Source organism: Seriola aureovittata, chromosome 10 (assembly GCF_021018895.1).
Source record: "Seriola aureovittata isolate HTS-2021-v1 ecotype China chromosome 10, ASM2101889v1, whole genome shotgun sequence".
NCBI lineage: Eukaryota > Metazoa > Chordata > Actinopteri > Carangiformes > Carangidae > Seriola > Seriola aureovittata.
Genome location: NC_079373.1, coordinates 11739662 through 11873626, shown reverse-complemented (window position 1 = coordinate 11873626; position 133965 = coordinate 11739662). Strand labels below are relative to the sequence as shown.

Below are 133965 nucleotides of genomic sequence, written 5' to 3'. Positions count from 1 at the left end.
CGTTTTTAAAAGTGGGCTCTCTGAGACATCAAAACTGCTGGATGAGCTTTTTGTGAGAAATCTGTGAACAGCGTGTTTCAAGCACAGAGACAATGAGAAGCAGTTCTTTTTTTTTTATGACAGGTTGTCATATTTTTCTGTTGAAAATTCTACTTTCCTATCGGCCGTGCTGCTGAGTGCAGCGTCTCTGTCCTTCCCCTCCTCCATGAAGGCTCAGACAGCCTCCTCCAGGCCTGCTGTCTGTCTGGAGCCAAGACTGTGTAGAGTTCAAACAGCAGAGAGGAGTGGTTCCACTCCGCCTCTGTCTCTGCCTCCGCTCTCTTCCCTGCAACTGGGGGCCATTATCCTGCTCATTTGTGTCTCTGTTATGGGAAAAGGGCCCACATCACCACTGGAGAGGAACTGGCAGACAATTATATTGGGTGGCGAGGAGCTAAGACACATAGTGGGCAGATTACACAAGCCACCACAGAGGGTATGAGAGGGGGCCTAATTAGACAGGTCTGGGGAGAGGCCAAGCGACAATACACATCTACTGAAGCTGCATCTCTGGGAAGGCGCCTGCTCTGCTGCGCTCCAGAGCTGGAATAGTTGTGGCAGGAGGACTGTAACTCTGGGCAAGATGGAGGAGGGAAGGGAAAAGCCTTGTAAGCAGCCTTGTGTGCTCCATGAGCTCAGGAATGGTATTGATTAGCAAGCTGCAACCCTCAATCATTTTCTGGAGAAGTCTCTTGTCGCTCTCGGCCCCAAAAAACCGAGCCGCCATTTTGTTCCACTGTTTATGTTACACCAAGCTGTAGTTGCAGCGCTGCATTGATTAGAAACGGATGTTAGAGAGAAAACAACATAGTAGGTACTTTTTTTTTTTTTTTTGTTACACATACATGAAGCACACTCTGCTACATGTGGATATATCTGCATTTGTGTTCATGTGCACATATGAGTCTGTGTGCGGACAACTGCTTTTTAAAGCACAGAGTTTCGAAACCCTGTTATTATGGCTTCTGTCCTGCCAAAGCCTCATTACATTCCTTAGACTGTAGATTCTTGTCTGTAAGCTTCTCCTAAGGCCTGGTTCTCAGTGTTCACAGTTGGCATCAAAGGATCGAGGCCTGATAACTACAATCAAGTCACTAAATTCATCTGCTCCCTTTAAACAAAAGGTGAGCACACCTGCAAAAACATCCCTCGGTTAAATGTGAGAATAACTATAAAATCAACAGAAATAATCTCTTGTTGTTCTCATGAGAGATTAGAGTTAAAACAAACACAAAACCAAGTGGTGAAGAGTTAGTAGGTCATTTGAGCCAGACAGATGTGGAACTACCGCAGCCCGCTACTACTCACTCCATTTGATGACCCCGTCCTGCACATCTGGCCCCAGTAAAAACACAGTGAAGTAATAGCACCTTTTGAAATGCAGAGAGATTACACAGAGCGCCTGAAACACTTCCTCCTCGCTCTCGCTCTCTCTCTCTTTCTCTCTCTCTTTCTCTCTCTCTCTCATGAACGCCGGCCCACGGAAGTCTTCTCACCTTGGTTGAGGGTGTTAATTACGGCTCCTCGCAGCTGCCATGCTCGCCACTTACTGGGCGTGCTGACGCATGCCAGTGCACAGGGGATCCACGCTCTCAGAGGGGATTATGGGCCGGCACGCAGGGCAAGCTGGGAAAGGGAGACTTTTCCTTTTGGGTGTTTTTCCACCTTCATAGACTGAATCTAAGACAGCAGATGAGAAGTGATGTGACTGATGTGTCTTGGCTTTGGTGTGGGTTGCACATGTCTTTGTATGCACAGGTGTCCGTTGCGTCTCTACGTTGATCACGAGCAGTTTTGAATACGTTTCTACTGCTAAGTTTTGCTTCCAGAATGACATATTTGTTTTGCATCTCCCTGATGACAAACCATGATTCTGCTACTGTGCTGCAAGCCTCTAACCGAGCCTGGAACAGACCATTGAGTAAGCATTTAGGTGGTTTTTCAGAAGCCAAAAGCAGCCTGGTCCTGATGCTCCTCTGCAGATCCCACCCTCCCTTCGGTAATTACAGGGTGCACAGGGGCCTCTCTGACGTACGAAAAGGATTTATTTTAGTGAGTTTCCACAGAGGTTAAAAGAATGCCGCAGTGTGAGAGCACACACACACACACACGCATGCACACACACGTACACACACACACACACACACACACACACACACACACACACCCTTAGGCTCAATCCTGACAGCATTTATCAACAGCCCATTCCTGCCTCCCCCTGTCTAACTCCTATCATAAGAACACAGTGGTGCACATCTTCGGTACATTAAAGATGTTTTGGGAATGTTTGTAAATCTGAATTAGCATGTACGCTACAGCTAGAGGTTTCTGTGAATCCTGATGTCAATTGTCACTTGTCTACATTAAGCTTATAAAAGCACTCTATCTTTACTACGAAACATCAAACCTGACTGAACACAGGCGTCTCTTTAAGTGGCATGACACCACTCAGTTTCTCTCACTTAAACTAGAATGTTTTTAAATTTTTGCCCTTAAAATCAGAATTCCTCTTTCAGTCAACCTCTACCAAGGGACAAGGCTTGACTCACTGCAGAAACCACAAGAATTACATTCTTAAATATTCCATTTTTCTTGGAGGGGCAGAGTTTTGTCTCGCTCGGTCTGCAAGAGGAGTTTCGCTGATGAGAAGAAAAGATGTATTTGCTGAGTTCTATGTGATATTGTCAAAAAAAATCCCTATAATTTATACCAGCCTTTAATAGAGTTGCTTTATGGGCTATAATCAAATCCCTTCAGACCCTCTATCTAAATTGTGAGGCAATAGCACATGAATGCAGTGTTCTACAGTGGTGCTGAGATACATATTTTTTATGCCTGCATGGTTGTGGTTGTGCCTGCCTGTGGGTTTTTTGGGGGAATGTGACTCTTTGAGAGAACCAGTTGCACTTCAGTTTTACACTTTGTGTCAAGTAATACAAAATGCATTCACTTAACACTGAATCTCACATGTTTTGAGAGGTAATCCTATATATTAAAGTATGTCATGCTCATTGATCTCTCCAAGAGCTCAACAACTTTTTTCCACAGGACCGGTTTGTCCTTTTAGAAATCTGACTGACTTTTCTTTTTTTCCGAGGGGCTGTAAAAGAGGAGATCTAGGAACGCGGCCCCCTTTTTTTCTGCAGGGCTCCTAATATGTTCCATATTGTGAGTTTAAATGGGGTGGACTCAGGAAATGCAGTCACACTGCTTTGCCTTCCAAGCTTCCAGTCTGAGGTTTGGCCTGCAGTGCTGGTGGTTCTGTGGACTGGGGCTGATTGGGCGGCTGGAGCTGCCGAGGCGGTTAGGCTCAGCCATGTGGGCTTTCTTCCTCCTCTCCTCAGGAGCCGAGATGTCCACGTCGCTGGTTCTGTTTTGTTATGTTTCTCTGCCTGCACTGGAGCCCCATCTTATGTAGACTGCACTCTCATTCAGGGCGGCTTACACTTTGTTTAACCACTGCAACTTTCTCAAAGCTGCATCATTCTGCCGGCTTATCACACACAATTTCTAAAAGAAATTGTTTGACATTTTATGTTGCTTATGAGCTTTCTTGCCAAGAGTTAGATGAAAAGATTGATGCCACTCTCATGTCCGTACGGTAAATATGAAGCTACAGCCAGTTTTATCATAGATTAGCTTAGTTTAGCATAAAGACTGGAAGCAACTAACCTGGTTCTGTCTGAAAATAACAACATCCACTCATGTAAAGGTCACTGGTTAACACAACACACAGTCTGAGACCATGAAAGTGGTCTCACACTCTTGGAACCCACTGTATCTCTTGAAGACTTCTTGTTGATATGAGGTTGTCACAGTTTGTGGTCAAGAAATTGTTCAGTATACAACCCACCATAAAACTGCAGCTCTTTGTTTTCACACTTCCATTTTTCTACAGATTAAACAAACGTGATATATCCAATTAATCGGTGAGCTTTAGGTGGATTTTGTTATTCTCAGATAGAGCAATGCTAGCTGTTTCCCTTGGTTTCCAGTCTTTATGCTAAGCTAAGCTAACTGACTGCTGACTGTAGCTTCATATTTAGGGCACAGACATGGACAAAAAAGTAAATTAGCACGTTTCCCAAAAACGTTGATCTCGAACACTAGGCTCCAAACATAGTGCATGGTAGATAATCATCCAATGCATCTAATGTTTGAAGGAAAAGGTGGTCGAATTTGAACTCAGAATGACTCCACATAGATAAGATTGTGTTGCTTTGTGACCATATAAGGTGACATGCTTGGCCATTCTTTAAATTTGATTTAGTAAAAGAATGAGAGTGAGACTGTCTCGCTCTCATTGAACAAGAGTCACTAATGTGGTTCTCTTGATTCTCATTTTGTTTCCCCATGTGTAGTGAGATCTTCATTTAGCCGGTGCCAGAGCTTAAACCGACCCTTCAGTTGTTGAGGATGACTTTATGTAAGCGGTAAAGTGCTCTGCAGGACAGTGCGAGGCCCAGCTATGAGAGCATATCTCTGAGAAGAGTAAAGATGAGTGAGGAGGCTCAAATTCCAGCCCAGAGGTCAGGTTTCGCATTCCTGGGGCACACACCACCGCCTGTCTCCACACTGACATACCTGCTGAGTGTATGAGTGCCAGCGAGGGGCCAGGAATGTGTGTGCGTGCTCGGGTGTATTTGTGTACACATGCACGTGGTGGAGTGTGTGTTTTTCATTCAAACTAATGTGTGAAAATGAACATATTACATTCCATTACACATCATCAAGCATACATAGAGAAACTTATCAAGGCAAAGCAAAGGAGGGAGTTGCTTTTCTCTCTCTCTCTCTCTCATGTGTGATACAGGGGGGAAAAACACACACAGATGTAGAGAGGAGTTGGCTCACCGAATCAAACCAAGCACTCATTACTTCACGCACGCCATTCACAATCAGCTCAGAGGGTGGGTGGGAGTCCAAAAGAGCAAAGAAAAAAAAAGAAAAGAAGCAGGGCTCCTTCTAGTCTCATGTGAGCAGAGCTGGTGCCCTTGAAATGCTGAGGAATCCAGAGAGGGGAAACCACTGCAGCTTTTAACTGCTCATGGTGCCACAGCATTTTATTTCAATGTAAAAGCCTCGGTAAACAAAAGTGACTTGTCTTTGTAATTGTTCAGTCATTTTGTTGTGATTTTAATGGGAATGAATACCAGTCCAGCCGCACACAATGGTTTTCATTATTTTAACAATAGTGTTTATTTCACTGTCTTTGAACTGGGCCTGTATGAGTAACGTGAGGAGAAAGTAAATCACTAATTAGATTTAAATGATGCTTTCTTTGTTGCAAATATAGTACCAAGACAGATTTAGTAGAAACTTGAATTCAGTAATGTCCATGTACTGTTTATGATCCTCGTACTTTTAGCTAGATGGACACTTTTGAACAGAAACACTACTAAAAATGCACTAAAACTTATATTAGTCCACCCCTGTGTAAAGGTTTTATGGGCTATGACATCGACTTGGACTATAAAAGCAGTGCTCATGATGCTATCTCAACTCCGTGCTTTAAATTAATGTCAGGCTTGGCAACTGGAGCGTAGTGTAACTTTACATTCAATACTCACCTCTGTGCCAATATAGTCGCAATAGACGAGGCGGCCTCTGGCCAGGAACTGTTGGCTCATCTGCTCAATACTATGGATCAGGAACACAATACCTCCCAGCAGTAATTTATCAGTTGATTCATGGTAACAATAAACTGAAAATTTTGTAATGCAGTTCGCTTTTTAAATCAATTTTGCAATTGTCCAAGTTGAGGGTTATCAAACAACAAATTACATTGCATCAAACTTCATCAAAAGACAGTAATTTGGCCCAGAGGACGGGTGTTCAGTCCCCAGGCTCGGTGCTTTTGTGGGGTCCCTTGAGAACATAAGCTTCCCCTGAGGGTTTCCCAGCCAACGAGAGCAGCCAGTGTTAATAACATGTCTTATTCCTCAAGGGCTATGCAACATGATCTCCATCTGACATTCCTGGGCTTTTGTTTGTCTCCAGCCCCAACTGCTTCACTCGTCCCGTGCCATCCCATATGAGGCTGTTTAACATCTTAATCTGCTGCCGTCTTTCATCTGGCTCCTGTTAAAGCCTTAACAGAAAGATTGTGAATGCTAACTTCTGTCAGCACCTCGCTGTAAGAGAGCAGGGGAGAGGTGGATAGAGGGAGAGGAGCAGACAGGAGAGAGGCCGAGAATAGAAGATTCAGAAAAGCAGACACAAGTATGAGCAGCAAAATGTACAAAAGCATCAAAAGTAAAAGTACTCATTCTGCAGAAAGAGGCCCCTGTCAGTGATATATTATTACATTATCAGACTCTAATACTGATGCATCAATTCCTAAGAAGCATTTTACTATTATCAGCAATATTATATAAAGCTCAGCAGTCCAGTGGTTAACAACCAAGGGTTCAGGCCCCTCCAAATGGTCACAAGTTAAATCTGTTATGAAATGATTAATGGGTTAGGAGAAAAGACAAAACTCTTCTTCTACACAAATGTAATTCAATTGTTTTGGACTTTTCTCTGTTTTTCTCAGAAAAATTGGATCATGTTACCTCTTTGGACCCTCGGAGCTACTGCAGGGAAGTCACCTGAGGAGTTTAGAGCAGATATCTGAAGGGGCCACAAGTCAAAATGAATCGTTTAATCTATATAAGCCTATGTATATTCTCATTTGTCCAGGTAATAGTATCCTAAAGGAGTTTTTTTTAAATCGAAAACAACTGGACTAGGTTATTTGTCTTTGAAGGCGTTTCACCTCTCATCCAAGAGGCTTCATCAGTTCGTGTACGCATCTGACCAGGCTAGGACTGGTCCTACTTTCTGGTGTGGAGACCCAGGTATTTAACCTCTTGTGGGCGTTCACAAGGATGATGATGTCACTGATTCCCTTTTGTGCTCCAAGTGTCAACGACAGTCGTTTGCATGACTGTCGTTGGTGGAAAATTGGTTTCGACTTCGTTAGTGCTCTATTGTGTTATAACGACAGTCGTTGGAGTCACATGCCACTTGTGAACAGTTGTTATTCTTGGAGGCTAGATTGTTGAGTCTCCTGGGAAGGGATGAAAGGGCAGCATTGTAAGTTGGAGATAGGTGGTGTCTGAGACCTCCTCCCCTGTTGAGGGATGGTTTCTCTATTTTAACATAGATGGCCTCTTTTACTCCTCTTTCGAACCAACTGTCCTCTCTGTCTAGGATGTGGACATTGCTGTCCTCAAAGGAGTGGGCTTTCTCCTTGAGATGTAAATGAACAGCAGAGTCCAAGCCTGAGGAGTTAGCTCTCCTGTGTTGGGCCATGCGTTTGTGCAGTGGTTGTTTCGTTTCTCCAATGTAGAGGTCATTGCATTCCTCGTTACACTGGACTGCATACACCAGGTTGCTTTTGCGGGTGTGTGGTGTTCTGTCTTTGGGGTGTACCAACCTCTGTCTGAGTGTGTTGCTGGGTTTGAAATACACAGGGATACGGTGTTTGTTGAAGATCCTCCTGAGTTTTTCTGATACTCCAGACACATATGGAATGACTATGTTGTTTCTCTTGTTTAGTTTTTCTTTCTCAACCACTTTGCTGGTTTTCTTTCTGGAAGTAGCTGCAGTTTTCACAAAGGTCCAGCTAGGGTAACCACAAGTTGTGAGGGCATCCCTCAGGTGCTTGTGTTCTGCCCCTTGGGCCTGTGAGCTGGTGGGCACGTTATCAGCTCTGTGTTGCAGGGTTCTGATAACACCAAGCTTGTGTTCCAGAGGGTGGTGTGAGTCGAAAAGTAGATATTGGTCTGTATGTGTGGGTTTTCTGTATACCCCAATGTGGAGGCTCCTGTCCTTTTCCATATGGACGTCACAATCTAAGAAAGGCAAACTATTGTCCTTGGCATCCTCTCTGGTTAAATTGATGTTTTTGTCCACTGAGTTAATGTGTTCGGTAAAAGTTTGCACCTCTTTGATTTTGACCCATGTGTCGTCCACATACCTGAACCAGTGGCTCGGTGTTGTTCCTTCAAAGGAGTTCAAGGCCTTGTTTTCTACCTCCTCCATGTATAGATTTGCCACAATAGGGGATACTGGTGAACCCATGGCGCAGAACCCATTGTCTGTAAAATTTGCCATTAAACTGGAAATATGTGGTGTTCAGGCACAAATCCAGAAGCTGGCAGATGTGTTCAGGTTTGAGATTTGTTCGGTTTTGCAGGGAAATGTCTTGTGTGAGTCGTTCTCTTACTGTGGCCGAAGCCTCCATAGTTGGAATACAGGTGAAAAGAGAAGTCACATCGTAGGATACCATGGTTTCATCTGGTTCCATTTTTATGTTTCGGACTTTATCCACGAAATCGGTGGAGTTTTGGATGTGGTGTGGGGTGTTTCCCACCAACGGCGCCAAGATATGGGCTATGTGTTTGGCTATGTTGTAAGTGACCGAGTTTATGCTGCTGACAATGGGCCTGAGCGGGGCCCCTTCTTTGTGGATTTTTGGGAGTCCATATAGGCCGGGGATTGAGTCCTGGGGATAAAGCCGGTAGTATTGGGTTTTGTTAATGACCCCTTCTTTTTGTAGTTGCTGTAGACATTCTATCACCTTCTTTTTATAACCACTGGTTGGGTCTCGTTTTAGAGTTTCATAAGTGTTGGAGTCGTTGAGTAGTGCGGAGATCTTAGCCTGGTAGTCAGTTGTATTGAGCACAACTGTGCATCTACCCTTGTCTGCTGGGAGGATTGTGATGTTTTGGTCTTTGCTCAATGTTGTCACTGCTTTCCTCTCCTCAAGAGTGAGGTTAGAGGGGGGGACCTTGGCCTCGGACAACGCTGCTGACACTTTTAACCTTAGCTGATCGGCCTCAGTTGCGGTTAAGTTGTTTTTTCTTATAGCAGATTCTGTAGCTGTAATCAAATCCACTGTAGGTAGCTCTTTTGGTGTCATGGCGAAATTTAAGCCCTTGGCTAGGATCTCCTTCTCAGGTTGGGTGAGTTCCCTGTCTGACAAATTCTTAACCCATCTATTATGTGTTTCTTTCTGTGCTGGAAGGTCAGTTTTTTGCCTCCACGTGAGTGTACCTGTGTTATTGTCAACATGTCGAGATTGTAAGTTGTGGAATTTCTTGGTTTGTCTTTCTTTGCTTTTGTTATGTTGTGCTAGTTGTGCCTTATCGGTGAAACCCCTAACTTTCTCCATGATGGAGACCGGTAAGAGTGTTTCCAGTTTTCATAGTGAAAGGTCAGCTTTCTCTTGTAGCCCTTTGATAGTGAAATTGACCTGTCTTATACGTTCATTTAGGAGCTGGTTTTGTGCCTTTTCTATGATTCTTTCCACTCTATGCCCTCTCATAGTGGAATTTAAGCGTAGGCTAGTTGGTGTAAGCCTTTGTTGTCTGCATCTCAGACTGAACCGTAAGTGGTTTCTGTAGTCTGCAATTTTCTGAGCCAAGTTAATCTATATAAAATTTTTTTTAAAAAGCATTGTATTTTGCAAGATGATTATTTGTTTTTTTCATGTAAAATTCAAATCTGTGATGTAACTAGTAACTATAGCTGTCAGATAAACATAAACAAACCTAAAATGTAAAAGAAATACACTAGTTAAGTACAAGTATCTCAAGTACTTGTACTCAGTTACTTTTGCATTTGCTGTGCTCGTGTTCTGTAGAAAAAAAGAAAATACAGGTTGGAGAGAAAGAAGCATACTGTCTGTGAGCTTGGCCTCGATGGATGCAAACATCTTCATCTTTCTCTCCAGTCAGTACGTCATTCGGCTGCACCTCCACCTCCCCTACATGGACACTTATGTTCGTCTGGCTGTAGCTCATCATATAGATCAAATACCTGAGCGTGTGACATGCGTTCATTTCCTGATAACTCCAGCCTCTATGCCGCCATCTCTCTGGCTCGTACCTGCGTGTGTGTGTGTGTGTGTGTGTGTGTGTGTGGGTTATCTCTGCTGCTCTTGTCAGCTTGTTGCTGAGCATGATGGCGTGGTTCTCACAGATTCCTCTGCAGATTTATGTGAACGCCCATCCCCTCGCCTGTGGCTGCAGGTATGAGTGGCGGCAGCCTGTCAGAGCTGACAAGCCTGATGATGTTCTTACAGCCATTAACATGGCAAACAATTGCTAATAGGAATGAGCCCCCAGCTACAGGAGCCAGGTCAGCTTCAGTACAGTGCAGCCAGGGATGTTATCGTCGTTAGGGGGACAACGTTGCCCCAACTTAAAGCAGCGCGTAGATCAATGCGATGTCTGTGAGCACATCTCCTCTCTTCACTGGCATTCCTCTAATTGCTTGAGTCTTTTTTTTCTTTGGCCTGTATGAACAAAATGAAGCAATCCAGGGGAATTAATATAAATGCTGTAATAACTGCCGTCAGGGCTACTCAAAATCAGGATAATAGCAGGCGCCTTGCAAGCAGAAAGAAAAAAGAAAATCCTCATTACACTTGCTTCTACATTCTTTCTGAATGGCCAACATGCCGCAGCTTGTCACATCTGCTTGGAAAGTGTACAGACTTATCTGTGTTGCTGCCGTTCATTCCTCCTGCGCTCCAGAACAGGCTGCAAATTGAAGGAGGAAGCCTGAATCTGGTTGAATTATGTGTTTGTGAGGGACGTAATAAGATTCATATTTTCTGTAATGTGTTTTATGTCCCGTGGCGCTCCGGTGTGAAGGTTTAGTTCTTCTCCAGGAGTCCAAGCTGCAGCCTTGAACTCTCATGCCAAGCTCTCACTCTCGGACATAGGTTTAAACTGAGGGCAAGGTAAATTTGGTCCTCAGTGTTGGTTTATTTTTGCTGGCACGCGCACGTTTTTGGGCACAACCCGGCATCTGCTAGTATTTCAGGTCTCTGGCACGGCCTCAGTCGGAGAGGTACAGTATCAGGGGATTTCTTCCCTCTGGCGATGGCTCCAGTCCAGCCTAAGAGGCCTGTTCACGTCTGAAGAGAGGCCCCCTGTGTCAATGTGATCACTGTTTGGGAATACAAGAGAATAGGCAGGTGGTTGTTACAGCAGGACAAGCTAGAGACACACTGGTGGAGGCTGATCAGACTTACTACATGAGGAGTCAAAGAGCTGTTTTATTTTGTTTTGACTGGACAAATATTTGCGAGTCCATTATGAGGTTACACCTACAGACATGGGCTTAGGAGACAGTAGGAGTTTGTTTTCATCCTTTTCATCTTTCCCTCACTGCTCCCCCTCTCCCCTCCCTACTCTAACCCCCACCCCCCTCAGCAGAGTTTTTAATATCAAAGTGCGCTGTCTGACAGGGGTAAGTCTCAAACAAGGGCTCTTTTGTTGGGTCTCCCTCCAACCGGCCAGGAACGACAAGAACTTGTCAACCCTTGTTCAGTTAGAAAGGAAGATGAAGAGAGGGGAAAAAGGGTCGGGACAGAATTGGCTCTTACACAACATACAAAAGAGATTATTTAGGTGTCTGGCAGTGGGTATGAAACTGAATAACTTAATTTCGGCTTATTAAGCAGCAGACACACTGTGGATATGAAAACACTATTCATTTTTCAGATTCCCCATATATTTAATATCATCACATACAATAAGGACACAATCTGTGTCTGCGTCTGTGGGAAAGAGGGAAGTCTGTTGTGTCACTGCCAGAAAACAGAATGACAACCGCAGCCAGGGAGAACTTGATACGCTTACAGTTTCCCTGGAATTTACACTAATGTCACTATATATGAATATCCAGCGGTGGTGGAAAGTAACTAAGTACCTTCACTCAAATACTGCACTTAAGTACAATTTTGAGGTACTTAGTACGTACTAACCTGAGTATTTCCAATTTATGCTACTTCATACTTCTGCTCCTCTACATTTCAGATTTAACATACAAAACATATGATCAACCTATCAAATATGATGCATTATTATGGATTAAAGACCCTGCATACCCACACGTCTGTTTTCATTCATGGCTTCTTGGACCTACTCAGGTCAGAGTTGTGCAAAGCTATGCTGAGATTTAAATGTGTGTAGTAAAAAGAACGATAAACTTGTAGTTGATAATGTACAAAACTACAGAAAGCAGAAAACAGATAACAGGACAGAATCTGCATTCTTGAAAAATAAATGATCTGTGCACAACATGAAATGTATCAACATGGCGTTGTCTCGCATTGCCATCCCTGCACACAAGGCAATCGCAGTCCAGACTGCTCTCGTCTGCGGTTCCCTGATGGTGGAACAAGCTACTGAATGCTATCAGAGCAGGGAGTCCCTCTCCCTTGAAGACTCATCTCTTCCGAGAGCACCTGCTCTCCTAACACCTCTAACACCCTAACTAGCACTTACTGTGCACTTCTTTACCTTATCTCTTGGCACTTAGATAGATGTAGTAAATAGATGTAGTACTTAGTACTTACACCGCCTCCTACTGCACTGAAGCTTTAGTGGATTTGGATAAAAGTGTCTGCCAAATGACTCAATGTAAATGTTAAAATGTATGTGCATGGCGGCCATGTCGCAAGCTACTGTGCAGTTTAGGAAGCAGAGAGGAGGTCACACCCCTATCACCATCAACCAGACCGTGGAGACTGTGAACAGCTTCAAGTTCCTCGGTGTACACCTCACAGAGAACCTGACATGGACTGTCATCTCGGATAAAATGGTTAAAGGCACAACAACACCTCTTCTATACCTCTGGCAACTGACCCCTGCATCCTCAGGACATACAATTGAAAGCTTTCTGACTGGATGCATCTGGTCTGGTCACTGCTGCAGAGTAAAAAAAAAAAAAAAACCTTCTTTTTTAAAAGTTCAACTTGTTTTACTCATTAAAAACTTATTTAGTGTAGAATAGTGTCCTCTTACTCAGAGTTGATCAAAGGGCTGATGCCTTCATCTGACTTGTTTTCATTTATTATTGCTTGCTCACGACAGTTCAGCATTTTGAGAGGAAACAAGTGATTTGCTGACTTGTTTGGCCCCGTGTTCTGCCTTTCAGCAATGACCTATAAATGTTTTTAAATGCAGGAAATAGCATTTAGCCTCTGACTTCATTGCACCACCTCTCCACTTCTCAAACCTAACCTCCACAACCTTGAAGCATCATAACCTGGAAACAGCTACATGGCACTGTAACAACAGTGGCTGATCACCTTATTGTTAATGTCTCACAGCCCATAAATTACACTTAGATATTGGCACTTTCAAACCAAATGAGCACATGGTCCTAATAAATAGATGCTTACAAGTTCAAAAAGGTGCACGAGTGCCCACATCAGTGTGCACGCAGCCTACAGCTGGTGAAGGGAAGTAGTTTAAGCCTACTGTTTATGTAGTAAAAACCGGAACAGCCTTTTTGGTTTGCCACAGCCTCATTTCCTGTGGATTTCTTTGGATTTTATGACCAAAGACAAACTTACTTGCACACAGATCCTCTTCTCAAATGGAGGCTTGCATTTACAATACGTTTTCCAAGCTAGTTCATTACAATCTTGTCCTGTCATGGTGTGAAAAGGAAATTATAATAACTGTGGGGATTGTAATTGTCATGATCTGCCCTCTTCCCATCTGGACTTTTTTGTTATTTCATGTTTTATTTTGAAATTACTTACCTCGTGTGTCTGTTGGTTACTTTACTTCCTGCACGGATGATGGCAGATTGGACCAAATGTGAATTCAGAGAATCAACAAAGTGATTACAGTTCATCCTCAGGGGAACATGAATGTCTGCACCAAATTTCCTTGCAATCCCTCCAGTAGCTGCTGTGATATTTCAGTCAAAGCCACAAATGTCAACCCATGGAGGGAAAGTCCGAGGATACCCAAGGTCAGAAGGACACGTTGTCTGGGGATTTTGAATGTCTGGCCATTCAATATGATGAGTATTTTACTTTTGACACCTTAAGTACATTTTGCTGGAGATACTTGTAGTTTACTCAAGTAGAGTTTTGATTGCAGGACTGTGACTTGTATCAGTATTTTTACATGATTACACTTTTACTTTAGTGAAGAATATGAATTTAAGGCATAAAGTCAGAAAAGTCAGAAAAGTTAAAATGGCGAAGCCACTCCACTCATAAATGTTATGAATTATCTTGACGACATCTTCTAAAGATTTGCTCTTACGATGGGAAAAGTGAAATGGCCTCAGCTCTTGTGACATTCCACAGTATTTCTATGCTTATGTTTGTGAACATCCTCGTAGCAGCTTTGATGTGCTGGTCTTCGAAGATTGCCATGCTGATTTGAGGGCTGATAATAAGTTTGTTCCCACAGTTGTAAAGGTCAAGGAGGAAGTCACGGCTGAGGGGTGATCATTTGATCTTGAGGATTAGAAATTCATGTTGCATTTGTGCATTCTTTTAAATTACACTCTACCTGATAATTGACCTGCCAAACATCACCACTGCCATGTCACCACGCCAGAATGCACTGAGTTCAATCTCTGTGAAATATCTGTCGATGTCAGCGACATGGTACCTGTGACAATCGAGATGTGTTGGATATTAGTGCTATTCTTTCATGAAACATCTTCAAAAAAAAAAACCAGGGTTTGCACGGAGGCAAGATGTTCTTCCCATGCTATGTGTAAACTTTATTTGACCTATGTCCACAAAGAGCGTCCCTATGAGTTGTGGTTCAGGCTGTAGGTATGAAAATGTATGTTTACAGTGAGCTGTAATGTACACCAGGGAGAGGGAGAAGGGAGTGCTTGTGGCTGGTGGCCAGCTGAGGCCCCAGATGTGCAGGGTTGTTTGGGCCTTGTCCTGTGTTGTAAGTGTAGTGAGGAGCCAGCTACCGGACACACACTGAGGGATCTGGGCAGCAGATGACGGCTCACTGTTCACAGCATGCAAGATAAACTGTAGGCTATTAAGGATTTACAGAATGAAAACATTAAGAAAAAGAAATCATTGGTTAGTGAAAGAGAGCGATGCAGTGTAAAAATATACAGTTGAGGGATAAATTGGAAAAATTAGCTGCTTTAATTTTGAAATGAGTAACAGTCCATTAATAATGTCAAACTGAAACAAATTCATTTGGTAAATCCAATATCTTATGGCATTTTCAATGGCTTTTTTGTGTCTTCATGTTGAACATGGTTGTTTGCTTCAGTAAAATACAATGATCAGATTAGATAGTCAGCTGTGGTGTACAGAATTGTCATCATACCATGACCATGATCATTTACCCCACAATTTCTACAAGCCGTAAAAATATTATTACCATATTAAGCTGATAAGTGTTCGTTTGAGTCATGTCTCTGTCTCTGTCTCTGTCTCTGTGGTGAATGTAAGTCCAACATTCGCTCTCCTTTTAGCTCTGGTTTTGATCTCTACCAACCCCTGAGGGAAATATCTGGTTCTTTAGCGCCACTATATTCACCAGTTATATCAACTTTAACCATCTCCTGTTTGGTGCTGAGCATGTAACACCCAGTGGGTTTATTGGAGCTGTTTTTCGATGAAAACAGCTGCCTGCTTTGTGAGAGTTACGAGTGAACCAAAAAAGTAAAGTTACCAACCAGAAAACCAAAAGGAGAAGCTTTGTAGAGCTGAGGAGAACTGCGGAGGTTCCCTGTTGGTTTCTCACTATGAGTGACTTTATTTTGAGATACAGGTAAGTGCAGCTTTAAATATACTTGATACTCAGTTAAGCCAAGTGGCCACTGCCTGTACTTGCATGCACTTTGCACTAAACTGCTGTGGTTAATCAGACTCATCCATGCTCAATGTACTTTCCTTTGGTTCCTTTGTCAGCAAAAAGCAATCGATCTCTAATTTTCTCATTCCTTTGCAGCTGTTCTTCGTTTTCTGACTTGTTGTAATGTGCCCCCAGCTTCAACACTGATTGTGGGTGTATATCTGTAATATTGTGACTATCACCCTGAGCCAAACGCCTTCTTGTTCTATGTATCTCCTCTTACGCTATTTTCAGGTTTTCCCTTTTCCAGCTTCCAGCACATGAGTCTGTGCTCTGGGAGAGTTTGTCCTCGTCTTGCCTCGGTTATCCCTTTTTCCATTCAGTCATGGAGATGGCTGTCTGTTCCCACACTGACTTGTGAACAGAGACCTGAGGCAGCAGAGGTAACACTCATCTACCTTCCCACCAGCTTGTTTGCTTTCCACCTTACACTACGCACAGGGAATGAAACCTTACTATTTTGAGACACTTGAGGGGGGAAAATACTCCACCCAGCAGTTATGCAATTTATAAACACAAAAAAAAAAAGTTCCATATTTCTTTCATGGGCTTTTCAAGAATGGCAAACACTCCTCAAGGGCCACGTGTGGAGTCCATGAAGGGTTTGTTGGACGGACACAGCAAACACACAGCTTTGGGAGGGAGTGGAAGTGTTCTGTCATGGTTGAACATTGGCGTCTGGTGGTGATTAGAGACCATTTGTTTCTGTCAGAGCACAAAGCTCCAGCCTTCTCTCTGCGTGATAGATGAATTAGTGGAAGTGAACTGGATAGAAGGATAAAAGGGGACATACTCATCAATGAAATACTTTGACACTGAGATGTTTGGTGATTTGGAGAATGTTTTTCAACCATCGGCCAGATCGAATCTAAGAAAAATCGCTTCCGTTTTTCTTCCCTGTGTGTGTTCTGTGTTCTCATGGACTGAATTTTCCATTTGTATTTTAAGTCCCTTGTACCCCCCCCCCCCCCAATCTACCCCCTTGTTGTTTCCTTTTCTCTGACACACACACACGCACACACGCACACACGCACATACACAATAAACAAATTAGTTGATGACCTGGCTAATGCTTGTTCCTTGTCTAAAGAGCAGAGATAAAAACAGAGAGGAAAGTGGCGAGTGGTGCAGCAGACCCCCCCACCCCCACCCCTCCCACCCCCTCCTTCCCCTTCCCCCTCCCCTCCTGTCCTCCCCAAGGGGATCGGATGTTCTCAGCCGTTATAAGCAAGCAAAGCTGGCGGCCGGCAGACCGTCTGGCTCCAGAGCAGCCCGGGCACACAGACAATGCCAGACCTTCTGTCATGAGGTTTGCTTTCACTGAGGTCAGCTAAACAAGCTTCTAGGCCCTAAACACAGCCATGTGCACACGTACGCTTCCATCCTCGTACACACGTGCACATGTGAACACACTCAAGATAACTTACTTTATTTCCTATCTCAGGCAACAGTGTCAGTCCCTTGTTTGTGTTGTCTATGTCTGTGTTTGCAGTGTCACTCTGTCCTGCAGTCGATGACTTCACTCTCCTCCTCGAGCTCAGGGGAGATTGACCATTGATTGGCCATTTGACCTGCTTACTGTGCCAACATCCTCATACTTTGCACACCATAGCATTTTAATTAGAGCATCACTGTACATTATTACACATACACTGTTAACACTGGATCACAACATTTCAGTGTGAGGCATTGTACTTTTTACTCCACTATATTTACCAGTTATTTTGCAGTTTCAGATTTTTTTATACAAAACACAAACAGCCTATAAACTATTATGGGCTGTCATAGATTTAGCTAACCAGCTGACTGCTGCTCATACAGCATTGCATGAGTGATAATAATAAGTACATTTACTTTTAATATGAGTACATATCTTGTACCTTTACTTAAGAAAGATTTTGAATGCAGGACTTTTACTTGTTAGAGATTTTCACATTTGTTGATACCTATACTTAAGATCTATACCTATACTTCCACCACTGATGCGATCCAGTACAACACCACAAACACTTTTATCAATTTCTTTCAAACCCATTATTTAGAAAATTGGCTCATTGTATTGCATTAGCTTTTCTTTTTTTCCAGTTGTGCAAGAACAATATGTAAAAACACTGAGAGAGGTCGGCCAAAAAGCATAAACACTAGTTTCTGTAGATCCACTTTTGGCCAGTTTTTCTCAATTGATCCAAAGTATTTAGGGAAAGACATGCAGACTTCATCTACATTAACATACTGTAGGACTAGACAGCCTCTCTCATGGTATGCATCATGTTATATTGCAATATTGATATATACCATGATGTAGTAAATTTTGTCCAAAATCAATTAAGAAACTGTTTATTGATAAAGTAGTGTGAGTTCTAGCAAACTCAGCACAAATGAAGGTTCTCTATCACATAAATGCAAAATAACATAGAAAAACCACATAAAATATTGCCATACAGCGGTCCCAACTCCACTTTCATATTATGATGTTTACACTGAATGAAATATTTAGACTAGGACTCCAGTGCTTTGATGGCTGCACTATTCTGTCTAATGGATATATTTTAGATGTTGTAGGATATTTTGTAGTTTGTAATGACTGACTCACCTACTCACATATTCTCTCCTTGGTGTCTGAAGGTATAGACAGAGAGGAGAGGACGGCTGCTGGATGGATCTGGTCTCCTGTGTTTGGGGATGCGCCAATCAGCCTGCACTCAGGAAAGCAGAGTAACTTTTGTGAGTGAGTTATTCCAGCTGAGGCTTCTTTGTAGCCTGCTGCGGCTGTTTTTAATTTCACAGTTCCACCGCCCCCACCCCAGCTAGCATCTCAGAATGGGATCCCCCACCCCACACTCCTCCATTACCACCCCTATGATACTCACTCACATTCACTCTCACCTGTTAAAATAGCGACACGCACCACAACAGGAGTTTACGCGCGCTTGTCTGTCCACACAGGTTGCAGGGTGATTTATGAAAGACGAGAGGAAATTAAGCATGACGGATTACATTGTGTTTAAGGCCTGCACAGTGTGTGTGTGGTGTTCGCTGTAAGAGGCCGCTGTCCTGCAAATGTGAGTTCTCTGATAGGCAGGTTGAACAATTATGAACCATTAACAGTATACAAACTAAGATGCACACTTACATAAACAGAGTGACGTTTTATTTCGTAACTTTAATTAAAGGAAGTGGCAAAAAGCACTGAAGTGCACTTTACCCAAGATATCTGTGAGGTCAGGGGTCTCACTCTTATAGGAAGGGGGATGTTTTATTTTATTTGGGAAAAAAATGAGGATGTGTCTAATTAATTACAAGAAGAAGCAAAAATGAATGTATGGATTTGGTGATGTTTTTTACCTCTTGTACTTGTAGGGCCTCCAGTCCTTAATTTTCTCTCAGTTTGTCAGTGTCAAAAGAGCTGAGGCGACTTTATGAAACAATACAGGAGACTGATCATGTCTGTTCTCCAGTAAAATACTGTATATACTGTATGAACTACACACAGAGGATTTGGCCAAGAGGAACAAACAAACTGCCATTTTAAATTGAGAAGTCTACAGTGCAGTCTCCAGAGAAGCAAATAACAGCTACATGCTCTAAAATGTTTCCTTTTATCCTCCCTCCCCTTTGGTCTGCTCCCACTCTGCTCTCTAGTCCATCCTTCCCTCCTACATCTCCTTCCTTTCCTTCTCACCCACTCCTGTTTTTTATCACTCCCTCTCTCTCTGAATGAGCTGCCCTCGGATTACTGGGGCTTGTGGAGGTCTATCAGAAACATGTGTGGAGGGTTGGAGGCGGCTGATGGGAAGTCCTTCGTCAAGCGGCTCACCCTCATTTCTCCCAAAGAGCCCGAGCCAGTGGGGAAGAAAAACTCTCAGTGAGTTCAAAGACAGAAACTTATTGGCTTTTTACAGGATATTATTTTCCACTGAATGGATAAACAGGAAAAAACTTCTCACTCTAAACCACTCTCTGTAAAATACAGGAGCCAGTTGGAAAACTGGATCATTCACTCCCCTCCTGGCGTAGCCTTCAGTCATTGCCGCCTCAGCTTTTAGCCTGTGCTTCTCCTACCCTCTGTCTCTGTCTCTGTCTGACTAATCCTGTATATGTTTAACTTCAAATTATACCATCAGAGACATGAAATGTTGGGATTTTGGTACGTCATCCACAATCACAGATGATCACACACTAGTAAATAATTTATAAAGATGCAATTTAATCTCAGACTGCCCTCACAGATTCGAGCTCTTTGCTGATTGAAAATATCTCGTCATAACAACATTGATATATGACAATGGTAAAGGCAGCCACTTAAGGAATTTATGTACACTTTCAATTCACTTTTTCGTACAGCACTCAAACACTGCCACCTTGTGGGCTGTATTGTCGTGAGAGGCACAGACATGCAGTAATGTTTTAGTTTGCACTTTGAGAATAAACCATTTTCAAAACAAAACACTCAAAGCATACGAACATGCGCTGAAGCAATGTGCACTCTGTGTCTAAAATGTGCACTGGTGGACGAAGTACCAGAACAACTATGTAAAAAAACCCCACTTCAAGTAAAAGTCCGTCATTCAAAATCCCACAAATACAGAAGTATTGTCAGCAAAACGTGCTTAAAGTAAAAGTATTTTTTTCTGCAATATGTTAAAACTAATGCATCAATATGTAAGTAGCTTGATCAGTACCTAGGTGGAGGTGGAGCCAATTTTTAACTACTTTATGTGTTTTTAGATAGTTTAGTCCAATGGCTCACAATGTAAGGGTCATGCTCCATCCATTCTTGGGGGTTGTGAGAAGATTAATGGTTTAGGAAAGACAGAAAAACAAATTTATGATGTACAAATTTTTCGTTGTTTTGTTTGGTTGGTTTATTTTGTGGGGTTTTCTTTAATATATCCTTTTTTTCCCTAAAATAATGTGTAATTTCACCTCTTTAGGCCTCGGTCATTGAAATGAAACCAAGTGCAAGGTTTAAAATGACACTTCGTTTTGTAAGAGGCGACAAGCCTAAAATGTCGGGAGCCACTGATTCCGTCTTTAACAGTGTGTTGTTAATTTAAAAGGTTAAACTGTAAAGTGTAACTGTCAGATAAAAGTTGTGGAATACAAGGTTCAATATTTTCATGTGAAATGTTGTTAAGAAGTAGAAAAAGTAGAAGAAAATGGAACAAAGTACTAGTAACTCCAAATTGCACTCAAATGGACTTTCCTTCACTGAAAAAGTGAGAGCTGATTCTTTAGTTCTGCTGTAGCAGAAGAGCCTGGAAGCTGTTTGTCACTACATTGTATGCACAATCTTTCTGAAAATCTGCTGTCAAGGCAAAGCACATTAAACATGTATCAGAATGACTGAATTTGCATTTTTGGCATTGCATGACACTGTGCAGCCAGTGAGGACCATATTCAACAACCATCAAAGGTCTATGGGCGACTGCCTTAAACAGATTAGTCTCCATCACTTCCAGTCAATGTGGTGTAAATTCACCAGTTACTGTAACTACATTGCAAAGATTAAAACAAAGTCTTTCTAATTATTAAGAAGCAATCACTGCAGAAAAATGCTGCAAACAGGGAGATGTCTTCCCTGTCTCTGTTTCAGCTACCGAGCAGAGACTGATCTGCCTGAGAAAGAGTCAGAAAGGGAATGGAAAAATCCACGGCATTCAGGTAAAGCCATGTCATAAAGGCAACACTAATGAGCCGGAGGTTTTAAGAGAGGGAGAAGAGGAGGGAGGAAATGGTTTACATATGGATTTGAAAGAGCACAGGCATCACAGCTATGTTGTGTATTTAATGAAGCAAAGTAATCCTGGAGCACATGTCTCTCCACTGCTGCTGCTCTTTCACAATCACTTCTGTTTTAGCTTAAATCTTATCAAGTTATTCCTTTAAGTAACACTTTAATACCCATTTATTTGTTGTGAAAATTTAGGTTATTTAATTTGATAGAATGGTAATACACTTTGAAGAGGCTTGCATCAAAGAAAAGTATCACTGAGCTTGTGCTTTGGCACTTTATTGTTCCTTTCTTTTCGACCCCTCTCAATACTGGGTCCCTGTACCAACAACTAGACTGTATCTAACTTAGTTTAACAATATCTCACTTTCCTGAAGGCTACCGGCACTAAAACAAATAATTTGAGATCTATTTTGTATCGCTCCGTGGCTAATCTGCTGCTTAAGATCAGCGAACGTATGGGTTGACCAGAGGCTATATGTGCCAATGCATAATAGATAAATGTAGGCGATTGCTGAGGACTACAACAAGCCTGATTGCTTTCTTTTCCTGAAGCCACATTAAATCATCTCCTAAGCCACATTAAACTCTATTCCCATTACAAGGATAATAGGGTTGTAGTTTTAATGAGTGATAGGTAGTACCTGGAAGAAAACCCATAGACATTATAGATGTTTCAGGCTCATTCAGCTGCTTCATCTACACATAAAATATAGCAAACGAAAGGGAGAAAAACTATGAAAATCAAGATTACCCTATAACAGTTAGGTGGTTTGAAATGGGGATACTTGGTGCTAGGAAACCAATGGGATTGGTAATATCCTAAAATCAAAAATACATTCATTATATCAAAGGACATAGCAGTGATTTTGCATGTTTTAGCCCATTTATTGCAAGTCACATGTACTTTACATCACATCCATCCATTCTATAAAACTTGCTGCATTTTAGATGTTTGAATGTATTTTTTTTTTCACAGGGATCCATCATTTCCATTCATTTCTGTACAGCATAAAATCAATAGCAGACTCTTATTGACACTGCAGTATATCACTGTGAACATCTGCCTGTAGTTGTATTGTGATATTATTATATTATTGTATTATTACCGCACATGCACAAAAAATAACTGGAAGTCAGTAGTTTACACTTTCTTATAAAATTTGCGTGATAACTTGACTTGTCTACACAGCTTCTTGAAACTTAATTGTTTACCCAAACAGAGGAAGGATGAAAATCATTTAATGAACCTGGTTAAGGTCAATGGACCTAAGTGTTGTTTGTCCTCTGAAAAAATTTTTTACTGGAAGCTTCTCAGTGTCGCAGACATTCTTTACTTCAACCACTGAATTAAAGGAGCAGAGGTGATTTGGTTGTGGGAGTTTTTTACAGACACTATTTTATTTGACACATAATTAAGGCAGTTTGGTCCTAATCCCCCCCCCCCCCCCCCCCCTTCAGACTTAATCCCCTTTTATCCCACCACATCTGTGGCCCCAGTATGCATCTGCTTCTTAGTCCAAAAAACACATTTGACACAGGAAGTAAAGACAAAGGAACAATTACATCGACTAAGTTGCTGCTTCTCATCCAAACCTTAATGTCACATCTCAGTTCTCAGTTCATCATTTTAGTGGTATTTCAAATGACTTAGATATGTATATCTTGATGTACAGATGGGAAATGCATGTTTAAAATCATTTTGCAAAGATTATAATTGTTAATATGCTCACACTAATGAAAAGCCATTTTCAGGATACAGTAAGAGAGATGAAATACTTTACAATTGCTTGCATACTAATACTAATGAGAACACATTATAGGGAAACACCAAAAACAGTGATGAGTCCAATAAGAGCACTCCACTGCCTGCAGCTCTCTGAAATAAGCAAGTTTTAATGTTCAAGAGTAATGCTTAATTATCCATACATGGACATTTACAAGCATATTGCCACAGGGCTCCAGTTTCACAACAGTCCCCAATCTAATAGAAGATAGCATTATTGCGTGCAGTCAGAATTATTCACTGCATTACCCACGATTCATAGCATGTATTAACACAAGCAATTTCATGCATATGGATACAGTGGGTCTTAGCAGGGGAGCTCCTGATTGCTCTGAAACTAATTTCACAATCATTAGTTTTGGTGGTGGTGTGAGTGACAGAGTGTATTTACCAGATTTCAGAAAATGACAAGTTCCACCAGCTTTGTGGAGGAAGTTGTACAGATGAAAGTCTGATCGATTTGAAGCTCTGTGTTTTCAAGAGAAACTGTGCAGTGGCTGCACTGCTGTGGGTTAAAGGAAATTTGCTTTAGTTTCCAAACTTTTCCTTTCCAAACAAGAAAAGGACACACTATATATGATAAATAATCATAATTACTTCATGTCTATCACTGATGATATCAATATGCACCCATAAAATAGATATTTAAGAGTCAAAGAGGGAGAGGTCCTTTGTAAATACAGGGCGAGGGGCTTGAGGTGCAGGCCCAACAGAAAGCCATTTTAGCCTGGAGGTGAAGTTAATGAATCATGGCCAAGTGCTGCATTCCATCCATATGTAAGATGAGGAGATATTCTGCAAAGCCTCTGAATCAACTTAATGCTGTTATGGACCATTGTTCACAATAAACATGTAAATTGTGTTTATGGAATAGCATATAAATCAATGGCACTGATTCACAAATAAATCATAATCACAGTGAGTCCCAACCATATTTGTGCATAGCCAAAAAATGCAAAAACAAAAACAAAAACAACAACCCAGCCACACACAAACACACACACACACACACACACACACACACACACACACACACACACACAGGGTACGGCCTATTGTATATAAATCACTACCAAGAAAACACATTTTTACCAATAGGTGTATTTCACAGCAGATATTTTGAAAAGCATGTTACTGGTAGCATTAACAGTGGATCTGTTGTTCCTAAGCCAGTGAGTCCTGACAGTGTGATAGTGAACCAGCATGAACGATACCAGGACTGAAGCAGCTAAATTTACATCTGCCTTCCTACTGTAACATGTCAAAATGTCTTCAGAGGAAAAAAAACTATAGCAGAAATTTTTCCTTTTCTTCAGAAAATTCAGAATGGTGATACAATAAAAAAAAAAAAAAAATTGCATATTTTCCAAAAAATCAGCTGATCTTTGTGTCACGGTGTATGAATACATTACATTAACTCTTGTAGTGATAAAAGGAAGCCAGTAGGTGGCGACACATTATATGTATTGTTGCTACTTGCATTTCAGCAAATGTTCCAGTTTAGCTTGTGACTATTATGGATTCAAGTGTTAATCTAACCTACAGTATATGCCAAAGATTTGGTTGCATCAGAATAATATTGAAAAATAATACTGTAAAATAAGTGCAGTATCATAATGCACAACTCATAGGATTGTAGCTCATATTCTTCTTAGATTTTATGTGTTAATGGTAAAGCAAAAAATACTCCATTTTCTAATAAGGTACTCCCTATAGAGGGTTTATAAGTCACAACTAATGGCGTTATTATCGGTTAATAAATAATTTACCAATGCTTTATAGATCCATTAGTGGCCAATTATGAGAAAAAGATTTGGGTTGCCATGCTGTGAAAAATAGCTTTTGCTGGTGTTGACCTTTTCTATCTGGTAATATAATAATAAACTTACAAATATTGCTGATCCATTAATAGATGCTGATGGGTTTGTAATAAGTTCTCACGCTGGCATTTGTAAATGCTACTGTTATGTTGTAAATAAAAGGTTTTTGATCTAGATGCTCTGTAAACGTTTCCCAGAAGGTAAGTGGTCTGACAGTTTTGGTTTGGTGTGTCATACTGGAAGAGGATAAACACAACCCTGGCAACCCTGTAATTGTTCTAATCAAGGGCTTGATTGATATATAAAACATTGTTGGATGATTTATTAACCACTGAAAAAAGAAACATCAGTTACAAGCCCTTTATAAAGTGTATCTTATTAGACAGTGCCAATGCAAACTTACATCTGCATGTCAGACAAACGCACAAGGAAAGAAATATACAGAGTGGAGAGAAATGCAGTGAGGAGGCGATGTGATGATGTATCACCTCAAATGGTCTGAAGCCAGAGGAAGAGGATTTGAAGGTGCTTTGGTTCAGGCCAGAGGGAAGGCAGGAAGAGCGAGGTCACTACTGCCCCAGATTTGGAGGTGCCACTGTCTGGGGAGAGATTGATGGCTGCAAGCAACAGATAACAGCTTGCAGTGTGAAGGGAGATTAAAACAAGAGGCAGAGATTGTAGGGAGTAGCGGACCTCACCCTTCTGGGGCTGTGCTGAACAGCCACTTCTGATTCTAACACACTGCAATTAGCTGCTGAGACAATTACAGGTTTGTGGAGAGTAAATGCGAGCTACTCTGATTTTCTTTTCTTTTTTTTAATCATACAATGAAGGCACTGGAAAGCTATACTCATTGCAGAGAGTATGTCTTTATAGCACAACTGTGATCACAACCAGATGAATAGCTGCCCCTAAAAATGAGAATAATTTTAAAGATTTGAAAGAATTCATTAGTAACACTACAAATGTCACTACAATTTGTCCATATGGACACACGAAAGGCATATTTACTCTAATTGCTACTCCATCCTTGTCTAAGTATTCTTGCGACAGCGGCCCAGCTGATCAGGCCCCTTCCAACACATCCTGCTTGTTTCCCACATAGCCCATGAGTGGTCCATCACAATGCCATTGTTATCCATCAGACTGTCTGCAGTCATTACTTATTCAGCCAGCCGTCGTGCCTTTTGTCCAAAATCATTCTTCAGTCTGTCCCTAAGACCTTCTCCTGCGTGCTGCGGCCCATCTGCCCCCATCTACTGCACAAACCCCCCATTTCTCTCTCTAACACACACACATGCATGAAAAAGCTCTCCACACCAGCTGTCCAGCTCCTGTCCCCTGGCAGTCAAAGGTGCCGGCCCTGGAGCAAACCATCAGAGTACACATGAAAGACGTGGTCAACGCCCTTCAGCCTGTAGTTTATCAGGGGTAATGACAGAATAAGATGGATGCACTAATGTCCACACAAACTGCTGCTCCAGACTGTGCAGTAGAAAGTCTAGATACCATTTACTGAATGCAACAGTTGTCAACAAACTGACAAACACAGCATTGTAATATTCTGTATGTGTAAACACTCTAAGCAAGATCATTTATCAAAGCACAAGTAAACCTGAAATGATTAGTGGATTCATTGATTAATTGAAAAATAACATGGAAATAGTTTGATAATCTATATTTTTCAAAAGTTCCAAAAGAAATTCCCTTAAAATTCCCACTTCAAAATTGTGAGGATTAACTTTATGTAAACTGCATATTTTTGGCTTTCGGTCAGTTATTCAGACAAAACAAGACATTTGAGGACATCGTCTTCAGCTTCAGGAAATTGTCATGGCCAAGTTTGACTATTTTCTGACATTATATACACCAAATAATTAATAGTTTAATCAACACAATATTTGCCAGATGAATCCATAATGAAATGAATAGTGAACTGATAAACACTGAAGGGTTTACAAGATGGGGATCTTGTAAAGCCGTCAGTGTTTATCATTAGTATGAATAGGGCATATTTTAAGAAACACATAGTGTCTTTTAATATTATTTTTCAGGTGCCACTGCCAAGATAGCTATAATATTTACTGAAGAAGAAGGAAGTAAGAAGCCATGCCAAATACTTCCTTAAAAATAGACAGCAGTCATTAATGGAGGATATAAATAGAGAGAAGGAAAAGAGGCTGGTCCTGAACGGAGATATTTATAGCACAGGCACACTGCTGTTTACTGGAGGCAGCAGCTAGGGGTGCACTTATGAATACCACCATAAAACCCCAAATACCATTGAATGCAGGGACATTTCTGGGAAGATTTATCTGCTGTGAAATTAAATCACTTATATGAGGGGATCAAAGGGATTACTCCTAAGGGTTTTCTATTCATGGAGACGGTAAATACAAAAGTTGGATCACTTTTCAGTGTTGACATATCTCTGATTACAACATTTTTTAGTTTCTTGCATCTCAACTTAGATGTATGTTGAATAGATGCATACATCAGGGTTTAAAGGGATAAAGTAAATCGCATGAAAGCATAAAGGAAACATGTTTTCAAAAATGCCAGACAGTATCTGAATTGTTAATAGCATTTAACCAAAAGGAGCTTATCAGAGAGAATGATTTCATCAAAGCAATTTCGTTCAGTTTTTAATTGTTTCATCGAATCTAAAAGTCTAAGCAGGGAACGGGACTTGCAAATGAACTGATTTGGTTTATTTTTTTCCCCCATATAACAATGTTTAATTCAGCGTTTGTACTGTAACGAGCAGAACTTAAGAGTTAAGATGCATATGTTGAGAAAACCCTTGCCGGTGGAGGACAGACCAGCTGAGTGAGCAGCAGCAGCAGCAGCAGCAGCAGCAGCAGCAGCAGCAGCAGCAGCAGCAGCAGCAGCAGGAGGAGGAGGGGCATACAGACAGCCTGGCTAGTGGAGGAGCTGCTCCACTCCAACTTGAACGGAGTGAACCTGCGACGCAAGCCGCCGCCGCTGCTGCTGAGCCCCCGGCAGCGACCAAGCCATTTGTCTGTCTGGGAGTTTAGCGAGCTAAGCTAACTAGCTGACTAAGTCGTTATCACAGGAACAACGAACTGTGCCGTTTGCAATTCTGGGCGCCAGAATTAAACCACAGTACTGTAACTAGTTGTTTTAGTTTCAATATAAAATGTCTATATTACCGTTCACTCCTCCAATCGTGAAGAGGCTCCTTGGCTGGAAGAAGGGAGAGCAGAACGGGCAAGAGGAGAAATGGTGCGAAAAGGCTGTAAAAAGTCTTGTGAAGAAGTTGAAAAAGACTGGACAGTTGGACGAGTTGGAAAAAGCCATCACAACACAGAATGTCAACACGAAATGCATAACCATACCCAGGTAACCACACAGACAGCGCAAACTAGCTTCCTCGTAGTTAGCTAACCTAGCAAGCTAGTACTGCTCATGACAGCTAACATTAGCCGATTAGCTGGCTAGTTAGCCTGAGCAGTCTCCTTTGATAGCGTATCAACGTTAACTGAAACAGATTAGTTACCAAAGTAATTAATGCGCAGATAAAAAGTCTGATTGTTGCAGTGGGTTTTGATTGCATTGTTAGTTAGCCACCGCTGTAAAAACAATCATAGGTAGTAGCTAGAGCTAACATTAGCTGTTAAATGCAAACTTAACCCGCTTTTTCTGCTAGACCTTTTTATTTTGTTTTGTAAACACTTAACACTTAATTGGCATTTTGTCAGTCTGAAATACCGATACATGACAAACTGTTAACGTCTGTGGTTGAGTTGGTGCTATGAATGTCAGCTAACGTTGCTGCACAAAGAAGTGCAACCCCACACATTTAAGTCTGTTATGTCATACTCCAGCGTTAGTTTGCAGGAGCGGCAGAACCGGTGGATCAGCGGTAACCTTCCCAGGTACAATTAAAATGTCACGATTGTGAAGGAATGTGAGGGACAGTTGTGTTTCTCAAATGTGTAAGCAAGTTTCACCTGCTGACACGGTAGCCTGTGGTACATCTAGTGCTACATAAACAAGTGTGTCCACAGTTCACACGTGTGATGATCGGGAGAAGGGGTGGTTTGGCGAGGTAGACTTCTGACTCACGGAGGATGTTTAGACTGGAGTGTGTGCACTGTGGGAAAGCTGGCATAAGTGCTCGTTGGGGGATTCCCCTTATGGGATACCGAAAACCAGTATAGTTTGATATATGAGGTAGATTTTTGGGGTGTGATGGAAGACGCGTGCATTCATACAGTTGTATTGTCAGTGGTATGGGTGAGTCAGCAAGTGTTATTGTAATGTAGCTATGTTAATGTTATAGTATATGCAGTTCAACTAGTTTACTCATTGGACACTGTTTTCATTCAGTAGTAACACTGTAAATGAGACACTGTTAGCCTTGAATCCTTATTTCCACCTGTTGTCCTGGCCTAATTTTCAAATGTTATGTACTTTGAAATAAAGTGAAAATTGTTTACCATAAGCTTCAACGTTAACTCAGCCAGGGGGGCATAAAGAGACATAACAACACAGAGTATACTGTAAATACATTACATCATTTCTACTGAAATGATGTACTGAACTAATTTTGGTGTTGGCACAGTATAGATTTCTTTGTCTCTTGTCCCATTATTCCTACATAAAGTAAATAAGGCACGTTGACATCCTGGCCCTACTGGTAATAGGCAGAGTATAAGGGGCGTGAATACACCCTTCAGTAACTTCTTTAATTGTTAATCATCCTTAAAAAATTTTTCTTTGAATATTTCATCAGGCAGCTTGTAGGATTAATTGCTAATGAAACTGGGCGTCCTCTATAATGGTGTATATAGAAGTCAGAACATGGGTGGTAACTTGCATTGAAAACCCTTTCTCAGTTCTTCGGAATGTGCTCGAGGCTCTAGGGAGGGTGTGGGCCACTGTTTGGATTGCGGTTCACTCTCGGTGGGTTCAGGGACTGTAAGTTTACAGAACAACAGCTGTCTTGCTATCTGCTGGGTATACAGTGATTCTGTGATACTGGTATATAGCAGGCCTACTTTGTGCTGTACTGTACTGTGTTTATAAATGTGGGGGTACTGAGCAGTACACACTCATGTGTTTGTGTAGAATCATCAAAAGTGCTTGTTATGTTAAGTGTTACTTATGGAGTAAAACTCTTTGACAGAGGGTGGTTTCTCTCTCATTGAGGATATTATTAGGATAAGAGGTGTTGGGATGCTTGTGAGTTTTTGGCTGGCAGCTGTACAGTTGTTATTTCGTCTGTCAGATGAGAGGGTTTACTCCGTCCAGCTGTGTGTCAGAGTGGCCTCCATGTCAGACGAGTGACAAATCAGGGAGAAGAGTCACAGCCCAAACCCATCTCCAGAGAGCCATGAGAATGACCTCAGCTGACCCAACAAATCCACCCTCTGTGCAGGAGAAGGGGCTCGAAAATGAGTCTGCAGCCATCTTCTTTACAGTGGGTACTGATGTAGTAAAAGCTTGAACTGATTAGTTTGTTGAGCATGTAAAGGTGGTGGGCTGTGTCCGTCTCTGATTTAACTTTTTACCTGAGACATGCATTTTTTTTTAAGACTGGTAAAGACTGTCAAAGCATGTTGTTCATTTTAAACACACTAGTTAAAAATTCAGAGGTTATCTGCTGCTTGATGTGGCTGGCATGTTGCATGGAATTACAGAAAATGCTTCTGTGCTTTTAATAAAATGTTTCTTTCTGTAAGTGATCATTTCAGCAAACATACACCTACCATAATAGTTAAGATAGACACATTATTTGGTTCAGTGCAGCAATCTATTGCTTATGTTAGATAGATAACACAGCAATGACAGGAACACTGTCCTTCTGTTCATAAAAAGTTCTATTTAAAAACAAAAAAATGTCATTTCTATGTAAGGTGATCACTATGTCTTTAATTACCTCAAAGAATATAGTATAAATAAGGCAAATCCTAATGGTGCCTGAAGTTGTCTGGTTTTTTGTCAGCTGTTTGATCTTGTCATCAACGACTCAAACTATTCAATGGAAATTAGAATATTTTGGTTTAAAATAATGATATTAATAAGATGTTTTGTTGGTCACCTTAAAACTAGTGCAAAGCTAGCTTTAACTTGTTTTCCTTGGACCCAAGTCCTCTCTGACATACTTCACGGGAGGTCAAGCCATGGTACACAATGAGAACCATATGTTTCTTGTCAGACAGATTAACAATGAGCTGAACTGTTGTTGAGCTCAACTGGAAAAAAGTTGTAACCACACTGGACTCTATGTGAGGAGAGAGATCAAGGATCAGTTTCCATACTTCCCCTCCTTTTTTAGTCATTTGCGTTTCATGGCAATATAGATGGTCCCACTCTTCACGGGTACATAAATACTGTTGATATCAGGTTTCAGTACTTTCTGCACATAGGCCAAAAACTGTGTTTTTATACAGTCAATGCAGTTGTAGCTACTTCGTAGTAGGACATCATCATCAGTCTTTGCATTTGAAAACCACTAATATCAGTTTCTGTAGACTTTGTGCCCAGGCTCAGGCTTTTTTGTATTATCAAATGATTACTTGGCATTAAGTGTTTGATTTTAAGGATGGTTCAGACAGCTGATGTGGTTATGTCAAAAAAGCAAACATCATGTAAACAGTGTTGGAAAAATGTATTATGAACTGGTCTATTGTTTGAAAAATGCTCTGGTGCTCTGCCCTCTGTTAATGTTGATCTATCCAGAACTAGGTAACATATTAATGTTTTATCTTATAATTTTAGTAATAGTCAGAGCATAGAGCAAAAACAACACAGAGTGATTACATTTAATGTGCATGTAGCATGACAGTCTCTTTGATGGTATATTTCAGGTCTTTAGATGGGCGTCTCCAGGTCTCCCACAGAAAAGGTCTTCCTCACGTGATCTACTGTCGCTTGTGGCGCTGGCCAGACCTGCAGTCCCACCATGAGTTGAGAGCGGTCGACCACTGTGAATTTGCTTTCCACACCAAGAAGGATGAAGTCTGCGTCAACCCCTACCACTACCAGAGGGTGGAGACGCCAAGTGAGTACAGTTAATTGCTACATGATCCAAATGACTGTATTTAAAATAATGCTTTTGCCATAAAGTATACAGAATTCAACATGTCCTTAATGAATGTATATGCGTGTCTCTAGTTTTGCCTCCTGTCCTAGTACCACGACATACAGATATCCCTGCAGTGTTCCCACCATTGGATGACTACAGTCCATCCATTCCTGAGAACACCAACTTCCCTGCTGGCATTGAGCCCCAGAGTAACTATATTCCTGGTGAGAAAATCAGTGCCTCTCATTCTGAAGGCAGAACTTACAACTCTGTGAGCTTGTATTCTCATCATTGATTGTTTAGTGTATGCTTAATTTGGAGAGGGCTGTCCAAAATGGTTATATCCCTGAATTCATTGTTTACAATTAATACTAGATATTGTGGAAACGGTAAATGCTGGTTGTATTGTAATTCTTGTCTCTAAGCAGAAAAAGTCCAGCATTTTCAAGTCACAAAAAACATTTGATTTCAGTAACTGTAGAATATGTCTGACCTGAAAGGATGTGTGTAATATCTTCTCATGTGCTGTGTGTTTTACAGAAACTCCCCCACCAGGGTATCTGAGTGAGGATGGTGAGACAAATGATCACCAGCTTAACCACAGCATGGACACAGGTGAGACGCGTAAATATACACACATTTCAAGCACATATTGTTCTAATTATGCCTTATCGAGATCATGACCGAGTCCTGCATTGCTGCTCTATTTCAGGTTCACCCAGCCTGTCGCCCAATCCTGTGTCACCCGCAAACAGTAATCTTGGTAAGCAAAACCAAAGGGGTTAGCTTTACTTACAGAGCACAGGATTCATTATGTGCACCCATATGGTTAGTAGCCATGACTTAAAGTCCAATTGAGATCACATGTAGCCATCCTTATTGCAGTGCAAAATAATGTCAATGTGTCTTCATGCCTCCACGTTGGCGACAGCCAGGGCCAGAGGCAATATGTTTTCGGGTTGTCTGTCTGTCTGTCTGTCCCATTCTCGTAAACAAGATATCTCATTAATGCTGTGAGGGAATTTCCTAAAATTTGGCACAAACATTCACTTGTACTGAAGGATGAACTGATTAGATTTTGGTCAAGGTCATGGTGACAGTTTGTAACCTCACTCTGGTTGATATGTAGCTGTGTATGATCTAATTGGTTGGCTGGTAGGTTTATTGTGATTAGTTGGTCTGAAGCCTTATTCTCGTTGGTTGGTTGTTTGGTTGGTTGGTCGGTTTCTAGATGGCCTTATTCTGATTGTTTAATTTGTAGCCATGTTCTGATTGGTTGATTGTACCCATATTCTGAATGGTTGGTTGGTTCATGGCCATATTCTGATGCTTTGGTTGGTCTGTAGCCATATACTTGACTTTCCCCTAGGGGATAAATTAAGTAGCTCCATTCTGATTGGTTAGTTGGTTTGTAGCTCTATTCTTATTGGTGGGTTGGTTTTTAGCTTTAATCTGATACAACTTGCGAGAATTTCTCCAATTTTGGCAAAAACAATTCACATGGTTTCAAGAACGAACTGATTAGATTTCAGTGGTCAAAGGTCAACACAATGTCTTTGGAAATCCTCAAGTGAATCCCTTAAGATATGGCACAAAGGTTCACTTGGACTAGATTTTGGTGGTCACCAGCATCAGGTAATGTTGAGCGCTTCCTTGTAGCTCAGTTGCCTAAAGTACTTGGTGTATACCATGTATGCTGTAGATGTGACAATAAGAGCACACATGTAGGACCAGTTCTAGAGACCTGAGTCTGCAATACTGCAACAATTGACCCAACCCCCACTGTACCTGATGACTGTACCAGAGTGTACATGCCCTGTCCTGTCAAGATGATTCCTCTATAAAATGCCTCCACCAAAGAAATTATCCTGATTAGGTGGGATTTAATCTGCAGTAGGATTATATTCTTCTGATTTTGGTCATGGACAACTCATCATCTGTTTTTTCTTGTTGTTCAGTTTACTGAAGAAGTCAGTAAACCAAAAACTGCTTAATTCTTAATCAAGGTGCTGTTTGTACTGTATGAAGTCCACAGACTGTCAGATTAGAATATCTTTGTAGGGGTGAACATGTGTGTGAGAGACAGATGAGTAATATACAGGAGCAGTGAACTACGTCTGGGAGGCTTAGCCTCAGGGCAGTAACAGAGTAAGTATGGTATGAATAGGGTCTTTGTCTATGGTCTGTCCTTGTCTGTGGAAAGGCTAGCTACAGACAGCTCAAGGTAATGCAATAATAATAACATCCGGTTGCCAGGTTATTCTATCTATGTGGAAAGCCACCAGGAGGTCATTGTTAAAAAAAATAATAAATACGCACGTAATGTCTTGGCTATTCCCGGCTGGGGCCATGAGGGTCGTGGGAAAGAGGTATTTGAAGAGAAATCAAAGGGAACATGATCAGCACTGTGCATCTTCACAGTCCAATGGTTGTTTGACCCCAAAGCATTTTACCTGTTCTCATGAACTTCTTCATCCTTTTTTCAAGGCCCTAACTGAAGCCCTTTCCTCTCGCAGACTTACAGCCTGTGACGTACTGTGAATCTGCCTTCTGGTGCTCCATCTCCTACTATGAGCTGAACCAACGCGTAGGAGAGACCTTCCACGCCTCCCAGCCCTCCCTCACAGTAGATGGATTCACAGACCCTTCCAATTCTGAGCGTTTCTGTCTTGGCTTGCTGTCCAACGTCAACCGCAATTCAGCAGTAGAGCTCACACGCAGACACATAGGTACTCATTTTATTTTACAGGTACCACATACGCTCTGATCTAATTGCGTTTTATATTTGCACTTGACATAATCAGGAGGTTACTGTGCACTGAGCTACAATTGTTTCTCTTCCTTTCCAGGACGGGGCGTGAGGTTGTACTACATTGGGGGAGAGGTGTTTGCAGAGTGTCTCAGTGACAGTGCCATCTTTGTCCAGAGTCCCAACTGCAACCAGCGCTATGGCTGGCATCCTGCCACTGTCTGCAAAATCCCTCCAGGTTAGCATGAAAGCATATGAACAAACGGATGAAAGCATATGAACAAACACATGAAGCCAATGGAGACAAAGTGACCAGAGCATAACCGAGTTCTAATGACCTACTGACACTAACATCTACATGGTTCTCAGTGTCAGTAAGCCTAATCGTGAATCTTTTGTTTGTCAGGTTGCAACCTGAAGATCTTCAACAATCAGGAGTTTGCTGCCCTGCTTGCCCAGTCAGTCAATCAGGGCTTTGAGGCTGTCTACCAGCTCACAAGGATGTGTACAATTCGCATGAGCTTTGTCAAGGGTTGGGGAGCTGAGTACAGGTAAATACATTTTTTAAACAAATTAAGCTGCTTAAAACGGAATATTTATAATGATTATTCTATATTTATAATATCTAGTAATTGATAAATGCATTATATTTATTTTTGATTGATATTTACATGTTACTTACTAAAGGCTACTGTATAAGGCACTGGAAAGATCAACCAGGTCATTGTCATATCAGCATAGAATTGATGTAATTTCCATCTCCATCTCCAAAATTGATAACTCAGAATTTGACTAGCAGATACTAGACTTAAAAAGTAACATTTAACTGACCCAGCAAGTGACTACAGTCTCCTACTGTCACTTTGCTTTTCTTTGTCTGTCATAAGTACTACTTGGATAAACACAGATTGAATGTTTAGGGAGGCTGTAAGGTCTGACTAATGCCCAGTGTGTGGGAGGGGGGCAGGGGGTTTAAGGGTGTCTGAAATGGGCTTTCTGTGAACCTGCCCCTCTCTAAGGGTTCTTATGGGAGAAAATGTCATTATGAAGGCACAATAGCACATAAAGCCATTTACAGCCAGAACCAGACACACAGTGTACCTTTCTCTTCTCATGGCCACACCTTACCTGCTCGCTTTTTGTATAGAAACACACTCCATAGTTATGTCTGTTAGCTGGTCTTATTTCAGCTTCTACGGTGGAATAAAGCTCCTGCTTTAACAGGGCTGTCAACGTTTGAACACATTCCCAACTGAAATCAAATTGATTCCAGGTATAAATTCCTTGACAACAAAGGTTAAGTGCTGGCTAAATGCAAGCTGTACCCATTTCTAGCTAATTGTATTGTTAATTGTTTTGTTTGACTATTCGTCTACTTGTTTTGCTGTTATTGTATGATCTTGTGAGTTTTATTTGTGTTTTTGTTTTTGCACATCCCAATCAATACCTTCAGTATAGTATTTTGACTATTTCAATTACACTGTACATGTAAAGCCCAACTAGGCACAAGAGTTGAAAATTAGCAATAGCTATAAACTATAAATATGTTAAATTGCATCGTAAAATAAATTAATAAATAAATCAACAAAATAAACAAAACAAAACACATAGTCCATATGCTCCTGCATTTGTCTCAGACTGTTTGATGTTATCAGTAAACAAAGTTTTAAGGGCTCATCACCCCTTTTGTTTTCCTTGAGTCTGTTGCACTGCACATGTTCAGGACACAAAAGTTCCATCAAGCTGTGAACCCAAATTAAGAAGAAAAGGTATGATGGCTTGATTTTTATGGTCAGGATAATTAAATTCAGTTTGGGGATGAAAAAGAAAGATGAAGGGGTGCTTCACACAGACGGTAGCAGACTTATAAAGGAAAAAGAAGTTGATGGGTGAGGGTGCAACTGTGAGTCGGCAAGAGAAGTTTGAGTAACAGAAGAAGAATGCAGCAGGCATGCAGTGGTGTGGGGGATGTGGAGTGGGAGATGAACCCATTTCAAACACGCTTTGCAAAGGGGATTCCCACTGGACTACAAGTGGTGCGTGTTGTGTTTCTGGCACCAAACACCTTGGAGAAAAACATCCCTTGCAGAAACCCAATTGATCTCAGAAATGGCCAGTAGAGTTAGGCTCACTGTTGGTGTTAATTCAACTAAAAATACTCGTGTAGACTGTATCTCTGCATTGACTATAATGGAAGTTATTTTAACAATGAGATGTCTCACAGGGATTTTAATAGTGTAGTACTATTATGTATGATAAAAAACTCTCAGTAAAGACAAAGTATGTTTCCCCTCTCCTTCTCTGTACCCTGCAGACGTCAGACAGTGACCAGCACCCCCTGTTGGATAGAGCTGCATCTCAATGGCCCTTTGCAGTGGCTGGACAAGGTCCTCACACAGATGGGCTCTCCCAGCATCCACTGCTCCAGTGTGTCGTAGGAGCAGCCCTCCGTCCCATCCACACACTTGAACACAAACCACATAGGAAAACTCAAGCTTCTGTCAGTTATAAGGAAAGATACGCCATTCATCAAATCGTCAGTTCACTCTCCTCCCTCGCTGTCTCTTAACATTTCACCTCATATGCATAGCACTTTCCATAGTACCATTTAGTGTCCCCATGTGATGGTTATTTTAGGACTTGTACATTGATTTGTTTTCATGTGTTCAAAAGGAAACCACAGGGTATTTGCAGTAGGTTTCAAAAGAATAATCACCTTTTTCTTCATTATTCATTAAGACATCATGTCTGTTTTTTTAAGTTATTTTTGGGCATTTTTGCCTTTATTGTGATAGCGGTTGTGAGAGGGAGACACGAGGGTCGACGAGAGAATGGGGGGATGACATGCAACATAGGACCCAGGCCGGACTTGAACCCTGGGCTGCTGGGGTGAGGACTGGGGGCGCCCCAGACATTATATCTTTGTGTTGGAAGTTCTTTCGTTTTTTTGATGTTTGTTGTCCAAGTTGAAGTTATGGCACAGTTTCACCTTGGCCACCATCTACATGTTTCAAAACATTTTTGATTCTATGAATTAGCTAAAATTATGAATACGCTAACATCACTGGTGTGTCAGTGTCCCAGACCCACTCTTTGTAATCACTGAATTGGGAGGCTTATTTATCAATTGAACCATGAATTAACATGAAAAATATCATTATGAGTAGTGATTAAATAGAATATATTTAATTAATATTTTAAGTACAAGGTACTTTGCCCATATTGATTTATCTATATTAATGAAAGCATCAATTATCTGATTGATCATTTAATTGGTATTTTATCTATTTTAAACAAAATATAGACATTAGCACCATTGTTTCTTGAGAAGAACCCTTGTATGAAAACTATTTTGCTCAGTGAAAGAGACATTTTATAAGTTATTTTTGCATACTGTCTTGCATGGGAATATATTTTTATTATTGCCTCAATATGATTGTACATAAATATTTATAGCTTGTGATTTCTTGTAGTCATGCATTGCTTGAAACAGTGGACCTGACTGACCTCTGGCATGAGTAGATTCACAGAAAGACTTTGCTTTAATGACCCAAAACTTGGCCTGTGTAATGCAGGCTTTTCTAACCTGGGTCAGCTGGTTGTTAAGTGTAACACATGGGATTACTACACCAGCTATTACCGTTATTCCAAGTCATAGGACATACAGTATGGGTGATCATAGTGGACTGATTGAATTTATGCACCGTGTGAATTCAGTGTGAAGGGTACTCAGTAGCAGTGACTGTGGTTCATCCATCGATGACGATGTAGAGTGAAAACATAAATACAGGTCTTTTCACATATTACCAACTGTTAGCCAGTAGTACACTATGCTCCTTGTGGGTAAATGATGCACTTCATGTTTAATGTGTTGATCAGTGTAACGCTTTAGTTCTAGTGGTAATTTGCTTGTCCAAAAAATACTGTATATTACATGTACATTGCTACAATATAAGGCATGTGTAATATGCTCGCTGTCCTCGGTCATTGTCTATGAAGCCACAATGTTAATCCTGCACTTACGTATAGTACATAAGACTGAGTTACCATGTTATCTATTTAAAACGTTACATGGTGCTAAACTTAAATACTGTCTACTACAGTGCATTAGGTAGTTGGTAGATCTGTATCAGTACTTGTGTTCCTTGATATTCTTAGTTGGTGGATTTCTATTCTAAGTCTTATGTACATGTTTATTTCATGTAGCCCAATATTTGTTCTCAAATGACCATTGTTTTGTTATCTGTGAAAATTTAATAAATTGCAACTGGGAAAAATTATTTAATTTTGCTGTGCATATTATTCTTTATAACAATGAGTTTAGCTGTATATTCACAGATGTGACAGTTTTGTCTACACAGTAAATAAGCCACACTAAAGAGCAGAACAAATTAAAATCACAAGTCTTTATGTTGATTCAACAGAATGTGCATTACATTTCTTACAACTCTAAGGATAAGGCACATTATGTCACTTGAAAATATATGTGACAACTGTACCTAAAGGACAAATACACAAATCAAAGCCCACACAATTTAATTTCATGTTTTTCCACCTGCAACACCATCATGTGCTGAGGTTCACTGAGGGCTTTACGCATAGTGAAGGGACCCAGGGGAGAAGATTGAGGGTCAGGGCCACACAAGGGCTCTCTTCTCTCCCTATTAAGGATTTCCATCTGCTTCTCACTATACACCAGTATTGCAATCGTTTCATTTTAATAATCAAAAGTTTCTAAACACAACTATGCCTTCAGTGCCATCTGTAAGCATCTCCACATTCCAAGTGCAAGAAGCAGGTCAAAGGGCGCTGGATCTTGTGGGAGCCCCAGGAAAGGAGGAGGATCAGGAGAAAGGAGACGGAGTCACAGGTAGCTACTCTTAGCTTTCCTCACCCGATGATAACCCATCTATCTCATCAACATCGCCACCAATGGCCATCCAAAACGCTTTTGCTACCTGGAAATGACAATTAGTGTAATGTAAATAACCAGATTTTGTGTGAGCATGTTTACTTAAACAACAAATTGCGCCAATCAATGATTTGGACTGAAATTAAATAAAGGAAGTCTGTCATCACTCTAACAATGTGTTTATAAGGTTAACATTTCTAATATTTCTATGTCACATTATTAACATTACTAATGTTAATAATTTATGTGACTAACATAACATTAACTTAAGCATGGACTTACTAGTTTGATTATGGTGTGAGGTGACTCTAGTAATATTGCCTATCGTCTAGTCTAGATAATAAACACTAGTTTATTAACAATTTGTGATACAATGTTCAAAACAATTCCATGGTAATGTCCTACTCCACTGAGAATTTTGATACAATCACCATACTCAAGCATGCATCCATGATCACAAACTATGAAAGTGAACAGGTTCAAGTTTGGTGTCTTGCAGTGAATAGTTTCTTACCTTCTCTGCATGAACCTTTCTCTGCTCATGAGGTAATGAAGAAGCTTTGTCTGCAGATTTAAAATCAGAGACCAAATCATCATAAATGACCTCAGCTCTGCAAAGATTTGACCTCAATATGAACAATGAGAGCAAATTGCAAACAGACCAAAGATCCTATGAGTTTTGAAAAGGCAAAACACAGGCTGTGGCTATTTTTCTTTTGACAAAGTTGTTCATTTGTTTTTCCTCATTACCTTTCATCTCTTTTAATTTCGTAAAGAGGCGTTCAAAGTTATCCACATCTGCATCTCCAGCTGTCAGATTAGCAAGCTCCTGAATGTCCAAATCAGTCATTGCATCTGAGAAAATCAAAACAAATGAATGTTAATAATCTAAGTTTGGGAAGAAAATAATTTCTTATTTCAAAAACAGATTCCATCAGAAGCCGCTCACTTACCAACTACTGTGTCCTCTTGTGTGTCTGCATTGGTACTACTTTCTGTATGGTTGGCCTCCTCATTATCAAGTGTGCCCTCTACTGGCAAGTTGGAAGACTGCCACAAAAAAGGAGCTAGGGTTAGCATGCCTCAAAAACTGACAGATTTAAAATCCCATTTAAATGAAAATGGATTGATATATGTAATAAAGAAAGCAAGAACATACAGAAAGACAAGAACAAACGTAAATGAAATTACAGTTAAAGCAAATTAAAATGGTTACATGAAAAAAAAGCTACTGACTGGGGGATCTTGGCAGGTCCGTGGATTGTTGTGTCTGGAGGCCACCAAACTGCTCATCAGACCAAACCCCTGATTGTACCCTGTCAGACAGATATACAAACTGTCACATGACATACTTACAGAGATATATTAAATAGTGAGGGAATGCAATAGGTAATTGTATATGTGTTTTCATCTCACCATCCTTCATTTCCACACTGGACCACACGTTTGCGTTGAGAGCCTGGACAATTCTCTTTACTCCTGTGGATTCTGGAAAGTCATCTGATAAGGGAAACATGAGGGCACAAAAATGAGCAAAACAACCAACAATGGATATAAAAGTATGCAGTGTTGTAGTTTCCACTGCTTGTAAAACTCACCATCTTCATCTGGCAACTCCTGTGGATTGAGCTCCACCAGCTCAAAGGCATGAGCCAAACACCACTGCTGTGCTTCATGTCTGGTGACCCCTAGAATATGAATAAAATTTCAGATGTCATATAATATCCCTCAAAAGTTGTATTCTGGTGCTTTCTCCAAAACAGCAGTCACCACAGCGCTGGAGAACTAACCATTTTCACAGACTCTGTCACACACCAGAATGAGCACCTCTGGAGCAAGATCTTCCACCACTGATATCCAAGGATGTAGTTTTTCCAGACCATCCTTCTGCATACACCATGCACACAAGATAAACGGATATCAGTGGATATACTTCTGAGATTAAAATAAAAACAAAAACTTAATTCTTAAGTTACGTACCACTGTACTGTCAAAATAGGCGATGAAAGCCTGCATGGACTGGGCAATTTCTGACGACATTTGAAAAGTGCTTGGTACAACACATAGCCTGACATCTGCTGTATAATATTTGTTGTTGATTGTCCAGGGATACCAGGCTACCGTTTCTTCTTGCTTGGTGGGCTCGGGCAAAGTCTTCGTACTGAGGATCTCTAAGGCAAAACACATTTGTTTTAAAGCACACCAACAAATAAGACATTACGGTAGGCTACGTTGCTCAGCCTGCCAGCTGTGTCCTTCAAGAGACTTAGCATAGCCGTCTTTATATCTGCCCCACAAAAGTAAATGACTTAACTAGCTTGACAAGCTCAGACAAACGTATTATTAACCTGTATTAGCGACTTGTAGGCTACGAGTAAGTTAGCTTTGTTGAACATTAGCCTGTTTGCCAAATCATGCAAGTTAACCTTACGTTTTATCAGCTCTTCTTCTTTAAAACCACTGTCACAGCTAGTGATGAGCACACAGGGAATATTCATCTCTGCGGTTTCTTCTGTAGCTGACATTTTATAATATTTAGTGCAAAGCTCTCCAGCTGCTAGCTTAGCGCGACGTTAACCAACTCTGACAACCTTTCAACTCTGACTGAGCACACGGTCACTTCCGGTGCAACATTTCAAGATTTCAAGAAACAGGACTCACAGCTTTTTTTTTAAACACACACTTATATAAGTGCCTATTAGGGAATTGCTTAAACGAATATAATATGTATGCTTAATGACATTTATGTTAATGGCGATATTTACGTTGACATTAAATGTGCTTCTTGTGTTTATGTGACAATGGGATTTTAAGCCCGGACTTTTGTCTCTCAGGCAAAGCAGTATCTCCACCAAAAGCTCCACTAAATAAATAATGTATGTCTACGTTAATGAGTAAAATACGGTTAAAGTAGGGCGATGGTCGGAATTTTTATCTGCCAACTGTAGCGAAAGTTGGGGAAGTGGGGAGGGCTGCCTGACACGCGCTCTCGGGGGAGAACAACATAACTTGCCTGGCTTCTGGTTGTCATGATTACGAGTACTGTTTTCATTGATGTCTAGCTAGCTAACTGGTTTGGTAACAGTAAGTTGTTATTATGATATATTGGCACATGTTGAAGTAATATTATTAAACCCAATATGCAAAAATGTCCGACACGCGTAAAAACGAAGATAAGTTGGGAGAAGTTTTAGTTAAGGTAATGTTGTCTAACTTCAGCCAACAATTCTAACTTTCCGACATAATACTTGACGCTTGCTAATTATTCTGACTAGCTAATTTTTTTGTTTTTAGCTCAAGATGATATTCGCTAAATTATGACCACAGTGCTTAATTAATTAAAGACAATGGTTAAATTTTATATAAATTGTTAACATCTCTCTTTATTTTTAAGCCTCTAGACTCTAGAAATTTAGCCAAATTTAGCTAAATTTAGTTAAATTACCAATATACAGAACAAATATTAAGCTAAAAGTTACGGTTGTTGGCTGATTTTAGGACAGTTATCCACAGTACATCACAGAGCTGTATATTACAGGTTCAAGAGGATTTGAGACAACTCAAATGTAGTCTTGAGACAATTGCTGTCGGTGAGCTGGGCAAAACACTGGACATTCAAGCCCTGGGCAACGCCATCTGCAAGACAGAGAGCAACATCAGGGTAAGGATGTTTGATGAAGAATAAGCAATGATAACGATGACAATAAATAGACATCAGACAGAGGTCGCTGACCCTTTCTATGTTCTTAAATTGTAAATAGAAACATGCTGAGGATTATCTGAAAACAGTGACTGAGCAGCTGCTGGTTCTTCCAAACATTGAAGACTTACAAAAAAAGACTGTGCAGATTCCCAAATGGTACGTATGAAGAAGCTTACATACTGAATAACCGCCTGCAGTGGGGAAACTTTCCTTAACTGGTTCACAGGTAGAACTTGTAGAAATATGGTAGAAATATGTTTAGAATTGCATACTGTCTGGTGATGGATATTGTGAGCCTGAAACAAAGACTTTACACAGGAAACCTGCTCTGGAGAGTTTCCCAGATGTGCGCCCACAAAGGGAAGACTTTCCAGGGGCTTCACCTAGGGAAAAGGTAGCTTACTATTCATCTTATTTTCTTATGATTATTTGATAAAATTTTTATTTTTATTTGTATTTTTATTCTTAGTACACTTGTTTGTTTTATTTTATATTTCAGGGTTAAGATACAAAGTATGTTTATTCTACAGTAAATGTAGTGTTAATTCCTTGGTGTGTGGTATTTGATAATGTATTGATCATGTTCATGAAGAAAAATTATCTCTTAACAATGGTCAGATCACATAGAAATACAAAATCACAAACAAGACAAGACAAACAAAAGTAGAAAAGGTGTGATAGAGCAGCACATGAAAAAAATGAAAACACATTAACACTTTAACACTGCCTAGCAGAGATACACTCATTTGATTAGGTACAGGTATCAGTTGTCAGTTTATTAGCACAACAAGCAGTCCTTAAATAAATCCTACATCATAAAAACTGCACACTGTAGTTTTTATTGAAACTATTTGACAGAGGTGTTGGTTCTACTTTCTGATCATTTTGGATTCTGCAATTTGTCATGTTGTTGAATTGTACTGTGTTATAAAAACTGGTCTTTTATTATTTTGTCCACTCCATTCACACCAATGAGGGTGGACTAAATAACAGTACTACTTCTCTGTATAATGCAATATAGTTCAACAGTACCATAGACTACATCCTCCAAAATTATCATACAGTTCAATCAGCAACATCCGTAAAAGACTTTCAATAAAAACTGAACATTATAACCTTTGTGGAGGTAGGTTTCACTGCAGGACTGTTGTAATAGACTGCATTACTTTTAGCAAGGCAAGTTATACCTAATAATCTGTCAACTGGGTGATTATATACAATTCTGTTTCTACAGTACATTTTGTTGATGACTGATCTTGTTGATCTGTCTCATTCAGCACAAGTCACCAGTAGCCATGCGTTTGCTGTGTAATCCTGCTCACCCAAATAACAGAGCCATTTTGTACCAGAAATGTGGAATATCACTGCCTGATGTCCACAAGAGGAGCACAAATGCAGTGAGTAATCTGACCAGAAATGTAGGTTAATTTAGTTTTTGTAAAACTTGTAAATTGGGAGCATTAATTTTTTATGCCATTCATGCTTTCTATAGAAATTACATCAACCTTAGATTAAGTATTGCGGATAGCAGTTCATTTTCTGTGTGTCTGTCTATAGTAAAGCTTTATATGTTTATTCTTTTACACAGGTCTCTCTTGAAAAAGAGACCATGATCTCAGTGAGACTACCTGTTTAAATAAAGGATTAAATAAAATGTATAAAAGTACTTCCAAAATACAGCATGGTTTTTGGGCCATCTGTATCATGATACTGCAGAAAACAGATAGGTTTTCCTGGCACTGATTGGCTTAATCAGCATTGTGTGAACTCATTCAGCAAGGGCTTGAATGTAATGGACGTTCATTTATATTTAAAAGTCCTGCAATCCAACTTTAAAAATGCTACTCGACTCGAGCCAATCATTTAACTGAAGTTAAAGTGGATTTTTTCTCAAATTATCATGTACTACAATTTGTTGTCGGATTGAGTAGTCTGCATGACAATCATGGAGTGAATGACAGATCCTTTAACTGTGGCTTTCTCAAACTAAACACCCAGGAGAATTTGATCTTATTTGTTGAGGAAACAGGCTACATCTGTTGTATTGGCTTTCTTAGTTATGGAGCAGATTTTCTCATCACACTTAAGTCTTACTGCTGGAAAAGACACCAATCAGTGCATGAAGTCTTAAACTAGAATCAGAATAATGTCCTCCAGTTATTTGCTTTGTGCAGTGAGAAATTGATTCCTGTGTCCTGAGTCTTTGTTGATATTAATTTTAACATAAAGCACATGCCTCAGGAAAGATTTGATTAAGTATTACAAGAGGTTCTGCTACTGCTAAAATGAATTGGATATCATTGTTCCTTTCCTTGATACTGTCTCCTTTAATCCCCAGAATAGACAGTTTATGCTGAGTGAAGACTGATGGTACAGGTTTGCATCAAAAGATTCCTCAAGTCTCATGCTCAGAGGAATGGTGACATAAAGGTCACTTGGATTAGTGATGACAGCCAACACTTGTCACAGAAAACAAATTAATCTTTGCAAAGGTCGGCATTAGTTTTAGATATATTTTACACACTTTCTTTTCCAATATGTTTTTGGGAATCTATACGTGACATGAGAAATTGAGGCCAAGACTGTCACTCTGATATAGAAGAGATGGAGGAACTGGCTGCAGAAAGCGGAAAGCAGCAGATTGCAGCACATCAGCATTCTTCTAAAGAAACAGGCGCCTGATTGCTGTGCTATGGGCTACTGGTTTACAGCTGTCTCAGGACAGAAGTGGGTACCTGGTCCAGCATGCCAATAAGACAGCCGTAGCTTCCCCAACTGCTAACCACTGGCTCTCTGCCTGCTGCCTCCTTCTGCAACTCAGGCCAGCTCTTCTCCACTCCGTACCCGTGCCAGGGAATGAGCTTCTGCATTTTAGCAATTTTACAAAAGGTGCGACCTTTCCCCAACACGATGTGAAACAGATGTGTGCCTTTGAGGGGAGATTCTCCCAACACCTGGCTACTACCTGTGGTCTGTCAGAGAGCTCAGTGGTCTGAGGAGAACAAAGGAAAGGACATTAGGTGACAAGTCTGGAGGATCAACAGCACAAACTTTGTGTTTTATGAGTAATGAGAAATTTGAATATAGCCATGAAGAGTTGAGTTTACTCCAAATGCATCATCCTGGTTATCTTAAATTAGGCCATTAAATCTACTTTCAATTTTAAAATTATGACACTAGTGTGCATTAAAATGTATAAGTTACCAGAACAGATTTGCTCTGAGTTGTAATATTTTAGGATGAGTCTTTAGATTTGGCTACTTTGTGAATAATTGCTACAGGAAGTGGTTTACAGGACATTGTATAACAGCTCTTATAATTCTTAATGAATTTAGAAAATATATTGTTTGGAATATATTGTTTGTAATCATGTATCATGCCTCTGATTTTATGTATATCAGATGGACAACCTCTGAGCTTGTTAACGTGTTTGATTCAGGCAAAACGTCACAGAATTATCACTGGCCCTACTGTGAGATTTCAAGCCTTTGGACCAAAGGGTCGTCACAGCCTGGCAATACCTGAAGAGGACACAGGGACAGACATGGGGACAGACACAGGGACAGACACGAGGACAGACATAGGGACAGGTAAACAAACATTTCACCTTCTCATCACTAGTCCCTGATCTCTGACACACTCCAGACAAATGCTCAGTGTGTGGTAGCTTGTTGTTTGTATCAATTTAATTAGACCACCACTTTATATTCAATGGCAAACAAATTGTAATGTACATTTTTACATTAGATTTATTAAAAAAAATGTTTTTAACTTACCTAGCCTGAAATTTTTATGAACAGCGGCACATACAATGTCTTGAAAGATGTTTTTTTTTTAAGATGTTCTGTCCTTCAGTGCCAGATACAGGTTTGCTTCATCTGTCAATCCAGCACAAGGCTGCTTCTCTTCACCCCAGAGAGGATTCATATTCTTCTAAGATAGGTGAGTGCCTCTCCAAAGACTTTATAAAAGATAATACATTTTACCTGATTTTATGTCTAAGGATATATTTTGGATAAATATTTCAAAATGTGTTCAACTGAAAAATTAATATGATATTGTTGACTGGCAGACATGGTCTTTAATGTTTTGGTAAACAGGAAGAAAGGCTCTGCCCTTGGAAATACTTAGAAGATAGAAACCTGATAACTTAAGTCCCGCCACTGTTGAACCTACACATCCAGTATTTTGCGAGTGCTTATTGCTAAAACAATAGCAATTATGCAATCTCTCTTCAGTTTTGCTCTCTTGCCATTTCTCTCATTGTCTTGATTATCTTTTGGTTTTAACCTCTTATTGACTGTGTTGTAGCAGGGACAGCTATTGATGCGATGATCGTTGCTAGTGATTAATCACTGAACGAGCACTGATAGTTGAGCCTGTCTGTTTTTGACTTTAGGTGTGATAGGCTTGAAATCCAGGTGTCATAAGCAGTTGAAATGGAAAACAGAACCTGGATCTACCTGCAAAAAAACAGGCACCAAATGCACACCACTCTGGACCACCAAGACACCGCCTCCCTCCACAACCTCCAAGAGCATGGACCACGGGAGTTTGATGCAAGGCACCAACGATTTTATCCCTAAAATGCCTCAGGTACAAACAATGATATTTTAATTCTTTTAACTGTTTATTCAAAGTCTCGGTTGCATCTCACTAGTTTCACTGTGTTTTATAGAATCTACCTGTGCCAGTTCCTGTAAACACCAGTAAATATGCCTTTACCATCACAAAGGGAAGGATCAACCCAACGGCAGCTGATTTCTGTCACTTTAAGCAGAGCTTTAGCTTGTGCTGGAGCAGTGTGGTATATGCTCTGGAGGCCCTAGAAAAGCTGCTCAGGGATTTTGCAGTGCCTCTAGCCAAAGTGAGTGGGGAACGGCTAGTGGAGTTTGCTCATGGATGGGAAAATGGTTGGAAAAAGGCACTTCCAGTGATCGACCTCCTCTCAGTGCTTGAAAACTGGGAGGAGGTACAGGGTCTGGTCTTACGCCCAGGTCAGCGCTACAAGGGAGAAGGAGGCATTGAGGCGGCTGCCATCCACATCCAGTCCTGCTGGAGGCGCCATGTAGCCCGGACAGCCTACCTGCGCCACTGCCGGCGCAAGTGGGCGGCAGGGACCATCACCATCTCATGGTTGATGCACACTCAGATGCGTCGTGTCAGGAAGGCCCTGCAGGCCCGGCGGTTTAGACAGCTGGAGAATTACCGCAGCAGAGCCCAGGTGATGTTGCTTATATCCAAATGCTGCTTTCTCTCTATCTCTCTCTTACTTAATATTGCTCCCTCTTCTTTTCAAAGCTTGTCTTCGTTTCTCTTTTTCTCAATTTCAGAGTCAGCGATTTATTCATGACTTTTAAATTAAATTACATATGACAAATCCTAAATTTGGATGTACAAGATTCCATCAGATTTTTTTTAATCAAAATGAAGCCATCTGCATAATCTTTATTTTCTTTATTTATTGCTAAAAAATATATATAGTTTAGGGTAAAAAGAAAATTATTATGTGTCTACATTTCAGCTTGTTACTGTAAAGTTATATTTCCCATTCAGTCACAAACATCATTGTTTTATGACTTTAAAAAAAGGGACAGAAGAGTGGCAATGCCATGTCAATATGCATGCTGTGTCATTAATCATTGTCTTTAGCTTTAGCTAAAATGTGTTTATATAGTATTTCCAGTTTGAGATTAACAGAGTAGCAGAAAGATGGAGAGAGACAGATGAACAAAGTAAAACTGCAGCCACATGGATAATAAAAGATGACAAATGTAGAAACAGTGATTATGAGGGCTAGAGATCAAGGTCAAAACTGATACCCAATTTATTCTGGTGGCCTATTAAAGTACATGTAACAATAACTTTATACTGTATATAATGACATATATGAATATTATAGCTAGTTTGAATATTTAATGTTAAAAATGTGTTGTGGTGATATTAGATTGAAAACTGACTATAAAGGAAAATTCTTGTTTTGCAACTGCAATTATTGTAAATACAGCAGCATAATGTAAAGATTGTAGTACAGTGGGGCATGTGGAGCTATTGTTTTTAGTGGGGTATTGATAAGATATAAACCGTACCATTCATTTAATTCAGTTTGATGTTGCTTTAAATGGCGTAGAAAATTAAATTCTAGATTTGACATTTTCTTGGGGTTTATGCCTTGTTGAACGGTGAAGGCAAATTTACTACATTACTGTTTTTTTCCTGGGTATCACAACTTCTATGCCTAACGTGTCCAAACAGTTTTAACGTCTTCCTGCCATAGCAGAACCTTAAAAATCTTAATTTCAAGGAATAGAATTTTGTTTCTACTTAGCTCCTCAGAGCTCTATGAGAGCAATATGACAGCACATTTTTCTAGGTGAATAATGCTCTATAAATTTTGTCTCATTCAGTGTAGATGTCGTGTCTGTGCTGTCATCTGAGCTGAACATCTTTTAGAGCACTGACACAATATTAATTAGTGTCTACAAGTTCATTTAGTTTTAACATCCCCGTGTGTGTATACATGCACTAAATGTATGTTCTCACTCTATAAACATTCATACCCTGTTAATTAAGCCTGCTAATCTTCCCCTGGCAGTAGCATCATGTACCTTGCCTATTGAATTAATTGTGAGAAGATGTTTCTAAAGTAAACGCTTAATTTAATTAAGGTGGTATTTTATGCTTGGTTTGCTTCTGTTAGCCCAGAGAGAGATTGGCTTGATGCGTTTTAGCTATGCAGTGATGTGATGATTTGTGTGTGTGTGTGTGTGTGTGTGTGTGTGTGTGTGTGTGTGTGTGTGTCTGTGTGTGTGTGGGTGTACACGCTCAGGCAGTCCCCTCTCTGATCACTCCTTTTCTCCATCCCCAGCATCTGGCAGCCAACTGGAAACACATCCAGTCCTCCAAGAGGACCATTATCCACATCCCTTCATTAGGTAGCTTTCTCTGCCTGCTGCACACACACACATCTGATCTAGCAGCAGTTGTCCCATGTCTCGCCACTCTACTGCCCCAGTCTGTGGCCCTGGTGGAGGCACTCTGTCTCGTTCAAATGACTCTCTGCAGGAAAGCACTCACAGGATGATGACAGTCCCCATGCCAGGGAACTGAACAATTTAGTCTCAATCGCCATTTAATTTGCAGATTAAGCAAATGAAAAGCCATTATGTTGAATATTTGTAAGAGGCACAAAGGTCTTATTTTACTGCTTGGCAAAAACAAAAACACACACACACACAAAAGCGGAAGAAGCTGCTATGTTTTTCCACAAGACACAGAGTGCAAGCTATGATCCGTTCTTGTTCTAATTTCACCATGGCATTCACATTTAGACTGTAATCAGGCATCTGCATTGTAAATCATTGAGCGATTGTCTAAAATTATTAAGCCTAATTACTAGCAGATGGAATGCTTTATTTGCACTTGGGGTGGCTACAGAGAGTGCTGTGTGAGCAAGGATAATTAGAAAGTTGAACCCCATTGTTGTTAATTAGCATGAATCCAATCATTTAATTACCTTGATTCAGTTGAGGATTCTCTCTCAGGCAGAAATCCAGACAGACATAGAGTAAAATCCTGGAGGTATCACTGGATGTAGCTCAGCGGTGGCTGGACATGGTGCAACAGGACTCCCAGCACACAACAGACACTGCACCTGCTAGTTATTAAGCTAAATTAATCATTGGATTGCACTACTTTGTGATTAGACTTAACTACCCCACCCCCAAATCTAGTAGCACGCACATATGAGGGTATTTGTCCAGAGCTACAAATTTTGAATCAAGCCAATTATAGAATATATGAATCTCTTTTTCTATCTCTTGTGCAAGTGTTTAAGACCTTGTTCTTACAGGATACTCTGAGAGCCAGCGACTGAACTTGAGGGGATTTGATATCCTACAGAACATACAAATAAACAGGCTGTGTGATATTAGAGGTAAGCGCTTTTCATAGCCTCACCACTGTCTCCGTTTGGTTCACTGTAAACATGTAATTTGTGAAGTCCGCTTTGTATATTTTCAGATGAAAATGTGGAAGTGATTTACATATGCTCCCAGCATCTGGGGGAGGGAATCTTGCACTATTACACCAGCCTCCTGAAGTGTGATGGAGCCACAGACGGGGCTGAGACTGGAACTACTGAGGTCTCATCCTGTGTCAGACGCTTTGTCATCCTTGTACCTGAGGCTGTAGATCATTTCGCGGTAAGGTCATCACATTCACATTTTGTGTGCAACTCTAAAGAAAAAGCCTGATAATGGATATTTTCAGCAGGAAATGTCTGTAGAGAAATCAGTTATATTGTGCTGTAGAGATGCTACAAGGATCTGTAGTTTATGAATTCTCCTCTAGAGGGTACTAGAGGAGATTGTTACTATAGACCTGTCCTGTGAGAGTTACACTCTGTTTAATATTTTTCATTACCTTTTACTACTTCTGAAATTAAACATCTGTGTTGTTTCAGAGTAAACACACTAGAGCTACATTATGTTTTACTTAATTAAAATACATTTATTTCATGGTCTCTAGCTAGTGCTGAGTAAATAATTAAATTCCATATTAGTTGGTTTAATTAACCACCCATTCCATGTAACTGCTGCATTTTTATAAATTCTGAACTATTTTGATTACCTCAATACAATAAAATCAAGGTGTTGTTATATTTTCGTTTTACATCCAGCCATTCTATTCACCTTTTTACATCTGTTTGCACTGGATTGAATGTGCAACATGACATGGTCTTCTTCATCTCTTTCTATTGATTTTCCTGCTGTTTTGTTGTTAAACTGTGCCAGACGTGTTGCTGAGATGAATCACTGCTACCCACGGCTGGCAGCGCATTCTGCCAGTGACAGAAGGGATAATTCCATGTGGATCAAATAAATACAGATGTGAAGTAATTAGTTGTATTCCCAAGGAGCTCATTGCTAGCACACATTAAAGATGTGAAGGATAGGGGAGGCCTCCCACAGGCAGCTTTTATCAATTCAACCTGCTGGAATACAGGAGAGGTCAAAACCCTGCTAGCTATTACAATAATAGATCTATTGTGTGTACACAGTGATAAATCAGGTCAAAAAACAACCCTTGGAAGAGACACTGAGAACTCTAAGCTCCAGTAGTAATCTTTCTCCCCTCTTTTCTTCCAGACTCGTAGCATGTGCCTGTCTACCCTCCTAAAGTACAGTCCACGTACCCTGAAGCGCATCAGGAACCTGATCCAAGGGAAGCAAGCCTATATTGTGGGTGGAGTGGCCCATGTGGATGACCTGGCAGTAGCTGATGAGCTGGGAGTGCCAATCCTAGGGTCAGAACCTGCTATTGCACAGCTCTACAGCACCAAGTCTGGAGGACGGAGGATCTTCACTGGGGCAGAAGTTGACGTACCCCCTGGTCAAGGAGACATCTACTCACTAAACCAGGTCAGAGATCAAAAACACAAATGCATAGACAGATTCCATTACAACCTGAGGTGCTTCATCAGTAAATGATAACACGGAAGAGCACGTTTTCATTTTCATCTTAACTTTTATTTGTAGTTAATGATATTATTTAGTTTGTAATTCAAATGTCTCTCTTTTGGTTTAGCTTCATGAAACACTGGCTGAGCTTATGACCCAAAACTTTGATGTACAGCGCTGGTTCTTCAAGGTAGACTCTGAGCACAGTGGCCGTGGTACAGCATACTGTGATGTATGCCATCTTAGCTGCTATAACTGGGCCCTGCAGGAATGCCATCGTTGTGGTCCTGAGCTATGGAAAACAAAATGGATTCAGGTAAAGATTTGATGTTGTGAATGACGTCATTCCCTCCCTGCCATAAACTATAGGACCACTTTTTAAAAGACATTTAATAAACTTATTTTTATACAATATTTCATTGAATTAGCTTAAATTTTAGGTTTGTATTTTTTATTTCTTATTTCCCTTATTACATCTCCCATAATTGATGGTTTTTACTATTATGTCTTTATGACTCCCTCATTTTATAAAAGTGCAATACAAATAAAGTTTATTGCTATTATTATCACACTCATACCAATGAGTGTGATAATAAAACGGCCATTTAAAGTTAACATGGTAACAACTGGATACTTAACAGATAACATTACAGTAACAGCTAGATATTAAGATAGCTGAAAAAAAGGAGTCAGATTCACTTCTGTCACTGAAAGAACAAAAGCATGGGTCACAGTGAGGTCAGACAGATGCAATCATTTAGCTTAGAGTAGGATGTCTTAACGTAACAGTCACAATGCTGGTCTCAAAAGAACAGTATTTTGAGCATTGTCCCCAGAGCCACAGAACACTAAATCAATACATAAAATATCTGTTTATACACACAGCCATTATTCATTCTCAGGGGGACACATATCAACTAGTGTCGATGTGTTGGGGGGAACAAAGCCTGTCCAATTGTGATAATGCCCTAACTCACCTGGCACTGACAATTAAATCACATTACAGACATGGTCAACAGAGCATTTCTTGTGTATATATTTTTCTAAAACTTTTTTGCAGATTAATGTCAGACAGATTTACAGCTGATTTCAATTATATTACAAATGACACTAAACACTTAATTGTAGCTAATGTTGATACTTTGATCTGCTGTTCTAGCATTACAGTATTGACCTGTCTGTCTTTGTCCATAACATTCACTGGATGGGTCTAAGCTATTTGTAAATTTAACATAATTGTCCAAATACTGTGTGTAGGGTAAACATGTTACATTGTAATTATTCTATAAAATATCAATATTTGCTTTTTCCTCAAAAAATAAATTCAGATTTAATCGTAAACCAGTTCAAAACAAATAAAATGTACTTAATCGTTGGTAAACCACTCATTTAGTACAGATGCAATCTGTACACAGCTTCTGAGCCCCTGGCTCTTATTTCTCATATGCTTACATAGTAGCCTTTGATTTTCTGTCATGTGTTAATTACCGTATTTTGCCATTTAACTCGGAGCTTTGTGTAGACTAATTACAGGCTAATGATTGTGGGCTTGGAGCACAACGATTTTACTTTTTATTCCATTTGAAAGAACAGCAGTCATCTCAAGCTTCTTATGGCACACTCTGTTTTGTTCCTATTAGCCTGTTCTTTGATTCACAGTGTATGTGTGATGCGGGGCTGTAATTGTTGTGGCATCGGTGCTGTTAATTATGGCAGAGAGTGGCTGAGCCACAGCCAAGGTCCATAATGGTGGCTGAGGCAGCACAGGAAAGTAAATGGGGTTTGTTTCACCAGCTGGGGTCCCATGGAGAGGGAAGAGTGCCGAGGCCCCCAGTGTAGGCCGACAGCCTCAGGGCTTCTGGGCCATATGGACACAACACTTTAACTGGCCTTTATTCTACACCTTGCTCTTTTAATCAAAGCAAAGCCCACATCCTGTGCTCCTCATTGCATGATTTTTTGTTATGACATTGTTTTCCCATAAAATGAATTAACCCTTTAAATGTATTACATTGTCCTTCTGCTGTTGTACTAGTTTATATTGAAGATAGCAATTTGGCTCTATATGCTGAAAGATTACAGGGCAATGTTGGTGATTAGATTCAAACATATGAATATTTTATATCAGAGTATCTCCTCGCTGTCATCTCCTCACAGCAGAAACTGTAGATGGATGTTTAAACATGGCAGTATATTTTGAGATATAACCCTCATTAATGTAGCACTTGCTGAAAAAAAGTGGACCTAATTGCAATAGCCATGACAGCTAGTGAATAGGATAGATACTTACAATGCTGAATATTTGCATGCATTTAAGCATTCGGTTAATAGATGTGTAAAGCTATGTTTATGGAAATAGTAGCAAATTAATTAATTATTAATGAAGCACAAATTATCAAATGAAGCATTTTAAATATTAATTCACAATTTAATAGTTATTCACCAAGATTATTGTTTACCAAAAAATAACAAATAAGTGATGATTAAAGTGTATATTATACAAATATGTTTCACAATTCAATGGGATATCCCACACCCTGAGAGTGGAGTAGAGTATATATATATACTTGGCCTTAGCCTACACAGACTGAGTGCATTTTTTTTGAATTATTGCTTCTTCTGAAGGACTCAGCATGAAGAAGCCTGACTCACAAGAGTACCATGTGGTCTTTCAGAATAATACCAACAATCAGATCCCTTCTGGCTATGCAAAAGAAAGCCTAAAAGGGTGAAAGAAGGAGGATCCCATCCACACTATAGGATCTTCCACAGAGGTCTCAGTGCTTCTCTAAATATTGCGAGGCACACAGCCTCCAGCACAATGTTTCAGCCCCCAGGCCTCTTTTAGCATTTACACAGAGAGAGGTTAAAGACATGTAGATCTGCACCCATGCAACGCCTGAAGGGGGCCATACACACACTTAAGCGCTCACACAGCTTGCATATGGATCATTAGGCACAAGAGGGTAAAAATTACACCTAATAGCGTCAACAGATGGAGTATTTCTTTTTGTCATGCTGTGTACAAACAAATCTTGAGCAACACCTTATTTAGGTTAAGTTTGTCAACGAAATGGGTCATTTGATAATCACTACCACTGAAGAGGTAGAGGGACATTTTATACAGATGTTTTCTGTATAAATATTGTGCAGTCTGTGCATGGAGGAGTTTAGATATATAATGTTACACCTTAACACAGTTAAATAGAATTTAGCTTCATAAGAGTTTTCACACTTTTTTGTTGTGCACTTTTTAGGGTGTTTGTTTTGGGGTTCCTTTCACTTTATTGAAGGTCATAAATGCTTTTTGTGCAGTTTTTAAAGAGAAGAAATGCTGCTGCCTCTATTTTAAGATGTTAAATTAAACCAGGGATGAGAGTAATGTGACAGCTTAATGTTTTATTTAATATTACGCATGTAATTAGGCTTGAACTGTAGTAGAATTGAGGTTGAATCTTTGGTGGGTCAGTGTCACAGAAAAGGAATCTTCATACAAAACGTATGACTAGTCAGATTATATCATTCTATTCCCAAGATTTACTGCAGTTTCTCAGTTGTTTCACTATGTAATGGAGAGATGAAATGGCAATCACAGAGGCAGGGCAACATCTATTTTATTTATGACCAGATTGCTTGGCTTTATGTGGACACAAAGTAAAGCTTGAATCCTATCACAGGGTACTGTACGCAGTTTAAGTCCAAATAATTTATTGCAAAATACCTCTCTTTCTTTTCTTCCTGTCCTGCTGTTTCTGTGAACTGCATAGGCAAAGTCCTGGGGTGAGGTTGCTCTGCCGTTGAAAATGACAACCGTTCCCTTACACTTTTTGCCGCACCATTGTGTGCTTTATGGTTTGTATAGGGGGAATCACTGTGTAGCATTTGACCTCGCCTCTTTCAGTACTTGAATATGATGATGGCTGTTACATGACTGGAATATCAACAGCATAATCTCCAGTCCTGTCTCCAGTGAAGCCAGACAGCATATACTCAAACAAAGTAAGGCTCTGGATGGAACCATGAAAGAACAAAGATATTATTTCCATTCAGACTTTAGTCAACTCTCAGACCGTTTTCACATATTTTATTGTATATGTCCAAATGAAATTCCTCTCTAATATCACATAAAGACATTATTACATACTGAACCCTGTATTTAAAACAAAACTCAGCACTTGGACCATACAGTCAACATAAGCAGCTAACTGAAATATTCAAAGCTTGAAAACACCAGGGACAATGATGGAAATAAGTCAAAGATAGTGTTGTTTTATTCCTGACCAAATCTGATAGGTTGTCCCTTAATATTTATTGGATAGTTATCAATAAAGCTAAACCTAAAAGCATTGGAAAGAGGAAAAGAGTGTACTTGAGTTGCCAAACTGTTTAAGAGACACCTAAAACAAAAGTTTGAAATTAACAGCGTAATTAAGTGGTGAAACCATTATGGCATTTCCTAGTTACAGAAACGAGAGCAATATCGATCCCAGTCAAGCCCTGATTGATCCCTAGATAGATGGGGTTAGCTTAGGTATTCATCAGCTGCCCAGTGGAGAGAGTTGTTATTGAGGGCAGGTGCTGTCTCTGTGGCTGTAAGTTAAAGCCATTAGACTCCTGAGGCCTTCTGATAATAGGCTGTCACTCACAGATAGACCCTCCCGCAGTATCCATCAGACACTCGCACAGAAATTGAAGCAGCCACCAAAGGTCTCAAGGATAACAAGCCGTCACTGGAGTCATCCGCATAACACAAGGGCATTTCCAATAATGTAGTCAACACCTAGAAAGCTTTGATAATGGAACAAAATAAAGTAGTCAGGATTCGTTATTGACTTGTTTGTCTGAATGAATCAACAAACATTCATGATGTCCTCAGATCTGTCACCAACTCATTTTCAGTAGATTTGCAATGTATGCAACTTCACTTTCTTTCTGCAGGAGTCTGTACAGCTCAGATATTTAGATGAAATCCCAGAGTGGCTGGCCCGTTACGCCCGGCCTGCTAAAACCTCCTGCTATCCCAACTGGGCCTGCTTCCTGAAGACCTTCCTCAGGCAAGGTCAGATACCTATTGTCAGGCAGTGAATGCTGTTCACCTACTAATATAGCTGTTTGAATATGCTAACAATCATTTCCTATTTCCTTCCTAGTTCCAAGATGTTGCCTATGTGAATTGACAAATTGAATAATTTTTATGTTACATTTGTCAGTTGATAAACAGCTGTTAGGAGAGTTTCAGATGCTGTATGATGTGTAGCATATTGTGGTTTGTACTGTTCCTCTGCACTCAATGTATGTCCAGGTGGAGTGGTGGAGGCCTACCCCCCTTCAGACAGTGTCACCTGTCTGACAGTAGATCTGCTGCTGGAGCCTGGGGGTGAGGTGACCATGCTGTCCTGTGGAGACCAGCTTCACAGCTCCTGTCAACTGGAAGCTGTAGGCTCCACTGTTCCTCAGACCTCTGTACACCCAGAGACCTTGCACTCCATCGGCATGCGAGTGGGCCAGGCCTGTCTGCAGCGCCTCATCGTAGGTTATGTCTCTGTGGACCTGGCTACCTTTTTGAACCACAACACCATGGAGCAGAAGGTGAGACACAGCTAGGGCAAAACAAGGCCTTAGCTCAGGAGAAATATGACCTGGGCTGTTGCAATACATGGTGTCAAAGCTCCCTATTTCACCATATTGGTGAAAGAGATCAATTTTTAGATTGGATCAGGGATCCATATAAGCAGATAGGTGCCTCCCATACTGCTCCCCAGGGACCTGGAAAACAGGCAAGGCAAACAGTGGGCACAGGGACCAAATGTGTGACAAGGCCATCTAATAAACTGTCAGGTCTTATTGTGTCGATACACTGATTCCACCATTTAAGGCTTGCCCTTTAACCTTACAATGCCGAGAAATTCAGAGGCACCTATCTTTCAGACAATAGGTCATTCTAAAGTGATTTGGCAGCTTCACAGGGATGCCCTGTCAGTGTTTAACCCCTGCCTGGTTACCTGCAGTGTTCTGCTGAAATTTGTCTCGTTGTTATAGCAAAACAAAGCCATATCTCATTTGTCAGGATTACTTTTTGTTGAAACCCTTTTTGATTTATGATATTGGAAATGGACTGGTTTATGATGGTTTAAGCTTGGCTCCTAACACGTGGCTACATTGACTGCCTATTGATCCAGAGCTGTAAAATCAAATGCTTTGTTTACAATATAGTGAATAAAATACTAATCCTGTAAAACAGTGGATAAAGCACTGGAGCAACTTAACAGCTTTACAAAGGATATGAAAAAAGGTACAAAAAGTGAATTTTTTTCTTTCATAAAAAGCCCACCAAATAGAATTAAACCATTTGTTTTATTCAGGACATTTCAATAAATCTCTACTATTTGTTTTTTCCCTCTTCATTGTTGAAGCTTTATTAATGTTTGCATTCATAATGGATTCCCAATAAAAGAAAAAGAGGTAGACAGTAGCTAAAGGCACATTTGCCACTAGAGGGTAGTATCTTATGGATTAGATGTTAACACAGTGAGAGCAAACCAGTGTTCAGACAATATAATTTGTGTCTAAAAACTTTAAATATTTTATAATTAACTTTTTTTATTTAATACATTGGCATTTTTGTTTACTTTACAGCCAAATATATTCTTGTCTTCATTTGGACTATCTAGTTCACCGTGTTACATTTGTTTCACATTAAAAGAAAAAAAAAAATTATGTTTGAGGATTTCATTTAGTCGAATAAAATTTTCCTTCCAGGGACAAACCTGTGACATTCAAATCAGAAAATGTTCTATTTCACATATATAATAGGGACAGAAGCTACCCTTTTCCTTGACTGTTTAGAATGATATAATGACAGCCTTAAAATTAATTTTCAGTCTCAATGTTGACCTGAAATTGAATGTGATTCACTGACAGCATAATTAAGAATCGACTATAAACAGCGTGTGCTTCAATAGAGGCAGGAACATTAAAGACAGATTCTTAACCATCTCCCCACACACACAGCTCAGACAGAAGAGAGCCACATGGGCAAACCTGTCTGGATTTAAACATCAATTTAGATTCAAACCTGTTGCTAAAAGCTGCCTACTTTATTTGATGGGAAGAAGTGGGTCACATATGTTTGCCCTTGCAGTCTTTCCTCACATTGTGGAATGGTGGGGCCCCAGCTGCAGCATCAGGGTTTTTAATGAAAATTCAAGGCAATAGAAAACAGGTGCAAACCAGGCTTACATTTCCCACTGCTTTGTTAAGAGCGACAATAGGACATCGGAGTATGATTTTTAGTGAGTCTAGTGAATGGCTCGGAGGAGTGTGTCCATCACTCAGGCCCAGGTATCTGATGCATAGAGACTTGCATCCATCCAGTGGTAGCTACTGACTGAGTGTAGTAGACTGAATGCTAAACTGTTGCTCATCATGAATGTTCACTGATTGCAGTTGTTTTGATTGTGTTGATGTGTATAGTTCATAACATTTTATGTGATTATAATCTCTTTTATGGCATTCTTGTATACAGTAGCTTGTATGCAATTTTAAAGCTTATTAAAATGTTGAAATTACAATATTTACTCCTGCAATTTACAAATCTGGTCCAGATTACAAACACATACATACATACACATACACATACATAAATACATGTTTTGAACTGAGCTTTTGAGCTATTAATGTATGATTCAATTTACAAAAAACTAATCATGAAGAAAAATTATGACTGAATGATTCATCATTTTGATTATATTTCAAACAAATGTGACGATATGCAACAATTTTTTGTCTTTTATCTCTGTAAACTGAATATCTTTGGACTTCACTCATCACTTTGGAAAATGTGATGGGGCCTTTTCTTACATTTCCTTAAAAAAATTATTAATCGAGAAAATAATTATGAGATTAATCAATAATGAACAGAATCATTTTTTGGCTATGACCTATGTTTCACCATATATTTTAATTGAATACAAAAAAAATATAAAAGACAATTACTGTTTATAGTCAGATGTCCATGTGTTAGTGGAGATAAAGTGCTCAGGTTGCAGAGACTGCAGGGTTGAGACAGGCAGCGATTTGCATTCAGTGGCAGGAGCGTTTACTTTGACAAATAGGAACAGCAAAAGGAGGCAGCCGACTGCCACTTAGTTATTAACAACTCCTTCACTAGTGATTTATTTGCCACTTTTGAAGAGAGGGCATAGCTATTAGGTTATTATTGGGAAAATTAGCCCTGTTTAAGCAGAAGGCTACGACCATACCTGACCCCTTAATATACTTATAATGACGCCATTTACCATACATATCTGAACTTCGCTTCTCATCAGACCTGAGCTAAACAAACTAGCCCAGGGCAGACTGAATCCAAGTATGCAGGGAAGAATCTACTTTGTGCACGTGTCACTCCGCAACTGAATTACCTAAATCTGTCGAGCACACACCATTAACCGTGTTTTCCTTTCCCCTGCCTCTCAACATGGATAACATTGTAAGGATTAAAAGGTACTGACCCTTCTCTTTATAAGGATTGGTGGGTGAAATACTTTCCATTTGTTCCATTTTTGTGATTAAATTGCAATTATTAAGTTTATAGTGTCTATTTTTTTCTGCTGTGACACGGAGTTCATGATGTCTTGTTTACAGGTGTGGGCTATTGATCTGGACCTCACATACAGTGACCAGCTGGCCATGACCCAGATGCTTCTGATGATGACTAAAGGAACGCTGAATTGCCGCACAGGCTGTTTAGAAGTGCCAATGCCAAGCAGAGAAAAATGCTGTGAACACCAGACTGCAGCCAAAGTACAATTTTATATTTCTTATGATGAATGTTTTGATCATGTAAAATCTTTCTTAGAGATCAGATGATCGATTTTAAATGGTATATTTGAAGTTGTTTGCAGTGTTTTTTTTCTCTCTCGAAATTATGTTGTTAATTTCTGTTGTCAACAAAAAGGAAACCACAAAAGCAAGCTGATACTTAAGAGAATATTATTATAGCACGAATGTAATCTTGGAGCTAGATCAAGTTTTGCTCCTCATTTTTGTTAAATACAACTAAATACTGTAATTATGCACTGAGCTCAATTGGTGTTTAGGTGCTGAATTCATTATCATTTTGATAGATGAGCCTAAATAATCAACACATTAATAATTCATACCGTTTTCATTATGCATGTGTATGCATGCTTGAACACCTCATCAACCTGGTGCCAGGCCTTAAACAATAGGCTTCTTTTATTAGCAGTATGCCTGAGTTTACGCTTGTTAATCTGCGACTTGTATTATTTTATCAAACATTCATTTAGTTAGTGGCCTGGTGCTTCAGTACAGCAGTTGAGCCACTGCAGTGGTTAATGGCTTTAGCAGTGGCCATCATTAGGGGCCTGCATATTACAAACACAATTAAATCCCTGTTGGACACTTTTATTGTTGTGTGAGGGTCCTGTGTTTGACAACTGCAAACACACAGCCGTCACAGCGAGTTATGGGCTATCTCCTGAGCTCACGGGCTTAGGCCTGAGCATTTTGTCTCCCAAAGGTGCCAGAGAACCAGGAACATTTTTTATCCTCTTGAGCCCTGCCACTTTTAAGTAATCAACCTCTCTAGCGTTACTTATGACACTCACATACACAGAACCCCTCTATTACGGTGATATGTATTGTGCGCTGAGTAGCCCATTGTGCATTCTGTATTGCTTTTGTCTACAATATAATGTAAACATTTGCAGTCCAGAAACTGTCATTTCTTTGATTGGTGTCGTATAATTGAGCACATCTTGTGTTTTGGTGTGTTTTGTTAATTGTTCCTCCGTGCAGTTAATTAAAAAAAGGCTCAACAGTTTACTACATGTGCCCCACACTCATGTTCACTAATCATACTCACTCCCCAAACTCAACAGTGACCCTAAGGACATGTGTATGGGGTTCAGCCATCTTTGCTCTACTCATTTTACACACACCACCATCTCTTATACTTAAGCCCCAAATATAATAGAGCATAAAATGATTTTGTCCGATTTTAGATTCAGACAGATTCATGGCATGGTGTCTCTTTCTTGTTTTCTTACCTTTTTACAGCCTCCTGTGGTTAATCGTTATGCAGTTATTGGGAGCCGCTTGTTTCACTCTAACCTTTCCATGTTGTACCATAATGTGTTCTTTAAGATGTGCAAGGCTCATGGCATAAGATTTAACATGAAGGTAAAAACTGTCACAATTAACCTGTTCATGTTTTTGTCATTCTTAAATCTTGTTCTTTTTTGCAACAGTATACTGAATCATTGATTTATTTTTACACTATTTGATGATGAGCATTCTTCTTTTGACTGTGTGTTTGTGCCTCTTAATTTGCAGAGGAAGCAAGGCACCACCTTTGCTCTTTACGACAGCAATGAGCGATGCAACATTGGAATGATGTAAGTATTTCGTATTGCATCAAATTCATATACATATGCTTATTGATGAAATTTATCTCCAGGAGAAAAAGTTCTGAGCACATTAAGGTTTGTTTTCTATGTTCAAATACACCCAGCGCATGAGAAAACAGTAGAGGATTGGGTGGATAAAAGACTTCTCCGGACTGAGAGTAAAGACAATTCTTTCAGAGGATTACGATGCCACCTCTGTCTTTGTAAATGTTGTTACAAACTCTGCAAGTTGTTAAGCAGAGGGTTATTTAACATATTTATCACACAAATCCTTTAGCTTACACAGTGCTGTAACAGTTAAATCAAGCTGTGCTCATCCCCCTAAAGACTGAAGATGTTGTCTGCTGAAAGTTTCATTTAACCACCACCATCAGATGAACAAGGTGATTGTTTCTTAGCTGGCAACATGGGGATCATTAGTAAACTCGTTTGTTTGGGCTGTTGTTAATAGAACAGTCTCTGAGGATCTCCAGGGAGCTCTGGTGACCTTTGCTCGGAATCTGTCAGTCATTCATCAGGAAATATCATCCTCTAAAATGCAAGGAGAAACCAATTTCAAGGTACCATGTTAATGACTTAATGATCTCTCCTCATCTATATCATGAAACTTGCATGTCCAGTGAAGCAGCAATGCCTTTTCTAAAGAAAGTGTAACCAGTTAATTTGTAGAAATATATTATAATAGCATGAAAGATTGTACTCACATGGAGTAATTGTGAGTAGTAGTATTAAAAGTAGTAGTAGTAGTTATTTAAAGTCACCTGTTTTTTTTTTTTGTTTTTTGGAGGAGCTGATCAAGGACATAGACGATGTACTGCAGATGACTGTTCAGAACAAGCTGCGAGCGGTGAAGGATAAACCTGCTGCTTAGACAGCTGCTTCACCGATAAGCTTGCCTTGTTCTTGCCAAGTTAAGTCACCGTGTCTTTGTCAGCTTTAATGTCACAATACACTGTGAATATGTGAACCCTGGAGATAAATCAATGTTGAGCAAACACAGATTGCCAAATAAATACCTGAAAAGCATTGTCAGAATCTTTTTCTTTTTTTCTCGTTTCTAGTTTCAACAGTCTGAATAAACTGTCCTTTAATACTGGAAAACAAATACAGTAAACTATTCACTATTCCAAAAGGGAATGGGTCAGAGTATCTTGACTTTGTGCGTAGATAAATACTACATAGATAGTAGACATGCTGAGAAGTTCCATAATACATTGCCGCTGTAAACCCGTGGCCATACCTTACTTTGGTCAGTTGGGAAAGTGATTGATGCTGGCTATAATCTGATTTTCAAAGGACTTCTTTTGTAAGTTGACTATATTTATTTCTTTACTACTCTAATATAGCTTGTAGTGGGAAATGTAAAATAAAATGTTTTTGGAAATGCAGTAGTCTATTTGTTGAAAATGCAGTCAAATGCTAACTTTTTAGAGTTTTAGCCTGTTGAAAAGTCATTGTGATTTTTTATTGTTGTCTGATTACTTGCATTACAAATAGTAGCACATATTAGTCACTACTGCAAATATTGCATATGAATATTTTATAATAAATGTACACATCCAGTATAACATTTGCAACATTTTACTTCAAGGGTCAGATGAGGTTTGCAGAGTTGAGTTGGCTTGGAAAACTAAAAGCTTCACTGATTCTTCCTGCAACTCTACATCCAGAGAGGGACATGAACCTGAATGAGACATTTCTCACGGTGATTACTTAATGTTATTTGTTATTTTGCATCGCCATGTATGTATATAGATTTTGATTTTATATGTTTCTGCATTTATTCACAATTTGACCTAAATGTTTAAGACAGTGATTTACACATCTTAAGTACTTTCTACTTAAAGGAGGATGTGTTGAGGAGGTGTTCACACTTATTACAGCTGCGTTCTGTGCATGAGAAAAGTTTTGAAAGAGGGATTATTTGTAGTAATTTGAGTTAGTGTCTGATAAAGGAGTTTATCTAATGTGTCTTTAAATAATGACAAAACCAGAGGGATTTTTCACACAGCAACGTGAAAACGAAGAATATTTGTATCAGCAACATGTTTTTGTGAGAATGTTTTTGTGAGTTTTTGTAAATAACTTAAAAAATTTTAACGATGGAAGCTAATTTGTACTTATTGTGGTTTTATAGGATGGTCTGGTCTGAGTATACTACAGTTGGAACAGTCTTCACGAGACACAGGAAGAATATCCGGCCGGTGAACAGGTGAGTACATATAGTTGCTGGTGGTAGTGGTTACTCCTGCTGAAGGAGGAACAAGTGTGCAGCGCTGCGTTTCCAACCGGATGACTTTAGCTGGAGTACCAGGTCAGAGCGAGAAGCACTACCGAACTGCTGCAGAGGAGAGCTGCTCCTTTCACAGGTCTCTTAGCTGGTTAAGATGAATTGTGCGTGTGTATTCAACATGTGTATCCGGACGTGTAGCTTTGTGTTGAGAAATGTTTGCTAAGCTCACAAAGAAGGGCGGTCCTGTTTGCTAACTTTAGCTCACGTTAGTTAATGTAATTTGTCCAGTGTGCCGCGTCGTGCTCCTCTTTTCATTGCTTTTAATGGCGTGTTGTACATAAGCAGGTTTAAGGTTCCGGTATATTTCATCTATGGCTTGCCGGAGAGGCATTTGCATGCAGAGCAGGTGATAAAATACAGGGAGCAAAGAACCGCTCTGCTTTAGTGCACAAGTCATGAAGGAGTTTTTGAGGAAGATACACAGCATCTTTCTGAAGATCGCCCTGTTTCCGAGCACATTTGGCCGGACTGGCTCGCGGCCACCTGCCTCAGAGGTGCTGACCTGTCATCTGCTGCAGCGTAAACTCCCGCCTTGGACCTCATACTGTGTCCGCTACAGCTCGGTCCACAATGACCAGTTTGGGCTGTCCAACTTTAATTGGAGAGTTCAGGGATCCAACTACCAAATATTGAGAACAGGCTGTTTCCCCTTTATAAAATATCACTGCACCAAAGCACCTCCACAGAACCTGGACTTTGAGGACAAGTTTTTCACCATGCTAAAAGTGATTAATCTAGGTCAGTAAATACATTTAATACTCACTCCTATGAGATACTGATTATAATTAAATTTTAAACACTGCAGACACTACATAATCACCCTGTACTTTGTATTGCAGGCATCCCTTGTTTGGCCTATGGCATTGGTTGCTGGATGGTTGTGGGAGCTGCAGAAACAGTGCAGACAAGTGTTGGACCTGTCACAGTCTATTTCGCCTACAAAGAAGATGAAGGCGCACAGTATTAAACACTATTTTGAATGCGTCTTCAAGAGAGTATTAGCTAAGTAGCTGCTGTATTTACAACATGTCCCCCAGGTGATGTTCTGTTGACAAAAGTGCCATCCTGTGTCACTAGTGCTTCTATTGTGTGACAGCACAGGGTCATTTGTGTTTAATTATTAAAGATTTAAAGTTGCAATGGAGGAGTCATTTATGCCTGTTATTGCACTGACATACAATACTGGCAGTGTTTATTCAGAAAGCTAACTTTCGATTAAAATTTAATGGAAAGTTTTGGATTTCTCAAAGAATTTACAGCCTGCAGTAAATGTGTGTTTTGACACAGTTAATTGTAAGTTCATTTTTGAAACAAATATAAAATAGTATGCAGAGTGACTGCATTGGTTTTTATGCCACTTCAACCTAAGATTGTCAAGATCAACTCTTGAAAAACAGACATTATTTCCTGCAATGCCAATGCTTAATATAATATATAATTTATGTCTTTTGCTTCATTCTGTGTGACAATTACAGGAATCTAAATAACCACAGCTCATTTACTTAAAGGTAAATTAGTGATCACTCTCCATGCAACAGATAGTCAATAGTGTTAGAGGAAAAAACAGTGACAAGACAGGTCTGATAAAATAGGTTTTAATTACAAAAGTGTGGCCTTTGTATAGAGACATCTGCATCCCTTCCTTCAGGCCTTCTCTGGCCTTTGATTTCTGGTAATGTGCTTTGCTGACAGGGCACACTTACCTCTGCTGCAGAGTCCTGCTCCCTCCGAAAGACGAGTTGACAAACTGCTATATTGATTTCTTCACCCCTCAGCATCTCCTACTAATAGCATTTATCAGCGACCTCAATTTTCTGGCCTTGGCCTCTTGGTTCTTAGCAACAATGAAACTGAACGAATAATTTCTTGTTGTACATGTAAATCAATGCACCTTTTTGACCTTTCTGCACTTGAAAGCTCCGACTACATACCGTTCATGATGTATAGTTTCTTCATGAGTCGTATTTGCACGTCCTATGCAGGAACATTTAGATTTGGATGGATAATTTAATATAAAAGACTATCTAAAATTATTAAATGTTCTTGTAGTCTTAAGATGGGAGATGGGATATTTGTAGGCTTAACACTTACATTATCATCATCACTTCACCCCCCCCCCCCAATATGTCTCTAATTCCCAATTCAGATATTTAACATATATTAAAGGTCCCTGCATGTACAGTAATTTGCACAGCCCTTCAAAAAGAACAGTCTTACATATGTTTTTATTGTAATCAATGTAACCTTTGGCGTGTCTGCAAAATTTCTAAACCTCATGCAGAATTCATGCGCAAAATCCCCTTAAACAGCGTGATGACACCAAACTATCTCGTAATCATACTAATTGCTTTGAACAAGGAACATTTAGACACACTTATGGAAATCTGATCCATGGTATCAGGCTGCACTTAAATCCTCCTCCTTTCATTTCCAACCTTTCATCAGGACTGAAAGTGTGCATGGGGAATGCTCAGGCAACCATGTCTTAATTACTCATTGACCCTTTGACCCACGAGATGCATTGATACCACCGTACAGCCAGACACAATTGCATGGGGTTGCAGCTGACTGCAGCTTTGTGTGTGGCTATTACAGGATGATGCGAATCAGTGAAATCTAAACTGTGGAGCGGGCGAGTACATTGTATTTGTTTTCAGGGCTTCACCTTTGAGGCACTCTAAACTGCAGGGGAGGGCACCCCTTCAGCCCGGGCAAAGGCTTAGCATTACACATCAAACCTCTGTCACCACCAGTGCAGGTCTAGGGTTATCTGGGCGGCAATGAACTTCTGTAAATCACCTAAATATATCTGCATTTGATGTGAGATTGATGCCTTTTAATAGGTGTGATAGTCTAGTCCTGTATTGAAGGGTGTAAATTACCCAACACATTTAACGTGGTAATGAACAAAGAATTAATGCCTGTTTGTCGAGTTTAATTGCATGCTGAAGCTGGTAATAAGTTTTGTCAAGGTGAAATCTTTAAATACTTGTACTGTTAAGAATTTAGGTAAGTAAAGCAAAACAAGTGCTGAAATTGAGTGTAGTGTTGCTGTAAATTGTTAATGTTCAACAGTGAAATTGCTAATCAACTTGCAGAGACTTGTAATTATCTTCTAATTAGCTAATAAGTTCTCAGTTTCTTAGTATACATAGTATAAACCATGTTGATATCCTTGAAACAATCGATGCAGACTATTGTTAAATCAATTATTAAGCAGGAAAGTCACACCAGTTTTTTCTCTGTCATATAGATATATGGCTTGGCAGAAACAATTATTGTGTGAACAACCCCTGCAGCTAATGCTGGTGAGGTTATCGTTATTAAGCCTCTGGATCGGCCACCAGCGCCGTCTCTGTGCTTGCTCCGCGAGCAGCGGGGGTACGAGAGCTATCAGTCAGATCACTTTAAGGATCACGCTGGAATTACATCTTAATGCAAAGGTGTCAGCAATGTCAACATTGTCACAGCCATCTTTGTGAAATGGCTTTTTTTTTTTTTTATTATAATGTGACATCTGAAACATGTAGCTCATTACTTTTCGAATATAGAAACATCTCCAGCTGCAGACATATGCACACTTTGATCAGCTCCGAAAGAGTAATACTCAACAAATACTCAAATAAGTTAAAGAAGCAGTGTGAGGTGCATCAAACATTTTGTTTTGTAATTGCTAGAAGATGTTGTCAGTAGTTGATAATTGCTGACCTCTTGTCAATGACACTTGAAATATTTTTCTTTTGGTGGGAGATAACGTTCTGAGGCCATTAAGAATCTATTAGGGTATTTTTCTTCACCCAAGGGATGACAAGGGGCATTGTAACTCATTTCTTTACATCCCCTTTTCCTTCTTTATCTTAGTGACATCTTGTATATATGTAGGGGGAGGGGAAGTATTGAAAGAGTATGCCTGCTGTGCCAATCATGTTGCCAAAGCTGCTGTCAGTGGGTGGCTGAAATGTCTGTCAGTCATCTCTTCTGGCAAGACCACTCCCAACTCACATTAGGACTAAGTTGCAATGAGTAAAAATGCTGGACAATTTCGACAAGGTCTCTTATACTTTACTTCACATTAAAAGCGTGTTAAAAATGCTAATTTTGTATTCTCAGAGTAGATCTAAATTTATATAGTTGAATATTTCATTGTCAATGCTTATTCTGTGTTTAGTTGACGCCCTTAAGCTTGTGCACTTAACTTCATGCCCACATCCCTTTTTTATTCCAGTTCAAGTTGATTATTGCTTTGTTTTTCTTTCTCGTTGATGATGTGGTATCAAGTTCACTTCATTCATACTTAATGCTTACTCTGTTGACATTAAGAGAGTAATGGATTTTAATAGTTTTTCCACGACTTATCGGGAGAGTTAAATGAACTATCCATTTTTATTATATATTATGCAGTATTTAAAGTTTCAGCTCATTAAAAAACAGACGCCCTCCACACCCCCCAGGCTGTCTTTTACCCCCCACCAGCATGCAGTCAGGCTCCTCTAGCCACAGGCACTGCTTGATCTGTTTTTCCTAAGTCAAAATTGAAATACTCAGAAACATTTATTTATTTGTTTATGCCTTTTCTTTCACCAAAGAACTGCCTAATGTCTTTCCAGCTTAAACAAGCAGCATCAGTGGATCCGAAAGGGGGCATAATGCATGGTTTTGTTTGATTGATATAATTGGTTACATCGCATATACTGTATGGCAAAATATCTTATATATAAAGAAATACTGCATGTACCCAAATTTTGCACCAGAACAGGCCCCTTGTGTTATTTGATTTCCTTGCTTCATACTTGCACAATAAGCAGCTGCCTACACAGCAACTCAATACTAGACTGGAGATTTACATTAAATACACTAATACTGATGCTGCATACAAACACAGAAATGGAATAAATCAATTTTGTTCTCAGAAATGCCTCACATACTTTTTGATGCAGTGTGATCTCCAATCTTTCTGCAAATGAGCTGCAGACCCTTGTAATGGTTTCTGCTCCTCGTGGGAGGCCGGTGTCTCAGAAAAGCTGCTGATTGAGGGGGAAATGTAATACAGGTGTAAAGCAGACTTGATAGGGGTCTTACACGAGGGTTATGCATTTTAACAGTGATATACATACTGTTACATATTTATCAAAGAATATGGAATTTGCTGGGTTGACTCTTTCTGGCCTGCAGAGATCTGTAGGTTTCTGCCAGAGTGTTGTTCATTCAGGCAGAGAGGGTGGCTATTATGTTGAATTAATCGGAATTAAGGATTTAAATTGGTTAAGTAAGCACTTCATTAATTGTGACTGGATTGCTGTGTGTGAAGGGGTTTACAGATGGTGAAGACTGCTTGTATTTGGATGAAAGAAAAGGAGGTTCTGAATTCAAAAGCTGGTTGGAGAAATCCCAAATATATGTTAATCAATATTGGCATATATGTTAAAATTGATTCATCATTTCAGCCATTTATCAAGAAATAGTAAAAAGACACGACAACCCCTCTGGTTCCAGCTCCTCAAACAGCATCATCATAGAATACCTTTTGGTTTTTGAACGTTTGGTGGGACAAAACAGGACATTTGAAAACGCAATCTATTTTCTAATGTAACTTAATCATTATTATTATGCATTTTAGCCAATGTGAAAGTAAAATGCTTGTAGAACATCCCCCCTAACCCCCCTCGCTCACTGCATATCTATGTCCAAGTCTACCTGAGAGACTTTTGTATACATTGTATTTTCCAACTTTTACTACAAGCCACCGACTGAAAATTTAGGGGTTTAATTTAATTAAAGGCTCTCTTCGAATGCTGAATCCATTAACCAGTGGGTGAGTGTTCGATAATGTAATCTTTGGCCTTCTGTTTGGACATGTCATTACCTGCTGTAAGTGAAGTTATGGCACAGGTCATTTGGAAGCGACTGCCTTACTTGACATGCCTCCCCCAGTAGAGGTGGACTAATTGAGGTGTGTTTTTATCTGGGCTTGCTAATGATGATGAGGGTACAGGAGAAGTAGTCTGTCCCCTTAGGCTGAGGAATAGCATGACTTAGCCAACCTTCTGTACTTATTGTCCAACAAAGGGGGAATTCACTTAATGCAGTGTTTCAGAAAAGTGGATAATTGTGGCCACAATCAATAAAGTAACAGAGCAGAAAATGAACGGTGTGTGCAGTGTAGCTGTGTTGTAGATATTTGACAGAAATCGAAAGAAGCGAGCTTCTTGTTTTTGTGTTTGTTTCAGCCAAGTCATCAAAGGAAGAGTCAATTCCAGTTTCTGCATGCAAACATACATATGCACGCTGGTAAAGCTGTACATATTAAGTTTGTGTACATGTATCTGTGACCATGTGTGTGTTTGCATGTGTTTGTGTATATATGGTAGAGGGGTAGGTTTGGTTGGATGAGCCACATTGTTCCTGTGCGGCCTAGTGACATCGCTGGAGGGCAGAGAGGGATGGAACCTGAGAGGGGTGACAGTGATAAATAGCCCTTTTAATAACAGCTGCCCCACTTGGCCAGCTAGTCTCAGTCAGTGTCCTCTGTGTATTTATGCCTATGTTTATTTATGCATCCATAGCATGCAGGAAATCACCACCGCAGGGGTACAATCATTCTTTTTTGTGGTGGGGGGATTGCATTGGTTTAACTTTGGAGGGAGGAAGGCTAGCTCGTCTTAAACCGAGCAGATATTCATTTAACCCTGAGGTTGATCTGTTGGTATGTTTCTGCTGAAATATCCAAATACTCACATCTCAGAGAGGTCGCTTTTTGTTACTTAAAGCACAAACAAAAGTCCTGGATGTACTAACAAACAGAAGTTTATACTTTAATCAAAGTAATGAGTTTTGGGATCTCACCACAATGGTAGCAATCAGATCCCATAGAGATGAAGGCAGATATTTAACTCAGTGTACATTAAGAAATCCTGCAAGTGTTTTTCTACCATGTCTGAGGACACATTCAGCTTTCTCAATACCATGTAATTCTTCTTAGGGATCTGGATATGCTATTACTTAATACTATAAAGGCTCATCTGATGCACCTTCAATCTGAAAGGCTTTTAGATCTTCGGTTCATTGTTGCTGCTTGACTGAAATCAAAAACCTTTTGTCTGCTGAAATATGACCTCAGGCCCAGGTCTGTGAATAGGGAGAGGGGAGGCTGTAGATCAGAGGTGTCAAAAGCTTCTTCCCGGAGGGCGATGTCGACGCTGTTCTCACTCAAACCACTTCCCTCCCTTTAATTGGTTCAATTAGTTAAGTATCCATATACATTATTGTGTATGCATTTTTCATGACTCTTCTTAACGCTCTGTTTAAACTGAACAACTTCCGGCTATGATTTGCCATTTGGATGAATGTCAAGGAGACTAAATGATTGCGCTAATTGAGTAATTAAAAGCAGATGTTGGAGCAAGAGCCAACAGCGTACACTTTAAACACTTTGCCCTCCAGAAAACCTACAGTGTTTTTGACACCCCTGTTATGTATGGTTATCCCAGAGGTGCCTCTGTAATAGTTACAGTTTCACCCTTGTGATTATTCAGTTGAAGTCTTTGCTATTGAACCAAAATGGTGTTTTTATGCTATTTTGACCAAGGGAAATGGTCTGGAAAAGAAAAGCCCATCATGCTGCCTAATGGCCAGACTCAGTGGTGCACAGATTCAACACAAGCTCTAGACAGGCAAAGCACGATATCTCCACACTTGCCCTATCACTCTTGCCCCCCGCTGTCCTCTGGTGGGACACTAGTAGCCTGTGCGAGACTCTTTTGAAGGAGATGATGTTATGTTGACGGTAATTAACATTGGAAATGTGCCAGTAATGGGAATCACTGTGCCATCAAATCGCAGAGGAACAGAGTGTATTTCCATGGTTTTGACAGCTGTGGTGATTGGAGCATTGCTGGAAGGCTTTACAAACTGCAGATCAATAAGTAACAATTTTCCTATTAAAGAAAAATTACTTGGACATTGCACTAAGATAGCTTGTGGCTCTTTGACGATTTTGTCTTTACTGGGATGTTATTTGCTTTTCAGTCATTCTAGTATTCAGCAAATCTTCTGTTTTGTTGTTTTTTCTTTTTCTTTTTTGGTATGCATGGTTTGAAAAGAGGTGGTGCTGATGGTGGGATCCTGGACGCCCCTCCCCCATCTTTTTGGGAGAAAGAAACCTGAACTTGGAGTCAAATTAGGGTTGAAATGAAGTTTTTACTTATTTTATGTCAAAACAAATATCCTGACAACCATATTGTTCTCTTCAGTTTTATTTTGTGTTTTCCACAAGTGTTCTGAAGTCACAGAAACCACAAATCTTCAGTTTGTTGTTTTCTTAACTCTTTGTTGTACTTTTCATAGAGTACATGATTGCATACCCATGCCAAGGCCAAACAATCCTATACATGTATAATAGACACAGACATTTATAATAGAAAAATATTAGGAACAAGAAATTAGTCTGAGATGTCGGCAATATACAATTCATACAGATGTACAGCTGTATGAATTGTTTTTGTGTAATTTTATTTGTTGGAGGTTGAATGAAATTCTGATCTAAGCGTTTCTAAATGCGGATTCAGCATTTTATTCTATCAGATCCTGATTGTCTGAATCTGCACCACATTGTACAAACTCATAGATCTCAACACCATAAATATGTCTATTTTTTTAACATCAATATTTACTGACTAATTGACCAAAAAAAATTGAATTGCTTTAACTCGTAATGTGATAAAAAATCCAATAAAATTTCCTGGATCTGCCCCTTCAGATGGATCCACACCAAAATTGAATGGGTTGTTCCCCGGCCCATGCTTCATGCTTCCACCAAATTTGGTGCAAATCAGTACAGTACATTTTGCATAATCCTGCTGATAAAAAACAAACAAACAGACATAGATGTAAACATCACCTCCTCGTCAGAGGTAACAAACAGTTCAACAGATTAATCAATTACAAAAGTAATATTTTGTTGCAGCCCTACAAATTATCAGTAGGTCCATGTTACAACTGGGGGTAAATTACCTGAGACAATATAATAACATTTATATCACAGTATATAAATATATATACTGTATATTACAATCAGATCCTGAGCTGACCAGAACATTTGAATGCCAGCTCATGTTTCACAGGGACGCACAATCAACAAGCATGAAAACTAGTTTCCAAAGAGTTTACAGTTTATTTGGTACTTGTATTGTAATATTTTCAATTTAACCTTAACTGTGAGCCCATTTTGCCAAATTTGTTATTTTGGCTGATTCACCTGTAAAGTCCTTAACAGAGAAGGTAATAATTGCACATTTAAGTGCCAAATGAAGACAGTTAAGATATTCAAAAGCAGTGGAGAGGGTTGATGGCAAATCTTGTTTTAATAAATCTCTAGGCCACTAGCGTGGCTAATGAACTTAGTAATTACTCATCACTGGTTGGAAGAGTTTAGCCCGGGTGAGATGAAAGCAGTGGCTGCTGGGAGCCACAGGAATGGCACAACAGGCAACAATCAACACAGTGTCTGCACAACAATCAATCAAAACTGTCAGGCCCTTAACAGTCAGAGTAATTTGCTGGTGTTTTTCTGAAATGAGTACACCTTGTAAAATGTAGCTAAGATCACTTTCCCAAACACTTTGCAGCACAATATGTTTAAACCAATGAGATTTGTGTTGTATGATTTATCACACTGCTCTTAGAAAAATTATTATTTTTAGCTAAGAAACTGTTTCATGGGCTCAAATGACTCCACTCAAGCCTGAAGTCAGTTCCTCTCACAAAACAGTGTACTGAACATTTTTTCAGTTTTTTAGTTTAGTGTTACAGCTCAGCAGTTTTTATTTGTTTTGCTTTGTTTTTCACTTTAATGTCCAGTCAATCATGCATTCGATGTTGTGAGCTTAAGACTACATTACACTTTGGTAGCAGCTCGACAAACTCGAAAATATGTAAAACATATGCACGAGAAAACAGAAGTTTGAGTTTATTAATATATATACATTAAAGAAGTCAGACATCTATCTATCTATCTATCTATCTATCTATCTATCTATCTATCTATCTATCTATCTATCTATCTATCTATCTATCTATCTATCTATCTATCTATCTATCTATCTATCTATCTATCTATCTATCTATCTATCTATCTATCTATCTATCTGTTTATCTATCTCTCTATCTATCTCTCTATCTATCTATCTATCTATCTGTCTATCTATCTATCTATCTATCTATCTATCTATCTATCTATCTATCTATCTATCTGTCTATCTATCTATCTATCAATCACACATTGAACATTTAAATATGAATTGTAGCGTTTTCCTGAACATCTGTTAAACCACAGTGATATTTAAATACGAGTCAGAGCAGGGTGGTGAGTAACACTGGACTATTCACAGATGCTCCTTTCTGCAGAGCTCTAAATCATGTTTCTTAATTCCCAGAGCCACATCTCAATCATACTCCTTGCTAATTTGAGAGTCACCCTCATTTCATTTTAAACGATTCATTTTTGGCAAATTTGTAAATGGCCCCGATGTGTTCTACAATTTAGTCAATTACTGTTTCAGCCAGCAGGACTCCGGGGACCAGGAACATACATCGCCTGGAGGTACCATCTCAATAATTGTTTCAGAAAAGTTGGGAATGGATTGCTAACGCTCTGTTCCACTTATTGAAATGTCAATTGGAGCCAGGACCCTTTTACTTCTCTTCTCACTCTTCCTCGGTACAGTCTGCCTGCTTCACCTTTCCTTCCTTGACTCCTAAACATTGCTACAAGAGTCAAACTGAATTTGATTTTTCTGCATTTTTAATCCTAAACCCTGTGTGTTCTCGCAATGACTCTTCTAAGAGCCAGTAGGTTTACTAGGAGCTCTACAGAATAGTACTAGTTTAGACTTGCCTCTGAATGTTTCTCTGAATTAATCCATGACATGCAGCTTTCCTGTCATTTGTAAAATAAAATGTAAAGATAATTTGAACTCCACTGTATACTGAAATTGTAATTAATTATTAATTAGATGGATAAAATTAAGAGATGATAATAATCCAAATTAGGTCTTAATGGGTACTAATTAAGAGGAAAATCCTTCTTTATGGAACCAAACAGTGTGACCTGCAGACCCCAATTAATTAAGTTATTATTAGCCATTTCCCTGTGTTTGGCTGATCTGGATCTTGTTCAACTGAAGGCGAAATATGTTTCGAAACTCTGGAAAATGTGTTTCTGTTTGTTTTGCCACAAGGTCCCTCACCCGTCCTCTGAGCCAATTAACCTGTGACGAGCCTGTTGGTACAACGCTGATTAATTAGAGCAGGGAAGAGATCTACACATGATGTGGAAAAGCCCTCAGGTGAGCACACGTTAGTATTTAGCAGTTATCTCTTGCCTTTGTCCCTACTACACAGTGACTTGTTCATGTGGAGTCATCTCAGTCATCCAGACTTTATGATGCAGGTTAGAAATGATGAAGCTACTTGGATGAACAGAGAAATGTCTGAAATGTCACAACACAGATGCAGTTGGTATTTTAGATTTTTTTTTATTTGTTTTTTGTCCTGGTAATAATATCAGGTTTGTTTGTAGTTGTAGGCCATTTCATAGCTGACATATTTCCATCAAAAAGGTCTTCATAAAAAATACAATGTAAGACAAACTGTCATCACAACCAGAAGTGTTACAACTGTTTCCAAAATGCTTCATAATACAGTATAAATTCATCACAGTGGTTAGAAAAGGTAAATACTTTACTTCAAAAGCTTTTGTGAATGGCAGATCTCAAAGTAAACATCATGATAAAGTATGATGATTAAATTTGCAATAATCCAATTAATAAAACATTTCCAAAGCTTTAAATAAAAATCTAAAGAAAGTCACATTAATAGCTTTTGTTTTGCCATTTGAATCTCTCTTGCCAATTTTAGCTTTAAATTTAAAAATATCAGGTGAAATGTGAAAGGTTTTTACACATTTGGTCATTTTAATGTGATTTTGATATAATGATAACTAATGGAGTTTGGTGTCTTTTTTTCACAAAAAATGCTCAGTTGATGTTTTTTCTTAAATTCGGCTAATTAATTGTATTTGTTTTTTGTCTCTCCATGATCGTCCCTTTAAGTACGAATGCACAGGAAAACCTTTGTGACTAAATGACAATAAAATCTAAATCCAAACAGAGTTTTAAAAAATGAACAAATGACTGGTTTGAAACACCAATCATAATGGCAGCTTTAAACAAACTTTCCTCCATGGTGCATATTACAGTCATAGTCAATAATATAGAATAAGTGTGTGGTGTGTATGTCTGTACTGTGGGTCAGCTGCATGCGTCTGTTCTGATTACTGGATGGGTAATTCTGTGCTTCTGTGTGTAAGACCTTCAGCTCCATTCTATAATTAACTTTTGCCTGCGCCCATCAGGTTCCATTCCACACTTGATGTGTCCATAGTGACTGTTACACGCAACCAGCTTGCCATTCAGTATGTATTAAGCTGTCAGAGTGGGCTGCTCTCCCAAGCCGCCTGTCTTCACTGAACAACCCAGCCTATTAACTCCTATTGACTGTGACACACATGTCCCTCCAAAATGAGCGGTTCCGTATTGATTTTTCCTGAGCGCTGCTCACTTCCCCCTTTCACGCCGCCAAGGGTGAGATCTTTATCCTGACTGATTGTATATGTTCATCGTATCAGAGTACTGTTGTGCAATTGCCATTTCAGACCCATGAACCCTCCTCTGCTCTCCCCCTCCTGTGTATCATGGCTACTTGTATGCAGCCAGGTCTCAATGAGACAATTAAAAGGCCCGAGTCCCCTGTGTCCTCTGTAACACTGCGGTCAAATGGAGCTGTAGACGTTCCACATGGCCCATAGTCTCCCTCCAGCTTAATACAGTGCACAACATAAGACATAAGACATGACAGCCAGTTCTTCTCCCCCCACTAACACACTGCCTCCCAATCAATAGAGCTGAATAGAGGGGTGCCATATCCCCTCAGTGACACTCTTTCTAACTGCTACAGCCAAAATGAACTCTGACAGCATGTATCGACGTCATATCAAGCTCCACCATTGAGAGAAAAATGATTATCTGCTGCTGAAATCAGTTATTGACATGTTGTGGAATAGCCTCCCCTCCCCAAGGGATTTATTGATACAGTTTATGGTATATAAATATTTATCTAATATGTGTCTGAAATAGATTTGTCTAGTTAAGGTATACAGTGCGTGTGTCTGTTTTGGTCTATGGTTAACCCGTAGAGGGCTATCAACACCTCGCTCACGCTCCTCTGCCACTCAACCATGACTCTGCCTTTCCCTCTTGTTGAATACTGTTTTTACAGGCAGCATGAAATTGCTTTGGCTGTTGCGACTCTGTCTTGAAGTTAATAGTAAAACATGTTGTAATTATATTTTATAGCCTCTCACTCTAGAAAATCAAAATGGCTTTACTGAGGCCATCATGTTGTAGTCGTGTCCACGTGTCACACCATCACCTCAAACACTCACACACCAGAAAAAACATATATACCTTAATGGAGTATTACTCCAGTTAATGTAATAGTCCTGTATTCAACATTTACTTAAAGCTTTATGTGATGACTTTTTTATAGTGAAATAATTTCCTTTAAGTTTTACCAGCATTGTAGTTCATTTCTACAGGATATAATATAGTCTTAAATTCAGACCATCACAACACTAGTGATACTTATTGCAAATGCATACGATCCGACCCTCGACACCTAGCTACACATGCCCAATTAGCACAACATCTGTGGCATTGTGTGGCTGCTGATTTATCCTGTTTGAAGACATGATGACAATTCTATGTGTGTGGACTGTGTGAAATATACAGACAAAATAATACTGCATGTACCATTACATAACAACTGGTTTGTGCAGCCGGAAAAAAGCATCTTACATTGCCGGTTATAAACAATTACAGGATTGGGTTATAAACGCTAAATACGCCCCTGCTTTTCTTTGAATAATGTATAAAATGTGGCTTTAGCTTTTGTCAGATCTCTATTTTCTATGGCTTTTCTTCGTAATCAATCTATAATATTGTCATTCTGATTTTCCATGCTGTAATTTTGCTAATGCACCTATTGAATGTCTGTCTGTCCTGGAAGAGGGACAACCTCTATTGCTCTTCCTGAGGTTTCACTGTACAGATTGTAAAGTCCCTTTAGGTAAATTTGTGATTTGTGATATTGGTCTGTATAAATGAAATTGACTTCAGTTGACTAACAGTAATGTGCGATGGACACCAGATTGCAGTGAGGATTTTTTTAGATTTCCAAGTACAGAATTTGAAATACACTGGACAAAATGTCACTTTTGTCATTTTTACACTTGGCCCTCATACTTCTGACAAATTATTTCTTGTCATGCAAATGTAGCCATCAAACCTTTTTTTTTTACTGGAGCCTGTACAGTATTATCTTCTTTCACATGTGAAAAAGACAAAGTACATCCATTACTGCCATTGCTTTTTGCTCCTTTGTGTCAATGTCCAAGAGAGTGATTACTCTTTTCTTATAGAACAGCTTTGACCAGAGACTAAAAACGCACCAAAGACATAGACCTTTGGTATAAAGGAAATTAAATTTACCTCAGGTATCTCTGAGCTATTTCAGAGTATTATTCTTGTCCCATAATGCCAGTATGGGGACCTTGTTTCCGCAGGTTTCCTCTGACAGCTTTTATCAAAATCAGATGAAACAAATTTGTCATTAGATTTGTCCGTCCACTTCTTCTCCCTCGTATTAAGGTTTTATTGTACATTAGATGTTATATTGATCTACCACCTCTCGTAGCTGCTGAACTTGAGGTGACCTGCTTTGCTGCTCAGATGTTTAGAGGTGGGGAGATGCGTCCTTGGCATTTCAATCATACAGCTTGACCTTTGCAAATTTCCTTTGTTAGTTAGTTACTTCTCATTTCTGTAAAAGTTGATTTACAGCATGGGAAAAGGTTGTAGGTCCGTGCTTCACCAGCCAAAAGAAGAAAATTAAAAGCAGATTATTCTGAGGACTTTTTTTTTCTAACAGAGATGGGAAATATATGACATGCAGTGATATTGTATGATATTGATTTTTGCAGACTGATTTTTGCAGCACATGGCAGAGTGACTTTTTCTCCTCGATGATGCACAGCCGTGGCCCTGTGAACATGACAGGCAGTCTCAGGTCAAATACCTCTGTCTTCCATCCTCAGCTGTGTCTCTATTACAGTCTGTTGGCTCTTTGGCTGACTTATTGACGAGCTCTCATGCTCGTTACTCAACAGAGGAGTAGTTTGCTGTGATTGATACCATGACTACTCTAAGACCTCTCTTAGCCCCCCTCCCCTTTCCTCTCCAAATCCTATCTGCGGTTTTAAAGCCATGAGTGGGTTTCATTAATGGTCTATCCTGTTTATGACACCATAATTAGAGTTGAGGAAAGGCACCTAACTACCACGGTTCCACCATACTGAGAAAGTCAATAATGCAAGCCCAACAACTTCTCACACAATTGAGCCCTGTGGAAAATCTATATGCTCTGCTGCTCTATGTCTTTATGGCGGTGTTTTAGCAGAAGCCATCTGATTTGTTAGTGTTTTGCCCTCCACTTTTAACTAATCCCACAGAATTGATTATTAACACCAACAATATCATTTAGTTTCCAGCAGCCTCCACAGAATAGATGTTGCGTGGGATGCTTTCTCTGTTTGTAGCTGGTGTGCGACATTGTGCTCAGTATAGCATGCGAGGCCGAGCCTTGTGGCCATTTACCTGCTTTATAATTTGTTTTGTGCTCCACCTCATGTACATGAAGCGACTCCTGTAAAAACCCAACCAGGCTGACCGCTACGCCTGGGTTATTTGTGTGGAGCAGGTCATGGGGGATATTACATTAGATTGCTTTCCCAGAAAATAATTCTGCCAGGTGGTCTATTGGGCTTTACTCTGTGTATCTGTCAGGCAGGATCGCGTGCAGTTACACAGAGAAAGAGAACTGTTTGAATACACACAAATACACCCTTTTTTTTAGTCACCCATCTGTCTTTTTAATTAAAACAACAGCAAAAAAGAGCTATGGGAGTATAGTGCTTGCAGAAGAATATGTACTATTTCAGGCTGCACCTTAGATGACGAAAGAAATATGTTGCTTTATTTTACAAGCTACTTTTCAGTGAACATTTTATCCATGTTAAAGTGAATTCAATCATTCAAGAACCACACTGCTACTTAAAAATAATTTCCCAGTCTGGCACTTGTGTCAAGCTCTTGATGTATGTTTTCTGTTTTCTCTTTCACAGGTTAGTGTGAAACAACAGCTTTTTGGGAGGTGGTGTTGAACTGAATAGTGTGTATGGTCTTTAAATGCTCAGCAGATGGTGTTCCTTTCAAGTAAAGACAAGTCGGGTTTTTATTTATTTGTATCCCAATATTTAAAAATGTGCCCAAAAGGGCCTCACAAAAGAAAAAGATGGTCATGTAAAGCAAAAAACGTTTAAATTAAAGTAAGACTCTTGGTCTTGGTCCCGGTGAACTGGAGCATCAGTATTTGAAACACAGCCCCTTGTTCGCACAAAGGGTCATGACTGTCATCTGATGGGCGCTTCAGAAAGCACCATGAATAGTTGATGTCAAAGCGTTCACTACGGCCCCGATGTGAATGTAAATAAGATGCAGGTGAGTGAGACACCATTTCAAAGGTCAGGCTCACTACAGCTCTGTTTCATGTGGCTTTGCTATTTGCACATTTCCTGATGGCCCCTACAGAAACAAGAGTAATGCTGCGTTCAGACCAACAGTAGCACTGCGTTAAAAAAACACAGCCTTCTCATCCATTTGAATGGAGCCAGTCTGGCACGCAGCCAACTCGGGGTCATCCAGCAAAAATGTTTCACCTGGGTCAACTTTTGACACAACACAATGTCATCTGGCAAGACACTGCGGTGGCCAATCACATACATGCAAGTTCATTTTTTTGATAGACTTTTTTGATATACTGTTTACCTTGCAATCATTTTGAGGAAAGGTAACATAATGGCAGCCATGATAATGTTCTGGAGTTGCAAAATCCTGTGCTGTGTTTTTGGTGTCCGTACTCAAACGACTTCCTGGATTGAATTTCAGGTCTCAGTGGTCTCTGAAACAACACGCTTCCCCACCTGCAACACCTTAAGTTGTACGTTGATTTTGGTCTCAACGCCCGTTAAGAGTCTACACCCATGCCAGTGTCTCTGAGAGGCTGGTATTCAGGAACAACAGTGCTTTGAGCTACATGCCAATGCTAATTAAACCTAAAGCAAAGTTGAGGTTGATGGGAATATCATTTGTTTTGTAGGTATTTGGTCATAAACCAAATTATTGTACACAAATTTTGACTTGATGAAGGCGGGTTAACCAGTAGGATTAATCATGCGGAGACCATGAATGTCTACACAACTATTGGATGGCAATCCATCCAATAGTTGTTGATGTATTACAGCCTGAGCCAAAGTGGTGGACTGACTGACCATGTTCAATACCATCTTCAATATCTTCATCAAAATAATCCCTCTGTAAAAATGCTAATAGAAAAAGTAACCACTCCTACAAGTTTGAGTTTATAGGTAGCAGTCATGTTTCAATCTGAAAGCAGTGTTAATGAGGCCAGGAAAACATGTTGAGATGACAGCAGTCTAATGACTTCCATGACAGTATACAGGCACTGGTGTAATCACAACTAAATGTCAGACACCATAAGGCCTGGTGCATAATGGCTCCAGATTGATATAGCCCTCTTGCTTTAATTAAGAAATGCAATTTTTGCTTAAAAGGTATTGATTGTAGTTTAAAGGAAGAGTAAGCCGTCAAACTAAAAAGTGAAGAGAGGAATGAAGAGAAGACCCTGGAGTCATAACAGACTGAACAGTTGTGTGGGGAGGGATTTGCTCTGACAAACAGAAGCCAGGCAGCCACTCGCTGGCTGGCTACATTGCTTTGTCTTACAAAAGATGAAGTTAAGTAAGGTTAAGTGGCACTATAGCTGACAAGGTTGAGTTGAATATCAATTATGATAGTTACCACTCAGACTTTGGCCATTAATCAAAGCAGTCAGTCAGTAACCTGTGAAGCAGTTTTCTGAGTAACTGAATCCCCCAGAGTGAGGTGAGTCACTCACTTTGCCAGGCAGGAGATGAACTGGTGCAGGTAGCAAGACAGTGGATAGTTATCTATCATGAATAAACTAGGCCTCTGAGAGCAGAGCGACAGGCCTGGCTACACAGAGCTGAGTGGGACTCCAGAGTGGGACTTTTTTCCCCCCAGAGACCCCACACCCTCTGGCCAGTCTTCCTGGGAGATTAAATGTTATCTGCTTGGGAACCAACATGTGCTTCTGTAAGCCTAAACCAAACTTAGCTCATATCAGTTCACCCTTGACTGGAAACCTAACCTTGGTGACTGAATGAACCAGTATCATAATTAAATCATCACTGCTTCGCTTTTACTGTGCCTGCAACCCTAACCACAGCAGGAGAGGGGTAAGAGGAGCCTGGCTCTGCCGGCCAGTGATGACAGTGAAACCAAGAGCTCTGATCCTCTCTGAATGGTCTAGCATGGCAGGAGCTGGTGGGGCAACAGCCACCCCCCTAACACCCACTTAGACCTTATCTGGATATCTGTGCTATCGCTCCCTTAGTTACTCCTACATTAGCCTTACTTACCGCACTCCTTTTAAACATTGTTCATTACCTTTGAGAAGGAGGGTGCAAATATAGTTATTAACCTGCAGATTCCCTGCACTTTCCAAAACCTATATACGTCGTTATATCACCATCAGAGAGTGAATGATCTTGAATCCCCCAACCTCCGACAAACAGCGCTGTAGTTAGAGTCATGCAGTCGTGTCTTCTCCTTGTTACCTTAATGCCTAGTGGCTTGTTGCACTGCTTGTGTAATGACTGTGGAGCTATCAGAGCTTATCCCATTGAACTGAGGATATTAAGGAGGGTAGTTACAAAGGCCAGACTTTAATTTGACCTCTGCCTGCCCTCTTCTCTAGTGAACTGGCTCTGAGAAGCAGGCTGGTGGTTTGGGCAGTTGGTGATGAATGACTGTATTTGGTCGGCAGATTGTTACAGTGCCACACTAATTGAGGGGTCAACACAAAGAGCAAATGTGGTAATTGAGTCACTTGACTGTGGCTATACAGCTTACCAACACTCATTTGACCCTGTAGCCTGTCCTGAAGTCTACAACAGAGCACTCTCCTGCCTTTGTTTTTGTATTATCCCATCCAAAAGATGTTATTCTCTTGTTTTTTAGCATCATATGTTTCTTGTCTTTCTTATTAAGTTGGCTGAGATAGGTTTATGGAGCTCTAAGTGCTTTCATTATAGAATAACTCTTTGAAACCAGTCTGAAGTACAAGGATTTGTTTGCCTTGTTGTTGAGCTGTTGCATCAATGAGCATTAACATTATCAGAATGTAGTTCTGTATATTACTGTTTGTGTGAATGCATGTGCTGCACTGTGTATGTACATCTTAAAGGATAGTTTCATATTTTTAACTCTTAATACAATACTCACATTCCAGTATTTATACTGGAAGGGTTTTATATTATTGTAATCACTCTCCCGGCCCATATTGGCCAAGAACAGATCTCCTCCTTCGCAACATTGTTGTATTAAAACGCCTAATTGGATCTTAAGTGGATCTTTAAATGTTACACTGTTTTCATCAGAAAAAGTGTTTGATAGCAGTCTGTAGGGCAAAGATTTGTTTGACCATTAACATGATCATAAGATACGGCTGTAAATTATGTAGCCATTGGATTATATCGATATTCCAAATGGTTCAGACTACACATACATAGAAACCATTCAGTATGTCTAAAACCTTTTGGTTTATAGTATCAGTGTTATCCTCCTGTGTTGTCACACCAGAATCGTATGGCCCTATTTAGTATACAGTTTTCTCACTCCTTTCTTATCTTGTCTGTAACCAGTGATTATTTTCCTTATCAATTAATATGTAGATTATTTCCTCAACTAATTGTTTGGTTTACGAAATGTCAGAAAATAGTGAAACTTGCCCATTGCACTGCCTATAATCACTGGCATTTTTGTTTGAAAAATGATTCAAACAATTGATTGACTAGTTGCTAATCAAGTAATCAATTAATCCACCAACCAATTGGACTCTACAGTGATGAAATGATGATTTAATCATTATCCACTTCTTCCAGTTTGGTGCTTCTTCCTGTTGTATAAAATACAAGTTCATACTCGCTAGAATAGTGCACTCAGTGGTGTACCAAACAACTCTTACCTTCATCTGCTGAGATATTTTGGCTGAGCCTCATGCCGGTGTTATTCTGCAAAAGTAGTAGTCAGTGTGGTGGAGACAGTGTTATTGGATGGGGTTTAATGGATCTGTTGGCCTTTGCATTTGCTTTGCTCCTGAAACATGCGTTCAGCTGAGACTTGGGCAGAACACCATCCATTTGCACCTAATGGCTATTGCCTTTGGATGTGGTGAGTTGTGAACAACAGTGTGTGTGTGTGTATGCGTGCGTGCGTGTGCATGTGCGTGCGTGAGTGTGTGTGCGTGTGTGTGCGCGTGAGTGGGTGCATGCGTGTGTGTGTGTGTGTGTGTGTGTGTGTGTGTGTGTGTGTGTGTGTGTGTGAAAAGCTACAAGGACAAATGCATTCTGCATTTAATGAGTGTGGGCCAAAGGGAACCTGGGTAGTTAAAACTGAGAGTTGGCGAGACTATTTTGTCCCTTGTTACCTGACTCTTCTGTTGCACCTTTAAACTGCAACATGCCACTAAACTACTCTGATGGTCTCACAGGACAGATGTAGACGCTACAACCCTGTGTGAATGGGATTGATGGACCACATTAAACTCTGAGCTTCATCCTGCTTAAATGCTTTTGCACTCTAAATCTTTTCCGCTATATCACTGTGGGAAGACCACAGACTGTGGAAGATTTATCCATGAGATTGTTGGGGTGTCATTTGGTGTATATTTGGTTGATATGTGGGTTAACAACAGGCAATGACTTTTGTCTATTTATTTTACTGAATGCATGGATGGAAACAAAAATGAGCTTCCTTTGTTTACCTTGGCACATATCCCAAAAGTCTGTTTAAATGTCCACCATGTTCCTCCAGCCCCTCTTACTCCTGACTAAGATGTGATTGTTTTAATGCACAAAAATGTGGATGGTGTAATTACCATTTGCACAAACAAGACAGCAGCTTCATTGATTTGCTGCCGCTGATAAGGCAAGAGCTTGGCAGCGAGACAATGGCTGAGGCCACCAGGGGCTCACCAGCACCAGGGACATGGGACCGTCCTGCCTCCTCCGTCAATGCAGACGACCAACAAAAGCGGCCCGTCATTCACTGCACACTAGCGTTTTTAATTAATTTTCAGTCAGCTCTCCTCGGGGTGCTTGTGTGGTGACGTTGACCCCCAGATCTGCTCATGAATGTAGCTTTCTCCTCAGCCCTGGCTGTCAGAAGGTCAGCGTTGCAGGCTCCCTGAGCAGGAGCCCCTTTTTCTGTCTAGAATATGTGTGTATGAATATGTGTGTCAGAGGTCGGTAAGGAAATTCAGTCAGACTTATGTAATCGCATGCTGAACATGATACATAGAACTGATTCTGAATGTCAAACCTTTGTGTAGTGTTACGTTGTTTGTGGCCCTTATTTTGGCAGTTGCCATGGTAATTGCTTCTATCGTGGCTATGTCAATTATTGGCAATACTGTCAAAGTAAACAACCTATTAAGCTTTAGAAAGACACAATATATTGTCACATTCTCAAGCTGCATTAAGACTCCACAGTGAGGAGTTTTAGTGTCGCTCTTGCTCTCCATGCATGAGCACAAATCTGGGCGACCTGTGGATAAGCCGGATCAGAGTTGATCAAATTGCTGTTGTCTTAAAGGCATTCTGATTTGGATTAATCCACAGGAGTGGTCACACCCTCTTGCTCTGTAAATCTATAGGTCCTTATGTCTCCACCTTGCACCCCCACCGGGCTTTGTGATCTGCCGGGGCTTTGGAGGATGAAAGGAAGTGGGATTTGTTATTTTTGTTGAATGTGCCAACTGTGTTCAAGGGGGCTTTTTAAATAAGTGCCCTTGACCTATTCTTAGGTTTATCCCAGTCTCCTTGTTAGCCCTCTTTTGTCTCCGTAGGGGGCTAAATTTAGTCTGATTAACTAATGGGCACAATGATGTTAGAAATGAGGGTTTTTGGGTGACTGCAGAGCTGTCTTTAAAACCCTGTCATCATGCTGGTTGCTCTTCACCTTGGCTTTCCAGTAAGAGATTAGACCTGCAGCCCACCTGATCTGCTCGCTCACATCTCACTGCTGCTATACAAGACGTGTTTTGATCATATCCTCTTTAATTTTATTACTTTTTATAACACCCAACTCTACTGTACACTAAACCTAAATTCAATGAAAACATCCACTGAAATGTCTTTGGTCTCGGACTATAGGTTAAATCCATGTGTTGGAAAATTGAAGGTAAAAATTTTGGCTGATTTAGGAGGGCATCATTTCAGCAACATTTTGAGAGATTTTGAGAGATCTTGCCCTGGTGGCTGGGTAAGATATCCTCTGGTCTCTAAAAGCATTAGATCTAATGGTGGACCATTTTGTTCACAATTAATAGGGCTCCCCAAGAGACCAGGAGCCTATAGACTTGTGGAAATACTGTAGCAGCCTTCAGGCAGCTGGCTAGATGTGGCTTTCTTCCCCGTCACTCACATTTGTCGTAATGGCACGAGAGCCTCACTGGCTATTCCCCAATGCTGTGTGTATGCATGAGTGTGTGTGAGCCCACTGCCCCAAGCATGTCTCATTTCAAAGTGCTGTCACTCCCTGCTTCCTGGCATCTATTAACACCCACCATTATCATGCTAATCTACATTGTATGATTACATAAAGTAATTTATGCACAGTTCTATTCCATGGCTGCACAGGGATGCGTGCTCCTGTTGTTGAATGTTTTAAAAAGAACAATTTGTGATCATCAGATTCCTTTTATTTTCTCCTCTTCTTTGAATCTTTTCTGCTTTGCTTTCTTGCACTTTTCACACTTGCCTTTTATACTCTATCAACAAAATCCGTAAAAGCACTCACAAAGATTTGAAGGACTCTACCTACTGAGAAAATAATAGCTAAAATAGCTAACTGAGCCATGCTGCTTTGTTCATGAGGAGACGATGAGTTGAGATCACTTTCCTCACAGTCCTCTTTAGCTCCATATCGGAAATGGTAAGAATGTGTTTTGTGTTGAAAGCAGAGGGCAAGAGATGAGCTCTCTTCCTCATTTATTCACAGCTAGTGGAGTAATTAGGAATGCAGAGGGCTGTTAAATTAAAACTGAATTGCACTTATTAACATTTTAACTACCAACCCCACCCTCTTTAGACACTAAACAAGGACAGTTTCAGCTCTAATATGCCTGTAGAATCCCGCTGAGGGGACTCTTTATGTATCTCTAAAACAAAGACGTTCTTTAAAGTAAGATCTCCCTTTTGTTTAAACAACCAAGCATTTAACATTCAGTGTAATATGCCAAGGCTTCCTCCATGCTGTCAGGAGACGCACCACCAGAGCTTCTCAAACTCTTTGCTTAATGGAACACTATTTGTGGTCAGATTGGATAGCTAATGGTAGTCCCTTTGAGGGTAACTCTCCAAATTAAATAGCATGGATTCACATCTGTCAGACAAAACCAGGAGGCTCTTTGTAATCAATGACCCAAACCAAGAGAGGCTCCACATGGGGCGCCTCCGCTATGATGGCAGCAAGCATAAGGAGCCACCAGAGACAGAGGCAGCTCACCTGCACTAACAGCCACTGTGCTGGGCTTGTGGAGCAGACTAGAACCTGGGAGGGAGCACCAGCAGGGTTAATGTACATTTATAGAACAGGTCAAACTACTTAAGCCAGGCACTGATTTATAATAGAGGAGTGCAATGTGACTAAACTGTAAAGGGAATTCTTGTTTTTCTGTGCAAACATTGCCGTCGGTGTTGTGTTAAAATGTTGAACCCCATTAATTTTATCACTCCCCCTCTCTTGTTTCTCTACGTCTTTAAATTTTGTTTGGAGGAGAGACTAGCAAGACCTCCCGCTGTTGTGGAGAATTTCCTCTCGTTGTTAATTTTCCCTGCTCCATATGGCGCCACAGACACTTCACCTGCAGGCTGTAGCAGGCCGCGCGGCAGCCAGCAGACATCCTCGGGCTCAGGCTGTCATTTACACAGGCCTGTGCATCTGTCTGAGCAGAACAGAGCACAACAGAACAGACACAGCTCTTCCCTTCACCTCACAGCCTGAGTCCGACACCATCCACCTGACAAAATCACATGCTATTTCTGAAATCCTGTGAAACAGAAAGATTGTAGCAGGTTAAGACAAGACTCCCTTCATGCAATAAGCTCACGTCCTCACTACCAGTTCTACAAAAGACAAGCTGGAAAATAGCCAGAGATATCATGCCAAAATGTGTGCATGTGTGTGTCTGTCAGTCTGTCTTTGAGCGTGTGCATGCATGTGTGCACACAAGTGTGTGTGTGTGTGTGTGTGTGTGTGTGTGTGTGTGTGTGTGTGTGTGTGTGTGTGTGTGTGTGTGTGTGTGTGTGTGTGTGTGTGTGTGTGTGTGTGTGTGTGTGTGTGTGTGTGTGTGTGTTTTCAGGGGGCTTGAAGTTTGCCTATGGCAGAGCCATGGAAGAGAGGGTTTCATCCTGGCTTGTCATTGATTAGAGAAGGGTCTTTAATTCCATCCCACCCCATGTTGTGATTCATTTGCATTCTGTGTCAGGAGGTAATGGAGTTTTGCTCTACGGTTTGCTCTGAAAATCTTGAAGATGTGGTCTAATGTGCATGCAGCCGCTAGCAAAGAGCTTTCTGATTTATTATGCCTCGTGTGTTGGCTCTTTTTTTTTTGTACAGACTAGATTTACATCCAAAACTGAGACACATATTTGTAATAGGACTGTACAGTAGTTTTCTGTTCACTTTACAATTCAACAAAACATTTCTAGGCTCAAAACATATACTATCCTATGCAGTATTTAGACAAATTCTGTAGACTTTGTGGACATTTCAGAATCATTTGTCTAAGATTCAAGTTTCAGAAATGTATAATTTTGAAAAGAAGAAAACTTATTACCACTCAGTTATAATTTATTTTACTTGGCACTATAAACATAGAGCAAAGTTTTATACAGGTGAAAAGAAAGATGATTTTACATTATTTATTATTTGAAATATTTGAGGAAATGTGTAAACATCCTTTTCTAAAAGAGGGGACAATTTGGTAATTACAACTCTCTCTCATAATTTCCTGCAGTAAAGCCTGTGAGCACTCACTGTCCCTCGTCACTCCAGCACATGCCCTTATTTTCCATGAATCTTAAAAGATTCCTGTTCACAGAGGTCTGATTTTCCCATTATGTCTGAGATGAGATATGAGGTTAGGGAAGCTACTGGTGGGGCTGGATTGGCTGTGGGTTGACGAGTCAGGTTGGTTTTCTGAGCAAAGTTGGAAAAATGTGGTGATAAAATTTGTCAACCTCTGGGGGAGGCCGTGTTCAGGGTCACGGCTAAATCTGTGTGCCGCGGGCAAAAGGCTAGCCCATAATTCCAGCACAGACGAGCAGAGAGCTGACCTCAGTACAGCTGAGGCCAAGCCACACTGATTTCTGCCCACCTGCAGGATCATCAGCAGGATAACAATGAAGGGGAGGGGACAGACAGGGGTCTCTCTCCTTCCTTTTCTTTCCTTTTCTTCTTGGCCTGTCTATGGAGACACCTGACTGTCCTTGCACACTGACCGCCTCAGCTTTTTTTTCTTAGTTCCTCCTCAAAAGAATACAGCTGTTCACATAACAGTGTGCTGCTTTTGAAGTAGCAAATGGAATTTTCAAGGCATCCTTACAAATACATAGTCTGTCAAAGAAATAACTCAAAACTCAATATCTAAAAAGACAAGAATTGCACTCTTACACTTGCTATCCATTTTCATCCATTGATTTTCTATTATATTAAAATGTTGCGTCAACATGCAATCATGTTAATACATCTTACCTATTGTGAGTCATGGCTCATTCAGCTGATAAATATGTAAATTAAAATGTTTTATTGTTGATAGCCAACATTAATCTCATTTGGATGTCTTAAACCAAATTAAATGAGAAAGTCTAGTGCATAGCAGTTTGGAAAGTGTGCTGTGAATTCATCTCTGAATTAAGAAGGAAATGAGCAGGGGACAGAACTTGCATTTTTTTTATTACAAATGTTAATGAAAAATGTTATTGACTTGAACAAATGGAGAATACACCTGGAAATGTATATTAAAACCCCTTTACAATTTCTCTCTCCGTGTAGTTTGCAATTATAGTTATTTCAGCAATAGTGAGGGAATTAATTTTGCGTGCAGACTGATAATGTTAGCGGTGTAAAAAGAATGGATATTGTGTTGGATAGGGGGTCTCTAGGTATTTACAAGGAGTGGAGAGAGAGCAAAGCTTTATTTAATTGAAAGAATGAATCAATAACAGCTATAGTGCTTTGTCAGAGAAGGCCTTGCGAAATGAGCAAGTAATTTACTGTGGACAATCTGAGGCCCAGTGGATAGCTGATTGAAGGTGTGTATTCCGAGTGTAAGACCATCAGATATAGGTAGATGCAGGTGGGAATCTTAAAAACTTAACAAATTACGAGAACAAGCTTTTCTATGGATGGTTAGCTTTCGCGCTGAGGTGTGAAGAGAAATCATTTGTCAATACTCCTCACTAGATGTTAACAAGAACACTGGATTCTTCTTTGTCTCCTGCTGTAACTTGAAATGTCTTTAAATCCATAATTAAGAACAATAGTTTGACAAATCCTTTCCATTTTCAAGTGCTCCAATCTGATGCACCCATTAACACTGCAGCTACAATCTTCCATTATATTTTTGTGGGGGTTTCAAAAGTTTGCAAAGTGACTTTTTTTTCCTTGTTATATTAATAAGTTTGCAGAAACTCTTTTCCTCTGTAACAAAAGCTCTTCAACTGTACAGGAACACAAGCAACGTTTGTTTTTCCTCACTAGTTACATCTTACAATCCAGTTTTTCACATACGCATCATTGCTCTCACGCCATCATTGAGATCCTTTTTTAAAAAAAATCAGTCTTTAAGGTAAATTAGTCTCCCTGCACACTGGCAGCCGTCCCAGTATGTAAATTCATGTGCTAATTCACAACATGATTTCATTTCAACTTCCAAGCAAATGAGATTTTAATTGAAAATGAGATCTTCCACAGAGTCTCTCACTGGAGATGTGCGACAGGGGAATGATACTTTTCACAGATTGTTTTAAGAGACAAGGAGACTCTTTTTTTCCTTCTTCTTCCAAGCCATTTACAAAAAGATTGTATGTTTCCTCAGCCTGGCATTTCCCCACAACCTGCAGGTTAGCGAAAATGCACTTTGAAATTAACATTGTGCTTCAGCTCCTCACCCGTATGAAGAGTCGGGCTATTAACATTTGTGTATTTTCATTATGTTAATGGTGTTAACACATGCCCACAGATTGCCACCAGTGGTGCAGTAATTTTGTCTTGCTGATCATAAAGTGTCCGAGAGGGTCATTTTGATTATGACACGCTAATTACATATTGCCTTTCCTCCGTGTGTATTCCTCCCCCAAACTCAGAGCAACCTACAGTCTTTAATGGTAAGCTTTTATGAGTTGGGGGAAAGAAAATGGCAGGGAAAGATCTCTGCCTATGTTCCTGACGGCTATGCAGCACACATGCTTCACTGCGTCCCTTTAAACTTCCTAAATTGTGTTTCACAATAAATAGATGCCCAAGCCTTTAACTGCCAGTATTAGATTAGATACCATTAGATGTAATAGAAAATTCTCTCCCTGTAATATTTTCATAAGAGTTTGAGGCATTTGATTAATCTGACCACATTTTATTGCATTAATGATTTTTTTTCCTTTCCACTCTGCTGTAAAGACATTGTATACTGGCTAATGCTGTTTTCTCTCCCCCCCCCCCCCCCTCTGCTCACTCTCATTCATCCTCAGCCGTTATTGCAATGCATTGTTGATGAGGTGAGTCGGCGTCTTATGTGCTTTCACTCCTAAAGTCATTCCTAATGGAGTGGAAACCTTATATTTTGTTTCCTAATGAAGCACAGGAGTGGCAGACAGCTCCGCTTGGGCTGTCCTACGGCTGCCTGCAGGTTGAAGCCACCGGCCCGAGCCAAGCTGCTCTGACGGAGCCAGCAGGGGATGTTGGGCCGGGGCAGCAGACAGCTTAAACATGAGCTCATACACAGGCGGCAGTGAATCTGTGGACAAAAATCTAAAAGAAATTTTAAAAATGCAGTGGTGTAAGAAGCATTCAGATCTGTTACTTAAGTAGCAATAAAGCAATTTATAAATACTCTATTACAAGTAAAAGTCATTCATTTAAAAAATTTACTTTAATAAAAGTGCTAAAGTATTATCAGCTAAGCACCCATTAGGCAGCAGAATGGCCCTTGTGACTGACATGTCATATTTTAATCTAGTAGCTGGGTAGTTCGGGAGAGTCCAATCTGTAAGTACATAACATTTTGTTAATTGATCATAGGTTTTATATGTTAAAATCTTAAAGGAACACTTTGATATTGTCATAAATGCACATTCACTTGATACTATGATTGATACCACTGTCATGTCTGTAGAGGTATATATGAAGCTAAGCCAATTAGCTTAGCATAAAGACTGGAAATATGGAGAAACGGCTAGTTGGCTTTGTCCAAAGGTAAGAAAATCCACCAACCAGTTCCTCTAAAGCTCATTAGTGTTATATCTTGATTGTTTTAATCTGTACATAAAAGTGTAAAAAATTCAGTTTCTGTAATTTGCAGTTTTACAGGAGGTTACATGTGGAGCTACAGTGTATCTTGGCAGTACAGGCTCATACCGTCGTCTTCATTTTTGCTTTTTAGATTAAGTTTAGTTCAGTTTGTTTAACACTGAGAGCGAGAGGATGCCAGGTCACACATATGCGCAAAATGTCAAGGATAACACACAACAAGGTCCAAACATTGTATTCCTATATATTCATGGTCCTTGAAGTGAGAAAACCCAGCATTGATGCAGGAGTCTGTCCATCGTACTACCATCAAATCCATAACATGCACCGTGTATCATCAAATTCAACAGTAAAAATCACATACATACAAGAATTACTTACAAAGGTGAAGCTTAGGTGATGAGCTTGCATTTATCATCTATCTCTCAGCAAGAAAACATGAAAGCACATTTCCCAGAATGCCGAGCTAATCCTTTCATCTGCAAAGTAACTAGTATCTATAGCTATCAGCTGTCATGAAATGGAAGTGCTCAAGTAAAGTACAGTTATCTCCTGAAGTACTCTAAATTGTTCTGAAGTACATTACTTGGGTAAATGTACTAGTTACTCACAAATGAAAAGCCATCATCTGTAGTTTGCATTATGTCTGTATAAGCCCATCAAACTGTACAAAGTAGCACTGTAGCTGTGACCAGTCCGACTGTATCACAGTATTAAAGTGTCATACTCTCACTAAAATGATCAGCTTTTAATCAGCAATAATTGAGGATTTGATGGCCCCGTTCTTTGCTTAAAGCTCTGTTTAACCAGAAGCTGAAGTAATAGGTGTGTGCACTGAGAGTCCACGGAAAGCTATCTGAGCTATTCTGAGCTGAGGTTTCACAGCAAGGTCACTTTTAAAACAAAATGTCTCCTCCGCTATCTAGGTCAGAGCACATTCTGTTACTTTCTCCGAAACTTGCTTCCTCCCTTCCTTCCATCCTGCCAGGGATTATAATTAAACACACACAATTATCCCAAATTTAATGGGATTTCAGAACCAGGCTTTTATTTAAGAGGTAATGAATAATATTTTAATTGCATATGTAACTGTGAGATCGAAATGTGCTTCTCTCATCACTTGTAATTACTACGCCACATTTTTCTGGTGTGCTGTTCTGAGAATGCAATCAATAGCTAAGAAGTGTCTTTTTTCTGTATTTTTAAGGTCACTGTGCAACGGTTACTAATTGTGAAATGATCCAGCAGGGAAGAGAGGAGGCATAAGCACACTTAAAACATATGGACAGTGTCCTATTGTTTATTGATGTCTGTAATTAATGATATAATGCATGTCACTGAAGTAGTTTGACCTCTGAACCGATCATTATTCAGAGTGTAGAAGCATCAATCAAACTGTGCTTTTCTCAGATCTATTTTTGCACACCCCTCAGGGACAGATGGAGCACCCACTGTATCCTCATTTGTATTCAGCTGACCAAGGCCTTGGCATGAATGATTTAGAAGTCTGTATCAGACATAGACTGGATGAGAGGAGGTAATGAGATTTCACAAGCTGCTGCTGAAGTTCATAAAGACTACAGCTTCAGCTTCTCTGCCTCAAACTCCAAAAGAAGTCATTTTCGTTGTAGGACTTTGGTGTATTTACTGATTCTTTTTCTCCCATTTCCACCTCGGAGAGGACATGTATTTACTCGTCTTTGGGAGATGTCGTTTTTGTGTCCAGTAATGACAGGCTTAGTGGTGTTATTCACCCTCTCCACATCATAATGATCATATGAATGTCTGCTTTTGGACGGACTGCTGGCCAGATTGTTTGGGCTATCTGGAAAAGAGCGACACGCATCACTGCCCAGCCTGAGGTTCAGAGGTGGTGTGTGGTGTTGATGTCCCACTCCAGCAAACATCATCCCAGGCTCTCCTCGGGACGGGCGTATTAGAATAAGTCATTCCATTGTTAATTTGAATGGCTTAATACATCACTCTAAGGTAAGAGAGTGATGTGAACAGCAGAGGAAAAGAGTATGAGAGAGAGGCAGAGCGATGCCAAGGGGTGTTTCTTTAATATCAAATGAAATTGAATCCTGCATTACCTCACTTGTGCCGTTTCTCAAGCAGCTCCCAGGCTATTAAAGGAAAGCTGTAACAGGATTGGTTCAGTCTTTCGGTTCTTTAATTTCACCGCAGCTCCCAGATGTTAGGTCTTTGTCTCATTGCTGATCCCTGGCTGATCTATGGTGTTGTCTTTATCCCGCCTCCAGTCCATTGTGTGGCTGTGTGTTGTGTTATTAGGTCAGGTGAATCTATCAAGGACGGAGAGTTGGACAGTTCACACACCGGGGGGATAATTACAGGATGATTGGTGTCCTCACGCTCTCTGCTCTCACTATCTTTGTCTCCTCTCTGTTAGCCTCGCCCTTACATAAATGCACAGAGCATGTCTGGCACTGGAAGTCGCCCAAATAAGCTGCTCAGTCCCGGGATCCCGGCCCTCTTACCTGTTCAATCTCCGGGGCCCCGTTTTAAACAGCTGTGTTTGTTTGATAGAAAATGTGTGCACCATTGTTTACAGATGTTTGTGGACTTATTTACACCAGCGGATTGAGTGGAGCACAGGAGACAGGCAGACTTTAACACTCCACCACCACAGCTATTGCTATTATTAACTTAACCTCCTCCCATAGATAATTCATCACAGTTGCCTTCCAATCTCACACTTTTTCTGTCTCACTCAGCCCTGAATCCTCACATCTACGTGTCCTTTCTGGGTCATAATGACACACTCTCACAAGCTGCTGCTCAAGTTCACACAGAGGGAACACCAGTTGAATTAATTACTATGTAAAACCAGTTCCAGTTTTGAACCTTAAAGGTATAATTTGATATTTTGGGAAGTGGCCACATTCACTGTCTTTCTGAGAGATAGCTGAGAAGAGTGATACCACTCTCATGTCTGTACTTAAAATATAAAGCTACAACCAACAGCTATTTAGCATAAAATCTGGAAACACAGGGAAACAGTTAGCATGGCTTTGTCCAAAGGTGAAAAGAAATCTAAGTACAGCATTTGTGGTTTTATGGTACGTTAACATGCAGAATAAATCTTGGCTTGGCACAGTGACTTTGCCCTCAGAAAAATGTTTAAACTTTGTTTTTTGTAACAAGGAACAAGGTGCTCAATAGACCACCACAAGCTGCACGGCCAAAGTTACATGACAGATGAATATAGCCAAAGATAAGCTCGATCAATCTGCCACGCTTCTTTATTCATTGGCCTCTATCTATGTTTGACAATACAGTCTCTCATTTTGAAAGCTTCGCTGAATCACAGATCGATTATAACAAAATTCTTCACTCAAATGCTTTGATGTGTGGGTCTGTAGCCCAGTGAAAACTTCCTTGAACTCCATTCAGAATGTTTTGCATCAGATAACAAAGAGGGAAGACAAGCTACTGAACAACTACATCTTCAGATATAAATTCCTACTGACATACATCCATTATAACACTACCAGCATGGTGTACGGAAGATACCAATGATATATTCTTGTGTTTGGATGAATGTGTTTTTTTCTTCTACAGCTAACAGTATACATACATGCAGCATAGCTCATCAGCGGTAGCACTGGCTAAGTCACATGTGGACATATGGTCCGTCAGGAGTCTCCCAATTTCCAGTCTTTGTGCTAAGCTAAGCTAACCGGCTTCTGGCTGTATCTTCATATTCACTGAAGATATGAGTGTGGTATGAACCTTCTCACCTCTCATCTTCCTAAATGTTTTCAAATTCTTTAAGCAGTACATTTTTACACCCATACATGTTAGATACACCTTGTATTTCTGGAATGTCTGCGCTTGTGAAAGTTTGTAACCTTGAAAGTGCAGATCTTTGTTTCCCTCTTTTTCAGAGGGGGGCTTTTATTTGTTTGTTCGGCAAGATTTCCCCCAATCTGTGGTGCTGACAAGTATGTTGCACACCCTCTCACCTGCATGTGATCTTGATGGAAATCTCTGGTCTGCTGTTCACACACACACACACACACACACACACACACACACACACACACACACACACAGCCCCAGCTATTTGCACTTCCTGACTTTGAAAGCTGTCAGCAGAGCAACAGTGGGCTGTTTCAGTACTCTGGACAGTTCCTCCTCAGAGACCTGCAGTGTTCAAACTGGAGGCTCTCACCTCACCCCAAAGTCTGACTGGGGACACCAAGACAGGGTCCAGCACTGAGATTTCCCACTTCCACACCACTGTGTGTGTGTGTGTGTGTGTGTGTGTGTGTGTGTGTGTGTGTGTGTGTGTGTGTGTGTGTGTGTGTGTGTGTGTGTGTGTGTGTGTGTGTGTGTGTGTGTGTGTGTGTGTGTGTGTGTGTGTGTGAGATGAGTCCACAGAGTCACCCAGCCCTTCCCCCACATACGCATATCATCCACCCAGAGCCATTCTATCTGTATGGAAATTTGGGCTCCACAGCTGGAATCCCACAAAGCACTGTCATCTACTAATAGTTATTATCTCTTTGGCCTGCTCCCTCACAAAAACCCTGCAATACAAGCACATTGCATCTTTATGGTAATGCCCTACAATACAGCCCCAAGCTATGGTGCATAGACCTTTGTTATCATTACGATAATTCCCATTCTCACTTGACTCCTCATTACACCATTGAAACTGCTCGGGGTTGGATATAGACAAATTCCTGCATCTTTCTTTATTACACTGTAGCATACAGTGTTGATACACAAAACTTAAACTCTCTAAATCCTCGGTAAACATAGTGAGTCAGTCAGTGTAATGACAATTAACTGTAAGAGTTGTCATCGTGAATTAGCAGAGGCCTGTGTGCTGCGTTTATTTCTTGTAGATAGGGTTTAATAATAAGTCACTATCATCATATATTGACTTTTGGTGTAATAATATTGTGACGATATGATTACACCATGTTGTTTTTACCAGACTGTGTTGTCCTTGTTCATATTTTCAAGCAAATTGCATTAAGAATGAAGTTAAAGTCTGACCAAAATTTGTTATTGAGGTGTTTATTTTACATTTGTGAAGAGTTTTGTCTCATGTAACTCGATGTGAACCAGAGTTCACTGCATCGACTTCAGAAAAATATTATCATTGTGATATTGATCTCAGCTATTTTGCCCAGGCATTGTAGCAGATAGTCCTTGAAGATCTCAGATTAAAGTTCAATAGTTTTATAATAATTTGATTATTTATTTTAAGAAAGGGAGAAAAAAATCTTTCCTCAGGCCATCAGGGTGGTGAACTGTCCTCTGACCTCTGTATATCTTTGGTCGTGTACACATTGTCTTCAGCTGATCCTTTGCACTGCCCCTTTTACACTTTTGACATATGTACAATTTACTTCCTTTTTTTCTTTTTTTTTTTTTTAACATGTATTTTATGTTGAATTTTTATCCCTTCAATTTTTTTTCTGATCCTTATGTTTCACACTTGTCTTCTATCACAACTTTCACTATGCATGTGACTTGTGTACGTGACAAAACCTTTTAGTCCTTCATGAAAAATTTCACCGTCCTCATATTCTCTGATGGGTTCACAGTGAAAAAAAGGGGGCGACTTTGCTAGTGGTTTTCTGGTCAGGTTTTCGGCAGTGGAATCAACAGAGGAGCAGGTGATTTACTATACATTTCTGCCATGATGAGTTTGGGGTCAGCTCGATATAAGAAGCAAAGTACAGGGAGACATGGACCTCGCCATGGCTGCTCGTGTCCTTGTGTCTCTCCATGAATGCCCTCACAAGGCCTCTGGATTGCACAAAAAAGTAATTGCGGAGTGATTGGCACAGCTTGTCCCGTGCAGCCTGTGTCCCCGCACTTGAAGGCTCTCCTCGGAGCACCCTCATTGTCACACAGCCTTTTAGCACCTTTGTTCCTCCCTTCCCCTAGGACCTCACAGCTCACCATTGGCAGATGAGTCCCTGTCTGTGACAAAAGGGTCCCTGCGCTCAGCCTCATTTGATGCAGTGATGAACTCCCCCAACTCTCCCCCCTTCACTCACACTCACTCACGCAAACACACACTCACACAAACACACACATATTGCACACCACCTCCTGCGAGAAGAAATGTTCCGTTTAGCGGTGGAGGATGTGGGGGTCAGGACCCAGGGGTGGGCTTTTAGGAGACAAATAAACATCAGAGCAGGAGAGGAGTGATGTCTTGTTTACACATTAGCAACCATTTAGCAAGTCTCACTGTTTTCACTGCGTCTCTCCGGTGGCCTCTCAAACAGCTGATCTTTCTCTTTTGTTGTCCTTTCAGCTCAGGATCCATCCAGGATCAACACCGTCGTCAACAGTGAGTGATCTGAACAGTCTTAGTTGATCTCGATTGGGATCTGTGCCGTTAGAACTGGCAATAAATCATGTATTAAATCAAGTTTCTAATAAATGACTGTGACTCACCCAATCATAGAGAGCATACACCAGAAATAATTCAGAATAATTAGCCAGCAGCTCTTTTTTTCCCCACTGATTGTCATCAAACAGTCTCCCCATATTTGGCTCTGCTCTTACTCATCTACTGTTAATTTTTGTGACACCCAAACACACACTCACACACAGACACACAAACTGCATCTTTCTCATACCATCTAATGAGGTGATGACCAACCACTTGTTATAATTGCTTCAGTCTCCTTTTAATTTTCAAGCTTATTAATCATATGTAGAGTTATTTAAGAATGCATAAATTAATCTTAGATTAAAAAGCCTATCAAAGCCTCAAAACAATTAAAGAGTAAGGTAAGATTTCCCCTGGGCTGGCACTTTTATTTTAATAGAGTGTTCAGGTGATTATCATACTTTGATGCAGCACTGTGATTAATGCAGACACACTTTTAAATGAGCTGTTCTCTCTTGCACAAAAAGGTAGAGTGTGTATGAGCCTGATAATGACCTCACTGACTTTTTGGGTACTTTTCCCATTTCCTTGCCCAGATTTGGTTGAATCAGCCTCATCACACATCACTTCCTGCAGTGAAGGAGTCTGGTTCCATTTAGTTTGACAATAAGGATGTCATATACATTTATAGCGCTGATGGGATGTGGTTACGATTTTTAAAGGATTATTTGCAGTCTGTTAGAATTTCGAACAGACGTTTTTAATTAATTTAATTTCAGGTGGAATTGTTTACACTGGCAATAAAATTTTGAATTTATCTGATAGTAACAGACTTTTAATTAAGACGTTTGTGTTGATGACGAGGTTTAAGAGGCTATACCCGTTGAATAATCAATAAATAGACAGATGGAGGAGATTGCTGTTTCATTTGAATTTGGTAGCTCTTTTGACGTGAGGAGACGCCTCAAATTGAACCAGGGACCGTCTCTCTCTATAAGAAGATAAATAGAATAAAATAAAAAAAGACTGATGCTGAATGTTTTTTGGCATTGATCTCAGTTATTATAGATCTTGTGTCTTTAATTCCAGAGGCAAATAGATTAGGGATTGCAAAATGATAATTATAACGGGACAGAATCGAATTAAAGAAAATTACAATGTTAGCTGTGAAGTTGGTCTTAAGTTATAGTCTTATGTCAGTTTTATGTAAATATTTGCCATTTTTATTTATATGATAAAAACATGAATAAAATACATTTGAAATTATAGAATTTAATATTAGTCATTTGCATTTTTGATGTGCATTTGGCAGCTGTTCTAAGATATTGACTCCATAACAGTTTATTATTATTATTATTATCATAATTATTATTGTTATTGTTATTGTTATTATTATCATGGTATTCGTATTATTTTTATAAGGGTATTATTATTTCGGAAGTAGTCGCACAATGCATATGGATGCTGCCTATGTTCAAATCAACATTGCTTTGCAATAATTATGGACAAACTGATATTGCCGCACAGCTCTGTCCCTCTGGAGTCAATAGGACCAACAGGAGCGTGTCCTGTTACCTTCATCAATATTACATCAGTGCACGGCGCCGCGCGTGTGCCACATGTAAATGATTAACCCAAACCTTTATTGACTTTAAAAAGTTGAATGCACGTTATGGTGAAGAAGGGAGAGAAAGGAGGGGGGTGGTTGGGGGGGGGGGGGCGACTAAGCGCAGATCACAGAGAGAGTGACCTTTGGAGCAGCTGGTTATTGTCAAAACGCGTGTAGGCGAGGTGTAGCTTGTACACAGTGAATCCGTGGGAACCCAGCACATGATGCAGGCCTGCACGTCCTGACTCCATACACACAACAATGTGTCGGTGGGTCCCTGCTGTTTTTAGCGGAAAGCCAAATCCCACTGCAGCCTCCTCCATTCATAATGTCAATAACATTGAGGGTTTTTTTAAAAAAGGAAAGTGCAAAAGAATTAATTAAACGCATTATGGTCGACACAATAGGCTACAGAGTAATGAAAGATTAATGTGGATGTTTTCTTTTTTTTAATCGAGAATTTATTTAAACACAGGCGCCTATAGGCTGCACTGAATCAAATGTTTAGTAGCTGTTTTTTATTTAATGATTTCACATTCTCCTTTTTGCAGACAGCACCTTCTCCACATGTGTAGACCTGCAGGCTGCCATAAGACCAAACACTCACACCATCTTCATTGGTCATGAATCCATAGTTAATGCAGACCGCCTGTGTGAGTGGGAGTGCCTTGCCATAAGTTTTGCCGTCACTTGATTACTGTCGGTGTCGTAGAGGGGGCTGTACTACAGTCTGCAGGCCATGTGGCCACTGATGCTGCTGCTGCTGCTGGTGCAACACTAACCCTCCGCAAACACCGACAGCGGAGCAGAGAGAGAGAGAGAGCGAGAGAGAGAAGGAGAAGGAGAGGAGAGGAGAGGACAGTGAGCAGGAAGGAGGCGGCGCTGCACCGACAACTGCGTCCCACTCCTAAAAGCAAACATCTTTACATCCTCCAACACAGACTTCTTATCGCTCCGACATTCACTTGATCACAGCTTTGTCGTTCACGACGGAGGGGAGCCGCGCGAGCATTGAAGGTGAGACTTAGAAACTGATCCAGACAGCATTTAACGCTCCCTGTTTTGGGCTCTTTTTTTAAAGTGTCATTTATTACAGCGGGGTTTTTTACGCACAGTCTGTTGAAGTCATGAAATAATTTCGAATTTAAACCTGCAGACAGTTGTGTGTTTACAGTTTCAACAAAAGCTGAAGTTGCAGGCAAATAAAATGAAGTGGACTTTTAAGTGGATGCAGGTTGATATAGCCTACCATTTACCTCTCTGCATTATGTCATAAACATATTCCTTACTAAGGATTTGTCTCTAAAATACACCACTGAGTTCATACAACTTCATGAAAACACGGGCCTGTTACTGCCTTGGCCTCTCTGTTTAGCACTTTGAACTACTATGACATAATGGACTTAAACGGCTTAGCTATTAAATACTTATTATAAAGTTCTGCTTGAGGCTGTTATTAGGCCCCACTGACAAAAACTCACATGTTCACGTCAAACGTCGTCTCTGCAGCCTCCAGGCCTCCAAGGATGGACTCCATACCAGCGGGGCGAGACTCCAGCTCCTCGCCAAGCTCCAAACAAGAACTTTCCTACCCGAGCACAACCAACCTGAAGCCCAACCAGGTCGGAGAGACGGTGCTGTACGGAATACCCATCGTGTCGTTGGTGATAGATGGCCAGGAGAGACTTTGCCTTGCACAGATATCTAACACCTTGTTGAAGAATTACAGCTACAACGAGATACACAACCGGCGTGTGGCGCTGGGAATCACCTGCGTCCAGTGTACCCCTGTCCAGCTGGAGATCCTGCGGAGAGCCGGGGCGATGCCAATCTCCTCCAGGCGCTGCGGGATGATCACTAAACGCGAGGCCGAGAGACTTTGTAAGTCGTTTCTAGGAGCTCATTCGCCTCCTAAACTTCCAGAAAATTTTGCCTTTGACGTGTCCCACGAGTGCGCCTGGGGGAGTCGAGGCAGCTTCATCCCGGCCAGATACAACAGCTCCAGGGCCAAGTGCATCAAGTGCTCCTATTGCAACATGTATTTCTCTCCAAATAAATTCATATTTCACTCTCATCGCACACCGGAGTCCAAGTACACGCAGCCGGATGCAGCAAATTTTAATTCTTGGAGGCGGCATCTGAAATTAACAGATAAAAACAGCCAGACTGAGATATTACACGCTTGGGAAGATGTGAAGGCCATGTTCAACGGGGGCAGTCGTAAGAGGACGCTGCCAGGCAGTGGGTCAGACTCCAGCTCCCCATTAAAATCACAAGGACCCATCCGTCCCCGAGACTCACCCGAGATACCTGCAAAAATCCTCAGCTGCGAGGACAACCGCGGCGGCATGACGAGCACTCGCAGCTACCCGGTCATCCCGGTGCCCAGTAAAGGCTTTGGGATGCTGCAAAAGATCCCACCGCCGCTCTTCCCACATCCTTACGGGTTCCCAGCTTTCGGCCTGTGCCAGAAGAAAGAAGACAGTATAATGGGAGAGCAAAGCAAGGCGGGCCTCCCAGGTGTCCTGTGGCCTGGTACCAAGGACAGCGCCTATCACTCCTTCCCCATGTTCTGGCCCGCGGCGGGCGCGCTGCCCATGCCGCCGTACCCCCAGACTCAGCACAAGCCCACACCAGAGCTGCTGTGTCCTCCCAGACAGACTGACATGGACATATCCGAGCACAGTGACCGGAGCACCAACACGTCAAAAGACAGCATGGTTGAAAACGACCGGTGCTCCAGCACACAGTCCGCCCGTAATGAGGACGACAAGTCGGGGGACGAGGCGAGGCCGCTGGAGGGGATGACGCTCGTGCCCCGGAAAATCAGCTACGTCTCCGCGTTCAGACCCGTTATTAAAGACGCTGACTGTATCGCCAAGCTGTACGGCAACAGGGGCGCTTACAACGGGTGTCGCACCGGCTATTTATCGCCCGATTTTTTAAGTGAGAGCTCAAGCTATCGGTCCATGTCCCCCTGCGTGGACAGTGAGGGCGAGCCGGACGTGGATGTGGAGACAAACAAAACTCCTGATGAGGAGGAGGAGGACTCCCGGCCTCTGTCCTCGGTGTGTCCTCGGACTCCTCCCGGCTTGGCTCACAGTGTTTCACCAAACGATTCAGACTCTAAGGGCATGCAGGAGAGCAGTGTGGTTGACTCCCAGAAAATGAGCCTGCACGTGGCCCAGTCCTCAGAAAGAGAACTGCACAGCAAGCAGTTATCAGAGCCCCACATAGCCGCGTCCTTTACTGAAGTGAGTGACTTCTAACTGAGAAACACTGGCGATAACACAAGCTGTAATATTTCACTAAAGTTTTCTGCGAGTGGGTTTGTTTTCCTTGCCCTGTGTGTATTTTCAAGCAGATACATCTTTGTGTCCTTTTGGGGAAATTTGTCTTTTATGTTCAAACAGTGTATAACAGCAGCAACAAACAGCATGTCCACAACATTTAGGAAAAAAATCGTACATCATTTCTTTAAATAAAAATATATGCACTTCAACTTAGAGTATATTTTTAATTACTAATTTTAGATTTTATTTTAATTCATTATTATCATTTAACAGAACCACTTGTAATGTTAAGAGCTGAAAGAAGTGGTGATTCTTTCTTCTTTAGGTTTACACACCGGAGAGGGGTGAGCTGCAACAAAGGAGCAGTCCCTATCAGTTCAGACCTACGAATTACCAGACTGGAGTACTCACAACAAATGGTTAGACATTTTTTTTCTGCTTTTGTTAAAACATTTAGCTGTTTAAAAAAAAATCGAAAAGCGGGTAAATCACATCGATTTATTTTCTCTTAAGATGAGAGTGCGAGTAAAGAGGAGCCGTCTTCCACAGTGGAGGAGATCGAAACGAAATCTTTTAATGAACAAAGCAGCGAGGAGAACCAGCGAGAGCCGGACGAAGGTAAGTCACCCCGAGGTCAGCGAGGAGGATTTCTCAGTGTTGTAAGATCTGTTTTAAGACACAGGGGGTCTACTTTTTTCCAGATAGAGGAATATAATTTATTTTCTGTGTATTCAGGCGAGGACGCGCCAGCCAGAGCTCTACCATCACAAAGAAACATAGAAACTCTGGCAAAAGGTAAGACGGTGTTAGATAAAAGGATTTACTGATTAAAAAAAAAAAAGGCTCTTCAAATGACATTATTATTATTATTATTATTATTATTATTATTATTATTATTGTTAGACTACCTACATAAGGATTCACACTTATGTTTTCAAAGGAAGAATAATACGCCTGCAGATTTAAATCCTCTCATATTGTAATTTTAGATATAAAACTAATTTCAACAACATCCCCTCACTCATCCCCATCTCCTTCCACTGTTAAGGCCTTGGTGCCAAACACTTACAAAACAAACCCCTCCGTATTTCTGACCTGGACCCACCTTTAATTAAGAGTCACTTGTAAAACCTCACAATTTCTTATGGCATTTAAACTAAATGAGATAATTTTTTTTTCTTTATATGTTTTTGCCTTGAGGCAGATGCTGAGGGATTTGTCCCAAAAAAACATGAGGGAAGATTTTTTTTTTTTAACTGCAGGCCCAGGAAGACCTGCTCTGAATTTTCAGTGTAAATGCTGATGATGTCCCCATCACTGTCATTAAAAATAGAAAAGCGTCCTAGAAGGAAGCTGATACAAAAGCCTTTTGTACCTCTCCTTCTCAAACCTCCTCTATTTTTGTCTGCTTTTTAGAGGAACTACAGAAGCAGCTGTTAGAGCAAGTTGAGCTGAGGAAAAAGCTGGAACGAGAATTTCAGAACTTGAAAGGTAAGCTAAATTCTGCCACAGTGTTTTTTCCACTGATTTGGCTTTTATCACTGTATAGCAGTGATTTCACAGACCGAGACCCAAAAGTCTTTCAGGTGCATGTTAACTGTTATTCTTCTGTCATGTTTGTGATGCCAAAACATGACCTTTGCCATGCCATGACCAAACCCACCTCAAAACTGGCATGCATGAGCTCTCTCTGCAGAGCAAAAATATTTTAAATGGCACCATTCTTCCAAAAATGCTAAGTGGTTCAGGGACACTCTCCCCTGGGAAAATGTGTGTTCTGAACCCCTTTTAACACTGACTTGAGAGGATTATGATTTTAACCTTATGTCCAAAAATACCCATGCATGCTTAGAAAATGGTTCTCTGTGGGCAAGGAAGTGGAATAGCAGATATTTCAGTTTAATTTACAGAAATACAATAAGTTGTTTTAAATACATATGGACATTTTAAAAAGCTCAAATGTCAAAATCTTTAACACTGTTGTGTAATAGAGGAGGAGAATTTTGAGGTTTTGTTTAACTGAAATATCAGAGTTGATATTAAGGTGTTTTGAATGCCAACACAATGGAAAAAGTTACAGAAAATTTTCATCTGCAATGCAGTCAGAACATCTGGATTTATATACATAGCCTACGTGACGCTACTTAAAATTCCAAACTGGTGCTACACAGATGATATTTCTTAATACGAAACTGAATCAAAAACTGAGTGCATCATGTAATTCTCTGGATAAAACACCACTCAATCACTGGTGGCTACAGTATATTATTATCTGACAGTAACTCCTGAACACCCACCACCTTCTCTCCAACATGATTCAACATTTCTCACCCTCTCAGATTCTTTTTGAGAATCTCATATATAAAAATGGTGAATGGATACTGGTTACTAAGAACAGACCTCACTAAAACCAAAAAGAAAAAAAAAAGATTCAACACTATATCCTGAAGATTTCTAGTTGGTAAGATTTTATTTAATAGTACTAAATGTCAGATCTCCAGAAAGAGACAAACAATATGACACGGACAAGGGTATTTAAAAAGTCTTGGATAGGCCTACATTACTGACGACCAGCAAACATAATCCTGATTGGTCTTAATCAGGTTTGAGTCGAAATAAACGTGATATCCCTACAGTACTGTGGGAGGATAACAGCAACTGGATACTGACAGATATTTGACCAGCAAAATATTTCTAACTGTTGACTGCTGTTATTTAAAACTATATATTTGCAACACCACATAGTGTATGTTGAAGTGATGAATTCAGGAAGATAACATCATTGTAATGTTTGCACATCATTGAGTTCTTTATAAATACACACCAACAAAAACGATGTAACACTCCGGGCCCTTTAAATTGTATTTTGGGGTTCTGTTATTGTCCCGTCACTTACTAACAAATCTGACATCAGTTAACAGTAATGCCTCCTTGTACAATTGAAATCTGTGTGGTGGACCTAACTCAAATCCACAAATACATAGTTTTTCTCTGCATTTATTGTTAATATTTGGATCCAGCTTTTGGGAGTTTGGTGGAGACAGCACAACTGGTTGTTTGGTTTATCTGTAGCCTTGGCTGTGTTCTACAATTATTACACATTTTTTATTCCAGTAAATATACTCTCTAAAGAGCCATTGAGGTGGGTTGTCAAATGATTATATAAAATTAAAAACACTGACAAAATCATATAATCTTATAGTTTAACAACATCAACAAAGATGTCCAAGCAGGTTTTTTTTAGGTAATTCAAAGTCAGTTATTTTATTTACACTTTATAGGTAATTGAAACTCTAATTACTCCAGTCATTCTCTTTTTCTGGAAAACGAGCAATGGGATTAAATCTTATAAGAAATATAGATAATTTACACTGGATCCTTTTTCAAAAACGTCAAATCTTAATCTCCTCTTTAAAGCATAAATGTATATTTCCAAACCACAGCAGGACATAGTGTTTAGAGGCCTGGAGTTTGTAGATGGAGTCGGAGCCTGGTTTGTTGCTTTAGCTTGAGAACAGCGCCCTGTAGAGGCGAGCGACCACTGCCATGCACTGTGTGTTATCAGCGCTATGAACCTTCATCCATTTACACTCATCTTATCCTTTGGGTATTTTTAAGGTTCATATGAATATTTTTGAGTAATGTCAAAGCTACAATCTCGTGTACATTATAATTTCAGTAGGGCGATGACATTTGTTAAATTAACTTATTGTGTTTTTAATTGAGGCTCACCAGCCACATGACTGACTGAAATCTGTGCCTGCCATTTGTTCCTCAGATAATTTTCAAGATCAAATGAAAAGGGAACTTTCGTACAGGGAGGAGATGGTCCAGCAGCTTCACATCGTCAGAGGTGAGACAAATAAAGCAGCGGGAGCGGGTACAGCACATGCCTTCGCCTTCTTTACGGTGGCACCGACGTGAGTGATGAAAAGTCTGTCCTCAAAAACGGTCTGTGTACCCAAGTGGTGGATATGTCTGGGTTTTATCAACAAGTGTTTAAATACGTGAAACAGCTTGTTGAATTCTCGTGCACTTATGCAGGAAACACACTTCAAACTGAACTTGAATTTTTCCCACTATTTACCCATGATCGGTCCATAGTCATTTTTGCATATTAATTGACACAGGCCTGTAACCTAATGGAAATGACAAAAAAGGAACATTTCTCTCAACGATTTAAACTGATCATCATCACTCAGTGTGCACCTCACATGCTTCTTTACCACGTCTCTCTTGCGTAGACACTTTTCAGCACGAGCTGAACTTCAGTAATTGTTGTACAGTCAGATGGAATAAAAGCCTGGGTGACATGTAGACCACATTTCTGCACCCAGAGGCCCACAGACCACCAATTAGTCTAATCTAGAGACTGTAGGTACAAGGTCGATCCAAACTTGTTTCTGGACATTTTTTTTAAGAGCATGGCCGTAAATCGGTTGATCCTATTGTTGTGTGACTGTGTTTAACACACACGTGCTTAGTGCAAATATCCAGTCTACTGTGTGTTATATTGTGCATTAAAAGTTGTATTATGCTTATTGTTCAATAAGACCAGTCTACACTCACGTACACGTACACTATTGATGGTTTTATCTCCTTCTTCATAGAAGCTCACGACGCTTTACACCATTTCTCCTGTAAGATGTTGACTCCTCGTCACTGCACCGGGTCCTGCTCCTTCAAATCTCCTCTTCTACCACCTTGAACCAGATCACTCCACATTTCAATGACAGAGAAACACGGGACACATCCACAGCTTCTGTCAAACAGCAAACCATGGAAAACCTCCAGAGACACTCCTAGTAAAATCAAGTCGAAAGCAGACTAACTTGTAATTACTTGTAATATTTTAAAATGTGTATCTACACCATCACCATTTATGTATCCACCCTGCATACGGTGAAATTTGTTTCCCTGAAATGATACAATTGATTATATTTATTATTTGTGGCAAAGTGCAATGACAATGTATGTATGTTGTAATAGTTCTAGGTTGTTATTTCGGTTTTCTGTTGTCTATAATAGCAGCTTTGACTAGCCAATTCATTGCTCCTTATCCTCACAGTATTGTGACTTAGCCTACTACTCTTGTTGTGTTCTTCTCTGCAGACCATTAGCTTACTTTGGATGTTATGCACTTTAAAGGAGTGATGGGAATTATACATAAAAAAGCCTGTGCATTGAAATGGGCCCTCGAAATAATAATTATTCATTATAATCATTATAATTATTTGTTTTTTGCAGACTTTACAAACACAGAAGTTAGTAGGCTAAAATAGTTCATCCGCGACCTTGTAAGTAGCGACATATTCTATTAAGAGTAGCTTATTTGTTCATGTAATATTTGTTTTCATTGCTAATGAATAAATCATTTTATTAAAAGAAATTCTTGCCCTGGGCAGCTTGAACAGTCTGAAGTTGTTTTGCTCCAAACGATTTATTTGCCAGATAATCTACAAACTATTGTATAAATGAATCCACTTGTAAAATAAGAGCCAATGAATTTAGGAGTGCAGCCTCTGCCTTTGTGTGCATTACTGAGGCTAGAGCACCAAGAAGATGAGGTCCACGGGCAAAAAAACACTTTATCTCTCCTAGGCTGCAACATAGAAAATAAATAAATTGGCCATTAAGTTTCTGCCAGTTGACTAATCAACAGTGGTAAAAGAATATCTTAATTCCTTTACTTAAATAAAAGTAGCGATACCAGAGTGTAAAAATTAGAAGTAAAAGTCCTGTGTTCAAAATCCCATCTAAGTAAAAGTACAAAAGTAGTTCACCATCAGCGCTATTTCAAGTAAGTAGTACTTCTTCTGCAGTAAAATGTGGACTGATATATTATAATACAATGTATTACATGAATAGATTGTTAACTGCATCAATGTGTAAACAGCATTTACTGTTGCAGCTGATCTAGATGGAGCCATTTTTAATTACTTTATATAGGCCACTGCTCGCAGCCTAGTAGGTTATATGATATGGGCCTATAGATAGACCTGTGGTTCCCAACCTTTGAATCCCCTCAAAATTGTCGCGAGATAATAAATGGTAGAGGAAAGAGGGGGAAAGAAGTTCTGATGCACAAATCTTATTAGTTTATTTATTTATTTTTCTGAAATATTGAGGGTTTTATCCTACCTCTTTCATCCTCAAACAATTTGGCAGTTTTAGAGTTGTCTATGCGGATTGAACTGCTGACAACTCACATCTGAAATGTGAAAAGGGCCCTTGCTTTTTGTAAGTGGTTAAAAGACAGAAAGGTTGGCCAGTGGTTAAATCTTGGGAAAATACATTTGTGTTGCATGTTGAATCGTATCTGAAAAGTTTAAATAAACGCAGTGAAGTCAAAAGTACAATATTTCCTTCTGACATATAGTGTGGAAGTATAAAGTAGGCTATCTGATAATGGGGATGCTCAATTAAAGTACAAGTAGCTACCATAACTGTAGATTAGCAGTGCTTTGTATTTCGTTATCTTTCGACCACTGCTTATCAAATAATCAATTATTAGTTGCTGCCTTAGATTAACTACTTTTGCTTTATATATTTTTGTAAGAGCAGAAGAACAAAATCCCTTAAACAAATGGGATTGGATGTCAGTGGTGTGCCTATGAAGTACATTCAGCATCCAGTAGTTGTATTTGTGTGTGCTCCGGCAGCGCCCCCTGTTGTCTACTCCCGAGAAGCGACAGACTATTTTGAATCGGCTCTGTCCCTTGGGGATGGCTTTTGCGCCTGCGCAGCCAGTAAAACAAGATGGCGGAGAGTGCGGAACTGAAGGTAAAGCGAACCCCTACATTAGCTTGACAAATAGACGTTTCACACAGCGAGATTTGAATTTCAAATCATAGCATCATTGTTACTTGACAGTAGAGACCCGAGGTGTGTTGCTATCAAAGCATATAATAACAAAAAAGCACAGTGGAGTAGGCCAGACAGACTGTTAGCTGACTGGCTAGCTCGTTAGCATTAGCTTTGTTATTGTTGCCGACGCTGCGTTAGGCTGTCCCTGCTGAGCGGCTCACCTGCAGATAAGGCCACATATCTCTTAGGAAAGGACGAATGCCACAGTCATGTCAGTGTTTTGAACCCAGCGGCACTGTAGTGTTAACTACCCGACCGTATCAGTAGTTCACCGGGCGGACCGCAGTGTGTGTTAAAAACGGGCTCTGTCTATTCCCTGGATAGCAAGCGCAGTTTAGCTTCCATCAACGTTAGCGTTATTTCTGACCAGCTATGATGTTAATCCTTGATATATAGTCACTGTCCACAGCCTGTGTAAGTGTAACATTGGCCCATGTTGGTGCTAAATGTTCAAAGACATTGCTTAATGTAAAATTAAGTATCTAAGTCAGGTAACACTAGCATCATTCAGGTGCTGTTAGCTCGTTTATGTTGTCTCCTTCCACCTGCTATAGTTTTATTATTATTATTATTATTAATAAATTATTTATTAGTAAACTTAAAAACCGCATAGTCGTGTAACATTTTCAGGGTTTATCGTCTCTCTTCTTAAACGAATATTTGCACTGCTGACATTCCTCCTTTACTGTTAGCTGTATTATTAAAATACAGTAAACACATGAGTGTTGCAAAGTTTAAAAATGCATTCAACATACACTGAACTCATCTATTAATTATATCTAAATGCACTACTTGTATCTGGTGGTATGCAGCCAGATTTTAAGCGTCATCGGGATGTTTACATTCAGTGCTTAGTAATTCGTATCGTACCTTGATTGATAATCAGAGTAGTTTGACATTACATTTGCAATATTGGCCTCGTGATTGCAGGTTGTTTTTTTTAATACTAACCCTAAGTGTTTCACTTGTGTTTTGCCACATTGCACGCAATTTTTTACAATGGGGGACAAGAGATTATTATTATATATGGGGTGGGCATGAAGATGTGATTACTGTTGTAATATAATATTAAATTTTCATTGCCTCCGTGTCACAGAGGTGTCATTCCACTGCTGTGGTAATTTATAAGGCATATGGTGTTGCTTAATTTGACTGCATCTTACAGAGTGTATGATGTTTGTTATTGTTGTTATGAATAGAAAAACACTGTCTTAGATTGTATTTTGTTGTAAGATGTTTTTTTTTCATTTTGAGAACCTCATACAACAAAAAACAAGATCCTCTTATAGTATAATGCATTAAAATACAATCACACACTACTTTAACAAAAATTGCCAAAGCTGAATTATAATTTCCCTGACACTGTGTCAAGAAAAAGTGTGTTGTAGTGGATATCATTATTTTGTACAGATTCTCATGTGAATATGTCCACCCTTGTATTTTCACTTAAAGCATGTGGTGGGGCTTTATAAATTAAGGCTTTGAAAAACTAGATTGAGTATAAGAAATGAGTGGTCTGTGCTTTTAGCCAACGGGCTATCTCTGAGTGGCTGCGTTTGTTAAATATGCTGTATGATGAAGTTCATAATGTTGGTCTTTTATTGGAACAGTAGTGGGACAAAGGTCAAAGAAACTGTCGTAATCTTCCTGCTTCAAGCATACGTCAAAAATAAAAATGTAAGGATTTTAATGATTTACAAAGAAAAAAAAAAAAAAAAAGAATCAGACAAGCTTTAATAATAATGCCTTAAATGATGAAAAATGAGAAAAGACATCTTTCTTGGGTGTTTTCCGGGGTGTAATAGACCATTTTTCCCACTCTTCATCTTTCACCAGCAAATGGTAATGAGCCTTCGAGTTTCGGAGCTCCAGGTGTTGTTGGGGTATGCAGGGCGGAATAAGCACGGACGCAAACATGAACTTTTGACCAAAGCTCTCCACCTACTCAAGGCTGGTTGCAGTCCTGCAGTGCAGATGAAGATCAAAGAGCTCTACAGACGGCGCTTCCCAACCAAGATGGTTTCACCAGTGGACCTAGCTCTGCCAGGTGTTCATTCTGCTTCCAGCCTGCCCGCTGGCCTTGCCCAGCTGGGATTTGACAGCCACGGTTCCCCGTCGCCTTTGCTGCCTGTTTCTTTACTTGGGCCTAAGCATGAGCTGAGTCTGCCTCACCTCCCCTCTGGCCTGCACCCTGTACACCCTGATGTCAAGCTCCAGAGACTGCCATTCTATGATGTGCTGGATGAGCTCATTAAGCCAACCAGCCTGGGTGAGTCCACTTGCTCAGCTCTGTGTCTAGTAATAAAACGTTTTCCTCCTGTTTTGTTGTTACAATACAGTGGCCAATGGGAATCTAAATTAATCTAAATCTAAGGTCATTATATGCTTACTGATAGAACATTGTGACCAATGGAATCCGAACAATGACTTGTGAAAAGCATGCTCAGTAAAAGTTCAATATGAGATGACATAAGTGACTAGTGATTTAGGTTTACTCTCTGAATGTCATGTTCTGTTTCTGATTTCTTTTTCGTAGCCTCAGACAACAGTCAGCGGTTCCAGGAGGCATGTTTTGCCTTCGCATTAACACCACAGCAAGTTCAACAGATCAGCAGCTCCATGTAAGTGAGAAAGTTCTCTGCTGCAAACTGTTTTCACCTGTAGATGGAGATGATCACCTGGAGATGAGAGGGATCAAGAAATAATATAGTGAAAACATTGTAACTCCCCAACCCTTTTACAATTTACTGTTTACATAATTTATAAAGCAGGTCTTATGTGACACAGTAAGCAATCAAGTGCTGAGTATTAATTAAATAGTGTGTTTAGCTGTTCTGACCACTCATTGATTGACTTCTCTTTTTATTCTTTAGGGACATATCTGGGAACAAATGTGACTTTACTGTTCAAGTCCAGTTAAGGTATGTCTAATGAACTTGGTTTTCTTCTGAGCTTAAACTTTATACTGTAATCAAGATATATATTTGCTGTTAAGTGAATAGTGGGTTGGTATTTAGCCCCGCAACCAGAAATAGTTCACTTATAGTTATTTTCATTTCATTCTTTCTTTAGTCTTAAAACGTATCTGCACAATGTAGAAATGTTGCTGTGGTCTAGTCTGACTTTCACATTAAGACTTTAGAAGTTAAAACTTTAACCTGAGTTTCGGCTTTATCTTAAGTCATTCATTAGATTACACTTACAGGTGATGATAAATGACACAACTAGGAATCAAGACAATTTACCATGAGAACAGGTTTTGAGCTGTGGACTAAGAGATGCAGGGGCTCTTGTCTCCTGGATGCACATGCTCCAAGTTTTAATTCACATTGAAATTGAGCAATTAAAAAAAAAAAAAACAATACAAAGAAAACAAAATATGTTTGAATGTCGTGGACACATTATCAAACTGGACAATAAAGTCAAAACACAATATTATTATTCAAAGCAGTGGTGGGATTTTCACCAATATGCTTAAGAATTTGTGGTTCATTTGCAGGAATATAGTTTTCTGATAGCGAGTGTAACTAGGTCCATTACCTCAGGTAAAACCTTACATTGAACAAGACACATTTTGTTGGCATTATTTTTACTTGAGAAAGAATACCTAATGCCCTAAAAAACTGACGTTTTTCTAAGTTGCAGAATTAAATATTCACTGTTTGGATGAATGCCATCCATTAAGAAGTGCTCTCCTATATCATAGATGGAGATGGCTGTACTTGACACAACTGAAATGGTAAAATAAGCAAGCAAGCCAACCTTTTTGTGAAAGTGGCAACAGAAACAAATTACTTTTGACATTAGTCCCTCAACATTTTAACTTATCACCTTATGTAATCTATTTTCTTCATTTTCAGATTTTGTTTATCAGAGACAAGCTGTCCCCAGGAGGATCATTTCCCCCCTAATCTGTGTGTGAAGGTCAACAGCAAACCCTGTAATCTCCCGGTGAGTCCAGACAGTCAGTTGTTAATCTGTCTTGTCAAATTTTGAGTGTATCCCACCACCAGTTACTGACAATCAAAGTCACTGATGTTTGATGTTTTGTCTGCAGGGATATCTTCCTCCTACCAAAAATGGAGTTGAACCAAAAAGGCCCAGTCGTCCCATTAACATAACGTCTCTTGTACGACTGTCCACCACAGTCCCCAACACAATTGTGGTGTCATGGACTTCAGAAATTGGGAGGGTAAGAATATCCAAATCAATCAACGTTGGCAAAGTTTCATGAAATAGATTTAATAGCACGAACAAAGGCTATTGGTCACCTCAGCGTGACCTTTTTGCTCACTGTTTTTATCTCTTTTGTCAGAGTTTTTCCATGGCTGTTTATTTGGTAAGACAGCAGTCATCTGCAGTGTTGTTGCAAAGACTACGGGCCAAAGGAATTAGGAACCCTGACCACTCAAGAGCCCTGAGTAAGTCACTACTTGATTTAGTAGTAAAAACATGGAACTTTGCTTTGCCAGGTAGTAGTGGGAAATGGAAAAGATCTCATAGATTAACTTCATATAATATCATATAATAACTCTTTTTATGGCCTGTTTCATCACAGCAAATTGGAAGTTTCCAGGAATTAAACTTAGGAACTATAAAGGGAACTAAGTTCTGCAAAGGTCTTCAGTTCCTTAAATATTCCAGGAAAACTTCTTTTGAAAAGTTTTTTTTGTTTTACTGTAGATTCTTTACCGACATATAGAGGTTATATTTTCCTCTGTGATATTTTTGTATTGTTAATTATATGTGGAGCTGTTCAGTAAATCCGAGTGTGAAGTTTCTATTTACATCAATTGTATGCTGTGTTTATCAATCAAGGATTAGTTCTGAGGTAGTTTGAGGGCTTATTAAATTAGTCAACATATTGCACACTTTTTTAAATTTAACAGTCTTTATTCTTGTATTTAACGTTTGTGTTTTGCTGCTTTTTCTCACAGTCAAAGAGAAACTGACCGCTGATCCAGAGAGTGAGATCGCCACCACCAGTCTACGAGTCTCTCTCCTTTGTCCTGTAAATACTATTCTCCACTATACTGCTCAACAAAAAAAGACTGTGTTATTGTAGTTCATTGCCAAGAACTGTATATATGTTATTGTACAGGGGAAAAAAAGAGGTTATACGGTGGTGGGGGACAGTGCAGCTACTTTATCCTGCAATATTTTCAGTGGTATTTTATGCAGTATGAGAAGTGACATGTATCTTGTGTGTCCTTTGTGTTTTGTTTTAAAGCTGGGGAAGATGAGGCTGACAATCCCTTGCAGAGCGATGACATGCTCGCACCTTCAGTGCTTTGATGCTACACTTTATATCCAAATGAATGAGAAGAAGCCGACCTGGGTGTGTCCAGTCTGTGACAAGAAGGCACCATACGAGCACCTCATTATTGATGGGTGAGCACAACACTGCTTTATCTTTACTGTACGGTTCCACCTTGATGGTTTGTCTTCAGCCTGTAAGGTATGAAGCAAACTGCAAATATTTGTATTGTTTAATTTTAAGCTGAAATCTGTAATTAGTGTATTGCTTGTTGTATCCATCTGTGTGGTGGAGTGTGGTCTGAGCCTAATGTCAGACCGACAATGAAAAAACACAACCCCCTCATTAGTTTCTTTGAGCCCTCTGTGCTGGCACAGCGGGGGTGCTGACCAGAGGGTTCCAGCAAATACACATAGGATCATCAGGCTAAAAAGTTGAACCTTGTTCATATTCCTGGTTGATAACATTTTAAGAGGATAATTGCAGTTAGTCTGGCAACTGAAGCAATACCCCCCCCACCAACAGAGCCCCTCAGATTTTTAACACAGTGCTGTTTCTGGTCTGACTGCCCAGTCAGAAACTGCAGCTTTAAAATGTTACAAGTGGTGACGAACTAAATTCTGTTTTCGCAGTTGCTAAATTGTATTGAAATGTCATGCTGTTTTCACAGGTTGTTCATGGAAATCTTGAATAGCTGTTCTGACTGTGATGAAATCCAGTTCAAAGAAGATGGAACCTGGGCGCCTATGAGATCAAAGAAAGAGGTGCAGGAGGTGTCTGCTTCATACAATGGTGTAGACAGCGGTATGTAGCACGCCTTTCACATTCTTCAAGTGGTCTCTTGATTGTGATCAGTGTGCAGAGTGTAACTTCACCGTTTGTTTTTAGATTCGTCTCGGACAGAAACGCATGAGCAGAAACGAGGATCGTCTAATGACAACAACAAGAAGGTTGATGTGATTGACCTGACACTGGATAGCTCTTCAGAGGAAGAACTAGATGATGAGCCGCCTCCTAAAAGGGCCTGTCCCTCACTGTCACCTGTCTCTCCACCTCCAAGCAAGGGGTGAGTCTCCAAACCACAAAAAGGAAGTAGAGTGCGATCTTATACATAGAAAGATAGTCCTGTCGTCACCTTGTGAAATTGCTAATACCCGATATGATTGCAGGTGGTAACATTACCATATGAGTGAGAGAGGAAGAGAGTTTTGCCTCAGTGATGACAGTAGGGTGACAAATACATGTATTTTTAAAATTGGAAGGGTGAGGCACGTAAAAAGAGCTGTCTTACAGCTCTTTCTCTCTCTCTCTTTCTCTCTCTCTCTCTCTGTGTGTCTCTCTCTCTGTCTGTGTGTCTCTCTCTCTCTCTCTCTCTCTCTCTCTGTCTGTGTGTCTCTCTCTCTACGTCCCTGTTGGAACTGAAACAAAACGTCTATTTACAGCGACAAAAAGCTAGCAGGCTAAGAAACTGAGCTAAGTGACGTGCTATTATACGTGTCTGTTGATCTCCTCCACTCTGTTTAATAACAGCACAGCAACTAAATAGAACAAACAGCACTTCAGTGACAGTCAGTTGGTATGTGTGTGGGTGCATGTTGGTGAAACTATGGAAGGGCAAATTAAATTTATATTAATTTAATGCAACTATTAACAATAATAATAAGTTGATACATTAATGGGAAAACAAACCAAATATCGTCTTGACATTGGCACTGATGATTGTCGATCGCTAAGGTCATCGTCACAACCCTAATAGGAAGTGAGATTAGCTGTGTCATGTTACTTTTGTCTCTAACCTGATGTGCGTTGTTTCCTCTCAGAGTACTGAACCTACACAGCCAGGCCTCACCTGTGACCAGAGCTCCCAGTATGCCCCCAATGGAGACCAGCTACATTCCTCCTCCTCCACCTCTTATCCAGGACTACCGCCACTATTATCACACAGCTAGTGACCTGCCAGGTAGACCTGTCACCTGCCTTAAAACATGAGTCTGTCTTGATATAATCATCACATGGTCGTATTATGTTGAAAAAGTTATTAATCACAGTAATCATTCATTCTGTCCATTCTGGCTGCGAGGCACCTCTCTTGGTGCAACTACTCTGTAAGAAAAATACAAAAATACATTCCTAATATGAAAGCAGTCTGAATTCGCTGAATCACAATTCACGGCCAGTATAGACGAGGAGGGAATGATCATTTTAATCGTTCACTCACTGGACATAAAACATGCAAGTTGTGTATTAAGACAGACTTGATAAACAAATGCATTTTGAACACAGATGTTTGTTGCTTATTCAATTAATTTGTAACTGCAGTCTGATTAATGTATATCCTGAATGAAGTAAATTGACTGAGTCTTCTTCCTTCTCTTCCAGATCTAAATTTCTTCTCCTTCCTCCAAGGCGACAATCAGGTACAGTTTGTCAGACACCTGGGGCAGGATTCAGTGTCTTACCTAAAGTTCCTAGCAAATAGTTTCCTCTGTAGAGTGATTCACAGAGCTTCTTAGAGCATGTTTACATTAGATTTCAGTACAAATATTTTAGATATTTTGTGTCACAGATTTTGTAAGTGACCTTGTCAAGCAGATTGTGTCTGGCATCACACACCATCTGTATATGGATACTGTGATATATTATTTTCCAACAAACCAAACCTTCCCATTTTATGGGATAAATCTACACACAGCACCAATATATTTAGCTTTATTTATGCATTTATTGCTGTAGGTGATTGATATTTAATTGCTATTGGTATTTAAAGTACACTTAATGAACCGTCACACAAAGAGGGACATGGGGTTGCATGGTAGCTCACCTGGTAAACAACATACCATGTATCAAGGATGAGTCCTTGCTGCTCTCTCTCTCTCTCTCCACTGACTGTCAAAAAAAGGCAAAAATAACAACGTGTGGTCAGAAGAACACACTTTTTGTTTAATGAATAATTCTGACAGACGACTGAAATACTCTGAAGTTTAGTATCTCTGACTTCTCACAGACATGAGAGCAACTTTTAGAGCTAAAATTATTTATTTCTGTGAACAACTCCTTAACCAAAAACATGAGAGTTTGAAAGTAAGGGATCCCTTTACCTTTAAAAAATTTTTTTCTCCTAATTCAGCCACTTGGGGGCTACTTTTAGCCCTTAAATGTTTTGTGTATGCAGCCCCTGAAACAGAGTGTCGGAGTCGCAGTGTCAGTGAACAACATAAGCTTGGTTGTTGAGTAACAGTCACTGTCCTCTGTTCTGTTAGCATTACAACATGGTGATGGCTGCCGCAGCAGCTGCATCTGCGTCGGCCTCAGAGGACCACGACGTGCTCCTCAATCGTTTCCTGCCCTACGGCTCTTCTCAGATGTTACGGGAGCAGCCGGGCACCCCTGGGAGCAGCACACTGGCAGCCACCAACGGAGGCAGCAACAGTGGCAGCACCAGTAGTTTGGTGTCTTCGAGCAGTCTGCGGGACCGCGACAAAGACAGAGAGCGGGACAGAGACAGGGACAGCCACACTATCTCAGGATTGTCAAGGTCCTCAGTGGAAGCTGCAGCGGCGGCAGCGGCCATTTATGGCTCCATATCTGACGTTATCTCTCTTGACTAGATCCACACAGAACTGAAAGACAAGGGAGACCTCGAGAACAGGAGTTCTTTGTAAATAAGGAAGAGGAAGATGAAAGAATACAGTCCTATGTACAGAGAGGAAAATCTATTTTCAATTTTACTTATCATATGTATATAAACTTAGGACGCTTCTTGTCCGGTGAGTTACTTCAGTTGATATTTTTCTGTGAATACTGAAGACTTTTTCACACCTCTTCATGTGGTCCTTTGATTATATTGTACCTTTTGTACCTGGTTTTTACAGTTTTGTTTCGATATTCCATGTCAATGGCATTATTTCAGTATGTTACGTGCACAGAACCCAATGAGTTGACACCTTATGGAACATGATATTTAGAATATAAAGAAAATGGGCATTGTTATAGATGTACAAAAGGCAAGTCACAGCAAAACAGGAAAATGTGTAACACTTTCTTTATTTTCTAAATGGAATCATTTCTGTCAAAAATGTTTTGACAGCAGAAAGATCTGGCCGTTTTTGCCATCACTGTAGATTTTTCTGTGAGAAATTCATGCTGTGGTCATATTATTTTTAAGGAATTATTTATGATGTAAGTTATGTTGGATGTATGCTGTTTTTTAAAGAAGCATTCCCTATGCCTCTAGGAATTGTTGCCACTAGAATTGCAAAAGCAAACGCTACATCCCTCTGTTGTCATAACTCTGCACTCTTTTCCTCCTCCTTTCAGTCAAATCAAGTCAAAATATAAACATTTTCGGTACAGTCAGAGTTCAGACTGTACACAAAATAATACAAATTGGGAGAAAGTCAGTATTTTAAGATCAGACATTTTCATTGTGAATGAATGGCACTAGTCCAGCAAGCAGCGTTCCTCTTGTCATGTGACCCAATTGGACCTTTATACACAACTAAGATTTGCAAAATGTTGTGTACTTTCTTTTAAAGAACATGTTTTGTTTTGCATATTACACTTAAAAATATGCAACTACAGTGAAAGCTACAGTGAAGTGGCCAGTTGACATCAACACATTTCTGCTCCACTTTGAAGACGAGGCTAGTTTCTGGTCCACTTGAAGTATTTATTTAATTGAAAGGCTTAAAAAGTGTTCAGTGAGTGCAAGTGGTTTAATGACATTTCATGATATCTTTATGTTGATATGATTTTAGCACTTGCATTTTTACATAAAGGTTGTGTGGAGCAGTGACGCGTTCACAGTTGCAGTAAAAACGTCAAGAGTAGTTTTCAGCTTTGCATGTCTCTGCGAATTACCTGAAAGCTCACCTGTTTCAGTGCTATGCTGGTCCTTAGTAAGTCCACAGGATGCATAGCCCTTTTTTTTTGTTGTTTAGTGTATTTACAACAGCCTTTAAGATATCTGTGATAGCTTAGTCTTTGAGTGTATCACAACATGCATTTTGGCCCAGAAGTTAAAACCATTGAAGTTGTTATAGACGCCTCCCCTCCCTTTATTTTTCTTGACTTGTGCTTACAATTAGGATTATTTATTATCATATATATTTCCAGCATTTGTTTGATTCGTGGATTCGCATTGCTGTCATTGTATGTGATATTTCTTTTGTAATTATATAATTAATGCTATTTAAAGATTTCATTGTTGCTTGACATGCATTGTAACATTTTTTTGTTTCTCTGTCCGTTTTACTATCAGATGATGTCAATAACTCAATAGAGGCTTTGATCATTTTGAACCGCTACAAGGTCTACTGTGCTGTTTGATATTTGTAAGAATTAAACAGATATTAAGAAAGTGCAACTTTGTAGTTGGTCTAAGGACAGTCCTGAGTCAGCTGCATGTGTTCCTCTGTTACAGTATGCCGTAAGATTTCTTTTTAATTCAGTTGGTTGTTTGACAGAAATCAGTATCATGAAGAAAAAAGTTGCATCAGTGCATCCTTTTTTTAAACAAACAAACCATTTTAAACAGCTCAAAACTTTGACTCTGAAAATGAAATGTATTGACTGCTATTATTCCAAGACCTAATTCTGCTCTCCTGGCTGCTGGCCACATGTGGACACCCGATTCTGACATGGTGGCTCAACAGGTGTTGGATTCAGACTTGAGATTGTTTGATTTGGGCGTCCTTAACTGAAGTGTAGACAGGGGCCTCTATGTGAAGCGAATTGCATCTGGTGAGTGTCCCAAATCAATGATTTCAGAAAATGTTTGTTGTATTTCAGTTTAACTCTGGTTAGATTACCACAGTAAAGGCTATTCAGGGCAAAATCAAAAAGGTGCTTTACATGTCCTTTCTCCAGAAGATAGATAAGTAAATAGTCAATTAATTAATCAATTCATTTACTTGTTTTGTCTAAAATATGGAGATTAACTGAATTTTTAAATCTGAGGGGCTTTAAGCAGGAGTTCCTGCTGCTGCTCTGTATGTGAAAACACAGGAACGGAATAGCGAAGAGTACACTTTTGAAAGCTTTTTCCAAATTAATTTTGTGATTTCATTTTAAAGTTAAATTATTCATTTATAATTATGGACATAATGCCGTAAAATCATTCATTGGCAAATTTAATAATCTTTTTATTATTTGACTTTGCTTTCAATTGCACGTTTAATTTCAGTTTATAGTGAATGTATTTAGTTTATTAATTTATCCTAATTAAATGCTATAAAAAATAATTTTCCATGACACACTCCTGGCCCCATAACAGACTGCCTTAGATCTTAACTGCAGCACACATCAGCAGGAAAGGCACAGGTTTAAGTAATGGTGTTACTGATGGCTCAGTTCCATTTAGGTTTATCGGTGAACATGCAAGCATTATTAATATTATTAGTTACACTTTTTTTTTACATGTATCATGTAACAATCTCAAAAGGTGTATAGACAGTTGTATATTTGGAGGAAACTTTATTGTCTTTTGCCATTATGTGAAACACCGTGCTGGATTTGCAGATTAGGTCTGATGATCGCGCTGCATGGGCAGAAGTTAAAGTTATTTTAGATGCCTAAGTAAGCCCGAATCTGTAAACATTTGTATACAGAGAATATGGTGCTCCTACATGAAGTGGTAAGCAGATTAATAAGTGGTTCCATGCAGGGGTGCACTTCTGTTTGTTTACATACCAGAATGCACTTATGAGGCATACATTTCTAATTTTCTAAGGTTATGTAACCACTGTTCCTTTTATTTATATTAGTCAACTATAACTGACCACATGCTCAAATGTTATACTAACTTTATGAATAATTCATAATCATCATGTTGCAACACAAAAAAAACCATGTTACATTATATCCATATTGTCTGAATATCTTGTTATGTATATGTATTTGAATAAAAAAAACTAAATTTGACAGGTTTCTTTCACAACACTAGTCTTAACAATAGCAATAATCAGTACTTAAGCTTTAGCTTTTATTTATTAATTTGTAAAGATAATTCTTCTGTTTTTTTGTTTTGTTTGTGCCTTAGTGATGCACAGATCCTCAAGCACTTAAAAATGAATATGAATTTAAACCAGATCATGCAAACTGGGAATATTGTACATTCTGAAGAGGATGAAATTTGAGTACACTAATAAATTACTCTCAATATTGATATCTTTTGTTTTTGGCAATAAAACTAAAGGGACAAAGCATTTATGCAATGCATGGGGGTTATTTATTTTATAAGAGACCACACACCAGAGGTATGTGAGGCACTTTTTGCAGTGGAGACTTACAATGCAATCCCTTTCCTTGGACCAACATGTGAGAAGATAGAATTTGCAGAAAAAGATTCATTGAAAAAAACATTACCTTAATTAAAACACAAACACGTGTCAAAACCAGTTTTAAGGTTTCATTCTTTAGCCAGGAAATTACTTCTGTAAAACAGACCACTGACTAAAACTATAACTGAGAATTTGAGCACATATTGTAAAGTAGAAACATAAAATTAAGTTGACTTTATTGTTTTATTATTTTATTTTATCATTTTCATGTCTCACGTTATTCGGTCTCATACGTATCTCGACATGCATCTTTGGTCGCGGCATTAATGCGTCATCGCGTTGGTCATGACGTTTTTAGAGAGCGGCGCCGTTTCAGACTGGAATGGGAGCTGGCGATTTTTCCCATATTTTGATAGTTTAATCCTTGAATGGCGCCGAAACAGGACCCGAAGCCCAAATTTCAAGAAGGTAACGAGCTGCCTGTTTCTATTCTGAGAGATCTGTGGTGTCAGTCAGGGCCGTGGCCGTTGGAAATCTTAGCTAGCTCTTCATCGAAACAGACACTGGCGCCGTCGAGCAGCTAGCACTGTTAGCTTTCATTGTCACACAAAACACGTCTTCATTGACTTTAGTCACCACTTTAGTTCCTTATTAAGTATTTACCTTTACAACACAATGTAACGCTAACAGTAGTCCCGTAGTTGCACAGTCTATGGTTTGAATTCCAGCAATGCTGTTGGCAGTTTGCTGGGAGCAGCAGCTTCATTCATGCAATGCCCGGTCCTCACTGACTCACCGCCTTATGCTCTTTGTCAGCCGTACAGAACTGGTGCTCTCATTAATGCACCGCTTTCTGCTGCTCGCTCTAAAATATGCTGAGTGTACTGTGCACTGTTAGAAATTCAGTGTTCTTTGTGTGGCCAATCAACTTTTCTCAAGTAAAAAAGTAAATTATGGACACATTATTACAGCAACTAATTGAGGTACATGTCATATATTTACTCTTAATCACTGAGTTAATTAATTATATAAAACAGAATAGGACCTTTCATGTTACTAGAGCCAAAGTACACGGTACACAGTATACCAGACTCTTTAATGTTTTAATATGAATAACGAAAATAAATATGGCTGTCCAAATTGAAGCTTAACTGGGTGAATTAACTGAGGATTTTGTCTCATTTACATAATTGTAAATTGAATATCTTTGGGTTTTAAAGACAGAATCATTAGATTAAGATCTATAAGTATTGCACAGATTAAATAATAATGAAACTAATCAAAAAGGCCTACCCTTCATGCATCAAGTTGAGTGTTCTATTAAACTGTAATTCTAATCAGATTAAGTTTTTTTTAGTATGATCTTAGTCTCCCTATGAGTGACAGTCATTAGAAATCTTGATGTAATTATTGTTCTCAGCCACCCGAAAGAGATTGGTGTCAGTTACTGATGTTCGAGATGTTTGAAGATTTTAAATTTAAGGTGTACTAATTGTTTCTGTCCAGTCTACCCTAAGCCTAGTCATGAACTCTCAGCGTGTGTGTGTGTGCAAGTAGTTTAGTTGGCTTCACAATTTCATTTTGTTGTACTTGGACTGCACTCATGCTGATTTTATTGACCACCACTCTGTTCAGGTGAAAGAGTGCTGTGTTTTCATGGGCCATTGCTCTACGAAGCTAAGGTAGGCTGCCAGAGTTAACCTGTCTCTCTGATCTTGTGATCCTCCTCTATGTCTCTATCATTTTTTTGACAGTGAATCCTGTCTCTCTTTGCAGTGTGTTAAGATAAACATCAAGGACAAACAAATCAAATATTTTATTCATTACAGTGGGTGGAATAAGAAGTAAGTTCTTTGTTCAGATAAATCAAGACTATAAGATTTGAACAGGAAAGATTTCACAAGTGCTTGATTTCTTTCTTGGTGTCTTCTCTTTCAGCTGGGACGAATGGGTTCCTGAAAGCAGAGTGCTTAAGTATGTGGACAGTAATCTGCAGAAACAGAAAGAGCTTCAGAGGGCAAATCAGTGAGTCCATTCTCTCTTTTTTATGTTAGTTTTTACTAACTTTACTGTGTACACATGCCGCTTAATATGAATGATGTATTCTTACGTGATAGAATTTGTTTTATTCTCTTCATTTAGAGACCATTATGTAGAAGGAAGAATGAGGGGTGCTGCGCCGAATAAGAAGATACCTGCTGCATCGCAGAAAAATGATGTGTGAGTGCAAGTCATTTGTTATTGTATCTGACACCTGCTGTAATGTCGCCTGTAAACAGTTTTAGAGGTGTTATACCTGTTTAATTTTTTTGATTAGTTTAACACCTGTCATTTGTTTTCCTTCCTTGTAGGAAAACCAAAAAGAACAAACAGAAGAGTAAGTATAAAACATCCTCTGAAAACTCTCCGAAATATCATTAAGCAGGTTTTGTGCACAATTGTGTTGCCATCTTCTTTACAATAGAAATAATTAAGAGAATAGAAGCATCGCTAGAGTCATAGCAGGCTGTCACAATAATGTCACAGTGATTGTTTTATTACTTTTACGAATGAGATACCAGCTAGGCGTGTTTCTGTCTGTGCAGCTCCTGGAGCAGGAGAAGGAACGAGTTCAGGGGGAGACCCAACTCACCCTCCACGAAAGAAGAGGGCACGTGTTGACCCAACAGTTGAAAGTGTAAGTTCTTGTATCTATTAATTTGCTTTTAGTAATTATTTTTCTGGTTGGTCGTTTCTTGAATTTGCCGGTTAATGTCAAGTAATGCTGAGCCGCATTGAAAGTAACTGAGTAAGATGTTTAATCTGTAGTTGCAGCTGTGTGGAGGAAAAACTCATTCATGAAATGTTTCTAGGGTAAAAAGTTTCCTCTCATGGTTTACTTCTTAAATCTCATCCTGTCTGCTCAGGAGGAGACCTTCATAAATCGAGTGGAGGTGAAAGTAAAAATCCCTGAGGAGTTGAAACCATGGCTTGTGGATGACTGGGACCTGATTACACGGCAAAAACAGGTTAGTAACAAGTGACATGGAAATTGAACTTAAACCGTTCTCATAGCATTTTGCTCATTAGTATTGTCACTTCATGTTTGTTTTGTCTTTTTGTGTTTTTTCTTCAGCTTTTCCACCTACCTGCCAAAAAGAACGTTGACGCAGTCCTCGAAGATTATGCAAACTACAAGAAATCAAGAGGAAACTCTGACAGCAAGTAAAAACACACATTGTTACTTGTCATTTTCTCACACTATCACACGGCCAATCCAGAACATGACATGCTTGCTTATCCATTTAAAAACTCTCAGGGAGTTTGCTGTGAACGAGGTGGTTGCTGGTATACGGGAATATTTCAACGTCATGTTGGGGACACAACTTCTCTACAAATTTGAGAGGCCGCAGTACGCAGACATCCTGGCCAACCACCCAGATACATCGATGTCTCAGATTTACGGCGCTCCTCATCTACTCAGACTCTTTGGTACAAACACTTACACAACATCCCACTGTTGCAATATCTATTATAGAGATGAGCAGCTTTGATTTCACTTGCTAGAGCTCTGTAATGCCATTACATAGTTAAAAAAGTCAAATTTCCTAGATTTTTATCAAAAAATTTGTTTATATTGTGTGTTTATGTAAAAAAAAAAAATAATAATAGGTTGGCGGATATATAATTGTTGTATTTTTAAATTCTGAAATATCAATATTGTTATCAGCCTCTAAAATCAGTCAGGTTATAATAGTAAGAAGAAATGGAAACCAAAATGTATTTCCTCATCCACAAGAAAAGATGAAACATGCTTGTGTCTATGCTTTAAAAAACATTTACTTAACTCTGAAATTTAGTTTCTGTGTTCACATAAAATGCCAGATCTGCAAACAGACCTCTGCCTCTTTAAACATGGGGTACATACTGTATCTGTCTTTTAACCCATGTTCTTGAGTTCTGACTTTAAATCCTTTAAAGAAGAATCTTGATTATATTTGGAAATGTATTTCTGGCTTAAAACTGAAAATCTGTGAACTGGTGTGCAATTCAAGCCAACATTTTACTTCCTAACCTGCTTTTCTTTTCCATAAAAAAAAATTAAGAACTGCACATAGTTCCGAGATAAAAGTGCAGCCTGCTGCAGCTGCTTTTATTTTCATTTTGTAAAGATCAATATTCATCTTTTCTGCCACTATGACCTGTATTTGCTGCTTTATCTGCTTGAATTGGGCCAGTTAAGTGGAAATATTGAAGTGCTTGTAGAGGTATTATACATGAAGACAAGGTTAGTGGTTGTGTGGTGTGTAATCTGTCTTTGTTTGGTTTTGAAAGTGAGAATCGGAGCCATGCTGGCGTACACTCCGCTAGATGAGAAGAGCCTTGCACTGCTGCTCAGTTATCTACAAGACTTCCTCAAGTGAGTATTCAAGACCTGACAAAGCTGTTAGTAAAACGTGTATTCATTCCTCTGCAGCAGAAATGAGTAAAATGTTGCTCCATTTCAGGTATCTTGTAAAGAACTCTGCGTCGCTGTTCAATGCCAGTGACTATGAAGTTGCCCCTCCAGAGTACCACCGCAAGGCAGTTTAAGGTTTTTTTTTATTTTAGGAGCCTTTGTTTGTTGAAGTTTGGAGGTGACATTTTTACCTGTCGAGAGGATGGGATTTCACAAAAAGCCTTTGGAGAACGGATTGTGCGAGATCTGTTGCTTTTTATTAAGGAAGAACCAGAGCACGATGTCACACTAATCCCTGGACAAATTTAATTTTCTTTCATGTGGAAAGCTGCTGAGTACGCTCTTCCTGTATTGGTATGTTTTTCAGTACCACCTTTAAGTTTCTATGATACTTGTTTTGTCCGATATTTTCCAAGATCTCTTGAAAAGGAATTTCATCATGATTTTTTTTGTTTTGTTTTGTTTTTTGTTTCCTGTTTTGGTTTCAGATGCTGGCTAAATTTGTCTTGTAGGCTGTCATCATTTTCTAATAAAAATATCTCATTCTCTAGTTATTGGGCTGTCTTTATTTTGAAGATACTTGGGTCAAGTTGCAATTTATTGTCTTTCTCTTAATCTACAGGGATATTAAATAGCTTGCCACAGTAGGTTGTCCTAACTTGAGCATATTGGAATTTTCTTGGCTTGAATTCTCAAATCTCTCATTAATGAAAGTGGACACATAAATGCACCAGCCAGATGTTTCAGAGAGGAGCCGTGTTTGGATAGAACCTTGAGAAATATTATCAGGGGTAAATTATTTAAATAGTCACGCCAAAACTGTGCACGCATTAATTAAGGCAGCAAATACTCAGTGGTAATTTAATATTACTCAAAAGATAACTGATATCAATTTGAACTAAATGTTGCTGCTTTTGCAACAATTCTAGATTAAATATTAAAAATAAGGATAACAAAAAAACAGAACTCAAGTTCAAAACACCAATGACTCAATCATTAGTTAATTGTGGATCAAATGTTAAAATGCAGCAGTATTTCAATAATTGCTCATGAAATATTTAAAACCCAATTAAAATCTGATGAAGATTGAATGGACATTAAAAATTCATTCAGTCTTAAAATGTCAAAATGCAAACTGTAACGAAAGCCAATTAAATCGGCAGATGTGTACAGATAGTAATAGTTGAATAAAAGTATGTCATTAATAAATGAATAAGTATCATTCATTCATTGATTTTGCATATCTGATTTTCCTCATCTCTAACCTAGGCTCTTATTGATATATAATCAGGGAGTCACTACTGTTACTATGTTCTGTTCCACAAGAGCTGAGGAATAAAACTGATCACAATATAAGGTAACAAGTTCAAATTCTGTAAAAATGTAGAAAAATATGCATTACCAGTCAGAACCAAAAAAATAATAATAATTAAAGAAAAACACTTGAATTCCCCCTATTTAGTATTTAAATATGTAATAATTGGTTTCCAAAACACTTGTAAGCAGATATACAGTGGGAGCTCATTATAAGTGTTAATGTATTTCTTAAGAAGTGTAACACCTCCTGTGAACACACAGAAGTGGAGACTGTCTTATAAACATGATGAATGGCAACATAGTTAAACACATTTACAGCAATATAAAATATGTTTTCATAGAAGAAATAGTAATTGCTGACAAGAACTGTGCATTATTAAACAATTAAAAAGTCCTTATATCTATGACTATGACTTATAGTATTTCGCAGTTTGTTCTGCAGAGGAAAACATCCCTGGTTCCTGCCCCCCACATCATGTAGCCCGGGGTTTTACAATCCTGACAAGTTTTAAAACAAGGAAAGAGATTGCTTTGGTCTGAAGCTGTGAGGTAACCACGCCCCTTCATTTGAATATAGTGGATGGTAATAAAAAGGGCTGGGAAAGAAAAGTCTCTGGAAATAAATAAAAAGGTAATTTTATTGTTGTATTTAGTTAATTATTTATTTATGTATACATTTATCCATTTATTTGTATAGCTATTTATTTATTCATTGACTCACTTATATATTTATATTGAAATTTAATTTTGTATTTCTACATTTATTCCATAATTTATTTATTTCAAGATCTATCTATCTATCTATCTATCTATCTATCTATCTATCTATCTATCTATCTATCTTATAAATGTGGGGAGAATGGTTTCACAGGAGTGACTCTGCTCAAGGCCAATAATTACTCCACTATATCTTTGCATAGCAGAAAATAATAGTTTTCTGCTCTATTATTGTTTAAATGTCGTTTACAGAACCTTTTAATTTAAAGGTTGATTACCACTTCACGCTAAGTACAAGTGCAAGCTTGTCAAGCTGTCCTTGACTCAGCTTCTGCCGATCTGGGAACAGTTTTGACATTGCAGCATTCTACGCATGTGCAGACGTGTGGAAACTAAACTTGTACAAGAGGCAGCAGTACCGAGTAAATAAGCAATTTACACAAATGTATCATCTCTGTGCAAGATGTGCAGTAATTTTGAGAAGTTTGAGACAGAATATTGTTACACAAGTAGCGCAGCTCCATTCACGAATAGCTTGATAGCTTGTACGCAGGTAGCTAGGTGTGCGCAGCGGGCCAATATATATATAGATAGATATATAGATAGATAGAGAGAGAGAGAGAGAGAGAGAGAAAGTTAGCTAGTTAGTGGTTAGCAGTGTAGCTGTGAACTAACCATGTGATGTATGTGTACTTTAGGCTGTGCGTCAGTAAGTAATTGTTACATCTCCTCAAGACACAAGTTCCCGCGTTTTTCTCCTGCGCTTCCCAACTACAGTGGCTGCTCGGCTCTGTTTACCTCTCTGTGGAAGTCAGGCTCTCCACTGTCTCAGGTATGTGAGGTATGCAACTCTGGCTGTCTGAATCCTATTTCATGAGACTGGGAATGCTCAGTCATGGCGTCGATATTTTTTGTATTATATAAAAAACACGCTATGGACATAAAAACTTGATTTTCATCAGAGGTCTTTAAGTTCATTAATACTTCAATTATTAGCCTACTTTTATATTATCTGCGGCACTGTTATTCTTGTTGTTTCTGTGTATTATAAAGGTTGTCCATTCGTGTCATCTCACCTCAGTGATATCTCCTGTTGTACCTGGGACAGTTGTGAGTGGAACAGGTGCAGCAGGAGAGCGGAAAACACTGATGAGAGAGTGAAGTTGTGTGTGTTACTGTGTCACCATGTTGGTGCTGCTTAAAGATAATTTTCTTAAAGAGAAACTGTGGCCTGCTTAGCGATGCCAAGTGCTCAGAATGATTGGAAACATTTTTCCAAACTTGTTTCCAGTTTTCTTTTTTTCCCCTGTCATTGCCAGGTGCTGCTCGGATCAATGACTGTAAACCAAACATACAAAGTGACTGATCAAGAATGAGTCGTTAAGTTAATGTAGTCACTAGATGTTAATGTTCACGTAGACACTAGATGGCGGAACAACAGTCACTTTACTTATTGAATATGTGGCCTGCGCTATTTGATGTGATGCCACTGCTCCTTTTCCTTGAACCCTAAAGAAATTGTTGTAGTTTCTTCTGACACTAGTGCAGGTGCAGTGTTGTGCCTCCACTGAAAAACACTGAGGGAAACCCTGCACAGGTCTAATCAGTCAAGTGAAAACACCTGTGGTTTTAAGCATTAACTTATCATTTCAAATCTTTAATAGTTACTTCTTGCTATCCTGTCCTCGGCTAGTTTATCCACTTCATAGTTCTGCTGGATTTAATAGGTATTTGATTAATTATCTAGATTATTTGCTCATGTCCCCTGTCTGTCTGGTTTGTTTAGTTAACCTGAAGTTTGAGTAGCATCATAATGCAGACTCGCCTGCTTTATTTCAGCTAATTGTGGCTTAGTGGCTGCAGCCAAGATTCCATCCGTAAAAAAAAACAACATTTACTGTAACTTATGACTTACTTAGTTTGAGTTGGACATGTGGTCGTAATTTAAACATTTACAAGGCACAATCTTGGGCCTGTGCTTTCTGCCTCAAAGCTTTTATTACTCCATTTAAAAATAATTTCAAGCAAATTGGTGAATGTGATCAGTCTCTGGGGTTACATAGACACCTGTGAACTTTTTTTTTTAAATATTGGCTGAAATGATTTTCCTGCTCTGATGATTTGAACAAGGTGGACTGAGTGCCAGCGGTGGAATAACATCCCTGTGATGGAAAGCATGTGGTGCAGTATTTTGTTGAGGAAAGAAACGTAATAGGCTATTGAAACCAGGCCAGAGCACCTTCCTCCTCTCACCTCTCTGCACTACAGTGTGTTCAGCAGAATCCCCTCCAGCTGGCATCTTTTCCTCTGTT

The 133965-nt window shown here is 39.8% G+C and overlaps 7 protein-coding genes across 10 annotated transcripts; 6 read left to right on the top strand and 1 right to left on the bottom strand.

Moving 5' to 3' along the window:
- The first annotated feature begins 27954 nt into the window (after window positions 1-27954).
- On the top strand, window positions 27955-39109 carry smad3b (SMAD family member 3b). The gene is made up of 9 exons (XM_056387564.1): window positions 27955-28389; window positions 31863-32056; window positions 32170-32304; window positions 32621-32695; window positions 32793-32843; window positions 34597-34809; window positions 34930-35067; window positions 35236-35380; window positions 37144-39109. Exons 1-9 carry the CDS (start codon window positions 28187-28189, stop codon window positions 37265-37267), a joined length of 1278 nt encoding a protein of 425 aa, XP_056243539.1. The 5' UTR covers window positions 27955-28186; the 3' UTR covers window positions 37268-39109.
- Window positions 39110-39216: 107 nt separating this feature from the next.
- aagab (alpha and gamma adaptin binding protein) lies at window positions 39217-42344 on the bottom strand. The gene is made up of 10 exons (XM_056387565.1): window positions 42173-42344; window positions 41722-41912; window positions 41532-41628; window positions 41340-41429; window positions 41158-41241; window positions 40978-41057; window positions 40695-40791; window positions 40492-40596; window positions 40256-40305; window positions 39217-39787 (listed from the first exon to the last, which is right to left on the bottom strand). Exons 1-10 carry the CDS (start codon window positions 42264-42266, stop codon window positions 39710-39712), a joined length of 966 nt encoding a protein of 321 aa, XP_056243540.1. The 5' UTR covers window positions 42267-42344; the 3' UTR covers window positions 39217-39709.
- Window positions 42345-42478: 134 nt separating this feature from the next.
- iqch (IQ motif containing H) lies at window positions 42479-106188 on the top strand. Of its 2 annotated transcripts, none has more exons than XM_056387878.1 (26): window positions 42479-42940; window positions 43280-43402; window positions 43503-43600; window positions 43763-43838; window positions 44722-44841; window positions 46884-47034; window positions 47300-47386; window positions 47844-48040; window positions 48123-48668; window positions 50313-50379; window positions 51297-51380; window positions 51467-51648; window positions 52594-52866; window positions 53033-53221; window positions 57844-57964; window positions 58208-58494; window positions 61549-61707; window positions 62986-63108; window positions 63262-63323; window positions 63787-63895; window positions 64126-65040; window positions 65473-65547; window positions 76863-76970; window positions 100795-100830; window positions 103036-103501; window positions 106103-106188. In XM_056387878.1, the coding sequence occupies exons 1-21, from the start codon at window positions 42890-42892 to the stop codon at window positions 64204-64206; spliced, it is 3186 nt and encodes a 1061-aa protein (XP_056243853.1). In that variant the 5' UTR covers window positions 42479-42889; the 3' UTR covers window positions 64207-65040; window positions 65473-65547; window positions 76863-76970; window positions 100795-100830; window positions 103036-103501; window positions 106103-106188. The 2 variants fall into 2 exon arrangements, with proteins under 2 accessions (XP_056243853.1, XP_056243852.1); XM_056387877.1 differs by having other exon boundaries at window positions 64123-65040.
- c10h15orf61 (chromosome 10 C15orf61 homolog) lies at window positions 65644-66768 on the top strand. The gene is made up of 2 exons (XM_056387879.1): window positions 65644-66366; window positions 66468-66768. The coding sequence occupies exons 1-2, from the start codon at window positions 66024-66026 to the stop codon at window positions 66593-66595; spliced, it is 471 nt and encodes a 156-aa protein (XP_056243854.1). The 5' UTR covers window positions 65644-66023; the 3' UTR covers window positions 66596-66768.
- Window positions 100171-110897, top strand: skor1b (SKI family transcriptional corepressor 1b). Its single transcript, XM_056387142.1, has 11 exons — window positions 100171-100204; window positions 100419-100541; window positions 100795-100830; window positions 103036-103137; window positions 103994-105738; window positions 106103-106121; window positions 106291-106395; window positions 106513-106572; window positions 107194-107268; window positions 109556-109630; window positions 110890-110897. Exons 1-11 carry the CDS (start codon window positions 100171-100173, stop codon window positions 110895-110897), a joined length of 2382 nt encoding a protein of 793 aa, XP_056243117.1.
- Window positions 110898-112532: 1635 nt separating this feature from the next.
- pias1b (protein inhibitor of activated STAT, 1b) lies at window positions 112533-123266 on the top strand. Of its 2 annotated transcripts, XM_056387918.1 has the most exons (14): window positions 112533-112560; window positions 114481-114913; window positions 115181-115265; window positions 115518-115565; window positions 116505-116595; window positions 116702-116836; window positions 116960-117065; window positions 117582-117655; window positions 117875-118035; window positions 118572-118705; window positions 118790-118967; window positions 119722-119861; window positions 120281-120318; window positions 121162-123266. In XM_056387918.1, exons 1-14 carry the CDS (start codon window positions 112537-112539, stop codon window positions 121507-121509), a joined length of 1995 nt encoding a protein of 664 aa, XP_056243893.1. In that variant the 5' UTR covers window positions 112533-112536; the 3' UTR covers window positions 121510-123266. The 2 variants fall into 2 exon arrangements, with proteins under 2 accessions (XP_056243893.1, XP_056243892.1); XM_056387917.1 differs by lacking the exon at window positions 112533-112560 and having other exon boundaries at window positions 113805-114913.
- A 2256-nt stretch (window positions 123267-125522) lies between these two features.
- morf4l1 (mortality factor 4 like 1) lies at window positions 125523-130169 on the top strand. 2 transcript variants are annotated; one of them, XM_056386221.1, is made up of 12 exons: window positions 125523-125649; window positions 126817-126863; window positions 126958-127025; window positions 127120-127206; window positions 127324-127401; window positions 127533-127558; window positions 127767-127858; window positions 128088-128189; window positions 128297-128385; window positions 128480-128652; window positions 129496-129580; window positions 129669-130169. In XM_056386221.1, exons 1-12 carry the CDS (start codon window positions 125610-125612, stop codon window positions 129751-129753), a joined length of 972 nt encoding a protein of 323 aa, XP_056242196.1. In that variant the 5' UTR covers window positions 125523-125609; the 3' UTR covers window positions 129754-130169. The 2 variants fall into 2 exon arrangements, with proteins under 2 accessions (XP_056242196.1, XP_056242197.1); XM_056386222.1 differs by lacking the exon at window positions 126817-126863 and having other exon boundaries at window positions 125529-125649; window positions 126936-127025.
- The last annotated feature ends 3796 nt before the right edge of the window (window positions 130170-133965 follow it).

Excerpts from the sequence above, each read along its gene's own strand:
- pias1b (XM_056387917.1), top strand. The coding sequence starts at position 114,406 with ATGAGAAAAGACATCTTTCTTGGGTGTTTTCCGGGGTGTAATAGACCA. Across the intron at positions 114,914-115,180 it reads CATTAAGCCAACCAGCCTGG|CCTCAGACAACAGTCAGCGG; the intron begins GTGAGTCCACTT and ends TCTTTTTCGTAG. Across the intron at positions 117,656-117,874 it reads GAGTCTCTCTCCTTTGTCCT|CTGGGGAAGATGAGGCTGAC; the intron begins GTAAATACTATT and ends TTTGTTTTAAAG.
- skor1b (XM_056387142.1), top strand. The coding sequence starts at position 100,171 with ATGAGTTTGGGGTCAGCTCGATATAAGAAGCAAA. Across the intron at positions 100,542-100,794 it reads CTTCACTCACACTCACTCAC|CTCAGGATCCATCCAGGATC; the intron begins GCAAACACACAC and ends TTGTCCTTTCAG. Across the intron at positions 103,138-103,993 it reads AGTTAATGCAGACCGCCTGT|CCTCCAGGCCTCCAAGGATG; the intron begins GTGAGTGGGAGT and ends TCGTCTCTGCAG.
- aagab (XM_056387565.1), bottom strand. The coding sequence starts at position 42,266 with ATGTCAGCTACAGAAGAAACCGCAGAGATGAATATTCCCTGTGTGCTC. Across the intron at positions 40,306-40,491 it reads GAAATTAAAAGAGATGAAAG|ACAAAGCTTCTTCATTACCT; the intron begins GTAATGAGGAAA and ends TTAAATCTGCAG. Across the intron at positions 39,788-40,255 it reads GAAAGGTTCATGCAGAGAAG|GTAGCAAAAGCGTTTTGGAT; the intron begins GTAAGAAACTAT and ends TGTCATTTCCAG.
- c10h15orf61 (XM_056387879.1), top strand. The coding sequence starts at position 66,024 with ATGAAGGAGTTTTTGAGGAAGATACACAGCATCTTTCTGAAGATCGCC. Across the intron at positions 66,367-66,467 it reads GCTAAAAGTGATTAATCTAG|GCATCCCTTGTTTGGCCTAT; the intron begins GTCAGTAAATAC and ends TTTGTATTGCAG.
- smad3b (XM_056387564.1), top strand. The coding sequence starts at position 28,187 with ATGTCTATATTACCGTTCACTCCTCCAATCGTGAAGAGGCTCCTTGGC. Across the intron at positions 34,810-34,929 it reads GCTCACACGCAGACACATAG|GACGGGGCGTGAGGTTGTAC; the intron begins GTACTCATTTTA and ends CTTCCTTTCCAG. Across the intron at positions 35,068-35,235 it reads TGTCTGCAAAATCCCTCCAG|GTTGCAACCTGAAGATCTTC; the intron begins GTTAGCATGAAA and ends TTTGTTTGTCAG.
- iqch (XM_056387877.1), top strand. The coding sequence starts at position 42,890 with ATGTCCGACACGCGTAAAAACGAAGATAAGTTGGGAGAAGTTTTAGTT. Across the intron at positions 43,403-43,502 it reads AGACAGAGAGCAACATCAGG|AAACATGCTGAGGATTATCT; the intron begins GTAAGGATGTTT and ends AATTGTAAATAG. Across the intron at positions 53,222-57,843 it reads GGAAAACAAAATGGATTCAG|GAGTCTGTACAGCTCAGATA; the intron begins GTAAAGATTTGA and ends TTCTTTCTGCAG.
- morf4l1 (XM_056386221.1), top strand. The coding sequence starts at position 125,610 with ATGGCGCCGAAACAGGACCCGAAGCCCAAATTTCAAGAAG. Across the intron at positions 127,859-128,087 it reads TTGACCCAACAGTTGAAAGT|GAGGAGACCTTCATAAATCG; the intron begins GTAAGTTCTTGT and ends CTGTCTGCTCAG. Across the intron at positions 128,190-128,296 it reads TGATTACACGGCAAAAACAG|CTTTTCCACCTACCTGCCAA; the intron begins GTTAGTAACAAG and ends TTTTTTCTTCAG.